Source organism: Chrysemys picta, chromosome 5 (assembly GCF_011386835.1).
Source record: "Chrysemys picta bellii isolate R12L10 chromosome 5, ASM1138683v2, whole genome shotgun sequence".
NCBI lineage: Eukaryota > Metazoa > Chordata > Testudines > Emydidae > Chrysemys > Chrysemys picta.
Window position 1 is genome coordinate 83,029,069 of NC_088795.1, and position 135,484 is coordinate 83,164,552.

Below are 135,484 nucleotides of genomic sequence, written 5' to 3' on the forward strand. Positions count from 1 at the left end.
ACATACCAATAGTCTGGGGCTCTTGTCCCCACCCTTGGGCGGCGCAGTGCCCAATCTAGTCTTTAGTTTACCGCCCCTCAGCTGGGACTGACACCAATTAACTGTCTGGGGCCCCAGCCCTCGGGGCGGGGCCGGCAGCAGGCTATACCGTAGGCCTTCAGGCCTAAGCAGCCAGCAAACACAGAGTCTATAGCTCTGGCCCTCTGGGCAGGCAGATCAGGGAGCAGGCTTTAGCCTAAGCGTTTGGGCTCAGGCAGCCAGCAGGCAGACACACTTAATAAGCTCTAGCCCTTTGGGGCAGGGCAGAGCAGAGCAGGGTTTAGTTTAAGCTTGTGGGCTCAGGCAGCCAGCAAACGTGGACAGACTTAGGGTTCAGATAGGGCTGAGCACCCACACAGTCTAGGGGCTCCAAAGGGGTGGAGCACCCAACAGGCAGTCTAGGGTGCTGACAGGAACATTCAAGAGTCACAGCCTCCTGGCCTAAGGTGGGGAGTCAGCCACCCCAGGGTTGGGGTGGCAGGGGGACGCGGGCCCACCCAACTCCACCACTACGTCCCAGCCGAGGGCCCTAACATTAGCAGAGACTGGTCTGCCACTGGGACGGTGGAGATCCAGCCGCAACACGCTGACCTAGAAGCAATCAGCCCGGTAGCTGGACAGTCATTAGCTGCCCCTGGGCTACTTCCTATCTCTGGCATCCACCAGTCCTCGGGCTCCTCTGGGTAGACAGCCAACAGTAGTCCCAGCAACATCTCGTCTGGGTTCTTCTCCTCCAGGGGCAGTGTGCAGCAGAGTGTAGATTCAGCTCCCGGATGCCGCAGCAGGGCAGAGGCATCCGTCTCCTCAGCTGGCTCCCTCTCAAGTGAGCTGCAGAGCCCTCCCTTTATACTTCCTGCCCCGCCCCGGTACTTCTGGTGAGGGGGATGGGGCAGGTTCGGCTCTGCCCACCAATGGGAGTGTGGTGGTCTCTTGCTGTCCAGTCCGGAGCCCGCCCACTTCCCGGTTTGCCAATACGGCCTCACTACACCTTCCCCTCAAGTCTGTCTCCGGGAAACCAGAGATGGCAATGTCTCCTTCCCCCAACCCAGAGAAGAAGTCGGCCTTGGTATGGTCTCTACCTGCTCGATGATGTACCATGAAAGCATATAGCTGCAGGGCCAAATACCAGCGCATCAGTCGCATGTTCATTTCCTTAACAGTGTTCAACCACTTAAGGGGGACATGTCCAGTCACTAGCATGAAGGGTGCCCCTAGGAGGAAGTATCTCAGGGCATCCACAGCCCACTTGACCACCAGAGCTTCCTTCTCAACAACCAAGTAGTTCCGTTCTTGGGGCAACAACTTGCAGCTGATATATAGATGAGGTGCTCATCTCCGTTTACCTCCTGGGAGAGGACGGCTCCCAGGCCCATCTCCGATGCGTCCATCTGTAACAGAAATGCCCAGTTAAAGTCCAGGCTGAAGAACATGGGCTCTCGGCACAGTTGGTCTTCGAGGATTTGGAAGGCCCATCTGCAATCGTCGGTCCAACACTCGCGTCAGGGTCTGTCTTCAGGAGCTCTGTCAGCAGTGCTGCAATCGAGACAAAGTCAGGGACAAAGCAGTGAAAGGTTTCAGAGTAGGAGCCGTGTTAGTCTGTATCCGCAAAAAGAAGAACAGGAGTACTTGTGGCACCTTAGAGACTAACAAATTTATTAGAGCATAAGCTTTCGTGGACTACAGCCCTATATGCATCCGAAGAAGTGGGCTGTAGTCCACGAAAGCTTATGCTCTAATAAATTTGTTAGTCTCTAAGGTGCCACAAGTACTCCTGTTCTTCTTAAAGCAGTGAAAGTAGCCTGCTAGCCCAAGCAATTGCAACACCTGTCTCTTTGTGGTAGGGGCCGATTAAGCCTGCAGCGCCTGGATCTTCACTACCAGGAGTCGTACTTGGCCTCGGGCAAGGGTGTACCCCAAATAGGTGGTTTCCTGCCAACCAATTTTACACTTCTTGGGATTGTCAGTCAGGCTGGCGTCCCGTAAGCCTCTAAGGACAGCGGGTACGTAGTTGAGATGGTCCTCCCTGGGGCTGCTGTAAATCACTACATCATTGAGGTAGGCTGTGGCGTAGGCACAGGGAGGCTGTAGGATCCAGTCCATCAGCTACTGGAAGGTGGCTGGGGCCCTGTGGAGACCAAAAGGCACCCAGGAAAATTGGTACAACACAGTCAGGGAGGCAAAGGAAGTCTTCTCCCAGGAGCTCGGGTCCAGGGGAATTTGCCAGTACCCCTTTGTGAGAATCAGAGTACTGATGTATTGGGAATCACTGAGGCGGTCTAGTAGCTCATCAATCTGCGGCATTGGGTACGCGTTGAATTTCAAGATGGTGTTGACTCTCCAAAAATCGATACAAAACCTAAGGGTCCCATCCGGCTTTGGGACCAGGATGATGGGGCTGTGCCAGTCACTTTGTGACTTCTCGATTAAACCTAGCTCCAGCATGGTCTGGACCTCCTTCTCCACTATTTCACCGGTGTGACCGGGCAACGGCCTTGTGGTCTCTCAGATGACTTCTTCCACGTTCGTCAGTATTCTATGTTAAACTAGTGTGGTGTGCCATGGCTGCACCATGAAGGTTTTGGGGAATGACTTCAATAGGCTCCTGGCCTGCCTCAGTTGCTCCTCAGTCAGGGTATTCCCCCAGCTGCGGCTCCTCCGAGTTGGTGGAAGCAGGGGGTTTGGGTCCTAGGTCCAGTTCCAGGAGGTATGGGGCATAGGTGACGACTTCTGCTCCCGCCAGTGGGTGCTCAACCCCCCTCTGCTCCCGGCTCTGCCCCCACTCCACCCCTTCCACGAGGCCCTGCCCTGCCCCAAGTCTGTCCCCTCCCTGACCCTATTCCAACTCCTTCCTCAAATCCCCGCCTCTTCCCCACCTCCTCCCCTGAGCCCGCCATGTTCCCGCTCCTCCGCCTCCCACCCAGCATGCCGCCAAACAGCTGTATGGTGGCGGCCAGGCAGGAAGTGCTGGGAAGTAGGTAGGTGGAGGAGCAGGAACGTGACGTGCTGGGGGGGGGTGGAGCTTGGTTGCCAGTGGGTGCAGAGCACCCACTAATTTTTCCCTGTGGCTGCTCCAGCCCCAGAGCACCCATGGAGTCGGTGCCTATGATACGGGGTGATTAGCAGCCACTCCTGCTCCCACCATGCCTTTAACAAATTGACATGGTAGACCTGTCATTTTTTTCTTTCTTTTGGGTTGGGACACCTCATAGGTGACCGGCCTGACCTGGCTAATAATTCCATAATGCCCCTGCCAGCATGCGAGGAGCTTTGATTCTTCGGAAAGTAGTAGGAGCAGTACCTTTCGCCGGGCGCAAAGGTCCTCCCCTGGGCTCCTTTGTTATACATTCGCTCTTGTTCCTTCTGTGCATTCTGTAGGTTTTCCTTTGCCAGATCCCCCTAGTTAACTGCTCCTGAAGCTGCAGGACATACTGGAGGAGGCCCTGCAATGGAGACGGTGTTTGCTCCCAGTTTTCATGCATAAGGTCTAGCAGCCCCCTCGGCTGCTGGCCAGGGCCGGCTCCAGGCACCAGCTTAACAAGCAGGTGCTTGGGGCGGCCAAGGGAGAGGGGCAGCACCTGTGGCAATTTGGGGGCGGCAGGTCCCTGACTCCCTCTAGGAGCAAAGGACCTGCCGCCGATTTTTTTTTTTTTGCTTGGGGCGGCAATGCTGCTGGCCATATAACAACTCAAAGGGGGAGAACCTGGTCAAAGACTGGGGGACCTCCCGGATGGCCAGTAACAGGGGTGGGATAAATTGGTCTCACTGGTTAAGATCTTCCGGGGGAACTTCCACAACATTTCCTTCAGTGTTCGGTTAAAACATTCCACCAGCCCGTCCATCTGTGGGTGGTATATAGAGGTCTGTAATTTTTTTATTCCCAGTAGGCTTGTGACAGGGTGCTGAGTGAGAAGCACTTAATCAGCCCCTGCCACTCCAGCCCCAATCAAGGGGAACAGATTGGGACTGGTTTGATAGCCCTATGTCTGCCTGGTAACAGGCAGCACCTGCCAGCCTCATTAGCCTGGGCTATAAAGGCTGGGAGGAAGCCAGAGAGAAGGGGGAATGGAGAATGGCCAAGCACAGAGGGAGGTGGAAGCCAGGAGCCTTCTGGTCTGTTGCTGGCCAGACCTGCACTTGGCAAAGTTGGCTGCGAAACCTTTACATAGGTGGTGGGAAAACAACTGTAAATAAAGAACACTGGTGTTGCATCTGACTGGTTGGACTGCCTGACTGAAGAGGGCAACAGGGGCTGAAACCAGAGGGGGCCAGCGTGCACCTCACTACAAGACTTGGCGAAGGAGCTTTGATGTGAAGTTGGTACCCTAGTCTGTCAGAACTTCTCGGGGGAGGCCTACCCAGGCAAAGACTTTCAGGAGCTCCATGGCAATCATCCAGGCAGTGATGTTTCGAAGGGGGATCGCCTCTGGAAACCGAGTGGCATAATCTAGAACCACCAAAATGTATCTTGTGACGCTCTTCAGGAGGGGCCCCATGAGATCCCTGGTGATCCTCTCGAATGGTGCCAACCACTGGCAACAGGATGAGGGGCACCCTCAGTACATCCCTCAGGGCTGCTCATTGACACTCAGGACAGGAGTCACAAAAATCTTTCACCTCCCTATGCACTCCAGGCCAGAAGAATCAGGCCAGAACTCATGCTAGGATTTTCTCATGGCCCAGGTGCCCAGCCACTGGGACGTCATGGGCAAGACACAAAACTGCATGTCAGTGGCACTGGGGTACCACCAGCTGGGCTCAAGTTTCATGGGTCTGAGGGTCACAGGCAGTGTTCTAATTTTTCCCACCCACGTGCAAAATGAATTTTGTTATGTGATGTGTGACACATCATCTCCATATTGGTGCACAAAACAAAATTCATGTGGTGAGGGTGGGGCCGAGGGGTTCTTGTGGGTGGGAGGGGGCTTAGGGCTGGGGCAGAGGGTTTGGGGCAGGTGCTGAAGGCTTCAGCTGGGGATGCGGGCTCTGGGGTGGGGCCAGGGATGTGGGGTTTGTGGTGCAGGAGGGTGCTCTGGGGCTCTTGCGAGGAGAGAGGATTCCCCCCAGTGTTCTCTTACCCGCAGCAGTACCTGGGTTGGGGGGGAGAGGAGCTTGTCCCCCCTGCAGAAGCTCTGGGGCTGCAGGATGGGTGCCTCTCCCCCAGCCCCAGCTGGGTCTGGGCCGTGCCCGGGGCCGGGCCACTCCGGCTGCACCGCTGTGGCCATGGCTGGGTCCGGGCCGCAGGGTGAGCTGGGGTTGGGGGTGGGGCACCCCTCCCCCGGCAGCAGCAAGTTCCCAGGTTGGTTCCCTAAGCACCTGCATGGTGCTAAATAGGCTGCTGTGCGGCCACGCAGCTTACAGGGAATTTAGGTCATGGTGATTCAGTACAGGTAGTTACCGGTCAGTTCTAAGTGGGGGTACACTGTTGCCTGGTGGGGTTCTGTCAGGGTCCCATTAATACGAGCCAGCTGTTCATAGGCCTGGCTAAGTAAGGGAACCTCTCGTTGGTCCCAGCTGAAGTCGGCCCCCAAATTTGTGGGTTCTTCCCAAGTGAGTTGTCCAGGCTCAGCCTCTTCCTTCGGGGGGCTGGGGTCAGGGTCGCTAGCCTGCTGGTCCTCCCTGTCAGGGTCCTCAGAGATTCTGTCAGCTTCCTCAAGGGGTTTGGCTACTTCAGGCTGGGGGAGCCCTGTGGTTATCACATGCAGGACCTCCAGGAATGCCCACCAGTCACGGCCCAAGATGATGGGGTATGCCAGCCTTGGTGCCAGCCCAACCATTGTGGTCCGTGTCTCCCCTTTCACAGTCAGGATGACCCGGGTCTTGGGATAGGGCTTCACATCCCCGTGGATGCACTGCAGCTGAATGACACTCAACAGCGGGTCTGGACACAGGGTGAGATCCTGGCGGATGAGAGGCTGCCTGCACCTTGAATCAAGGAGAGTGGAAACCTGGACTCTGTTCATGCTAAGGGGGATTATCAGCTTATCCAAGGGCTGCTTACGGGCCCGGGGCCACCCCAGAACAGACTTGGCCAAAACTGCAGTCCATCATGGGACATTCTCATTTGAGATGTCCAAATTGGCTGCAAGTGAAACAAGGGCCGATCTTGGGGTGACGGGGCCAGACTGTAGAGCTGGGTCGGGGCATTGGCGTGCCTGCAATCTGGGGCTTCCCCATGACGACTATGTCCTCAGGTAATGGCGGTGCTGTAGGGGGTGGGTGTTGGGGCTTGCTGACCTCCCATCTCTCAGGGTGTCTTGGGCCGAGTCGGGGTTTGCTCCTTTGGGCCCTGGTCTTCTCTTCCCCGGAGGCGGAGCGGGGGGAACCATCACCAGGTTCATGGGCTGAGCCCCAGGCCCAACAGTGGCTTCTGCCACCAACAAGTCATCCATCAGGGCCTCGAGTTGGAAGGATATGTATGAATTGTTTGAGCACAACATGTTCAGTGACTTTGCCCCCCGTTCTGGCTGTAGCCAGCGCCAGCAGGCATCCTTCAGCTGCTGGGCTGCCGCCCTTGGTCAGGCCCCGGGAGGGTAGCTCTTCTCCTGGAGTCACCGCCAGAATGTCTCTGGTGTGATCTCAAGTGCATCAAAGATGGTGGCCTTCAACTACCCATACTCTTGGGCTTCCCTACCGGGACCCCCCAGTAGATGGCCTAGGCTGAGCCCGTTGAGTACAGAGCCAATAAGATGGCCCATTGCTCCTGTGTAGGCAACCCTGCCAAACATGATAAGGAAGGCTTCGGGATCATCCTTGGGGCCCATTTTTGCCAAGCGCACTGGCACCGTGCGGTCAGCTGGGGCCGTGGCACCCCTGGGGTTGGGGCCCGTGGGGGTCGGCAGAAGTGCTGCAAGCTGCTGCAAGCATTGTTGTTGTTGCTCACAGTTCTGGGCCCCCAGTTCTCGAATCAGTTGCTGTTGCTGATTCCTGAGCTGTTGCCGCAGTTGCTGCTGCTGCTGCTGCTGGCCATTTAATCAACTTCTCGACCTCCATCCTTCCTAAACTGAGGAAGGGTGAAGGGGTTCTGTCTACCGCTGTCATTGGCTCCTCTCCTTATCTCAGAGGAGGGGGCGCTGTGTTCTCCACCAAGTGTAGTGGTCTCTTGCCCTCCAGTGGGGAGGGGAGGGAAGCCACTCTGCTTCACTACACCCACACTCCACTTTGTGTCCAAATCTGCTGCTTCTTTTGCCATAGAGTTTCTCTCTAGTTTCATATTTTTCTTCCTATTTGGCTGCCATTTTGACCTCTCTCTTTGGTCCAATCCTAAATGAATCCTCTGGATGGTATTTGTATTAATAATTCTTATTGTAATTAAGATTATTATGATTGTTTATTTGTATAGTAATAAATATTAATAGTAATAACCTGTTTGTAATATTTCCCCCAATATCTAAACTTAATTCAGAGATGCATATTTTCAAAATGTTTCTTTTGTTGAAAATTGATTGGAGAACATTAAGATAGAAATCAATTGCAGTTTGATTTCTGGTAATTAATCATAATATACATAGACTACTTAGCCTCACCAAGGAGACTCCCTGATGAGTAAACTGTAACAATCTAAATGATCTCACTAAATACTTTTATGTTTTTTCTTTAAGAAAAGGTAGATCTTTATGCACAAGCAGCAGTATTAAACCAGTGTGTGAGTGCGCACACTCAAAATGGAAGAACATTTTCATAATTTTAGTTTGTGATACCCCTTGAGAGGCACCAATCAATAGTGAATCACCTGACCAGACTCTCTGGTCCGACCAGGCTGTGGCTGACAAAGTGAGGGGTGATGGGCAAAGGTGGCTTCCAGATATCTTTGTGGCCCCACATCTTGGGGCAAAGTGTGCAGATCTGAAGGCTGCTCTAACTTATGTTGCCTGCAGGTCTTAAGGGGAACATTCCAACAGCCTAGAATCTCCAAGCCATAGTGACTTGCAATCTGCACTAGCTGTAGCTTCAAATAGTCTTCGGGTGTTCTACCCAATAAAGCACACTGCAATAAGCCAAACTGAAACTATGGCATGGATAACTGTGGTTGTGAGGTCTGCATCTTATAGGAAAAGTTGCAATGTCTCTCAACCAAGCACAAATGTAAAACTGAACTCTTCATTATTGCTATCCAAAGATCCATAAACAGCTGAGAAGCCATTTAGACTTCTAGGCCTCACTCTTGCAATTTTTAGCTCACAGATGGATTTCTGTGCCTGTGCAGAGCCTCATTATGCAGTTATTCACCCAAGTGTTAGGAGCAGCAGTATCAGGACCCTGGTTTGCAAACCTTGTTAATGGAAAGTGATATTCTACCTTAATCAAAGGGGGGAAATTACTCCTGATGTTTCCCCCAGTCCCTTTCACCTAACCCAACAACATCGCCGGATTTAGCAGGATTGAGCCTAGGCAGCCAGTTTTCATCCATTCTTCTCAGGAATGATTTGTCACTTGGCCAGAACAGTTAACATCTTTTACCACAAACCCTTGTTTGACAGACTCACCTAAGAGCTGATTTGGCTGGGATTTTAGCTTTAAGAACTATGTTCCTCATTCCAAACAGAGTACATTATTTAAAACCAAAAGCCTTTTCAGAAACATGCTTTGTTTGCCATGCAGAAATAGTCCCATTTTCTTTTGCACGTTCCCCTTCCCCGCCTCCCACAGAGCTCTTGCTTTGGCCAGCCAGGAATTGTTCCCAGGGGCTTTGTTCAGCTCCAGCAGACTGTTTTTGTCCAGCCTAGATGATGTATAATTTGGACAGGTCTGTTTCTTCAGCAACACGTCCCCTGTTAAGGGCTATGCCGGGTGGAGCTGTACGTGATGCATACTGTCAATTCCCACGCACGGCCCAGGCCCCGGAGCTGAAGTCAAGCACCCAATTACCGCAGCTCCTCGGTTTTTGTTTAGCTTAGCAACCCCCGCCCCCTTCCTTCGCTCCTGCTTCTCTCTCGGGCACCTGCGGCAACCTGCCAGCCCGTAGCCCCTAGCAGCGAGCGCGGCCAGCACCGCTCGCCAGTGACGGGGGGACACCCCGCCTTGGCCCCGGGCTCGGCTAGCTGGAGGTGGGGGGAGGAGGCTCAGCCCCCCTGCCCCGCCTGGCGGGCGCTGCCCGCTCCGCGCCCCGGCTCTGCTCTCGCTGTGCGCGGGGCTGCGAGCGGCTGCGGCCGGGCGCGCAGCCATGAAGGTGGCGGTGTTGGACCTGGGCACCATCTTCGCCAGGCTCTTCAAGCCCTCCGCGGCTCCAGCCCCGGGCCCCGCCGCCTCGTGCTCCCCCGTGCCCGGGGCGGCTCCCGGCTGCCCTGCCGCGTCCAGGGCGCTGCCTCCTCCGTCTCCCCTCCACCCCCTGCCCGCCCCGTCCTTCCCTCGCGCTCCCGTGCCCGGCTCCCTGCCCGTCAGCCCCCGGCCGCTCCCCCCACTAGCGGGGGGCTTCCCGGGGCGGGCGGCTCCCGGTGGCGGGGCTGGGGTGGCGCAGGCCCCGGGCGGAGGTGGCAGCTCCCCGCGCCAGGCAGCGGCTCCCGCGGACAGAGAGCCCGGCGCCTGGGCAGCCCCCAGTGCCAAGCCGCTGCTCTTCGTCACCCTGCCCGACATCGGCGAGGAGGGGGTGGCCGAGAGCGACCCCGAGGGCCGAGCCTGTGCCTCTAGCACCGCCGACCTAGCGTGAGTGGGGAATGGCTGTGGTGGGGGCTGTGTCTGGGTCCCAAATGGCGCAGGGTTTTCCCCTGCCCAGGCAGCCAGGGGGTGGGGGCGTTGGGAGAGCCTGGCTCTCTGGTCGAGGAAAGGCTCAGCTTTGTGTTGGGAGGGCTAGGGTAAGGGGTGTATTGGAGCTTGCGTCCTGCCCACCTAATGGGTAACCTAACCGCCCCAATCATGCAGCGAGCCCCTGGGGTGCCCAAAGCGCTAATGAACTTTCCCCTCTGGGAAGGACCCATGTTTGGGGGAAAAAGTTTAAAATGCTCCTGTGCAAATCAGCTGTGCTCCTGGGGACAGAGGACTGGATTCTGCACTGGGTTACACAGGTATAATGAATCCAGAGCAACTCTATCACCATCAACAAGGTGACTGGATTTATGCCAGGGTAGCTGAGATCAGATTCCATCCTCCCAGGATGTGTAATACTCTCCTAAATGAAGTTTCACGTATTTCTTTTTATCCTGGTAGGGTAAAATCATTCTGTTAAAAATGGGGCTCAGCAGAGAAACCAGCTAAGGCAAAGGAGAGAGTAAAAGGGCCTGGCAGTTCAAATGAGGATGTGTTGCCATAGGATTATTTTTACACTTGTGCTCACTGTAAAAGGCTGCTTCAACATACCTGCTGTATGTTGAAGTACACATCTGAATTATATTCATAAATATAATGTAAAGAGATACTTTAAAACAGATTGGAAACTTTCTTTGTATCTGAACTTTTCCAGCGTTGAGTTTGAAAATGCTTAACTTCGACTATTAAGTTAAAGACAATTACACATATCCAACCACTTAAATGTGGAATTTGTGTGATTCCACTGTGGGATGTTCTGCTTACAGAAAGTTGTACCACATTAGAAAACAGGGCAGTTTCTCAGCTGATGTAAAGCAGCATAGCTCCAATAGCATCAAGTGTAGTTAAGCCAATTTAGCAGCTAATTATCTTGTCTAAAGTTATAAAAGAAAAATACATGCTAAAATTATAAAGTTATGGATATTATATTATGCCCATATCATGCTTCAGTAGTGGCTAAAGTTAGCACAGTTATGATCAGAGAAAAACAAATATTTGGTAATGCTGCTAGCGAGAGCATATTTTAATTGGGGTATTTGAAAACAGCGTTGTGTTGCAAAATATGTGTCTGGATTTCTTTTAGTCCTTAATATATAATATAAAATTGATATGTGAAATCAACTATTATTTTGATGTGAAAATCATGTTGGACAAAGCTGTAACATAGATTGCTGAGGTCACTTATGATTTCAATTTTCCTGACTTTCTCAGCATAAAAATTGAATATATATCAATGATATACTACAGACTTATAGAGAGACCTTCTAAAAAGTGTTAGTATGTATTACCGGCACACAAAGCCTTAAATTAGAGTGTATAAATGAAGATTCGGCACACCACTGCTGAAAGGTTGCCGACCCCTGTACTACAGTAATAGTCATAACTTTTTGTAATGAAATATAAGATGGGAGCATGTAGAGGAGGAGAATGTGCAGTGTTCTAAAAGTAAAGTAACTTGAACTTTGTGAGGAAAACAGGAATTCTGGAAGTGCAGAAAATCACATTGGTAGAAAAGGCAGAGGAGTGTCAGAGGGTAATAGGGTTATAAGTAATCGCCAACATGGATTTGTCAAGAATAAATCATGCCAAAGCTATCTATTTTCCTTCTTTGACAGGGTTACTGGCCTACTGGATAGGGGAAAGATGTAAACGTGATATATCTTGATTTTAGTAAGCTTTTTGGGATAGTGCCACATGACATTCTCATAAGGAAAACAAAGGAAATGTGGTCTAGGTGAAATTATAAGGTTGGTGCACAACTGGTTGAAATACCGTACTCGAAGAGTAGTTATCAAGGTTTGCTGTCAAACCAGAGGGGTGCATCTAGGAGGTCCTGCAAGGATCTGTCCTGGGTCTGGTAATATTCAATATTCCATTAATGAAAACTTGCATAATGAAGTGGAGAGGAGTTGTTGTCGTCTTTGATTCCTGTCTGGAAGCTCAAAAGCAACGATGGGCCTGATTGAAGTCTGTCCACCACTGTCTTGATCAAAGCTGTGAAGCTGGTACATCTTCGAAATCTTTTTGCTCTATGTCATTCTTCATCATAGCTATCTAACACATCCTTGGTCTTCCTCTTATTTCCAGTTCTTTGCACTTTGGTATGTATTGTCATGTATGGTATACTTTTCAGCTGCATTTTTGACATATTTTCAAACCACCACAGTTGTCTTTTCTGAATCTTCTGTAATAGCATTATTTCTTGCTCAATCCATTTTCTTTTCTCCATCTTTTTATTTTCTGCAGTTTCGAAACTGTCAGCATTACCCCCGAGCCAGTTAATTTCTGCAGTCAAAATCTTTCATCGTCAGATATACTCATACTTCAGCATTCTAACCCCATAGAGCATTACTGTCATGACAGTTGTCTGGTATATGCTGATTTTTGTTTTTATTGAAATGTTTTTAGCCTTACAGATCTTGCAAAGTTTTGCAAATGCAGTAGTGGCTAGTCTGATTTTTCTTTTTATGTCATCTTCACAATTCCCATTCTTTGATAGAGGCATGCAAGGTATGCACATTTTCCCACTTGTTCTAGTTTTTTGTCTCTGAATTTGATCTTTACCTCTTTCTCTTGTCTTCCAAGTGCCATAATTTTTGTGTTCTCCATGCTGATGTTCAATATGAATTTTCTGCTTTTACTGTCAACCTTGTCAGTTATTCTCTGTAAATCCTTCTTGCTCAGTACCACGAGGTCAATATCCTCTGCAAATCTAAGGTTCTGCACTGTCGTTCTACATATTAACATGACTCTTCCCATTTCATGTATCAGTGCTACAGCTATTACTGCTTCCAGTACCAAGTTGAACAAATCTTGTGATACCATTCATCCTTTTGTCACTCCTCCAGTGATCCTGAACCATTTCATCAGCTTCTTGTCTACCTCACTGCACTCATCAACTTGCTGTAGATGTTTTCTATCAGCTTGATCAATTTTTCAGGGATGCCATATATTCTCATAACTTGCCATGAGAATGGAGTGGAGGGTATGATTGTAAAATTTGAGGATGACACCAAGTTGGGGGAGTTTGCTAGCACTTTAGGACAGGGGTAGAATTCAAAACTACTTTGACAAAGTGGAAAATTGATCTGAAGTCAACAATATGAAAGGCAATAAAGACAAGTTCAAAGTTCTACGCTTAGGAAGGAAAAACAAAAACAAATACACAACTACAAAATGGGGATAGCTGGTGAGAAGGAAGTACTGCTGAAAAGGATCTGGGGGTTATAGTGGATGACAAATTGAATATGAGTAAACAATGTGATGCAGTTGCAAAAAAGGCAAATATCATTCTGGGGTGTATTAACAGGATTGTCGTATAGTAAGACACAGGAGGTAGTTGTCTGCTCTAATTTGCACTGGTAAGTCCTCAGCTTGAGTACTTTGTCCAGTTTTGGGTGCTACACACTAAGAAAGATGTGGACAATTTGTAGAATCCAGTGGAGAAGAACAAAAATGATAAAAGGTTCAGAAAGCATGACCTATGAGGAAAACTTAAAAAACTCGGCATGTTTAATCTTGAAAAAAGAAGACTGAGCAGGGCCTGGTAAATCTTGCAATGTCTTAAAGGGCTGTTATGAAGAGGTTCAATTATTCTACATGTTCACTAAAGGTAGGACAAGAAATAATGGGCTTAATCTGTAGCAAGGAGATTTAGGTTAGGTATTAGCAAAACATTTCTAACTGTAAGGATAGTTAAGATCTGGAATAGGCTTCCAAGGGAGGTTGTGGAATCCCTGTCATTGGAGGTTTTTAAGAACAGGTTAGACAAAGGTCAGAATATACTTGGCCCTGTCTTAGTGCAGGAGAATAGACCAGCTGACTTCTTGAGGTCCCTTCCAGCTCTACATTTCTATGATTCTATGATTTTTGGGAACAGTTTTGGATAAGAGAGCTGAAGGCTACAGTAGTCAAGAAGAGAGAAAAACTAGGGTATGTGCTAGTATGTTGGCAGTAATCATAAAAGTGGTAAAGTTTGGTGTTGTAGAGGAAGAAACAAAAGGACTTGGTAAGGGCCTAGATAGAAGGGGAGGAGAGGCTGTTGAAGATGACTTCATGGTAGTTGATGATGACTCATGGTTATGACTCTTGGTAATAACATATAGTGGTAAAATCAACAGAAACGGAGAAAGAAATAGAGGAAAAGATTTAGGAGTGAAGATAAATCAGTTTGATTCATTGAGCTGAGGTTCTGGGGAGAGATCTGGGGGAAGTGTTAGAACGGCAGGAGTCAGGGCCGGTGCAAGGATATTTTGCATCCTAGGTGAAACTTCCACCTTGCGCCCCCCCCCCCAATAAATCACATACATTATACACAATACATGGTCACAGAGTAACATGCTATAATTTAGAATTAAAGCAAAGCAATTTCGGGGGCCTCTTCCATAAAAAAAAAGAAAAAAAAGTTGCAATACTATAGTAACATGTATTTGGAAATGTAAAAAATAACTAGTGAAATACATTCAAAAATTAATTTGTAATCATTTGAAAATATACTAAATACATTATTTAAAAACATTAAAAGCTGTAATGGTATGTATACAGTTGCAGTTATATAATGGGCTGTTGCTGGGTGATGGTGATGGTTGGTACCAATGGGCTGTCGCTGCCCTGGGGTGGTGCTGCTGTTGCCCAGGGCTGGGTGGGGAGCTGGGCTCTGGGTTGGGGGGTGCCCAGCTCACAGGGGCTGGGCTCAGGGCTGTGGGGAGATGGGGTCAGCGGGGTGTCTAGCTCAGAGGGGCTGGGCTCGGAGCTGGGGGTCAGGGCTGTGGGGGGGATGGGGTCGGAGGGTGCCCAGCTCAGAGGGCTGCTGGCGGCGCGCTGACATGGTGTGCGGCTCAGACTCCCTCTCCCTCCCAGCGCAGCGGCTGCTTGAACGCTGTAAAAAAATGGGGGCACCGCTTTTTGGTGCCCCAAATCTTGGTGCCCTAGGCAACCGCCTAGTTGGTCTAAATGGTAGCACACAAGACTTGCAACTAATTATCCTTTCATTGGATTGTACTAATTAACTTGAACATAGTTTTCTCTTTGAGAAGTTGAAAAAGTAACACATATATTGAATTATTACACAGATTATAACCAAATATAATTATGAAGACATTTAGTATCTCAGAACTTTTGGTAGGGACATTTTTTTCCATTTTATGTATGTATGTACAGTGCCTACTATGGTGGGGTCTTGATCCTTCACTGAGGCCTCTAATTATTATTTGCATTATGGTAGAATCTAAAGACTTGCTGTTTGCCTTTTAGATGCTCAAGGGTTACACTAGAAGAGGAAAACAGGGAAGGATTTGTGGCCCTTAAATGAGCAGTTTATTAGGTGAGGATACTAACCACAGAGGACTTGATTCAGTTAGTGTCTGATTTAGTAGTCATTGAAGCTGTTGAAAGACTCTCATTGATTTCAGTTACTTTGCCTCATGATCTTAGGCCCTGATTCAGTGGGACTATTTGCATACTTAAAAACGAGCACTTACTGAAGTACCTTGCTGAATTGGGGCCTTTGATAGTAATAGCCCCTGTAAACAAAAGATTTCCTGAATTACCCCTTGGGGCTAGAAATAAATTATAGAAAAACACTTGAACTTATATGAACAAACCCTAAAAATAAAAGACTTTGCTAATTTATCGACTAAATGCATAGTTTAAAATCTCACCTGGCATAGTTTAAGCCAAGGGTTTGGGAAATGCCAGCAGAAACACACAGGCTAAGCTAATTATTCATCCCTACCAAGACTAATATCTATACAAAATAAAACTAAGCTCTATTGAGGCAAAGCAAAAATAAATGTAAGCTTTCAAAATGATAGATATTACTGAGGCGCCTATTAAAAAGTTAAAATACATCCACAAACACAGATAAATGTAGAGTCGTCGTATAAAAATGCATATTATCAAAATGCCAATATCGTATGCTCAGTAGCTTCATAATCCAGTTAAAAAGCATTCATATTGAAGAAGAGCACTAGGAGAATGTCAACAAATTTTGAACAATTGAGACATCTCTAAGATCACATTTTCCCACTCTTTCATCCAAAATGCAAGTTTGTGCCTCAGTGTGTATTGGGTGCTCTCCACATACACAGGGCACTTCTAAGTGTATTTGTTCCCCTTGTTACAGGGTGGACATTTTTTGGTTTGGAGGAAAAACAGTTGGACTTGGACCTAAATTTAGCTGAGAAAATGAGCTGTACATTTTGATCTGAACACAGTTTAGTGTGTACTTGGTATGTTCTTCAGCAAACTTTGGATCTGATGGACCTAAATGAAATTTGGATAATAGGTTTGCCTGTATTTTAATAGAAAATAGATATAAAACATATGTTTCTCTTCTGAAATAAAAAAACCCTATCAAAATTAATATCTGCAGTTGAATACTAAAGCCAACTGTATTTAATACTTCAAACTAAAATAATTCAGCTTAGATATTTAAATGGTTTATAATACTACAAGTTAGAATAATTAAGTTAAGGTGTTTAATTGTTTCTTTTTATTAAATGTTTCCCATAAAACAAACACTTGTAGTATTGGTAATACAGTTTAAAAAATGCAGAGGACTGGGGACATTTTTGTCTTTCAGTGTTTCTCATCACGGTGTAAAATGTTAATTTGAAAAACAGATACAATAAATGTCCATAAACACTTATTGAGCAAACAATTTGTTTCATTAGCAGATATGTTCCAAAAAACAAACAGTTTTGGACTCTGAACTGAAGTGTTTGGTTTAAAAATATGAAAGAGAATCAAAGCACAAATATCTAGGATCTTTTTAGATCTTTTAGATATAATGCAGTGGAAATAGTGCACTAGCCATTTATTTTTGTGAATAAAGTTCAAATCCATTTTTAGATCACTGCCCTATGATCTTTCTAATTCTGTCTCAAGACCCAGTTCTGCTGTGATGCCTGCAAGAAATCTGACAAACAATGCTGATTATACAGTAATTGGAGATAGCTAGGTAGTTACGTAGTTATTTATTAGAACCAAAACAACACAGATGATTTGAAACATACAAGTTGCGTAATAGTTAATGATGGGGTGGTGGTTGGGGCTCCTTTGAATCCCCACCAGATTCCAATTCGGGTTGTTAATGATGTCCTTCCCCTGTTTGTACTGTCAGGAAGGAGTTAAAATTTAGCCATCAGAAAAAACAGAAGCTGCTAAGAAGCAAGGATATAGTTTCTGTCAATACATGATAATTTAGCTAACAGCTAAGACAAAAACCACGGAACAAGCAAGAATATTTCAGTAGCTCAAAAGGCACTGACGACTGTAAACAATTAATAAGCTTATATGGTCAATGCCCTCCCAGTAACTCAGTTCTTTGAACAGAATAAACCCTCCCTTCACAGCCCACCGGATATCTGTAAGCACTCATCCTTACCCCCCTCCCATCCCGTCTCGTTCCCCCGCAAGGTAGTCATAGACTTTAAGGCAATTAGGATGACCTCTATATGTATGTACTGTTCTTATTTTTATCTTTGTTCAAGGTTCTCTCTTGACTTGTATCATAGGTTTCACCCCCACTCTGGACTTTAGAGTACAGATATGGGGACCTGCATGTGAACCTCTAAACTGAATTACCAACTTAGATCTGGTTTTGCTGCCACCACTCCCAATTCTAACTCCTTTCCCTGGGTAGCCTTGAGAGACTTCTTCACCAATTTTCTGGTGAACACCGATCCAAACCCTTGGATCTTAACACAAGGAGAATTTAACCATCCCCTCTCCTTTCCCCCACCAATTCCTGGTGAGCCCAGATCCAACCCCCTTGGATCTTAAAACAAGGAAAAATCAACTTGTAACAATGTCTGTCTCTGTATGTAAAGATAAATGCCAATGCATTAATAAGAGAATGTATACAACTGGCCACTATGGCACCATATTTTTGAAGCTGCTTGTCAGTCTTCCCGGTACCGAGAATAAACCCTCATCAGTATTGTCTGTGCTTGCCTGAATTTTGGGTGAAACGAACCTCTTTGCTTAACAATTTCACAAGGGAGTTCTCCAAACAAAATAAACACAAACAAAAGAAAGGTCTTATTCTCTCTCTCTCTCTCTCTCTCCCTTAAGAGAGCGGGGAATCAGAGTAAAAGAAAAGAAAGGCAAAGGTGGTTTGTCTCTTAGATAGCCTTTTTTGGGGGGTCACCTCTCTAGGGGTTGGTTTATCAGCAGGTATAGTATCTATCATTAGGGTCTGCCTCCTACCCCTCCTCCTGGGGGCACCTTGCTTTATAGCTGGTCCATGTAAGTTCAGGGTGGTGAGGCCTGCAACTGTCTTTCTGTTGGCTTATCTGTCTCTGAGGTACAGCAGTCTTCCTCTTGTTCACCACCCCTTCCTGTGGCAGGTTTTCCCTTTTTAAGCTCCCCTTCCAAGCATAGCAAGCCTTACAGGTGTGCCTGAAGAAGCACAGAAGAGCTTGTTAGTCTCCACTATACTAGAGTGAGGGTGTGCCCCTTCACACTAACCTACATAACTGTATGGTTCTATCTTTATAAGTCTGATCCTCCCTGCCCACTTCCCTTCCTTTTTTGTTACATTGTGTCTTGTTTCAAAATAATTGCTTGCACTCTGCTCAAAGTAGTACAGGATTGGCATAGCAGAGTTGTGTAGGTCAGAATTGAGGTTCATCGGCAGAGTTGTCTGAGGAAGGCTGTGCAGTGCCTGCATACATCATGCCTGAATCAGGTCAATCCTGTGTGTCTAATTTCATGAATACTAAACTTATCCTTTTGTTTTTTTTTCTTTTTTGAGTAAGAAAAATAAAGCAGAATATAATGCAATCTGAATTTGTTTTCCTAGTGAAAAGTAGATGATGTAATTTATTAGACAAATTAAAAGATGGATCAGATTATTGTTAGTTAACTGTTGAAAAGAAATTGATGCCTATCTTACAAGGGCTGATCAGTAAACACTTTGAAATTTACTTTCTGTCATTTAAAATTGGTTGGATATTCTTGCTAAGATCCAAGATAGACATGCACTACAAAATGCTTACTTCCTTTTATTAAACTATGTCCTTCAGAGTTCAGACCCCTCTATTTGATATAATTTATATTCTTTTGTGTATTTTAATAAGCAAATAAAATATTTTTTTCATACCCAAAAGACATGTAACAAACATGTATTGTCTGTCTTAAAAAGAAAAAAACATACCAAGAAGATACACAGAAGGAGGAATAAGATATGGCACTTGGAGAAGGAAAGTCTATACCTCTACATTAGCATTTTTTTAATTAGATGATTCCACTTAAGCTTTTAGAAGCACCCAAATTAAATATTGATAACTATAGTCCTCCTTACCTTGAGTTCAGATTTAAGTTGGTCTAAATTACAAAGTATATTTTTTTCGCTTAGTATTTAAGCAGATGGTGTAGTTTTCTGCTCATCCAAACATAAAATTCTTTTCCATGAGGTTTTTTTAATGTTAAAATATGATTGGTCTTTTAAAAAAACGTTTATTGAAACGTAATCATTCAGATAAATAAGTATTCATGTTCTACTTCATCATCATTTTCCTCACTACTTTAGCATGATTGCATCCTGAATAAATTGAAATACCCAAAAGAGAGACAATCTGGAATTCAGTTCGCCCTATTGTATTTACGTAGGCTGAATATTGAATATGCCAATCACTCAAATTCTTTCAATTCCATAATAATCAGAGAACAGTCTGAAGCACTGGAAGAGGTGTAAAGTGCTGTGTGGTCAAAAAGGATTCCACCCTTCCATCCCCACTGCCTGATTGGCTAGGTATATAATGAATTCCTCTCCAGCAGGGCCCAAGAATGCTAATATGCAATTGTTTGTTTCCCCTCCCCCCAAAAAAACCCTCCTAACCCCAAAACAAAGCACTATCCCCTGCAGAGTTCTATCTATCTATCTAAAATCTATCCTGCTCTGCACTATTCAGTATGAAATCATTTGGAAATGAGATGCCATAGACTTCACCATCAGCAATACACTGGTGACACCCAGCTGTATACGTCTTCTTCCAGAGTTGCAACCAGTGCCATCTTAAGGATGAAAAATGCCTAGAGGAGGTCAGCATATGGATGAAGAGCAGCTGGCTCAAACTTAAAGTGGACAAGACTGGAGTGATATTGGTTGGAAGACGGAAATACTTTGAAGAACTTATTGAGTCACAGCCAACCTCCCCCTTTTCTATCAAAAGCATCTGCCCCTATTTGTCAAAGTGGTACTAAACCCTGGAGGTTCTGTTTAACTGTGCACTTAACTTTTCATATGTCAGAATTTAGAAGATCAGGTTCTATCAATGATGTCATCTTCCACCTCCAGTTTGTTCCCCTGAGTCTTGGCTTCAGCGTTCAAAATCAGTGGTCACTTTGAAAAAGGGGGCATAAGTGACTTGTGGAAGGTGGCAGAGTGAGATGGAAATAGAATCCTAATCCCTTGAGTCCCAGTCTCCTTTTCCAAGTGCTAGACAATTAACATATATCTTTTTCACTCTAATATGTAGTATCCTATACATAACATTATAGTGTCACTTAAAAATACTGTAACTAGAAGAAAGCTTTAAAATAATTTGTGGTGCATTGGCAGGATATTTTTGGATTTGGCATTGAGTGAAAATATATCAGTAACAAAATATTTAGTGCTAAATCCTTTAGTGCTAAATCCTAATTAACACAACACCTCTGAAATCAATGGGAACTCTCCTTTTAACTTGCGTGGGACTAGGATTTGCTCCTATATAGCTGTTCTTTGGATAGGGCTCTTCATGAAAAGAAGGTTTGGTCCCCGGGGCTTGCTGCCCAGGGCCACCCAAGCAATTGTCAGTGTGGCTGGCCCCAGGGCCACTCCAGCCACTGCTGGTCCAGCTGGCTTTGGGACTGCTGGTATAGCTGGCTGTGGGGCTGCTCCAGCAGCGGCCGGCATGGCTGTCCCCAGGGCCAACCTGATCAGTTGGCCCTGGAGCCAGCTGCTTGGACAGCCCTGGGGTCAGCAACACTGCCTGCTGCAGAAGTCACAGAGGCCAGAATCTGGGCAGTGGAAAACAAGCTTAATGCCACATTTTCTCCTTTTCCCCCTGAACTGTGCCTTCTGAGCCTCTTAAGGTATGTCTGCATTGCACACCACTGGCGGCTGTGTGTAGGATGTATGTAGCAACACACTGCAGTGAAAAGCAAGCTATGCCCCCATTGTGGCATTAATTACACTGCTCTACAGCCAAAATGCTTCTGAAATAAATGTAGTCAAACTTTACTAATTCTGGGTCATTGAGAACGAAAATGATGCTTAAAAATGTTGATTGGCTCTAGTTTTCAAGATATGCTATTGGGTCAGTATATACGACCCTTGACTTGGGAATGGCGGAGGATAAGTGAGTTATAAAGGGAAGGGATCTCAATTTAAACCAGAAATGACTAAAATACATCTTTGACTGGATCTATGAATAAATCTATGACTGGGTTTGGACAGTACTTGCTTTTTAGGCAAAACAATGAATGATGCAATCTGAAGCTGGTATTGTGTCATACATGATATGAATTGCATCATGTTATTCCTAGAAGTCATGGATGATGCAATCATAACGAAGCTTACATCACTCTGCTGAACAAATTGCCCTATATCAGCTCTAGAAATCATACAGTGTCGTGCTCTCTTATTTGTCAGTGTTGGATTTTGCAAAGGGACACATTTCTGTTTAGCCAAAGTGAGCAGAGATGCCTCGTATTTGTGTGAACAGTGCAGATAACTTCTGCTATGTTTGTGGTGAAGTGACTTTTGCCTCACAAAAAGGCTTTCTTAACCATAGTGGTTATACTGAGCATCACCTTTATTTTGGCTGCCAAATTGGAGATCAGGACAAGAGGTGGGCCCCACACATATGCTGCAACACTTGTGCAACAAATCTTCGCCAGTGGTTGAACAGGAAAAGGAAATCTATGCCTTTTGCAGTGCCAATGATTTGAAGAGAGCCAACAGATCATACCAGCAATTGTTACTTCTGCATGGTGCCTCCAGTTGGGAAAGGTGTGTCAAAGAAGAAAAAGTGGACTGTGCATTATCCAAACATTCCATCAGCTATACGCCCAGTACCCCACGGAGAAGGACTGCCGGTTCCTGATGCAGCAGAATCATTCTCACTTGAGTCAGACGAGGAAGAGGATGAAACTTCTGGTCCTGAACCATCAATGTCACAGGACCCACATTTTCTCCCCTCCTCCTCCTCTGAACCACACCTCATAACGCAAGGTGAACTGAATGACCTTGTCAGGGATTTGGAACTACCCAAGAGTAAGGCAGAGCTGTTGGGCTCCAGACTACAGCAGTGGAATCTCCTGGCAGGTGATGTTAGTGTTTCCATGTTCCATGACCGTCAAAAGGATCTTGTCCCATTCTTCTTCATGGAAGGTGATCTTGTAGCCTGCAACAACATCGATGGTGTGATGGCAGCCCTCAACATCGTTCACGATCCAGATGAGTGGAGACTGTTCATTGATTCATCGAAGACGAGTCTTAAAGCTGTTTTACTGCATAATGGCAATGTTTTGCCATCAATTCCAGTTGGTCATGCAGTCCATATGAAGGAAACCTATGACAACATGAAACAACTTTTGAGGTGCATAAACTATGACCAACATCAGTGGCAGCTTTGTGGCGATTTGAAGGTTGTTGCTCTCTTGCTTGGTCTGCAGACTGGATACACAAAGTACTGCTGTTTTCTCTGCGAATGGGATAGTCGTGCAAGAGATTCCCACTACATCAAGAAAGACTGGCCACTCCGACAGTCATTGGAGCCTGGGAGGAAAAGTGTTCAGCATCCACCACTTGTTGAATCAAGGAAGATTTTGTTACCATCCTTACACATCAAGCTGGGTCTGATGAAGAACTTTGTCAAGGCCATTGACAAAACACAAGCAGCTTTCAAGTACCTCCATGGAAAGTTTCCAAGGTTAAGTGAAGCTAAGATAAAGGAAGGTGTCTTTGTTGGTCCTCAGATTCGTGAACTTCTTCGAGATAATGCATTTGACCATGCCACTGTGTGGCAAGGAAAAGACGGCATGGAAAGCCTTCCAGTTAGTGGCAATCAATTGTCTCGGAAACAACAAGGCAGACAACTACAGGTTGTTGGTGGAAAACTTCCTCAAGGCATACAAAAGCCTTGGTTGCAACATGTCACTAAAGATACGTTTTTTGCACTCTCATTTAGATTTTTTTCCACCGAACTGCGGAGCAGTGAGCGACGAGCACGGCGAGCGATTTCACCAGGACATTGCAACAATGGAGAAACGCTATCAGGGCAAATGGAGCCCATCAATGCTTGCAGACTATTGCTGGACAGTGACAAGAGATGCTCCATTTAATGAATACAAGAGACAAGCCAAGAAGCGCCGAGTAGACACTGAATAGGACTAAACTATGTACATAATAGTTTTTTGCCTTTTATTTCATAATAAATTTTATTTATATAATCCTTTTGCTGATTTTTAAAGTGTTCCATAAACAGGACAGGTGAAATATTATCATGTAAAGCAACCATAAACACATGAAAAGACCTAGGTTTACAATTTATGATTAAAACTCTACTATCTACACAATATACATAGACATAAAATGTAAAAACTTAAATATCTTGGAAACAGTAGCCAATCAGTTGTTTTAATTGTCATATTTGAATTCAGCACATCAAAATACATAATAAATAGCATATTTTATCTCTGAAGCAGACGACTTCTCAAAAATTGTAGACCAGTGTTACATGTGTCAATAAAAGGCTCTGGTGCTGAGGAAGCAGCGGGGAAAAGTTCTGGCGTCTCCTGTGGTGGGGAAAGGCTCTGGCAGTGGGACACAACATTGCTAAAAATAGCAATGTAGACAGGGGAGGCACTGCTTGAGTATGTAGAAAGCCATGTAGGGTACATACCCACAGGGGTGTCTTTATTCGCATAAGCAGTGTCTCACCATCTACACTAATATTTATACCAGTGCTGGGAAGTGTGCAGTGTGTGTACTCTAAACGCCATCATAAAGAGGGTGTAGTGTAGAAGTACCCTCAGGAAACCTGTCCCTTGTTGGACTGAGAGGACTGTGTTCCATTTATCTTCATGTAATTTCTCTGGTATTTCAAAGTGTGGGCATGAGTGTATAATTTACTCCTTCTCTGTACAAAAAAAAGACAGGATTAGATGAATTTCCAGAAGATGGTGTTTTGTGTGTGTGTATTGGTATGCATAGGTTGTAGGGAGTGAGGGAAAGTACTTCACAACATTTTGAATATTGTGGCTAAGAACTATAGCAGACTTTAAATCCTTCTAATAAACAGCCCTTTTTCATTCATTCTTGGCTACTAATTTTGTTTCAGATCATATAGTTATATATTTTTAGCAATAATACTTACACACCCTTAAGAATGGTATTTCAGTTCTCCTCTGCCTCTTATCTTCTTTTGTGCCAGCAAGGTGATTACAAAACAATAATATATAACTGCATAGGTGATGTCACTTGAAATACTGATATCAAAAAGTTTGGAAATGCTTGAGAGGAGTGGTCAATAACTTATGGTTTCAAAACTCCTACCCAGTTTGTGATGTAGAATTCTTATTTTATTTTAACCTCCTCTCTTTTACTTTTCAAGGTGACTTTTGTTTACAGTAGAGCTGGCCAAAAAAAGTTTGTTTTTGTTTTCTGCGGGGTGGGGGGGAGGTTGCAAAAAAAAAAAAGTAAAAATTATTCACAACTCTAGTTCACAGTAAAAGAATGGTTTTCCTCATTGCCAGTTCAGCATCTTCTCCTTGGGAAAGGGTTTGGGGACATGAAAGGGAACAGAAAGTGAGTTTCGATTTGTGCAGTATAAGACTGATCATCCCCTGGACAAATGTGGTTTCTCCTACTCTACTGAATGATTATGAACTTTGGCCCAAAACATCCATTTTAGAGAATTTGCGCCAAACCTTTAGACAACCAAGGGGGCTTTAACTACCGGTAGTACATGTGTGGTTTCTAGCCACTCCATGTGTAACTCAGACACCTTGTGGGTATGGTGTTCTGTTCCATCTAGTGGCACCCAGACCACTTAGAGAGAGAGAGAGAGAAAATGAGTCTGCTCTACAGCCTTAGCTAACAGCCAGTTAGCTTTTAGCTCATGCGGTAGAGGCTCATGCACTAAGCTCTAGAGGTCCCCGGTTCGAGGGGTCTGCTGGCGTTACACAGAAAGTGACCACATGATTTGGGATCCTTCCTAAGATCTGTAAATCAAGCTATATTCACACCTCAGTAATAAATTTGTGTAATTTAGCAGTTAGTTAACAATTATGTTGATGATGCATGAGCCATAAGAGAATCCAGCTCAATTCCCATAGCTAGATGAACTCCATAATGTTAACAGGAGTAAAAAAATGTCTTTTTGTCACTAAAGTACAACAAACAGATTTTCAATTGTTTCATCTAATAGCCTATTCTGAAAAGCAGTAATACACTTGTATTTATGACCTTGATATGGCAGAGTACAGTACAGAGTATATAGTCCTTCTAGTTTCCGAGGTAGTTTGTTGCTAATGGCAGGGTTACAAAATTCAGTTCAATGATTACAAGAAGGGCATTATGAAGATATACTTCATTAATTTGGCTGAAAATATACTGCAGTGAGGTGAACTATATAAATATCATGCAAATAGCTGATATAATTACAGTGGAATGTATTTATTTACTACTGGTAATGCTACTCTTGAGATTCTCCATTCACCAGAAACAAGTATTGTACAATTTGTCAGCTTTCACATGTAAAGACTGAACACTTGGTGATTTAAAAAAAAATAAAACAATACTGTCTCTTGATTGCTGCAGGTTAAGACTTTGATTAATAATGTGAGCTTTGCTCAGGAAATATTGAACCAGAGTATTATAGGTATCCCCACCAGCACCATCCGTAATTAAGGTAGCCTGATACTTCTGTTATACGCAACTGAAAACATGACCTTATTACTCTGCCACACTTTGTTTAGGCTGAAAATTTCCATGCCTTGTGCCAGCCTCAGGCTGTATTTGTCTGGAAATTTTCAGCAAAAATGGTTCAGCCATTTCTGAGAACAATATTAGAAAAAATATTATTTCTCCCATGTTAAAAATAATGTTTACAATTGTTTTTATTGAGAATCTCTAGTGCTTCCATGCTTTGGAGAAAGGGCTTGAAATTTGGCTGGGGGGTTGAGTTTGTGTCAGAGTTGTGCCTTTTGGAAACAGCATCCAAATGATAAGCCTTTGAAAAATCTCAATTTGCAAATTCTAAGTGGAGACTTGTTAGAGTTTGCAGCCAAATTCTCAAAAGATTAATCTGTACAGAATTTCACTGCAACCAAAGACTGTAGTTGCTGACCAAGATTTCCTTGCAATTGCAATTCCTGGCTGCTGTGGTTTTGGGTACTGGACCAGTAGGAAATATATTTGATATGACTTGAATATTATCCAAGAGTAACAATTTTAATGTGGAACAGAAGAGTTGTTTTTAAAAATCAGTAATAGAGGTAAATTTGTAGAATATACAATTGTGTGTGAACATGTTTTGCTTTGCTGTTCTGTGCAGATGCATGTTGGCAAAATCTACATAATTTACAATAGCAGAAGTAAACTGGAGCATTCAGGCTTTTTAGTTTAGCAAATTGATAAAACCGTGAACTTCAGCAAAATTATGAGTTACTAGAAATAAAATAAATGTAGTAAGCATTCATCACCTAAAATTATCTAAATTTCCTTAATATTGCTAGAGTCAGATGTGTTAAGTAATCTTGTAAAATGTTTCCGACAGTGTGAAATTGAATGAAAAGGAATGCATACTTAAGAATATCTTTGAACATATTGCTGGTACTGTACAAATATTCCCATATTCCAGCAAACTTTAAAAAATAAATAGAGCCAAATTGTACACTCGTTCCTTGCACACAATTCTCATTAATATTGGGAATTGTAAAGAAACTGATTTATTTCACAAAAAATCAATTTCTTAAACATTATTTTTTAAAAAGTTCCTCCTGGAAAACAGTAGAACTATCAGAGTTGTAAAGGAAGGATATAACTGCTATAGGGATATCATTGCTTCCCTCATTTTCTGGACAACCCACTGATTTAAAGGAATTTGCCCTTATTTGTGTTTCAGTATTTGGACATGGCAAAAGTGAAATTTCTCAATGTTCTAACTGTGGCCAAGTTTACATTACAGAGTTAGGTTGACATAAGGCAGCTTACTTCGACCTAACACTGTAAGCATCTACACTAAAATGTGGCTCCCACCAACGTAACTCATCCACTACACCAACTTAATAACTCCACCTCTGAAAGAGGCATAGCGCTTTAATTGATGTAGTTAGTGTAGACACTGCATTGCTTACGTGGACTGTTGCTGCCTTTCAGAAACCATCCCACAATACCGATACTGGCAGTTAAATCAGTACAAGTGCTTCTGGTGAGGACACGTGCCGCTGACACAAGGAGCGTAGTGTGGACATGTAAAACCGATTCACTTACTGCGATGGCTATATGTCGACATAACTTAGGTCAATTTAATTTAATAGTGTAGACTTGCCTTGTGTGTGATTAAATCAAACCCTTACCTTTTTAATATGCTTTCTGTAATTGCCTTACACTTCATTGTAAATCATATCTGTTGAATGATGCACATTTGTTCAAAAGTGTTACATAGAGCTGGTTGAAAAACAGGACACTTTTTGTGTGTGTGTGTGTGGGGGGGGGGGGAGTCCCTGTTTTTGTGGGAAAAGTTTGAAATTTCAAAACTGAACATTTTTTTGACCAGCTCTACTATTAGATTACCTTATAATAAACTGTGAAACAGTTCTTAACAAAGCAACAGCTCCTTTGATTTTATTAACTGTATTATAAAAATGATTAATCCCTTTCTTTCTATTAACATTCTTTTAAAGTAACTAGAATGTTTTGCTAAACCTGAAACTTTGCATAGCAGGTGCTGTCTACCTGGAGTATATCTGGAATGTTGGAGAACAATCAAGCAGTTAATCTATTTGTAGATGGTATTATGAAAGATACCTTGATCATGATTTCCTCTAAGATATGTGAGTTAGTGCGTAAGAAGAATGTTTCACTTTATAAAGCCTATAATGTATTTTCAGTTGCTGATCAATGTGTAGTGTTTGTGGCTTTAGCTTGCTATTCATAAAAATAAAACATACTGAGTAACCAGCTAAGGTTTTGATAAACTGTGATAAGATGTTCCCATAGTACCAGGCATGTAAACAAAATAGAACCAACTATATACTACCATTACCACCACAACAAAAAACACTTAGGGAATTATTTTTTAAAGGTGACTTTCATTTGTGTATGAGCCATATCGTAGGTGCACACATCTGCATGTGCATTATTTTATAACTTTCACTAGAATACTCTGGTGATAGTGTAGAAACAATGTATGTGCATGCTTGTGCACAAAGTTGCATGTGCACAGAGAAAAGCTAGGTTGGAAATGATGTTGCTAATCAGGCCCTTTTATTTACAATGTTTTAAAAGCTTTGTGAAGTCAAACTGATTTCTTTTCTGAAAGAGAAATTTGCAATAAAATTCAAATATGGAATGCATATATATTAATGACTGCTTCACGTGTTTGTAAAAATGAAACAAATTTTATTAAAAAAACATGGAACTGTTAGAATCAACACTAAATTTTTGCATGAGCTAGATCAAGCTATATTAATAATTGAATAACTAAATATCATGCACATTATTCTGATAGAGCTTAAAGTGTTTCTTGTAAAAGCTTATATTCTGTAAGCTTTAAGAGTGGAATCTTAAATACAATACTTTGAACAGCACAACAAAATATCTTGCAATGAACCGGTTTAACTATTTCAGAGAATATTGTTGTGGTGTTTCCATCCAGACTGAAACCTTCATCGTGAGACAAAAGTTAGATATAACCTTCACTTATATGGTAAATAAGACAAAGAAGCCCATCTAAAAGTGTTTTAAAATTTTAATTGTTTAAAAGTATCTGGTTACATATGTCAAGGCTGAACAAGTTCTAGTTTATTTTATCAGCAGAGCTACAATAACTTGCACTAGTCATTCTCTGGAACATGTTCAACTACCTATGTGATGCAGAAAGAAAACGTTAAATAATGCATAAATACTGAGGTGCAGTAAAAACAGGTCATGTGTAGGGTTTGAGAGAATACATGTTTGCAGTTCAGCAGACAATTAAAAAGTACACCTAGTTCGTGACTGGGAAATGAGTTTTATTAGAGTATGGTTGGAGACACTAGTTGTTCAAAGCCATGGGTTTGTTTAGGCTGCTTAGATCTTTTTGGTGGTGGCACAACCATGCACCAACTCCCAATAGAACATAACTAGGATTTCATCCCTCTCTCCCTCAAAATAAATACCTGCAGCTCTAGCAAGCTCTCCCTCCTGGCATCCACTTAGGACTGCCGTGAGAACAATCTGGGTCTCTGTGCTGTGGATCTCTTGGGGTGCGTTAAGCTTCTAGAGCCTCAACAGATTGCAGCACTGGCCTTTCCCTTGGTCTCTCTGGCACATTTCCTGGGCACTGGCTCTCAGTCTGTTATTACTTCTTAAAAATGAGTCTCCTTACTCTATGTGCCCTAGGCCCAGGGCGGGTGCAAGGATGTTTCGCGCCCTAGGCAAAACTTCCACCTTGCGCCCCCCCCCAAAGCCCTGTGGCAGCTCTCTGCCCCCCCTCCGCCCTAAGGCGCCCCCCCAAGGCAGCTCCGCCCTCCACCCTGAGGCACCCCCCCCCACGGCAGCTCCCCCCGACCCGGGGAGCCGGGCGGCAGCTCCCCACCCCAGCTCACCTCTGCTCCGCCTCCTCCCCGAGCACGCCGTCGCTGCTCCACTTCTCCCACCTCCCAGGCTTGCGGCGCCAATCAGCCATTTGGCGCCGCAAGCCTGGGAGGGAGAGAAGCAGAGTGGGGCAGCATGCTCAAGGGAGGAGGTCGGGAGTTCCCCTGTGTGCCACCCCCCCCTTACTTGCTGCAGGCAGCCCTCCCCGCGCTCCCCGCCCCAGCTCTCTCCGCCTAAATACCGATGACAACTGGGGCAGTCGAAGATCCGGCCGCCGCAATCACCGCCAGAGGACCCAAAATGCCGCTCCCCAAATGCTAGTGCCCTGGACGATCGCCCAATGGGTTTCACCGGCGCTGCCTAGGCCCCGGGACCAATGCTGACCCTGAAATATCTCACTCACTTAAATGGACCAACACTCCACCCCAAAGGTGTCAAGCTTCTGGTTTACACTTTAACTCTCTTGGGGCACCCAGTAGTTGTGAAGCATATATACACACACACTTTGTATGGTGTAAAACCTTTATTCTTGTTTATTCTTAATCATGTAAATCACAGGAGAATACAGATCAAAAATAGTGAACATCTCAAACGGCAAATGTCCCTCACTTTCTAGCTTATCTGTCCCTTGTGAGTCCTTGGGGAACCATTAATGTCCCAGAAGGCAGATAAGTAGAATGTCCCCTCCTCCTTCAGTCTGCTGCATGTTAGCTTGCCTCTCTCCCTCATGAAACCCTTTATCCAGCATCCGTGACCTTGCTTTCTCCTGCCGCATGCTGCTTGTTCTGTTTCTGTGTGTGTTCATATATTTTAAACCCTGTCTGGCCTCCTGGCCTCTTTTGTTCTCCTCAGGGTAACTTCCACTGCTCACCTGCCCCCTTCTCTTCAGAGGAATCAGCTAAACAGGTTTCTTGAAGGATGCAGATGCTCTTTTTTTTCCCCTCCCCCGCATAACCTTGTGTGGTCTAAGTACTGTTGTTAACCTTAAGTGTTTCTCTTTGTATCTGTCTGGGATGTACATGCTAAAGGCACTGTCAGCAAAAGATGGATTCACATACATATAGGCATTCACAATAGAGCATTTTTTTTCATAATACAACTTCACAATATCCATTAAAATTCATAAGTGGTGTAGATATAGCCCCAATTAATCACATATGGGTAAAAATATAAGAAACTGGAGGGGAAGAAAAGATATTTACTACTATCTCTTGCTCTCTATTAAAAATCTATTTACCACAATGGCTATAATATAATACCCAGTTTTCTTTTATTTTTCCCCTTTAACCATCCTTTCCCCTATAGCCTTTCCCAACCATCTGTACTTTGGCCACTAAGTCCTTTAACCCTTACTGTTTCCCTTCTAGGCCTTCTGTTCTGGGCTTGTTTAAACTTTTCACCTTAAGAAACTGAACAGAGAACCCTAAAACAGCTACCTCTACTTTGATTGGCTGCTAGCCTCAGAACATCTCATCTCAATAAATGTGGTCCCCATAGCTTCTGATATTCTCCAACCTGTAACCATCTTTCATTGCCCTCTTTAGGCTAAGATAACTTCAGGATGATATGTCTACACTGCACCTAGACACCCACAGCTGGCCTGTGCCAGCCGGCTGGGTCTGTGGGGCTTAGGCTTCGGGGCTGTTTCATTGCTGTGTAGACTTCCGGACTTGGGCTGGAGCCTGAACTCTGCAACCCTCCCACATAGCTGGGTCCTAGAGCCCAGGCTCCAGCCCGAGCCCAGAAGTCTACACTGCAATGAAACAGCCCCACAGTCCAAGTCCTGTGAGCCCAAGTCAGCTGGCATGGACCAGCCATGGATGTCTATTTGCTGTGTAAACATCCCCTTTCTTCTACTCAGTAAGAGAAATTCCTTTGTTAATCAACTTGCATTTAATAGCTGGGAATATAGCTTCATTATTTCTGTTGCAACTTTTACAGTATTTAAATGTCAGAGGAGTAGCTGTGTTAGTCTGTATCCACAAAAACAATGAGGAGTCTGGTGGCACCTTAAAGACTAACAGATTTATTTGGGCATTAGCTTTCGTGGGTAAAAAACCCACTTCTTCAGATGCATGGAGTGAAAATTTAAGATACAGGCATAAATATACTGGCACATGAAGAGAAGGGAGTTACCTTACAAGTGGAGAACCAGTACTGACAAGGCCAATTCAGTCAGAGTGGATGTTGTCCACTCCCAATAATTGATGAGGAGGTATCAATACCAAGAGAGGGAAAATTGCTTTTGTAGTGAGCCAGCCATTTCCCATCCCTATTCAAGCCCAATTAATAGTGTTAAGTTTGCAAATGAATTGTAGCGCTGCAGTTTCTCTTTGAAGTCTGTTTTTGAAGTTTTTTTTATTGAAGAATGGCTACTTTTAAATCTGTTATTGAATGTCCAGGAAGATTAAGTGTTCTCCTACTGGCTTTTGTATATATGACCATTCCTGATGTCTGATTTGTGTCCATTTATTCTTTTACGTAGAGACTGTCTGGTTTGGCCAATGTATATGGCAGAGGGGCTTTGCTGGCACATGATGGCATATATTACATTAGTAGATGTGCAGGTGAATGAGCCCTTGAGGGTCTGGCTGATGTGGTTGGGTCCTCTGATGGTGTGGCTAGAGTAGATATGGGGACAGAGTAGGCAACGAGATTTGTTACAGGGATTGGTTCCTGGGTTAGTGTTTCTGTGGTGTGGTGTGTAGCTGCCAGTGAGTATTTGCTTCAGGTTGGGGGGCTGTCAGTAAGTGAAGACTGTCCTGCCTCCCAAGGTCTGTCAAAGTGACGAAAGGTTGTAGATAGTTGATGATGTGCTGGAGAGGTTTAAGCTGGGGGCTGTACGTGATGGCCAGTCGCGTTCTGTTATTTTCCTTGTTGGGCATGTCCTGTAGCAGGTGACGTCTGGGTACCCATGTCGCTCTGTCAATCTAAGAATACTTGATAAAGATCTTGTAGGTGTTTGTCTCTGTCTGAGGGACTGGCGCAAATGCAGTTGTATCTTAGGGCTTGGCTGTAGACAATGGATCATGTGATGTGTCCTGGATGGAAGCTGGAGGTGTGTAGGTAAGTATGGCAGTCAGTAGGTTGCTGGTATAGGGTGGTGTTTATGTGACCATCACTTATTTGCACTGTAGTGTCCAGGAAAGTGGATCTCTTTTGTGGACTGGTCCAGGCTGAGGTTGATGGTGGGGTGGAAATTGTTAAAATCAAGGTGGAATTCTTCAAGGGCCTCGTTCCTGTGGGTCCACATGATGAAGATGTCATCCATGTAGCGCAAGTAGGGGAGGGGCACTAGGGGACGAGAGCTGAGGAAGTGGTGTTCTAAATCAGCCATGAAAATGTTGGCATACTGTGGGGTAATGCGGATACCCATAGCAGTGCCGCTGACTTGAAGGTCTAAGTTGTCCCCAAATCTGAAATGGTTGTGGGTGAGGACAAAGTCACAAAGCTCAGCCACCAGGTGTGCCGTGACCTCATCAGGGATACTTTCCTGACAGCTTGTAGTCCATCCTCATTTGGAATATTGGTATAAAGAGCTTTTACATCCATGGTGGCCAAGATGGTGTTTTCAGGAAGAACACCAATGCGTTGTAGTTTCCTCAGGAAGTCGGTGGTGACTTAAAGATAGCTGGGAGTACTGGTAGCATAGGGTCTGAGGAGAGAGTCCAAATAGCCAGATAATCCTGCTGTAAGAGTGCCAATGCCTGAGATGATGGGGCGTTCAGGATTTCCAGGTTTATGGATTTGGGTAGCAGAATACCCCTGGTCGGGGCTCTAGGGGTGTGTCTGTGTAGCTTTGTTCCTGTGCTATAGCAGGGAGTTTCTTGAGCAGATGGTGTAGTTTCTTTTGGTACTCCTCAGTGGGATCAGAGGATAGTGACCTGTAGAATGTGGTATTGACATCTCCTCATCAATTATTGGGAGTGGACCACATCCACCCTGACTGAATTGGCCTTGTCAACACTGGTTCTCCACTTGTAAGGTAACTCCCTTCTCTTCATGTGCCAGTATATTTATGCCTGTATCTGTAATTTTCACTCCATGCATCTGAAGAAGTGGGTTTTTTTTACCCACAAAAGTTTATGCCCAAATAAATCTATTAGGCTTGGTCTACACTACCCCCCCTAATTCGAACTAAGGTACGCAACTTCAGCTACGTGAATAACGTAGCTGAAGTTCGAAGTACCTTATTTCGAATTAGTTGAAACTTACCTTGGTCCACACTCGGCAGGCAGGCTCCCCCGTCGACTCCGCGGTACTCCTCTCGGCGAGCTGGAGTACCGCAGTCGACGGCGAGCACTTCCGGGTTCGACTTATCGCGTCCAGACTAGACGCGATAAGTCGAACCCAGAAGTTCGATTTCCAGCCGTCGAACTTGCCGGTAAGTGTAGCCAAGGCCTTAGTCTTTAGGGTGCCACTGGACTCCTTGTTGTTTTTGTAGTATTTAAGTGCTGACAATAGGTGGGAATGGGGTCAGATATTGATGTGGCTTTGTTTTTGGCTTCTGGATACAGAGTGGTGAAGGATGCATCCAGTGAGAGAGAGGGATTTGCATAATCACAAGTGATTATTTCTTAATAACCATGCAAAGATTATGCAGATTAGACTCACATCAACCATTGTGCAGGGAATTAAATAACTGCAAAATGATTGTACATGTACAGTCAGTAAGTGTACATCTTCCCTTCACTCTGGCTGAGACAATTCTATTTCACCATAATGAAATTAAATATCAAACAGATCTGATTTAAAAAAAAAGTATGTGTTTTTGATGCAGTGCTTGTGAAGGAGAGCTGTTTCCTTACACAAAGGGAGAGCAGAATATTGGAGTAAAGATTTGTCAAGTAAATCCGAGAAGAGAACTTGCTCTATGATTAGAATTGAGTTAAGAGGCTCTGGAAGAAGAGTACCTCTTAACATCAATTTCAAAATATATTCAGGCCTGTATTATGTCCATGGCAATTGCAGGATTTAAATTGGATTCTTAGTTTTAGTAGTAATTGTTCCAGAGATGGGAGGATTAGGGAGATGTGCTTGTGCTCCTTCATAAAATGTAATATTGTGGAAGAGGAATTTTACATTCATTGAAGCTTGCTATTAAAAGTACTTGTCAACTCAGCAGACAGAATATTATTTTATAGGGTGGTGAAGCACTGGAATGGGTTACCTGGGGAGGTGGTGGAATCTCCTTCCTTAGAGGTTTTTAAGGTCAGGCTTGACAAAGCCCTGGCTGGGATGATTTAGTTGGGAATTGGTCCTGCTTCGAGCAGGGGGTTGGACTAGATGACCTCCTGAGGTCCCTTCCAACCCTGATATTCTATGATTCTATATAGTAGCCTACAGTAAATGAAAGCAAGGATATGCTTCTTAAAAGATGACAACTGTACCAAGGCCCAATCTCTATCAGTGTTTTTTATTTCCATTTGTTAGATGCCTCAATATTCTACTAGACATAAAGTTATTAAATAAATTTACCTCTTGAAAGAAAATTATTACTTTGTAAGCCGACAGACCATAATACTGAATGGTGTTTTTGAAAATGAGTACATGAGTGCTGTGATATCCAGGAGTTTCAGTACATAATTTTTAAGAAAAGAGAGAGACAAGTCAGGATGTAGTTTGTAACCTTTAGCAATTTTTCAATTGAAAATTATTTGTCTTAACTGTCGTTTTGTTGTTTTTTATGTGTTTTCTAAGAATGAGGGCTCTACCAAACTGCCAAGAAGAAAACAGAATTGAAGCCTTTATCACCAAATTATAGTTTTCCCACTACCTCATATTGCTGGGTAGCAACAAGTTGAAGAAGTTTACTGAATGAAATTTTTTGCCTCTCTGTGATAGGTCATCTGTGTTCTATTTGGAATTGGCTGGTGACAAGTGTGCACTTGGATATTTGACTCAGAAAGGATTGGAATGTTAATGTTCTGGCACCACTCACTGTAGAAAAGGTTAAAAAAGAAATAACTAAATAACTAGTACTTCCCTCACAGACATCTTTGCCACGTTCCTTGTGGGATGGGGGAGCTATTCTGAAATTCAGCTCCCCTAGAGCAGAGAGGACTTTCCTCGGCAGCCGACTCTGCAACTTGCATAGAGAATAGTGTTCTTAACATTTTGCTTCTGTGGCCCTGTCCTGGGAACCCCATATACTTTCTGGTGGGTCTATATATGAGTTATTTCCGTCAGGCCTACCAGCAGGACTCCCTGAGACCTGGTTGATGATTGTGGAGTGTACCATGGGATCTCCTTCATGGGCTTTTTTTTTTTTTAATGGATGATTAAGGAGACATAACAACAGGCATTTCCTGGACTTCTCAGGGTATGCTGCTGCTATCTTGTGTCTTGGGCCTTTGTAAAGAATGGTGGTAAGTTGAGAGACTCATACATGGCTTTCTCTGTAAATATCTTTCACCATGGCCTCTGCTCCACCATTCACTAACAGGACCTAGCTCTAGAGTGGTAGAGAAGAGACTTTGAAATCCAAGCACTTTTCAGGATGATAGCCATTGAGATTCTTCCTGGTCCCTCTACTCACTATAATTAGAGACCGCTGTACTGGAACAATAACTGAAGCCCGTGGCCCTCCTGCCACTAAATCCATGCTAGACAGCAGAATCCAAACACCCAACTTTCCCATAAAAATTAATAAATAAACATTCAAACATGGCAGGCATGCCATCCTGATAGCAGAAGATTATTAATCTTGGTATGGGGCATGGGTAGAATATTATGTTTGGGTGAGTTATTTTCAAGTGTTTATGTACAGGGCTGGCTCCAGGCACCAGCTCAGCAAGCAGATGCTTGGGGTGGCCAATGGAGAGGAGTGGCATGTCCAGCTCTTCGGTAGCGGGTCCCTCACTCCCTCTCGGAGTGAAGGACCTGCCGCCGAATTGCCGCTGAAGAATGAAGTGGCGGCGGTAGAGCTGCCTCCGAAATGCCGCAGATCGCGATCGCAGCTTTTTATTTTTTTTTTATTTTTTTTGCTGCTTGGGGCAGCAAAAACCCTGGAGCCAGCCCTGTTTATGTATGAAAGCAAAGTGGGTATCTGCTAACAGTGACTGTATTCTTGTGTTTATGCAATTTAATGCAATGTTTGTGACCAGTAAAATTGTATCCATCCATAACTAGATCACAGCAGTGACCCCAGACTTTATATGTAAAATTGAGAGCTGAACAAGTGAAGTCATTAGCAATTTGTTATATTGGCTTTCTTCAAAGGAAAATAAGAACCGCCACACTGGATCAGATCAATGATGCAGCTAAACTAGTGCCCTGTCTCCAGCACTGGCCACTACTAGATTCATAGATTGTAAAGGACCATTCTGATAATCTAGTTTGATCTTCTGCGTAACACAGGCATACAACTTCTCCAAAATAATTCCAGTTTGAAACAGGATTTCTTTTAGAAAAACATACAATCTTGATTTTAAAATTGCTAGTGATGGAGCATCCACTATGACGCTAGGGAAATTGTCCCCGTGACTAATTATGCTCACTTGTAGAACTGTACACCTTATTTCCAGTCAGAATTTGTTAGTTTCATCTTCTAGCCATTGGCTCTTCTTTATACCTATGTTGTTAGATTAAAAGTTCATTATCAAATATTTGCTCTTCATGTAGGTAGTTCTAGTCTGTGATCAAATTGCTCCTTAGCCTTCTTTGTGTTAAGCTAAATAGATACAAAATCATTGAGTCTATCATTGAGACATGTTTTCCAATCCTTTAATCATTCTCAAAGCTTTTCTCTGAACCCTCTCCAGTTTATCAACATCCTTCTTTATCTGCAGATGTCTGGACTAGAAATGATATTCCAGTAATGATTGCACCAGTGACAAATACAAAGGTAATAATACCTCCTTGCTCCTACTTGAGATTCCTTTGTTTTATGCATCTAAGGGTACGTCTATACTTACCTCCGGGTCTGGCGGTAAGCAATCGATCTTCTGGGATCAATCCTGGAAGTGCTCGCCGTCGACGCTGGTACTCCTGCTCCGTGAGAGGAGTACGCGGAGTCGACGGGGGAGCCTGCCTGCCGCGTGTGGACCCGCAGTAAATTCGAACTAAGATACTTCGACTTCAGCTATGTTATTCACGTAGCTGAAGTTGCGTATCTTAGTTCGAAGTGGGGGGTTAGTATGGACCAGCCCTTAGGATCACAATAGCCCTTTTGGCCACAGTGTCACACTGAGAGCTCATGTTCAGCTGATTATCCACCATGACCCCCAAGTCATTTTCAGAGCCACTGCTTCCCAGGATAGAGTCTCCCATCATGTAAGTGTGGCCTATTTTCTTTGTTCCTAGATGTGTACATTGATCTTTAGCCATATCGAAACACGTTTGTTTGCTTTGTATCAGTTTGCTCTGTATCAGTGACCTGTCCCCTTCGTTATTTACCACTCCCCAAATCTTCTTGTTCTCTTAAAACTTTATTGGTGATTATTTTGTTTCCTTCCAAGTAATTGATAAACATTTTAAATAGCATAGGGTCAAAAATCAATCCCTATGGGACTCCACTAGAAACATACATGCTCCATGGTGATTCCCCATTTACAATTACATTTTGAGGCCTTGTATTTAGCTAGTTTTTAATGCATTTAATGTGAAGCATGTTGATTTTTGTTTGTTTAATTTTTTAATCAAAATATAATACGGTACCAAGTCAAATGCCTTACAGAAGTCTAAATATATTACATCAACACTATTGCCTTTATCAACCAAACTTTGTAATCTCATCAAGAAAGTTTGACAGGATCTATTTAAACCCTTGTTGATTGGCATTAATTGTATTACCCTCCTTTAATTCTTTATTAATTGAGTCCCGTATCACCTACTCCATTATTTTGCCTAGGATTGATGTCAGACTGACGGGCTTGTAGTTACCCAAGTTATCCTGATTACCCTCTTTAAATATTGGCAAAACATTAGCCTTCTTCCAATCTTCTGGAACTTCCTCAGTGTTCCAAGAATTAGTGGAAAGCAACATTAATTGTCCAATGGGTTCTGGGGCCAGTTGTTTTTAAACTCTTGGATGCAGGTTATCTGGACCTGCTGATTTAAAAATCTCTAAATGTGGTAGCTGCTGAGATGGGGGGCTGGAACAATCTATACAGGGGGGTTGCTGAGAGCTGTTGAACCGAACTGTAACCCCTGTATATGATGGAAACCCCTTCAAGCCAGGGGCTGCGTTTGCACACTGACCACCTAAGCTGAGATAATAGTGGAATGGGAAGAGTTTTATCATCATAAAATGACTACATCACTGTTTCCCCCCCCCCGTATATAGAACAACAATATTTATTGAACACATCTGATTTTTCTGCATTATTACTGATAATTCTACCATTTCCATCTAGTAATAGACCAATACAATTTTCAGGATTCTTTTTGTTCCTAATATATTTAAAAATTCTTCCTTATTATCCTCAACTCTGCTGGCCATAGATCTTTTTTCCCGTGTATCCTTTGTTTCCCTTACCAACTTTCTGCAATTCCTAGCTTCTGATTTATATTCATTACTATCTTTGGTTTCCTTCATTTGTTACATATATTTTGTTTTTTATAGCTGCCTTCTAAGCCAGGTTGTTTTTTTTAACCAGTGCAGACTTCTTTCTTTCTTGTTGCTTTTTGAGCATCTAATAAACCATTCACAGATATTTGCATTTTTCTCTTTAAATTTTCCCACCTCCCCAGCTGATTTGGCTCATAATTGTTTTCAGCTTTGTGAAATTGGCCCTTTCTAAAGCGCCCAGATTCTTTGAAAGAAAGTGTCAATCCCCAAAATAGACAAATATACAGTAGTATGCCTGTGGGGATAGTTTTCAGTCCGGTATTTGGTACTATATGAGTTGCGAGAAGGTCAGGGACATCAAATGTCTGAGGCATCACACATTAAATATTGATTTGTTGGAGTATACTCACCTTGTGTGCATGTCTTGGGATAGCTGTCGCTCTGGGGCTCAGGCTGTCCTGTTGCACCTCTGAACACCCATCCAGATTAAACCAAGTTTTTGTCTGGTCTACTGTTGCACACATGTTGGACCAAATTACCCCAGGTGCTGTTGGTGAACCTGGTACAGTGACCAAGGTATGGGCCTTCCTGTGCCTTGGCTGCCAGGGGCTAGTCTGGCTCCTTGCACAAGTTAGAGCAGACTCTTTCTCTGGCCTGCTCCAAACATAGCTTGAGCATTCCTGCTGTGCTCAGACCTCCTGTGAGCGGTGAAGGTTTATTTGAAACAATGCAAACTCTAAAGTACACCCTTATCTTAGCTGCTCAATAGTGCCTGATATACAGTAGATCAAATAGGTCTGATGATGGCTGTTTGATCAAGGCTTTTTGGGTTAAGAAAGAGAAAAGAAAGATTTACTGACAACTTTGATATAATCATTATGTTGATAAAAGAAATCCTTTGTATGCGAAAAGAATAGTAATTGTGTTTTCCCTCTATTTTATCATTATATTCTTATTACTGATGTTCTTTGAAAGCCTTATGGACCATTTCCAAGAATTTTATTCAACCTTTTTTTTTTCCCCTTCCCCCTTCTGTTCCAAGGACACTTGATCCTGCTGCAGTAAATGCTTCCTATCAGATCCAAAAGAAATAAAACACCTCTACCAAAACACTAATTAGCTTTCTTTATTATTGTAGTTAATCAAGATGATTGCATTTTCTTGACATTAATTAATAATTTATGTAAAAATATGTAAAATGTCAGATTTGCTTCCAAAGATAAATGAACTCCTAAGTATGTATGTCTTATCTCAGTAGCTTTCAGAAGCTCAGTCTAAGAAATAACATATATAATACATCATCTGACAGATGGCCCTGATGCTTTGGGAAACACAAATTTTTTGCACCAAATCAGGATAAAAAATGCGCGAGTTAATACTCAGCAAATGCTCAGGTTATTGCATGATAAAGTTTAATATTTGCTTTCAGGCAGTTTTGTTACCAAGTTTTTTGTTTCCCAATTTCTATTTTCGGGGTAATGTACGATTCAAACCATGTACAGTACTTCAGGATGATGTCCAAAATTTGGCAGTCATTCAACTGCAAGAAAGTTTTCAGACACCATTTGCATAGAATATGAATGAGGGCATGCAGAATTAGGCCATAATTGTGAAAGGCTAGCGCACTACTGACACAGAAAAACAAAAGACAATAAAAATAGTTCAAAAGTATAAGCTAAAATCAGATGTGTTAGTTGTTGCTATGCACTAGAAAGGAAGGAACTTAAGTTTACATTACAGGCCCCAAGACCTAGTGCTTCTGCTTTAGGAAGTGATCTGTAAGCACTTACTATCAGGTATGCCACTCATTACCATGAGTAGTCTTATTAACTTCCTTGAGACTACTCATAGTGAGCATTACACTTAGCAAAGTGATTCTGTGAAATAACAAACGTACTTTTAATCAGGTAAACAAAAACAAACAAACAAAAGCTAGGTATCAATATTTATTCTCCCAAAATAGTGTCAAAGGATTTTTTTTTCAATATTTAGTTTCCTCAGATAGATTGTATATATTGCTTTTATGTTAAAGACATCTTGTGGTTCATTTGTTCAGCAAGATGACAAAGGTTATAGTGACAGGTTTCAGAGTGGTAGCTGTGTTAGTCTGTATCAGCAAAAAGAACGAGGAGTACTTGTGGCACCTTAGAGACTAACAAATTTATTTGAGCATAAGCTTTCGTGGGCTAAAACCCACTTCATCAGATGCATGCAGTGGAAAATACAGTAGGAGGATATATATACACAGAGAACATGAAAAAATGCCATACCATACCAACTGTAACGAGAGTAATCAATTAAGGTGGAGGAGCAAGGAGAAAAAAAACGTTTGTAGTGATAATCAGGATGACCCATTTCCAACAGTTGACAAGAAGGTGTGAGTAACAGTAGGGGAAAAAATTAGCATGGGGAAATAGTTTTTACTTCGTGTAATGACCCATCCACTCCTAGTCTTTATTCAAGCCTAATTTAATGGTGTCCAGTTTGCAAATTAATTCCAATTCTGCAGTTTCTTGTTGGAGACTGTTTTTGAAGTTTTTTTGTTGGAGTATTGTGACATTGAGGTCTGTAATTGAGTGACTAGAGAGGCTGAAGTGTTCTCTGACTGGTTTTTGACTGTTATAATTCTTGATGTCTGATTTGCGTAGAGACTGTCTGGTTTGGCCAATGTACATGGCAGAGGGGCATTGCTGGCACATGATGGCATATATCACATTGGTAGATGTGCAGGTGAACGAGCCTCTGATAGTGTGGCTTTCATTCATGGATCTCAAAGCTCTCTATTAAAAAAAAGTTAGTGAGGCAAGTAATATTAATATACTCATTTAGTATGTGGATAAAATGAAGCACAGAAAGGGTCAGTGACTTTCCCAAACTTACATAGCAGGACAGTAAAAGAGCTCAGAATAACACTCCATGGTACTGACCTCTAGTCCCCCCGCTATAATGTAGAGGCACATGATAGACCTGAAAGCTGCAAAATTCAGATCTGGATTTTGAATCCCCTTTTCACCCCCCCCCCCCCCCAAAAAAAAAATTGTGGGAAGGGGGGTCAGATCCTGGGTTTGGATGCAGGTCCATCTCTAGTGGAGAATTAATATTTAAAGCATTTTAGTTTCATCACACAGTGTTCTGTGACAAGGTAAATACCATCATTGTATTAAAGTTTCCTTTTAGCCACGTAGCTGTTACTGTGGAAGACACCCATGAATTTCTCCAGTGAAATGTCAGTGCATACTGTTTCACTTTTATGGAACAAGAGTGACATCTAGTGACCATCTAGTTTTGTAACTATAACAGTGCTAGATTTCGGAGTGGTAGCCATGTTAGTCTGTATCAGCAAGAAGAATGAGGAGTACTTGTCTCACTTTAGAGCCTAACAAATTTATTATACAGTGCTGTATTCAACACATAAACAGAGCTAGTTTTCAGCTAGTGCAAATTGGTGTAGTTGCATTAACTTCAGTAGAACTGTGCTGACTTAAACCAGCTGAGAATCTGACCCAGTATCTTCATATTGAGTCTGCATACAGTTTGAAAACTGGCATCGGGCATCAGCCATGTGCTTTCCTGTTATTTAAAGTAATAAACCTCTTTTTACAAATGCTATTACACTTCCCCTGAGTTTTCCCTTCTTTTAGAACCCTGATATGATATCCAGACTCAGAGAGAAAACTCATGAAATGTTCAACGGCAAGATAACTTTCCTTTTTCTTTCTCAGTCTGTCTTTCTAATCTGCTTATCACTGTGGGATGTAAGTGCCAAATACTCACTTAAAAAACAGTAAATTTCATATGTAAGGGACTCTGCTCTCCATCTCTCCTTTATTCAGATGCTATTTTGTAGAGTTTAATTTTATATATGTATCAGGAATTATGCTAAATTCTTAAATCCTCACTATTGAGAGAAGGCTTGTGAGGGGGAATAAAAATCCAGTTAAGTTTAAAACAAACAAAATTGTTGGTGGCTGAGTGGTTAAGGTGCTTGACTAGAAGCCTGAAGGTCATGTGTTCAAGTCTCTTTTGATATTACACTGAATGGCCAGCTCCAGTTCACCCAGTTGCAAAATGAATACCTGATCCATTGGGTTAGGGCAGTCAAAGGCAAGTGTAAGGACTTAGATGTGTGGGACTAGAATCTAGGTTTGCAGAGTCTGGGATAGCAGATGTTTCCACATCACCAGAGGGAGACCATGCAGAGCCTCATCCAAGGAACACTATGAAGCTTATGTGCCACAGGAAATACCACACAAAAGGTCCACAGTGAAAGCACCCTGTGGCCCTCTGATTGGCCCATGATCACTATTTAACCCTGGAGAGTGTTCCAAGAAGTTGTCTGGGCAACCATACAGATTTCTGACATTGGCTATCCAGAAGGAATTGCTCCCGAGCTTCCCAAGAAAAATGCAGACATGCTACATCTGCACTGGGACTATGACTACCCCTTAGACCTGCACCCTGTGATGAAGGTCCTTTATGGATGGATCTATGCAATGTCTGAGCCAGAACTGGCAGCCTTTTGTTCATACATCTAGGAAAATCTGGCCTAGGGCTTCACCTGGTACTCCATCTCCCTGCCAGGGGCTCTGGTCCTTTTTGTTAAGAAAAAGGATGGAATGCTATGCCTCTGCGTAGACTGTCAAGCCCTAAGACAGGTGATGGTCTGACACCAGTATCCCTTGCCCCTAATCTCAGAATTATTAGATCATGTATGGTCTGCCTGAATTTTCACCAAACTGGATCTCTAGAGGGCTTACAACCTAGTGTACCTTAGAGCAGGAGACGAATGGAAGACGGCCTTTTGAACCGGCTATAGGCACTATGAATATTTAGTAATGCAATTTAGTCTGACCAATGCTCCCATAACCTTTCAACACTTCATTCTGGGCCAGTATGTAGTCAACTATCTTGGTGTCATCCTGTGTTTTCAAAGAACCCTGATCAACATTGTTACCATGTTCGTTCCATCCTGAAAAGACTACGGAAGCACAGAGTATAAGTGAAACTGGAAAAATGTACCTTTGACCAATCCTCCTCAGAATTTTTGGGTTATATCCTTTCCCCAGAGGGCATTAAGATGGACCCACAAAAGGTGGAGGCTATCTGCAGCTGGGCAGTTCCCAGGTCTCCCTGGGAGTTACAGAGCTTTCTGGACTTTGCAAATTTTTAACTGATGGTTCATTCCAGGCTTCTCAGGGCAAATACCCACCATGACAAACCTCCTCTGCAAAGCCATCAAATTTGTTTAGAAGCCTGAAGCTCGCCATGCCTTTGAATAGCCCAAGCCACTTTTATGACTGCTCCTGATCTAGCACATATGGACTTGTCCCAGGCATTCATAGTGGAGGCTGTTGTCATTGAGGCCATACTCATTCAGTGAGTGCTACAGCAAGTGCTGTACCGCTGCTCAAAATCCTCCCAAAGACTCACCTCTGCTGAATGGAATTATGAAATATTATACAAGAACTGCTTGTGATTAAATCAGCCTTTGAAGAGTGGTGCCATCACCTCAAGGGAATCTGACACCTGATGCAAGTCTTTTCTGACCATAATAACCTTGATTAGCCGCATAAGGCTTGAACCTTGAACCAAAGACAGCTCAGATAGGCATTGTTGGTTTGATTTCATCATTACCTATCATCCAGAAGCCAGGAATGGGAAAGACAATGGCTTATCCCAAAAGGGTAAACACTACCAAGAGGACGAGGAGACTAACCAAAAACACCCTATTTCCTAAAAACTCGCAATTTCCTTAGTGTTGCAATACACCAAGACCTGATTGGTCTAATCTGATCTGCTTTGTGGAGTAATCTATAAACCCAGGAGGTGACGGAACAGCCTGAACAAATGAGAGCCAGAACCAAAATGCAGTGATCCACGTGGAATGCAATCACATAACTCAAGAAGTGGGCTGTAGTCCACGAAAGTTTATGCTCTAATAAATTTGTTAGTCTCTAAGGTGCCACAAGTCCTCCTGTTCTTCTTTTTACATAACTCAGTGTTCTTCTTTTTGCGGATACAGACTAACACGGCTGCTACTCTGAAACCTTTCATAACTCAGTGTGCGTATTTACATTCCACCAGGGCATCCCAGGCTAGAAGTGTGTCATATGTGCCATGTCATTCCATTGTTGGGCTATTTTCGCTGCCTTAAGACTTCCCGCGTGGCTTTCCATTTCTTCTGGTGACCCCATATACAAGTTGAAGTCTGGGATTATGTTGATTCTTGTGACTTGGGTGCACACACCAAGATACCCCACGCTAAGCCCATTGGCATTCTCATCTATAACCTGGGCCTCGATCACCCTGGATTTCCAGGGACCCCCTGACTCTGATGGCCACACGGTAGTCTTGACCATTGTGGACTAAGTGAGCAAAATGATGCATTTAATCTCCTTTGGCGCCCTGTCCTTTGCTGAAGCAATGGCTCAACTGCTGGTGGTGCATATTAATCCATCTTCATGGGCTTCTGAACTGTATTATCTTGGACCAAGGTCAGCAGTTTGTCTCACGCTTTTGGCGTGAAATGCTCCGGTTACTGAACATTTGCGCTTTTACTTCCTCTACGTACCACCTTCAGACAGATGGGCAGACAGAGAAGGTGGATCAAGTACTAGAGCAATACCTAACGTCCTTTGTCAACTACCATTCTGATAACTGTTCTCCCTCTTGCCTTATGCTGAGTTCTCATACAACAATGCTGACCATGCCTCCATGGGGCAGAGTCCCTTTTTTGCAAATTATGGGTTTCACCCTCACTTCCACCCAGCTTTGCCGGCAGCCTGCCCAAACCCAGCAGCCACTGACTGGATCCAATGAATTAATCATATCCAGGAGGAGCTTAAAGACCATCATGAAGACACGAAAAAGGACTACAAGTGGTATGTGGACTGTTGATGCCAGGAAGACCCAGCTCTCGCAGTGGGCCAAATAGTCTGGCTTGCAGCAAAACCTCTCTGTATGAAAAGGCTGATCTGCAAGCTAGACCACCAGTTACTTGGACCATTCTGGATTTATCAGCAAATCAACCCTGTAACCTTTAAATTGCAGCTCCCTCAATCACTTAAGACATATCATGTTTTCAATGTATCCCTGCTGAAGCCTTACATGGAGGACCCTTTTCCTGACCAGTCCAAACAGCCACCCCCACCATTCCAGGTCCAAGAGCATGAGGATAGTCCATACTATCCCATACTCTAAACTGCAGAATGGGAGACTGAACTATCTCAGTGACTGGGAGGGCTATGATCCTGAAGAGCATTGCTGCTGCCCATGTCATGACCTGACCTGGTAAAAAGGTTTCCTCAGGACCAGCTGGATAAAACAGGCCTGAGGCCAACCCAGAGGAAGTGGTGTGTGTGTGTGTGTGTGTGTGTGTGTGTGTGTGTGTGTAATGTATTGATCCATGTGACTAGAACCCAGGTCTGCAGAGCCTGGGACAGGTGGTGTTGCCACCAGGAGACCATGCACTGCCACATAGAAGGGGCACTATGGAGATTAGGTGCTGCAGGAAGTACTGTCCAGAGTGACACCAACCTACGGCCCTCTGATTGGCCCATACTTGCTATTTAACCCTAGAGGGTACAACAGGAATTTGTCTGGGCAACTACACTGCTTTCTGGCCTGCTGTGACTCCAGACCTCACCTAACTTTCTGATCTCCAGTCTCCAACCCCTGCCTGACTCTCACTCTTCTTGTGTCCTGATTCCAGCCTAACTACCTCTGATCTCTGGCCTCTGACCCTGCCTTGACTCTGACCCTGACTCTTGCTTATTGATCTTGGCTCTAGTGATTATTCTGATCCCTGCTTGCTGACTTCTGCCTTGTAGCCATCCTTGACAGGTGGGTTGGCCCAGCTGTGACGGCTAGGCAAGACTGCCTATGCCCTGATCCCTTACAGTCAGACATAATGCTGGCCATGTCACTCCCCTGTGTACTGTTGACTATGAAACTGACCTGCCTTCACTGTGTCAGCCCAATGAACCATTGGGTTGGGGGAACTTTGAGTTAGACAGTGCCAGTGACCATACTCTTAATATTGCCGAAGTGTGGTACCATATGTCACCCTCCCCACATTGTCCAAATCAAATAAGATGGTTGCTATTGTGATGCTGTCCACCTCAAGCCATTCTTATCTATTCCAATCTTTTTCCTTGAATTTAAAGTACTTCCTCCTTTCTGGTCTCCCTGATTATTCTTCCTCTTTAGTTTGTCCAAAATTAGATGTGAAAATGATCTGACACCTATCTCTCTTATTATGTTCAGTCCCTGGCTTTCTCTTGCTTTTCGTAACAAATTCAAACTCCTTTAAGGCCATGCACAACTCAAGCTAAGTCTACACTAGCAGCACTTTACTGGTCTAGGAATACCGGTATACTACACTGATGAAGCACTCCTAGTATGGCTACAGCTATATTAGCAAAGATGTGATTTGTACCAGTATAGTAAAACCACCCGCTACAAGTGAAGCAAGTTACACCAGTAAAAGCACAGATTTACCAGTATAACTGCGTCTATGCTACAGATGTCTGTCAGCATAGCTGTGTCAGTCAGTGATCACACCTCTTCACACCCTAATCAACATACACCTCTACCTCAATATAACACAACCCGATATAACACGAATTCAGATATAATGCGGTAAAGCAGTGCTCCGGGGGGGGCTGCCCACTCCGGTGGATCAAAGCAAGTTCAATATAACGTGGTTTCACCTATAACGCGGTAAGATTTTTTGGCTCCTGAGGGCAGCGTTATATCGAGGGAGAGGTGTATATCTATACTGGCAGAAGTCTGTAGCAGAGACAGTCTTACTTTTTGCATCTCTCTCCGTTCGCATTTATTTTGATGCTCCTCCCCATCCTCTTCACTCTTCCCCTCACCTCTTCATTCTGCTTAAGCCACAATTCTAACAACCTCCTTCATTTCTTCCTCACATGTTCTTCTCCTCACTTTCTTTTATGTGACTCCTAAGTCTGGAATTCCTTTCTTGACCCTCTCTGCATCTCTCCACTCTGTCAAGTCCTTCACATATTGTGTCAGTCAGTGATCTATAAACCTTAGTTTCCCTTGCTAAGTAGTGACATTGAAGGGGAATCCTGAAACTCTCAATGCTATATGCGTTAATCCCTAAAATATTAATAATGTGATCTTACTGTAATCACCCTCCTTCTCTCTTCTTGTTCTCTCTCCTTCCCCTCACTGCCTAGGAAGGAATTCAGAGGAAAGCAGTCTGAGTATTATAGTGAATCACAAGCTAAATCTGAGTCAACAGTGTAACACTGTTGCAAAAAAAAGCAAACATCATTCTGGGATTTATTAGCAGGAGTGTTGTAAGCAAGTCATGAGAAGTAGTTCTTCCACTCTTCTCCATGCCGATATTGCCTCAACTGGAGTATTGTGTCCAGTTCTGGGTGCCACATTTCAGGAAAGATGTGGACAAATTGGAGAAAGTCCAGAGGAGAACAACAAAAATTATTAAAAGTCTAGAAAACGTGACCTATGAGGCAAGATTGAAAAAACTGGGTTTTTTAGTCTGGAAAAGAAGACTGAGAGGGAACATTATAACAGTTTTCAAGTGCATAAAAAGTTGTTACAAACAGGAGGGTGAAAAATTGTTCTCTTTAACCTCTAAGGATAAGACAAGAAGCAATTGGCTTAAATTGCAGCAAGGGAGGGTTAGGTTGGACATTAGGAAAAACGTCCTAACTGTCAGGGTTGTTAAGCACTGGAACAAATTGCCTAGAGAGGTTGTGGAATCTTCATACTTGCATGTTTTTAAGAACAGATTAGACAAACACCTATCAAGAATGGTCAAGTTATTATGTAGTTCTGCCTTGAGTGTAAGGGACTGGATTAGATGACCTACTGAGGTCCCTTCCAGTTTTACATTTCTATGATTTTATGTATCCATACCTGTGCTGGTCAATTTCTTCTTAACTTAGATAGCAAGCTTTTCAGGGGAGGGACTCTTTTGTCCCCTGTATTGCACTGCAAACATTTATTGTGGAAATTATAATGTACTGAGCCTAACTTAAGTTTAAAATACAGTTGTGAAGGTTTTGTATCTCTGTTGGGACTGTAAATTCAAGTGGCATTCCCATTTGCATTATTTTTTTGGAGTGATGATAGTGATTTTGTGCAATATGCCCCCCCCCTTTTTTTTTTTAAAGGAAGCTTTGTTGAACTGTTTGTTACCACGTGCAATCTAGGTCATACTGTTCTTTGTTAATAAATGTGGTAAAATGGCCATTCAACAAACTGCATGGCTTTTGAGAAATAAAAGAAATTAGCATCCGCAGTTTTTTTTTTTTTAAGTTTTCACATGGTAGCTTTACAGACAGCCTTTTTTCGCTTCCCTTTTCCAGCTGTAATTCTCCATATCTTGCACTTCCTCTTTGGGTTTTATGGCCTTTGGCAAACTAGAGCATGTATGTTACAGCCTGCAATAAATCGCATTAGAATCACTAAATATTTTTCTTCTAATATTTTGTTTTCTTTGGCACCCACTTGTTCAGATGATATGATAGTCTATCATTTCCATAATCTTATTCTTTTTATTTATTTCTTGATGTAACAGAGTTGTAATTTTACCATCTTCATTCTAGAAATATATTTTCTTTAGATCTTTGCAAACCACTATAAAATGCATATTTTAAGGCACCAAGATATTTAGAAGCCTTCCTGTGCACTTCAGCCACATTTTCAGAGTTCCCTCATGTAATTGAACATCCCCTGTGAATACCCCTTCTGCACCCCTCCTGTTTAATATTTCATTTAAGTGCTCCAGCTTTGTAGATGCTCCTCAGTGTTTCCCTGAATCTGTCCATTTCCTAAGGTTCCTATTATGCTCACAAACCTCCTTTTAGAGCAGGGGTCGGCAACCTGCGGCACGCGGGCTGATTTTTAGTGGCATGCTGCTGCCAACCAGGGTCCCAGCCGCTGGGCCCACTCAGCCCGCTGTCCGTCTAGATGGACGGAACCTGGCCGGGACCCGGGCTGAGTGGGGCCAGCGGTGGGGACCCCGTCCACTGCCGGTCTGGGGTTTTGTCTGCTGCCCGTGCTGCCGGTCTGGCACATGAAACCTTTTACTGGCATGCGAAACCTTAAATTAATGAAGACTTGGCACACCACTTCTCAAAAGTTGCCAACCTGTTTTAGAGACTTTTGAGATATTCCCACACTCCCCTAAAGCAGTGGTCCCCAAGCTTTCCTGTGGGGTGGGCGCTGGACAACTAGCCGCTAAGGACTGCGGCCACTGGACAAGCAGCTGCCGAAATGCCGCTGTGAAGCGGCAATGTCAAGAGGTGTCGCTGCCGAAATGCTGCCGTGATGCAGCGTCATCAAGAGGCGTTGCCACCGAAATTTCGGCAGTAGCGCTTCTTGACGTTGCCGCTTCTTGGTGGCATTTTGGCGGCTGCTTGTCCGGCGGCCAGTAGGCGGGTGCACATGGATGCCCCGGTGGGCACCATGGCGCCCGCGGGCACTGCATTGGGGACCCCTGCCCTAAAGTGTTCCCTTATCTGTTCCCAGACCTATTTCATAGATATTATTGTATTGCATTTGTAGCACCTAGAGATCTCAGTCATAGACCTGGACCCCATTGTACAAACACAAAAGAGACAGTCCTTGCCTTCAGGACTTTATAATCTAAAATATCCTCATTCACTCCTGAACTCTATGTTAGACACAGCAGTTCTGTCCTCTTTTTTATACAAACCTCTGGTGCTCTCTTGCACCCTTCCTAGAGAGAGCCCAGTATTCTTTCCTTCTCTCCTGCCTGTAGATTCTTCCATGAGTACTTCAGCACCCTCTATGCAACTTCTTTGGCATTATGCACTACCATATGATTCTGCTCTCTCATTTGAGGCCCTATATTCTCCTCTACATCAAGGTGTTGAAACAAAACAGAGTAAAAAAGAACATGGAGAGGTTCTAAGTCCATGGAAAGCTATAGTGGAGCCTACACAGCATGCACACTTCATTTTCTCCGAGCCAGCAAAAGGCACTCTGCACCAACTCCACACAGCTGGGCTTCAGCTGGCATTCAGGATACATACTGAGGATGGAGTGCAGGGGAAGCAATCACTCTATGCAGAACACTCTACTCCAACAGTGAAGGATATTGAGAGAGGAGTTAATGATGCTTCAATCTGCATTGACTTCCACACCAAACTCCTTCCACTTGGAGGGATTGGTAGAAACTCTAATGACAGTACAGGTCGTGAAAGAGATTCTGCCTGGTGAGTGGCTAGGAAGCAATGAGAAGGGCCCAGCACACTCTGTAGAGGCCTCAAGATCCATGTGTTCTCTCTCTCTCTCTCTCGCCTTGTTTAGAGCAGGGTGTAGCCCTCAATGACCACTGAATGATATTTAACATCTCATCCCTCCTTGGGAAATTCACTGCACTTCACTGTGCAGGTGCTCCATGCCCTGCCTTCCTCTTTGGGTGAGGGGATTTTTGTCCTCCAAGCCACTGTATAAGTCTCCTGTGCAAAACCCTTTTACTTGAACTCCATGTAGGGGATGAAAATTTGGCCCCTTTGTAGCCACAATCCTGTCCTTTTCCTAGTCCATTCCATAAGCGTTTTAAGATACCATGGTAACCATGTCCTAATTATCAGAGGGGTAGCCGTGTTAGTCTGAATCTGTAAAAAGCAACAGAGGATCCTGTGGCACCTTTAAGACTAACAGAAGTATTGGGATGCATCTGAAGAAGTGAGTTCTTACCCACGAAAGCTTATGCTCCCAATACTTCTGTTAGTCTTAAAGGTGCCACAGGACCCTCTGTTGCTTTTTACATGTCCTAATTGCAGCTTTCACAATTGCTACCACTAGTGGAGCTCCACAGGGGAATTATGGCTTTAGTGGTTCCTCCCTTTGTGATCCATCTGATTCAGCTTCCCTGGTTCCCCTCAGTATTTGTGATATCCAAGTAGAGGAAAAATAATGAGTTTTACCTGGTGAAAATCCCCGTCCCCAATATCCCAGGCAACCAAATGGAATTTTTGTCAAATTTTCCTCATAAAATTCATCACTGGACTGTGACCAAATATGAAAAATGTCAGCCTCAGGTTTTTTTTTTTTAAGACTGTCATAAGCATCTGTAAATTAGGGTCTTATAACTGAAGTGACTTGTCCATAAGGGCTGCTGTATTGTGTTGTTAGTGTAACACTCTGATAAAATAGCCAGCTAGTGGCAGTATAAAACTACATTATAGTTTAGAACAAAGCAAATATTTCTCATTTATACTCAGATATACAGTGTACAATTCATAAGTTGCATTTTGTTAGTGTCTTTATTCATAGTGGCTTACAATTAAAATTATGTTGCAGTGCTCTTTTGTGTTTATTGTCTGGATTGTGTAATGTGTTTATTATTATTTAGTGTTGTAGTGGTTCAGAAGAATGTGTAAAGTAAATGTTTTTCAATCTTGTATGTGAGGATAGCTGTATTTGTAAACATTAGAAATATTTCTGCATACTTTCCTTTTCATTCCTCTCTTAAAACAAACCAAAATAAAAAACCCTATAATCTAAATATTACATTTTCAAGATTTAAATATTATTTTAATATAGCTTAGCCAATTGTTATATATTCCTGCTATTTTAGCAGTTTATTTTTAGCTCCCCTGAGACCGCTCCCTTTCCTGGTAATATTTGTTTATGGAGAGATGTACAGTATTTATCTGGGATGTACATGTTTAGTTGGAACCTGTACACTGGTAGCAGTGGGAAGTGCTCTGGAGTAAATATGCAGTCACACACGTTCTCCCATTGCCTGTAGCATGAAGATTAGCTATACTTAAAACTGGGATAGTGGAGGGGAAAATTAATCCATACCAGTTTATCTGAGATGGCCGTCCGCCTGCCCCCACAGCAGGATTTTGAGGGAGAGGCTGCTAGCCAACTCTTTGCTCTGGATTGATTTGTTTTCCCAAATTCATTAACCCCTGCAAAGGAAAGCCAAGGCCTGATGTAGGTGTTATCTGGTGCTTTGCCTTTCTCTTGCATCAAACCAAGCATACAGGAACTGTTTCAGAAACAGCTGGGGAAATGAGGGTAGGAGTGGGAGTGTGTGGAATTATTTAATAAGGCATATCATTAGGTACAGAGAAATTTTTAAATGGTACATTTTGGAAATACTCAGTAGGCTACATCTGCCAGTACCATGGGCAAGCACAGGAATTTTGAAGTGAATAAACTGCGTTAGAAACTCATTTCTGAAATAAACCTTCATTTAAAGTCAATTGGTGGAAATCTCCCTGGGAATTTCTTTATTAAATGTTGCTTTGGAAATAAAAATTCTAACACCTGGACAAAGGAGGAATCACCATCATTCCCCAGAGTGACATTAATGATCTTCTTTTCTCCATATGTTTATGGTTTACTGTGCATTGAGGGTGTGCATGCATTCTTGTTGCCTGGACTGATGCTGTAGCTCACTCCAACCCTATGCCTGGTACAAGTTCCAGAACAGGAGTATTTTTAACCACTGTTTCTGGCAGCAATTGTCCCTACCTCTGTTGCTTTTTGTTTTATTTTTGCATTTCCCTCCTCCAAATAAGGTGGGCCAGATTCAACCACTAGTATTCAGTGAGTAGTACTTTTTTTTGTGAGTCATCCTGTCATTTCAGTGGGGTTAGGAGGGCAGTAAAGTGCTACTCATTGCTGGCAGAATCTGGACCCCGGTGAGCAGTCCAGCAGCAGCCTTGCTCTGAAAATCCTGTCCCTGAGATGGGAAGGGGCGGGGGAACCTATTCAGATGTCCTGTTGGGTGGAAGGACTTGGCAGGTGTGTGTTAGGATGGTTGGGTATGGCTTTTCTTATTGGCTAACACGAAGGTGGGGGGGGCATAGGTGTTGGAACTGGGGGAGCTTCAGCACCCCCTGGTTTGAAGTGATTTCCATTATATACAGGATTAACTGTTTGGTTCAATGGCTCTCAGCACCCCCACTATACAAATTGCTCCAGCACCTGGAGGATGGCTAGGGCTTTGTTGGGTTTAGGGGGCATTGGCATTAGGGCACTAAGGCTCTTGTTCCTGGAAGGAGGGGAATAATTGGTAGGAGGACTATAACAGAGTTTAAAAGAGAACTGGATAAATTCATGGTGGTGAAGTCCATTAATGGCTATTAGCCAGGACGGGTAAGGAATGGTGTCCCTAGCCTCTGTCTGTCGGAGGGTGGAGATGGATGGCAGGAGAGAGATCACTTGATCATTGCCTGTTAGGTTCACTCATCTGGGACACCTGGCATTGGCCACTGTCGGTAGACAGGATACTTGGCTAGATGGACCTTTGGTCTGAGACGGTATGGCCTTTCTTATGTTCTTATGAGGGAAGGGGTGCGTGTGTGTGTGGGGGGGGAGTGATGGGGTAGTGGTCAGGGCTCTCCCTAGGGTGAGAAAGTAGGGCAGGGTCCGGCAGCTGGATGGGTCGGTCACTTGTGGGGTGTGGCGAGGGTTGTTCGGGCAATGAAGGCGGCTGGCTAGAGTGGGGTTTCCTGGAGCGTGGGCTCGCGCCGCACAGTATCTGCCCAGGGGAGAGCCGCGCCCTGGACAGAAGGAGCCGCCCGGCCCGCTCACTGCAGCTGTTGTGGAATTCCGCTCCCCGCCACCTGCGGCCGTCGGGAAGGGGCGCTAAGAGCCCGCAGCGAGCGGAGGGTGAAGCTGCAGCGGCCCCGGAGCAGCCCGACCCCGCAGACCCCTTTCCCACCCGCCCCCGGCCTCTCTCCCGACGGGAGATGGAGGGTCACAATGAGAAATGACAGGGGGGCGCTGCTTGCAGCCGCGTCCGCGCTGGGGCCGCCAGGAGGGACAGGGACCCTGCTGGGCTGCTGCGAGCCCGGGCGCCGCTCTTCTCTGCGCCTTTCATGCGCGTGGCTAGCGGGGTGCGGCGCCCCTGCCCCCCGCCCGTGACTTCCGACCCGCCCCGGCGTGCCCGAGATCCAGAGCTGGTGGTCATAGGGTAAGGCTGGAAAACACGGGGGGCTGCGCGCGCTCCTCGGGCCTCGGGGCTCCCTCCCTGCAGAGACACCAGCCTCAGCCTCCGCGCGTGTGCAGGCGGAGGTCAGAATTCTCGGGGGCAGTGCGTGTGCTGGGCTGTGTTACACGTGTCCAGTGTGTGTGAATATGGAGTGTGTGGACACATGTATGCAAATATGGATAGTGTGTACAGCTTATTATGAATAGGGTATGTGAATGGTGTATAAAATACATGATGGGGTGGGGTGGTAGCAAGATGTATTGGTGTAAATTTGGCATGACTGTATTACTAACAATAGGTCATTCCAAAGGATCACCGGTAAAACCTTTATACCATACCATCAAGTGTTTTTCCTGGCCAAAAAGCCTGTTTTAGAGCACTTGCATTTTTTTTTATTCTTGTTACTTTTTCATACCTCAGCCTGTAGCTCCAGGCTCTCCCAGTGCCAGGAGAACAACTCGGGGGAGCAAGAAAATCTCTTACATTAAAAATTCTGTACAAAGAGATTTTGTTTATTAATACAAATGTCATGATTTCCAGTTCAGTATCTCAGCACCTTTTGGGAATCTCTCCTTTTGAAAAGTATGAGGTTCTTTTTCTAGCATTCAGGAGGCACAAGATATCTGACCATGAATACCATCGCCATTGTAGACTGACCGTTGTCCAACTGGGGCCTCAGGTCATTTTAATCAGGCTTGTGAGGTGTGAGTTTCACATCTGGGAAGAGAAAAAAAAGGAAACATTTCTGTGGCCAGTGGATTTAATTAAAATAATGGTGTCTGTTTTGAAGCTGTTCAGAAGTTTGGAATTTTAGAATTCGCTGGGGAGAGGGATTAGAGGGCAGAGGGCAGCTGAGGCAGTCAAAGGTGCATGATAGATGCAGGATTAAATAGGAGTGTACATGTATGTAATAATAATTTTGATGTCTGAGTAGTGACTTAATGCTGTATTTGACCTTTGTTCTTTAGAAATAAACAAATATGTACAATTGAAATCAGTGGAAGGCCCACATTTGGAACAAGGGTAGAATATAGCTCAAAGTGACTGTTTTGGCTTTAATTTAAGGCTTTAATTGCTCATGTCATTCTTCACAGAACTCTTCTCATAACCATAAACAGTGTCTTTATGCATTGCGTTCAATCCCAGTCAATACTAAGACAAATTGGAAAATAGTATGGCTGATCATACAGTCTTTACATGGGTATTACTTAAGTAAGGAATTATTCATCTCAGAAAAGGTTGCAGGATTGAGCCTATATATTGTGTTTACAAACGCATGTATTTCTTCTAAAGAGATTTCAGTTTTTTTCTGAGCAAGATGATTTCTCTAAAGAAAGCTACTTTGTAGTATTCCATGCAGTGCTAGAGTTAGGAGCTTAGGGAATAATTTATGTTGGGGAGATCATGAAAACATCATAGCAGATCCTAATAAATATCAGAGTTTAGTTATTTGTATATATTTATTTAGCTCATTTATTTTTATTATCTAAGAAAAATGCCTAAGAAGTATCTGCATCAAAATAGAACACAGGTGTCCCATCAAGCTACCATTCAAATAGTGTTTTGAACCCTCTCCTGTGTCTGTGCAAAGTATTGTATGTGTTCTGAAGATATATTTATACTTCATAAACTGCTATATAATGATTTAACAATACTATATTCAATAGAAATTGTTTTTCCTGTGGTTTCTGAACTGCAAAATACAGGGTAAAGAAATATTTGAAGAATAACATGTAGATTTCTGTACAGATTAATACCAATCCTAAAATAAGCCTTTAATTCCATTCAAATTTAACTAAAACTAAGTTTCAAAAATTAAGATGTTATCTGAGATTATGTTGTTATGGCAATATTGGAAAAAAATTAGTATTGTGTTTGATAGGGTTTTTGGAGAGAGATGAGGTTATATTACTGCGTGTGATCTAAGGGTGAGAGGCTTTTCTGGAGTATTTCTGGTTTTATTGTCTGCTGGCTGAGGTAAATTGTTTCATGAATTTGACTATTTAGGGCTGCTAGCTGGCAGTGTAATGTTATTTGTATATTAGCATTAAGGTCGCTCGGTGATTGTCATAAGTCTAGTGATTGTTAGGGTACTCTTAGAGCTATTATATGGGAGTTCTCAGTGTTGTATGTTCTAAATGGATCAGTTTAATTTATTAATTGCACAACTGAGTTAGATTATAGCCATTTAGAATTGTAAACTAACAACTACTCCAGTTAAAAAATACTAACTTTTCTCTCCACAGTAAGATATTGTAGTAGAAATATAAATAGCAATAAAGCAACAGTAGAGTTTTCCCCATCTGTGTATTTTAAAGTATGTAGTTTAAGGTTTATAGACTTTTTAAGTTATTGAGGGTGGCGACATAGAACTACATTTTATAAGTAACAATCAAAATGAGTCAGAAGATCAGTACTAACATTTGTTACATTGGAAAGGGCAGAGTAATGAAAATTTTTATGGCCTATCCCTAATGCAAATTATCCAAATTTCTTCAGAACTGAAGTAATGGTGCTTTAGCAACTCATGAAAATTTTGATATGTGTACATATCTTGATATTTAACTAGCATCTCAGATTTCCTAATGAAAATGTTAAGTTGACTGTTTAAAGACTCTTTGAAAAGGCCCTGTTCTACCTAGTAGCATATTTGTAACTTCTTTTCCTGCAGACTTTACAGGCAGTGAAACCAGCTGCAGGTTAATGATTGAACAACAACATTTATTTAACTAAGTACTGTCTGAACAATTACTGTTTTGTACTTTTGAAGTACCTCTGGTGCCGGGAGGGAATGCTGCATGAGTGTTTTTCCTGTGGTTTCTGAACTGCAAAATACAGGGTAAAGAAATATTTGAAGAATAACATGTAGATTTCTGTACAGATTAATACCAATCCTAAAATAAGCCTTTAATTCCATTAAAAGTACACTCAGATTTTTTTTTCTCAGGAAAGCTCTTGTAAATTGACTTACTATATCTTAAAATTGTTTGAGCAAACATTTTTGTTAATTAACACTTTTAAGGAGTTGGCCGAGGCGGAAATTCAAGTAATTGTTCTGAATTCATAGACCAGATACTTTTCAGCCAGTGTTCCTGTCTAGTGGTGAGAGATGCTTTATTCTGCAATCATACAGTCATCAGTCCAGATCCTGCAAATAAGTTGTTTGAGTCCATAAAGAAAAACAGGTTGCAGGAAGATGGAAAATAATACTTTTTTTTTCTATAAATGGACTAAATGCAAAGCTAATTTATTTTCTTTTTTTCATTGCTACCTTGGCACCCAGTTCTCCCATCCTTTAAACGAATAATCCCATTGACTCTGATGATTGTGTGCAAAAGGTTTGTAGGATCTTCCCTCCGATCCCTGATTATAGTACTAGTTCCTAGGCAGAAGCCTTCTTATTTGCCAGTTTGGGAGTAAATTCATTCTGTCTTACAGTGCTGTACTACCATTCTCACCATAAGTGCACATTCTTGAGTGTTGTACAGGAATCCAGAGTTCTCTTCTTTCACTTGTGACTGGAATTTACAGTATCAATTCCAGTGTGAAAATCATTTGCTCTGACCCTCTTTTAAATCAGATCCGCTCTTTTCATTTGGCTATACAGTAGTCTGCTGTACAGTAGTTAGTTTCTACCCTTTGTTTTTGATTGGAGACATGAGTTATGATTATGTACAGACTATATAATTAATATTGTTTTCTTGTGGTGTTTTCAGAAAGGGGCTGTCCAAAGGATCTACAGATCATTGTTTCCCAGGGAAGAGTGGAGATCTTCCAGCAATTTTTATGAGAAATGTGCAGGACGCCATTGACAATTTTACCTGGTATGCATTAACTTCTGAAATAGTACTTATTCATAATAGAACAATGGGCTAAGTATGGTAATATAATCCATTATAACTAAATATTACAATGTGTCTACAGCAAATCTGGATAATTAACAGGTTGCTTTATTATTTTGGAAAAAAGCGGCTACATTTAATACTATGCTTTTACACAAATGTAGTGCGGTTTCTTTTCACTAAAGTACATTCTCTAACATAGTTAAAATGAATGTCATCAATCATTTTTCGGTAAGCTTTTCCTGCAGGAGTAATGGATCAAGAAACATCATCGCTTAATTCAAGTGATTATTTTCAGATTACTTCTTGGATTACATTGGTCATTTCCAGGTCATTTTCATGGATGACAGGTGGTAAGTGTGGACTTCAACTTTCCAAATAAACATTATGCCATGCAAGGGAAGCAGCAGTATAACTAGCTGAGATAGCAAGTAAATTCACCTTTTTATGTAGTAGTCTGCTTAACTCAAAATTTGTCTTCTCTGCATTTCAGGCTGATAACATTTTCCTATGGTCTTCATTTTCTCCAATGTACTTAATATTTTGTACAATCATGATTCTTTGCTTCTCAGAGTTTATTTTTCCTTTCCCCACCTCTGCCCCCACTTGCTGAGTAACATAATCCCACATTCTTCTTCTTCTTCTTTTTTTTTTTTTTTATAAAACTATTATTATTGAATCTCAAAGCATTTAATCTAGGAACAGAAACACACAGGCTCTGTACTGCATAAAATACAAATAACCCTAATTTACCCAAGTTCTTCTTAATCAGATCTCCTGTAAATATCTCTGGGTTTGAACTACGCTCCTGGGCTCCACAACCTCAGAGCAAAATGAAGAGGCACCAGCCAGCATAGAGAGTCCAGGTTCAAACTTCAGAGTTTACTCACGAAAGCTTATGCCCAAATAAATCTGTTAGTCTTTAAGGTGCCACCAGACTCCTTGTTGTTTTTGTAGATACAGACTAACACGGCTACCCCCTGATACTTAACTGTTTTTGTAGATCAGCTAACTTTAAAGAGGCCTCACTCCAACTACCACTGCCTAGAAGTTGACTGGTCTGCGAAGATGACTGCCTGGATCTTCACTGCATTCCAGTGTTGGAGGATCCAGAGTATAGTCATTTAAAAGCCTTCTGACAAACTAAAAACCCATAACTGAAAGTTTGCAATGGGCTCTGTGATGTTTCACTCCATATTCTTTATGAAAATATGCTTATGATATGAATGTGACATAACTGAGATATACTTTATGCAAGATGGGTCTTGTAAGGTGTCATTGGAAATGTTATGATTTACTGAATGTGATTATCCAATTTGTATGCCTGTATCATTTCTGTATCTGAAGTTAGGAATATTGACTATGTATCTGTATTTCAACTATGCTATTTTGGGTGACACCCACTGCTAACAGTTCAGGTACAACAATAGAAAAGCCAGACAGGGCTGATGACCCATCAGCCAGGACAATGGACTGTGAAAAGGCTTGGCATTCCTGCGAACAATCCATACTGCCACTGACTCATGGACACTGTAATACTACAGAGTCAGGTGGTCTTGTCACCTGATACTAAACATTACCTGGGACTTCTTGTAACTTTCCATTGGAAGGGAAGGGGAGTCAATTTGGGAAACAAAGGATTTCTGCCTTATGTAAATCCTATTTAAGGGTGGGGAGGAAGGCAAATGAGACTCCTCCTCTTCATGGCCTATCTACCCAAGAAGAAAGCCTGTGTGCTTGACTGAAAGAGGCTTGTGAGCTTAGCCTGTCAAGGAGGGTAAAGGGGACCCAGGTTGGCAGAATAAGCTGACTCGGTGGCACCTCAGCACAGCAGGTGGCACCCCAAAGGGCCCAAACCCATCACAGTGGTGTAGTCGGCAGGATAGCGTGCACCGATTATTGCCCTGAAACACTGGTGGTGATTTTAAGTGAGTTTTAAGTGTGGTGATTAGAGAACAGACAAAGTGGTTACTGGTTTGTTGTTTTCTGTTTGCTTATTTTGGGCAAGAGAATTAGGGACAGGAAAAAACAGCAAAATGAGTGAAAGTGAAGCTACGAAAAAGTTGGAGCTCTGCAGATTTCAGGCAGCAGAAAACAAGAAAGAGCATAAAAGACATTTGGAATTACAAGAAGCAGAAAATGCTGGGGAGAAAGCAGCCCATGAGGGCCATGGAAGCCCAGAAGCAAGCCCTGGAATTGAAAGTCAAAGAAATTGAGGCCCAGAAAGCAACCATGAGAAGGCATGGAATTGAGGCAGCTCGAGGCTGACAGGGAAAGGGAAGATCGGAAGCACGAACTGGCTGTAATGGAGTGGATGAGACAGAGCCCCACACCAGGGGGCGCCACCTCTCCAAAAATCCACAAGTGGGGGTGATTGTGTCTACTATATAGTGAATCTGGTGATGTTGCTGAATATTTCATCACCTTTGAGAGGCTGTGTATGCTACATGCAATTCCTGATGATCAAAAGATGACCACTTTGGTTGCAAAATTGACTGGGAGAGCTCTGGACATATTCAATAAGATGCCCATGGGTGATGCTTCCAATTATAGTAAATGTAAGGATTTGGTTTTGAACAGTTTCAGATTACACCTGAAATTTATAGAGTAAAATTTAGAAGCTTTAAGAGAGTGGCTGGATTAAGTAATGTGTCTTATATGAACCAAATAAGAGATTTACTGGATAAGTGGGTGAGGGGAAAAGATATTACAAGCTTTGAAGGAATGTGTGATTTGGTTGGTCAGGAACAGTTCCTGAATATGTCTAGTGATGATGTAAAACAATGTTTATGGGATAAAAAGATGGAAACAGTCAATGAACTTGCAGTTTATGCTGATAAATTTGAGCAATCCCAAGCACCTAGTAGGAATAAATCACAGGCCGCGGGGTTTAAGTTTGGTGGGAAGTAAAGTCCTCATTTTACCCCTGGGAAGAAGGAGGGTGGATGGGAGGCTGGACACTCACCTCCCCAAGTTCACTCCTCCAGTCCTCGTCCCAAATCTCCTGTGAAAGCAAAAGAGCCCAGAAGGTGTTATCATTGTAATTCCACTTAGCACCTGAAGAATATATGCCCTGTGCTGAGTGGGAACAGGCAGCAGGCAACTCATGGAAATGCTGCTACCCAGAGCATAGAGGCACCTCAGGCAGTTGCCACTCATCACACAGGATTTGTAAAGGTTGCCACTGCACATCCAGGCAGTAAGTACATGAAGGCTGTCAAAGTAAATGGCAGATAACTCCCTGCATGGAGAGATACTGGTGCAGAAATCTCTGTGGTCAGGAGAGACCAGGTTCAGGAGAAAGACATACTGCCAGGACAGATGGCAGACCTGTTGTTAGTAGGGGGTCACAAAATCTTTGTGCTTTGGCTAAAGTGAACATGGATTTGCAAACTGGGATTTGCAAGCTGAGTTAACTCAAAATCCTACACAAATTCTTCTGGGAAATTACTTTTTCAATGTGGCTAGGGCTATCCAGGGGTGTGTCAACAGCAAGGAGAAATCTTATGCTGAAGCTCCAGTGGGAAGGAGCAAGACTACAGAAACTGCTGAGGAAATGAGAGAGAGTCTCTTTAATTCCTCTACTGCCCTGCAAAGCAATTTTCTACCAAAGGTGGGAGTGGGTAAAGTGAGCTCCTGTCCTGTGGCTATCTCCTCGGGGGATGGGTCAAGACAAAGAATTTGATACAGGTGGTAAATACTTTAAAAATATGTAACATGCATGATTTTTGGAAGAATCTTTGGTACGGCCTGGGAGTGGTAACAAAAAAGTCCTATAACAATACTGCTTCTCAGCTAGTACCTGTAAACAGGCTTAGAGCTGGGCACAGCAGAAAAGGCATAACTAATCTAGACTGCTGTGTGAAAGGGGAAACTGAGGCACACCGCCTCATGGCATTGGTGGTTAAATGCCAAGACACCAACACTTAAGAAGATATTGATATCTGCATTATTTTTGCAATGCTACATACCAAAATGTTTTCAGGCAACCTGGGAACAGAAACCCAGGACTTTGCAAAACCACCTATAGATAACATTACAGTGTTTGATAACACTTGGACGTTGTATCACCAAAGCCAAAACGGGATTTTAGGCATACTGCCTCCATATTGGTCAGCGACCAATCCTCTTGCAATAATCTCTTGGGGGAAGGTATGATGTTTCACTCCATATTCTTTAAGAAAATATACTTATGATATGAATATGACATAACTGAGATGTACTTTATGCAAGATGCGTCTTGTACAGTGTCATTGGAAAGGTTATGATTTACTGAATGTGATTATTCAATTTGTATGCCCGTATCATTTCTGTATCTGAAGTTAGGAATATTAACTATGTATCTTTATTTCAACCATGCTATTTTGGGTGACACCCATTGCTAACACTTCAGGTACAACAGTGAAAAAGCTAGACAGGGTGGATGATCCATCAGCGAGGACAGTGGACTGTGAAAAGGCTTGGCCTTCTTGCGGACAATCCATACTGCCACTGACGCATGGACACTGTAATACTACAGAGTCAGGTGGTCTTGTCACTTGATACTAAACATTACCTGGGACCTCTTATAACTTTCCATTGGAAGGGAAGGGGAGTCAGTTTGGGAAACAAAGGATTCCCGCCTTATATAAATCCTATTTAAGGGTGGGGAGGAAGGCAAATGAGACGCCTCCTCTCCATGGCCTATCTGCCCAAGAAGAAAGACTGCTAAAGCCACCTGAAGGGAAGGCAAAGGGGAGTCCAGACTAAGATGGGGTCCAGTCTGAAAAGGAAATATAACTGGAACTCTGAACCACAGAAACTTTGCAACCTGCCTAAAATAACATTTAGTGTGAGAATTTACATTTTGTAATGTTTCTTAAGTATATTGAGCTTCTCTTGTGTACTTTGTTTTATTTGATCAGTAATCTGCTTTGTTCTGTCTTATCTCTTATATTCACTTAAAATTCACCTTTTGTAGTTAATAAACATATTTCTTGCTTATAATATAACCCAGTTTATGTAATTCCTAACTGGGGGTTGGGCAAGAAGTTGTATATATCTCCCTCCACATTGAGGGAGGGGGCGAATTTCATAAAACCTTTGGGTTTGTACCCCTTAAAGGGAGTGGGCAACAGAACGGATTTCTGTCTCTCTATGCAGCTGGGTGTCGCCCTGCCTGTGTGTTTGCCTGGAAGAGGCTTGTGAGCCTAGCCCGGCAAGGCCAGGTAAAGGGGACCCAGGCTGGCAGAATAGGCTGACTCTGGCACCGCAGCACATCAGGTGACACCCCAAAGGGCCCAAACCATCACAAGCCCACTCTCTGTATGTGTAAAATATAATCCATAGCAGTAAATATAATAAAGCAATACTAATTGAAACTTTTATAGTTTTAAACACTTTACTATAAGAAATAATGCAGTTTCTAATAGATTTCGGGGGCGATTGTCTATAACTTGTACAGTTTTGGCTGCACTGACTTTACTGTGCAAAAGGACACACATTCTTTCAGCACCTTTCTCATATTGAGGATGTATGCATGTACATGGGTGCATGTGTAAAGTAAATGCCTATACACATGTTCTGGGTGTCCTGGTAATAGTTAAAATGATAATCACCCAGCAGTGTAATATGGTAGAAAAGTTAACCTATCAATAGAGCCCTACCAAATTAACAGCCATGAAAAACACGTCATGGACCGTGAAATCTGGTCTCCCCATGTGAAATCTGGTCTTTTGTGTGCTTTTACCCTATCCTGTGCAGATTTCAGGGGGGAGACCACAGTTTCTCAAATTGGGGGTCCTGATCCAAAAGGGAGTTGCAGGGGTGTCACAGCGTTATTTTAGGGCGGTCGCGGTATTGCCACCCTTACTTACTTCTGTGCTGCCTTCAGAGCTGTGTGGCTGGAGAGCAGCAGCTGCTGACTGAGGGGCCAGCTCTACAGCAGCAGCGCAGAAGGAAAGGTGGCAATACTATGCCATGCCATCCTTACTTCTGCACTGCTGCGGGAGGCGGTTCTGCCTCCAGAACTGGGCTTGTGGCCAGCAGATATCGCTCTCCAGCTGCCCAGCTCTGAAGGGCAGCAATGCAAAAGTAAGGGGAGCAGTACCGCAAACCCTCCCCCCAACTCCTTTTTGTGTCAGGACCCCTAAAATTACAACACCATGAAATTTTAGATTTAAATAGCTGAAATAATGAAATTAGTGATTTTTAAATTCCTATGACCATGAATTTGATCAAAATGGTCTGTGAATTTGGTAGGGCCCTACCTATCAGCCTTTGGATGATAGATATGATTGCAGCATACATCCATCCCACTGTGTCTAAAAGCCAATACCCATCTCATCACCTTATCTAACAGATGGATTTCACAGCATGTTCAGAAAGTCACGTGTGTCACACACAGGCATACATCACTACCATATATATGGTATGAATATGTGCAATGTTACTTTTAGTATGTTTGTGTAAAATATATTTGATTATTATTATTTTGTTTCTTTCCACAGTGAAACTGTTTCGTCACTGTCTTCTAGCAGTCCTATAACACCAACAGACTTGAATAATTCTTGGTCTGGAATACAAAGCTATACTACTGGCTTGTCCACTGAAAGAAGCTCAATTTATTCTTGGAGGGATGATGTATGTCACAGAAATTTTTATTAATAGTACTTTTTATCTAATTTATTGATGAAAGATCAAACTGTTTTACAGAAAACTAAGTTTTTGAATTGTCGTATAGCACATGACTTGTGATCGAAAAGTTACTTTTTTCCAGTGCAGGACAGCTGCTATAGCAGTAAAGAAAACCAAATTAGTAACTAGGTCATTTGTTAACTCAACTGTATCTCCAGTGACTAATAATAATAATAATAAAAAATGTAAAAAGGTTGTATATTTGATATGGTTCTCATTTTAAATGTATTTCCTAAATATAGTCTTATAATTTGTAGGAATTTGACAAAGCTAATACACAAAGAGTGCATCAGTCATTCTGGGATGTGGATGAAATGTTGTTTGAAGGAAAAGTGAGTTCTCAAACCCAGAGTCTGCAGGCAGAATGTAAAGACTGGACCAAACGGTCTCTTCATCTGAGGTAAGGGAATTGCTTAATAGAATTAGTTCTAAGCTATCAGAATTTTGTTTGATTAATTTATTTATTTTCTAGGTATCTCAATCTGAGCTGTTCTTATTGGCTTATATTTGTAGTATTATTTTCAGAATTGTGTTCAAATTCATCTGCAGTTCAGTGGTCAAACTGCGTGTTAGTCCTTGGCCACGCATGGGCTCTCAGTGCTCTACCTGCTCATGATATTCATCCTAAGTAATGTAATCATTGCAAAGGGTTTTATATTAATGCAGTATCATGAGAATAGTAATGTGTGTGAAAATTAATATGAGAAAAGAAGAAACATATTTCAGTAGTGACTTTTAATATTTACAGAATACAACTAATAGTGCAATTAATACTATGTTTATAAAAACTAACCTCAGTGAAGACATACAGCAAAATCCTAACTGCCTTGAAGTCAATACAAAGACACTCATGCTGTCAATTCTGCCCTTTGAATGCTGTCTTTTTTAGGAGTAGTGAGAAAAGAATGTCCATAGGCTGCAGGAACAGTGTTTGGCCATGGTGATGTCACCATCCTGGGTCATGTAAACCAATATAAACCAAAGTGAAATGTTAGCAAAGCAATAAGTAGTTCTATAAATGGAGAGATATGTACTTAGGGAGAAAGTGTCCTTGGCTCTTTCATGGTGGTGCAAGGTGCCCGCGGAACACAGGTACTGCTCTTTCCTTCAATCCCTAGCACAGCAAACCACCCAACAAGGGCAGGGAAGAGAATTAGCCATGGGACGATGCCCTGTTATGTGCTCAGAGGGTCACACAACACCATTAAAGTGGTACTGCTTTGTGTGCGCACATATGCACACTCTTAATGTCTTAGGGTGGCTCCACACCGTTCTAATGTGAGCCTATGTGTATCTGGACAATCTAACTCTTAATCTTTAAAAGGATTTTAGTTTTAAGATTCCAGAGAATCATAATTACCAAATGTCAATGAAAAACGATTTAGAATGTGTTGTTAAGGCTGACAATAATAATAACTAATAAATACTACTACCCTTTATGTGAATCAGGAAATGTTAAATACATAAACTTGAAGCAACATTTCCATATTGTTATACAAAATCTTTCCTTTCTTTAAATGCTATAACAATTCACAGGATATGCAGAAATCCTGCTGTTGTGTAGAAGTGTAGCTAATTCAATATATTCATTCTCAGCTGATTACATTTTTACAGTATTTTCACTGGACTAGATTTCATATGAAAGTTGGGTACTTATGATTTCCTGGCTTAGCTCTGATAATGATGGTAAAAAGTAAATGGAACTTATTAATGAGCTCCAGGAAATAGGTAGATTGAACCTGTCTACGGTACATGATTCAGGAGGGAAATATATTAACTTAATTTAAAGGTTATAGACTAGATAGTAGAGAGACAAGATGGATGAGGTAATATCTTTTATTGGATCAACTTTTGTTGGTGAGAGGGACAAGTTGGTTCAATAAAAGATATTACCTCACCCACTCTGTTTCTCTAATATCCTGGGACTGACATAGCTACAACAACACTGGGTAGACTAGATATGGAATGTGAGTGTCATTAACTATTTTGTTAAGTTTTTTGAAAAAAGATGAGTATAGTAGAAAAGAAAGCTTGATACAGTGCTCCTCATGTTCTTCTCTAGTCTGGGTTGTTTCTGTATGCTCCATTTCTTTTCCAGTAATCTGCCAGAGCCTCTTGTTAAGGATTGCAAGTGTTTGTCAGGACTGGGGATGGAGGTTGGAAGCAGTTGTTCTGAGTGACTGGCTCCATTGGGAACTTGGTAGATTTCTGCTTGGAAATGTGTACAAGTTAATGAGTGAACCAACATTAACTTTGCCTCTGCAACCTTCTACCCTGTTAAATGAGGAATAGTGCACAGTTCTAGCACTATAGCCACATGATTTCTGAAGGAGCCATCCTACTAGGGGAGGTGTTAGCAAGAGAGCCACACAGCACTGTCGTTTTAGATTCTTGAGAGACCATTGCATTGGTCATTCAGTTCTCTGTGGATCTTTGGGCTTCCAAGTCCATATCCCCTTGTCCTTGTCTCTTGAGTGGAACATTCTTGCAAATCCTGTCATGTAGATTTTTCAGAGCTATATCTCCCCTCCACACACACAGATCATTTTTTAAAATCAAGTTTGGATGTTTTTCTCAAATATCTGCTCTAGGAATTATTTTGTGGAAGTTCTATGGCCTGTGTAATACAGGAGATCAGACTAGATGATCACAGTGGTCTCTTCTGGCCTTGGAATCTATGAATTACTGGAAAGGTATGGAAAAATTCTAGTGATATAGAAAAAGCCTGTCTGACATGAATGTCAGCTCTAGAAGAAATATTTCCAGGTACGAGAAGTTATGTGAACATTCCAGTGCTGAATTACAGGTGCTAAGCGAGTTTATTTTAGGTAATTTTGTACCACCTAATATTGAAAAATGCATGATGTGCCATGTACAAAAATAATTAACTCTGAGGTTAAAAAAAACCCCTTAGTTCTTAGTCAGGGCTAGATTGTGAACACCTTTACTCACATTGTTGAGCAATTACCAGAGTTTCTCCATTGACTCTAGTGGTACTGCTGCTGTGAGTAATTGTTCCCCAATGTGAGTAAGAGGTTCACAATCAGTCCTTCCATTTTCTGTAAAATAGGTAAGTCATACTGGTCTCCATTTGAACAGGTAAAAACATATTTAGTTGCTCAGACTACGTCTGAACATTGCCATTGATTTCAATAGGCACGGGATCAAACCTATTAAAAGAAAAGGCCTTTTCTTACTGAGTCAGTTTATAAAGTAGAGAATTTTTAATGATTAATGAGTTAGTGACTAACGAACATGACTCAGATCTTTCTTATTTACGGTGCCATTCAGTGAAAAAGTAGGTTTCTTAAGGAAAAGTTTCCAAGTATTTGAAAGAAGCTGAGAATCTCAGATTGAAATATACAAGTTCCTGCTTATTACCTGTAGATTCCCCTCAAGAGCCCTTGCAAATGTTTAGTGGAAAGCAATGCAATAAGTAATGAGCATTACTCGGATAAATAATGATCTGAAATTTTCTGTTTCACAAAGTGATTGTGTATACATTAAAAGAAAAATAAACGTTTCCCCCCAATTACAACCTACACTTATCTGGTCTCAATTTCAATAACGTACATTAGCAGCCACCTTTATAAACATTTTGGGTCAGATCCTTTGTCGCCATGGAGGTCACTTTTGTGTTACTCCAGAGAGTTGTGCAGAGTGATGTTAAAGTAACCCTATTGGGATCGTGGTCTCCATCTATTTTAAAATTTTCTCTTTCTATATTATCTGATGGACTATTGATATGAGAGAGAGTTTTATGTTCTGTGTGCAAATCAACTTTTATAACATAGTTCATTTAGCTAGTGTGGGTGTTATCTGTTGTCCTTTCATTAAATGTCTGGCTATTTTTAAAGCTTATAGGCCAGATCCTCAACTGGTTTAAATTAGCATAGCTCTACTGGCATCAGTGCAGCTACACCACTTTATATTATCTGAGGATCTGGCCCCTTATATCCATTAATTACTCAGAATAAATGTATGGGAGCTATTATTAAATTATTTCTACCTGTTTGTTTGTTTGTATTGCAGGTGTCTGTGTTTTTCACATTGTTGCACTTCCTGTTATTCAGATTTGATTACATGTAACTACTTCACATTTTATATTTTGCAGGATTTTAGGAAAACAGCTCCTTTTTCCTAGAGATGAAGGCTTTCAGCATTTTCAGAGCAGAACGACTTGCTCGGTGTACACCAAATCTTTATTTGGCCTCTGTGAAAGCACTAGCAACACAAAAGAGTATGTTAACATTTTCATATATGTTAGTTTTTAAACATTTCTATTGACATTACATTTTTTTCATATATTCCTAATATTTACAGCAACTAAACTGTAACCACATTAACATAAAAAAACCTCAGTCACAAATACATAAACATTATCTCTTATAGATGATCAAATAAGTGAAAAGTTTGTATGCTTTATCAAAGAGTTTCCTTGATTGTGCAGCAATTGTACTGTGGGCTTTTAAGACCTTATTAGGATATCATTTCAGTATGTTGTCTTTGTGTAGTGGAAATAAAATTTACTTAGTCAAAAGCACTTCACTTTGATCTATCATATCTTTTCATAAGTTTATACGCATATAATTTTAATAACCTTAAAACACCTCAATATAATGCAGCAGCTGCCTATTTACACTTCTTTCCATGTATATTTAATTCTAATTCTTTTGTTTCAGGCTGTGCATTTCGGGATCTAAACTAGTTCCAATAGCATCCCCAGTACACAAATCATTAGACTGTGGTTCCCCAAGGATTTCTGTTTCTGACTCATCTGAGTATTCATTCCTGGAAGAAGAAATCTATGAGGTGGATGGAAAAATTGAAGAGTATCTTGCTTTTGACAACAAGGAGCTGTAAATAAATTATATATTTTTTGGAGAATATAATGAGAAACTATCATGAAATTGCTTAAAACCTGTGCTTTGCTTTTCTCTAAACCTACTTCCAATTAATTTAGAAAATTCCTTAGTCCTCACTCTCAGCTGTGGTTCAGAAGTACACCGTATAGCTCAAAAAGGGGGGATACAAAAGTGATTTTAAGCCCCCTCTCTGTTCCCCCCAACCCTGGGCTACCTATGTGTCCCCCAGCATAAGTTAAAGCAGCCTGAAGAGGGTTGTGAGAGTGCAGGGAAACCACATCTCCAGCGCTGGCTGTAGGGTTGGGAAGTTATGGTAAAGGAACCATTGTGCCCTCTCCACAAGAGAGGATCCCCTGTTCCTGAACTAGTTTGATCCTTCTGGGGCCAGCTACACCATCATTAGCATCACTTTCCACCGGCACATCTAGAATGCAGCCAAGGATGGGGCCTTTCTGAATTGAGATTATAGAGGTTGTTTTTAATATTTTTTTTTTTCATTTTGTTAAATTGTAATATGATATAGTTAATGTTAGAACAAGCATAGAATAAAATTTAGTTCCAGAAAGCTCTTTTCATACTAAGTGTATCCTGAGGCAGTGAGTAAGGGTTCTGTGATACACCTGTTCCCCAGTCCAGAGAGGAAGAGAGAGAAATAAAGAGGGGTGAAAATGTTCATATAATAATGGAAGGCTGGGTGTGGCACATGAGGTTTCATGGTTCCCTGCTCCGGCAAAGCTGCAGAAATCCCTCCAAGTCACTCCACATGGTCATGGCAAATGTGTCTGGATGAGCAGGATGTGGAGCTAAGAATCTATTCTACCTAATATTCCCCCCTTCAAAGCTGGTGGAATGGTATTTTCCTTAGGTGGTGGTGAGGTAAGGGGGTGTGGGATTCTAGCCCCAAATGCCCAAGTCCATCAGTTTTGTCTCATTCCTGCAATACTATCTATGTCTATGGCTGCTATATCAAGAGCCTCAAAAACTTCTTGCTATAATGCCCCAGTTTAATTTTTCATGTTGCTACCACCCCCATTCAATCAGCAAGAGGCAAAAAAAACAAAGTAAAACCAATTCATAATTTCAGTTTGGAGCAGTTCTGTTTTCTTCCAACAGAACTTGGATCATGTATAATATGAAACTTGATCTTTTAAATATAAACCTATTTTATGCTTTTCTGGATCCATAAGAAAGTATGTTAGATTCACTGTTTTTGTTAACAAAAACATGTAGAACTTGGTAATAAAGCTGAATTTGCTTCAATCATTAGTGATGATGAGAGTTTGGAACAAAAGAAAGCCCAGCTTGCTCGAAAGAGGAATAAACGTGGCATTCCTCCTGTTTCTCCCAATGCCTGTATCAAAGATGCAGTGGCAGCTGAAGTGTTTGATGGTGTCTGGAGCAATATAGTTGAAATATTGGAGGAGCTGATTAGAAAAAACTGGGAAACTGCTATCACAGGTACTCAGAGTTTTTGTAGATGGCACTTATAGAATTGTACTTGGAACAGTAATTTAATGTTAATTAAATATGGCTTAGCAAACATCTTTATTCATCTTCTTAAATGTCACTGTGTGTTTACATGGCACTTTATAAAATGCATGCACGTCCAATGAAAAGATTCTTATTGACTTCAGTGGGCTTTGGATCAGGCCCATAAAGAGAGGAGGTCTCTCACAAGAAGTGCTTCAGTGCAAGTAAGCGCAAAGAGATCCTTGGTGCATTATGTAACATGATGCCCCTTGGAAGCTCGTCAGCAGTAGAGATTGAATCTGGGGCCTGGGTATCTAAAAGCATTAGCATCTAGTGTTTACGCTAAAAGACCCGAGTTTGTTAGCAAAATCACAGTATAGACTCATCAAACTCTGTGTGGTCCAGCCACTAGAGGGGGAGAGAGAGCCACGCTGACTGTGGGTTATGCAGAGATTAACACAGGATGAAAGAACATAGTTCACTGTGATTAAATTTAATTCTTCCTGGTGTTTTTAACAGACTATTGCACAGAAAAGCAGAAGGTAAAGAACTAACTCTTGGTGAAATTTTGTGCTTTGGCATGTGCATGGGGTTGCCTTTAGAAGCTAATGGACTCTGCATTGTTTCTTAAAATGTATATTAATTGAAGAAACAATGCCAGAAAAACATACATAAAATCAATCTTAAATAAAAAGGAAAAATATATCAATGGAAACTAGTAAAATAATTAACTTCAAATTCATTTTAAAACTATGGCTGGTCTACACTTAAATATTCACAGCCCTGAGTGGTGTAGCTATGCAACCTAACCACTGGCATAGACACAGCTAGGTTGACAGAAGAATGCTTCTGTTGACCTAGTTACTATTTCAGGAGGAACATCTCCTCCCTAAGCAATGTAGAAACCCATTCCATTGCTCTAAGCTGTGTCTACACTATGGAGTTATGCTGGCATAGCTACAGTGCTGTAACTATGCCACTATAGCCCCTGTAGTATAGACACGGTCTAAGTAGAAGAAGTTAAATATTTGCAGTATTCTATGCTGGTAGAACTGAGTATTGCATGTGTTATTGCCAGACTACACAAGAATTGTTCAGGCCTCAAGTGAATTGTTTAGCTCAATATTATGAATTAAAGAGGGGGAGATTTAGGTTTGCTACCTTTTCCTCTAAGAAGGACATCCACTTGTGGAGAATAGGCTGTTAAGCAAAGTATGTGGGCTAGGACCATTGAGAAATTTAAGGGTATGATAGAAATAATGGCTTATACTTACTGAAAAAGTAGCAATGCAGCTTTTTGCAGGCAGGAATGGACTAAGAGGACATTTGGTTGCTTCTGTTCATACGTTTTTCTGTTTCTAACACACCTTACATGAGAATGTTTCAATAATGTTCAGCTGTTTTACCAGTGTTTTCTAAAAAATAAAAACAACTTACATTTCTTCCACATACATGGCCCAACTGATTTATCACGGACAGAGAAAATACAGTCATTTTGAAAATGTTTTTAGAAATAAATGCTTTTAATCTGACAACTAGTTTATTTTTAAATGTCATAAAGATTTAAATTAAAACTAATCTAAGACAAAATGTCATAACATTTATAATAAATGTTGAATACTGTTTATCTAGCAGATAATATGTCAAATCTGAGTCACTGATATTTTCCTACCATCATCAGTTTGTATAACTGCAGAAAAATTTGTTTCTTAATCACTTGTATATTCTACACTGGTGCAGAGAATGATGAACAGGTGGAGAAATTGAAAGCTATTACAAGTAAATTGCCACATCTACTAGTCTCCCGTATTACAGCAGATACAGCAAGTGTCCCCCCATCAAGAGGCTCTGAGGCACGAAGCACATCTTTTGGTTCACATTTTGTTCCATCTCAGGTAAAATATTGTTCCACAAAACAGAATTCTGTTTTCAGTTGGCCTAGGCCTTTTCTAACTTAGATCAGAAAAGTTTCCATTTTATTGATTATGCATATTTAAGGTATTTAGTCTGACTTTCCACCTTTGAGTTTGTTTTTTAAAAAAACACAAGTCTACATCATTGTTATAACCACCTTTTATTTGGACCCCACTTAGAGCCCAAAGACCCCAATTAGAATTGAGACCTTATTGTGTTAGGTGCTATAAAAACAGATGGCAATATTTCCTATTCACTTCCAGAAAATCATACCCTTTATATTGAGAGACAACCCTTCCCTTTCAATAGAACCATGAAAGAACTCTTCCCTGCAAGGTGCATGTGAAGTTCCAGCCTAACTCCCCTCATTCAAAACCCCTAACATCAGATTGTCTTAGTTGGTCCTTTTCTCTCTCTGCTCCCCACTGCATTATGGGTTGGTGGACAAAGAGACTTGTTCAGAGTCTGCCTCAGTGTTGGAACTTGGGAATCTTGGGTTCTATTTGAGTTTCTGGAGGTGAGTATGCTCTAGCAGTTACATACTCTTCTGCCTCTTTCCTCTAGCCTGTCCCTTTCTGACTCTGTCCCCTATGCTTCTGTTTCCCATAGCCTATCCCTATTCCATACAGCATGTCCCTGCCCCTGCCCCTGCATTCAAGCAGCTTTCTTCTTCTCCTCCTCCATGCTTCCTAGGCGGCCACAGGGGGAGCTTTGAGAAAATAGGAGAGACAGCCTCTCTGCTCTTAGGGCTTGTCTACACTTAACGGGGGATCAATGAGTGGTGATCTATGCACTGGTGGTGCACTAGTGAAGACCCACTAAATCGACCGCAGATCACTCTCCTGTTGACTCCTGTACTCCACCGGATTGAGAAGAGTAGGGGGAGTTGACAGGCGAGCATCTCCCATCGACATCGCATAGTGTCGACCCCGCAATAAGTAGATCTAAACTACATCGATTTGAGTTACACTATTCACGTAACTCAAATTGCGTAGCTTAGATCGAATTTTCCCTGCAGTGTAGTTCCAGTGCTTGGCACTGTAGTGGCCCAGGAGCCAGGAGTAAATTGCAGCCAAAAAAAAAGTCCTGTTCTGCCCCTGCAGCCTTGAGCTTGAGTAATATTTTGAGAATTTAGCTGCCATCCTCTAACAAACCTTTACTGAAGCAAGTGCAGACAGCAATGGTCAGAGGTTTATAATGTGGCCAAATTTGGATGGATTTTCATGGGGGCATTTCAAGTCACCTCTCTGTCCCCACAGCGACTCCTCTGCTAAATTTTTGAGTCCCTACTCCAAAGCATGGTAGAGCTTCTCTGTAAAGTGGTTGTAAGAACTTTTTAATATTAACAGAACATATATTTCACTAACCTCATTCTCAGAAATGGCCGAACCATTTTATCTGAAACATTTCAAAAAGTAACCAAATAAATTATATATAATAGCCTGAAGTGGACACATAATAAAAAAAATTATTAGCCTGAAGAAAAAACTTTAGGCAAAGTTATAGGGCCCTGTTTTCAGTTACTTACAATAGAATGGAAAAGCAACCTTAATTATAGTCATTGCTGCCAACTCTGCCTATAATAGAAATAAATAGTGGGGTACATATTACTTATGTTTGCAGTGATAATATTAAATAATTATTTCTTGTAATATGTATTGTTAGTCTTAGTTTTCAAGCTTTGTTTTGTGGAGTATTGACCCTTATTTATTTGCATTTTATCTTATATAGGGGAGAAATGTTCCATTATGATCTGAAGTGGGATTTCTCTTGCATAGTTTTTAAGCATCTTTTGACCTAACTATGTGAGTTTTGGGGTTTTTGAAGCCTTGCTTTGAAGAAGGTAATGAGACTGAAAGGTTAAATACATTTATTTTTTTGCTCTCTTTAGGTTCACCGTTTCTCCAGCAATTTTTATAGTGATTTGAATGGCGTCATGACAATTCAAGCTAAACCACTCCAACAGAGGCATGCAGGCTTGGCAGACAAGATACAGTAAATATTGATATGGAAATAGTATACTTTTTTATGCTGTACTTTGTTATTTTGGCCATATAAAATATGCTTTGGGATTTCAAAAATGTAATTAAAAATGCAGACATCTTTCTGTCAATAATAGATATTGACTGAGTTTTAATTTGTATAAGTAACAATTATATTCTTCTAAAAAGTGTGTGTTTGTTTTGTTTTCTCTCTAGGAATGAACAAGAAGACAAACAACATAACATAGGCTCCAGTGTTCTCAACTCAGTGCGGAATCGGCGGGGGCGAATTACTGATAACAGTATTCTCTCATCATCTCGGGTACTGCTGGCATCTTCTAGGAAAATGCCAACCCATCGTAGGCTACCATCTCTCACTTCAGACCCACTATGTTCAAAGACTCCTAATGTGTACAGTGATGAAGTCCTTAGGGGAACTAAACTGTGAGTTTTTAGTTTCACTTTCTTCTTCCTTGAGGTCAAGACCTTGCTGAACTTGAACAAGAGCATTAATTGTTACAGGGCTTAGTGAAGTATTGTAAAAGATTTGGGAACTAGCGCTGAGATTTCTGAAAGATTCCACACTTCATACAGAAAAATGAAGCATACATAAAGCATTGTTCTGAGAGCTGCCACTGCATTAAGTGTTCTGCTATTTACAGTAACTTAAACGTATTAAGAAATGTTGTCCCTGGTGTATTAGATGGAATATGAAATCTGTTTAATCTGAATCCTACAGGTATACTGGCTTAGATCGCTTGTCCTCTCCACTTGTACATACAGCCCGGAACAAGTTACCACCAATAAACACAGAGGCTGTTGAACAGTATCTTTCAGTACCTGGATCACGGCAAGGCTTTGTAAGATGTGTACTTGTTAATATTGTTAAAGACCATCAGTAACTTGAACAAAAAAATAAAAACAAAAAAAATTCCCCAAACCCACTTTGCATCACTAGTTGAAATTAGTACTTTGGGGAGAATTGCATTCAATCATATTTTATTGTGATACAAGGCCTTAACATATGTGAGAGTTTATAGTTACATTTGAAGGGATATTGGGAGGTATTTTAGGCCCCAAATGTAGGTCATTTTAAAGACATTTTTTTTAAATTAAATAATTTGTTCTTGAATTTCTAAAGAGCAGATATAAATGAATTTTATATTTGTGTTTTAGATTTATATATTGCCTTGCAGTGTTTTGTTACATTGTGCTAGTGTGTGAGAAGTAGAAAATGAAATTGACTAAAAGTGAATATAAATAAAAGTGAAACTGTTCCATTTTCATTGTCCAAGAAGCATGAAGTACAAGAAAAGAGAAAAATGATGAAAAGTAAACTAGAATTTTGAAATTATTTCAGTTTGAATAATGTACTTCCCAATATTTTTAAAATTATAAATATGGACATACATGAAGAAACCCATAACCTTTATGGTTTTGTATGTTTTTATGCTCCTTTATGAGAGGAAGGATGGTGTAGCAGTTGAGGCACTATCCTAGGACTTAGAAGACCCTGGTTCAACTCCCTACTCTGGCAAAGACTTCCTGTGTGACTGTGAGCATGTCACTTAGCTTCACTGTGCCTCACTTCCCCATCTCTAAAATGGAAATAATAGCACTGCTCTATCTCACAGGGGTTTTTGTGAGGATAGATATGTTAAAGATTATGAGGTAGCAGCACCTAGCACTTGGCATCCTCTCGCCTAGTGGAAATTGCAACCCTAAATTAGGTGCCCAGATTCCCTATACAATGCATGGAGAGAGTTAGATGCCTAAAAAAGGATTCACAGAAGCCAGCAAACTGAGCAGGAGCTGCATAACCTAGCCAGTAGAAATGTTGAGGAGAGGGGTGAGGTCTAAGCGCTGCCCCTCAAAGGATGCTAGGTGCCTAACTCTGTGCTGGGAGGGAGGTGCTTCCCTCTGCTCAGGATTCCTAGCTGTAACCTCTTTCCTGGAATTAGTCATTGTAGCCAAGGCAGTCCTTTCTCATGAAAAGTGGTGGTCCTGCACCCCCACTCCTTCTACTAAAAACCCAGTGGTTAGAGGACTCACCTGGGAGGTGGGAGACCCTCCTAGACATCTTTTATCATAGGTACAGTAGGTCTAGCATAACCCTCTCAAATTATGTAGAACATGAGACATAGACACATGCTATTAACACAGCTATCATTCTTAGTCTTAAATAGAACCTCTTGCAATTACACTTACCCCCTCCTACTCTCTATAAAACATGTTATCTTAATTTTTAGACACTTGAAATCCAATTGAAAAGCCCAACCTAGTAATTTTAAAAACTCTTAACTTGAGCCTTTTACTTAGTGGAGAATTAGCTCTTTGCTTTTTTTTTTCTTTTAATTTAAGCGAAGGTCAAAAGGATTCTTATTTTCGCCATGCCAATATTTGCATTTATTTCAATGCTCAATTTTCTTTTTCTCTTTCAGCATAGAGGGCGGTATCCTCATAGTAGAGTGTCAAGTGCAGTACCTGACAGTACAGAGCGACGACCACTTAGAGAACGAACTGTCATTATTGATCAGTTTTCAAGACCCAACACAACTCACACATTCAGGGTGGGTTTTTATGTGATTAGAGATGTTGGGCCAGACATCTGTGGAAGGCGGGGGCAGAGAGAGATGCAGGACACCTGCCTCCCCGCCACTGCCACCACCACTTTTATATGACTGCAAAACAGCCTCCCACAGTAGCAGACCTTGTGATCTCAGGAGCCCAGGGACTGCTTACTCCTACTCCCTCCAGAGAGCAGGATGTCTAAAAGAGGGTGGGACCACGTTCCTGCACCCTATCTACACTGGTCTGAAGAGTGGGGTTAGTGTGCTGGGAAGAGAGATCTGCTGCATCCTAATGAATGAAGCAGATTGCACAACCTCCATATGCAAGAAAGATGCCTGTGGAGGCACAATTTCTCTTATACTCCTTCTAGGGCAGTGCAACTCCGCCACTGACCTCTGTGCTAGGCTATGGTGCGAAAGTCACAATCAGATCCTTAATCTGTGAGAGGACCATAATGAACAAAAATATTTCCCCCCTTTTTACAGTCAGACACCCCTCATAAAAGGTCATTGACGCCCATGGATTTTGCTAACAATACATGGACAGGTCAAGGCTTTTTAACAGGTAAGCAAAACCAAAAGATTAATATAAAAAAAAGCTGTACTGCACAGAACTCCTGGTGAAGGGGAAATTGGGGGAACCTGGTGTGGAGCACACAGAGCCTCTGACATGGGAGGAAGAGGAGAAAGGAGAGCATGGAAGAAGTGGGAATGATGGGGATAATGGAGACCCTGGTATGGGTGGAGAGGGAAATGGGGAGGCACACAGAGCCCCTGGCAGGGAGAAGATTGGTGGAGTTCCTGAAATAGAGGGGAATGGGAGGGCAGCATGCAGGGAGCTTTTGCGGGGTGGGAAGGAGGGCGTGGAGGAATGCAAGGAGCCCCTGGTGTGTATAATAAGCTCGGCCTACAAAAGCTATGAAGTGCAATCCCCTCATTGTAGGTTCCATATAAATGGCAACAGTGGCAGTGTTTGTTTATAATTTTTTTCAGACACTCATAGATGTGTATTGCACATGACATTCCACACTAGATTATAAAATGTCTAAATATACTCCATATAATTATGATTTTTTATTGGCTGAGGTTGCAAAAGCTTTACACCCAACTTGATGGCATTTCTCTGTTTGTCTGTCTATCTATGTAATGCGAAAACTTTTGAACACTGCATCTAATCAATTCCAAAATATCCGAGTCCCTTCTAAGCATCAGTGGCCAGAACCCTATTATTTTTTGGGGCAAGAGAGGGAATGGGTGGCAATTATTATGAGTGGCATGGGGGAAAAGGTGAAAGATTTGCAAGCAGAGTCCCTGCCAAGGGGGATGGGGAGAGTGGGGGGGGATATTTGGAAGCCCCTTGCATGGGGGGAAGGAGGGAGACAGACCCTTTGGCATAGGGAGATGAGGGGAGGAGTGCATGGGATGAAGTGGGAATAAGGAGACACAGAGCCACTGGCATTAGCGGGTAGAAAGGATTGGCCCTTACATGGGAGGAAAGAGAAATTGGGGGCACACAGAACCTCTGGCAGCGAGGAGACTGGGGGGGAGTTGCAGGGAGTCCCTGAAAAAGAGGGGGATGGTATGGTGACACATAAGAAGCTGGAGGTGGGGGGAAATGGAGGGATGCAAGGAGCCCCTGATGTGTGCGATAAGCTTGGCTTACATGAGCTACGAAGTGTACAAGTCCCTCATTCATTATTAGTGTATTCAACATAAACAAGTAATTTTAATGTGAAAAAGAAAATAGAAATGTTTTGTTTATAATGTTCTTTAAATCAAATCTTAAATTAAATTAAATCATTGTTGGATTTCAGCTAAGGTCTTTCCTTTGCTGTACCAGCAAAACAAGCAGGTACTGGATGTGGAATTCGGTATTTATATGGGGCTCTCTAACTTCTGGGATAAAGCAGTAATTTTTATGTTAGGTTCCATTCAGACAATGAAAGTCTGCCATTCCACACATTGTGTGTCCATTCTCATTTCTGAGAATTGTAGGTTTTCCTGAGTTTTGGATAATTCTTTAGTTAAAGCATTGTCCAGAGAAACTAATACAAACCAAAAGAACTACGTGGATAAAAAAAGGTGACGTGTGTGAATACAATCAAGCTAATAAATGTTCTTCTAAAGGAGGCCTACAGAAGCAACCCAAATACAGGGTTGGTGTGACTTTTGGTTATGGTACACTTAACAAATAATGTTTTGTATTTTCAGGCTCACAACATTACTCCAAATCCTTTCAAAGAAATCCATCCACTTCCAGGAAGAGATTTCAAGTAGCCTCTTAATACAACTTTGAAAGAGATAGAAAATCCATGGCAGTAAATGGAGGACTATACTTCTCGGCCTATTAGCTACTGTCACAAAGAATAAAGAAAGAGTACTGCAGCATACTGTATGCTGCTTCGTCTTCCAGTCCTGGGCATATGTGTATGGCCTTGTTCAAAAGTAGCATCAGCAGAGACTGGAACAAAATGAAAGAAAAAGAAAATAAAACCAATGGTTTAAATCTGGACTGTAGGAATTTGGTGTCTTTCCAGGGTAAAGATGAGGCCACTGTCTCTTTCACACACATACACTGACTTAGTCCTTCATTTGGGAAGCAACTTCATAGTTCTGCTTCTCTGTTGGCAGAAGCAAGTAACAACCTGCTCAAATCCCTGTAGCTGTATTCCCCTTCCCCTCTCCAGTGTTACAGGCATTTTGGATTGTCCCTGCACTGATTATGTACAAAGTTAATGTCTTTTTAAATAAGAGTTTGTACTACCCAGTGTTTATCCCTATTATGTCCTTTCTCTTTTCTAGTGTCAGACTTTTTCTGTTGCTCTTTGTAAAAATTGCCTGCCCCTAGCCTTTCTTCCTTGTTTAATTTATCTTCATCTGAACAGTGATTAGAGAGCTGTATTTCATTCATTATTAGTAATTAAGCTGTTCAATATGTTAAGTGTTCTGTAGCTCAAATGGAGTTGGTCTCAGGAAACAACAGTTGTCTTGTTAGGCTGAATTATTCCATACATTCTCAAGATTTGAACCTGCTCGCTGACCTGTGAATAAGACAGTTCTCACTTACCAACCCAGTTATTATTGAAGTTTTTTAATGTTACGTACTAATGTAAAACCTAATAAAAATTCCTGTATCTAATCCTTCAGCAGATTTATTTTAACATTAAAATATTTACTTAATGAATAGAGGCAGCATTTCATAGTCCTTGCATCTTTTTAGACCATACAAAAAAAACAAAAAGTAACTTAATTTTTTTTGTTATTCATTATATGTAGTGCAGTAGTGCCTAGAGGGCACTGTCAGGATCAGGACTCCAGTGTGTTAGTCCTGTACATATACACAATAGGTAACAATCCCTGCCCCAGAGAGTCTACAGTCTAAATAGTTTAATTAATTAAATTAATTAATAGTTAATTAATTAGACAAGACAGACTAAATTTCTCTGTCCCCATTTCCCCTACAACTTTTAGTGACTTTCCCAAATCACCCAGCAGGTCAGTAGCAGAGGTGAGAATAGAATCCAGGTCTCCTGAGTCCCAGTCCTGTCCCCTGTTCATGGAACAACACTACTTCTTATCAGCCATCCCTGCTCAGGAAATTGTCATGCAGCACTGTGAGCTCTTTGCTTGGCACAGTTCCCAGCAGCCAATCTGATTGCTTGTAGAAGAGGTAGGGGATACTGATGGGGAGTGCTCTGAGGTGTAGTTAGCACCCGTGGTTTGGCAATAAGTGGTCTTCAGCTGCTTAACTTGCTCCTGGTATTGATCACATGCTGGTGGTTCCCCAATGCTCCCAGATTTTCCAAGATACTTTTGTACCCATGATCATTTCTTGTGCTCTGGTGAAGTCAAATGTCTTGCTCTCCTTCCACTGCAGTTTTACCAGAATCTGGTTGTGTTCCTCTGGTCAGCTAGCAATGTGCTTGATGTAGGGTTTCTTCTTAGTGACGGACATAGCTAACACACAGTAGATTAACAGTGTTTACAGTTGAGCAGTCTGCATGGAAAGGAAGGGTTAAACACAGAGAGTTGTATTTGAACCAGGAGAGTGCTTCCGGTTCCTGGGAATCAAGTGGTAAGTTTGGGGTAGAAGGGTTGGGGGACACAGGCCTAGGGGATTGTGAGATAGTGCTGGCAGACTCTCTGGATTTGAGCTTGGTGACCCAGGCATCAGCTGTGTCCACATTGTAAAATGACTGGCTTTTACCCATGCCACAGTGGGACTCTGGCTTGGACCCATATGCCTGGGTGAGGCTACAGGCCTGAGAGGTTTCTGGCACAGGTCATAAGGCTTTGTGTGTGGACAGTAGGGGAGTTTTGGCTTAAACCTGAGTCTGAGCCTGAGATCACTACGCCGTGTAGGGATCACTAAAGTGTCTGGGATGAGAAATAATGGAATGGGCCAGGCAACTGGTGAAAAGCCAGTATGGAAGGAATTAGGTGGCTGATGGAAAAAATAGTGGAGAGGAAGCTGAGTTGGTATATATTTTTTGACAGCAAAAGCAAAATTTGTTCAACAAAATGGCCATCTTACTGACACAGCATGAACACCACTGGTTGGCTGAAGCAACACTAGTCACAGCTGTAGAGGGTGAACAGCGTGGGGGAACAAAACTTCTCCTGAGACAGAGACTATACGTGATTTAGGGAAACAATACTATGCTAAAAGAACTAGTGCTATTTTATTAAACCATTTTTGAAATTGGGTGGAAAGTAGAATGGGTAGGAGTCTTTCAAAAATTTGACTCCCCCAAAAATAAAAAATTGAGCTAGTCTAGCCAAGGGTAGAGTCTATAGTATAATCTGTTACAATTAAAAGAGTGTCTACAGTGATAGTGCCTTTTAAAGTAGCAAGTTTTACAGGAAAATAATTATACTTATCTCAAAGAACTGGAAGGGACCCCAAAAGGTCATAGAGTCCAGCTCCCTGTCTTCACTAGCAGGACCAAGTACTGATTTTGCCCCAGATCCTTAAGTGGCCCCCTCAAGGATTGAACTCACAACCCTGGGTTTAGCAGGCCAATGCTCAAACCACTGAGCTATCCCTAACCTTTTTAATAAGCATTTCTAAGTATTAAAATATTCTAAGGGAAATATGTGATGATATTTAACTCATAAGAGGAGTGTTGTGTTTATCTTGGATATGATGTTTGAGTGTCAAACTCAATATTATGCCTGTGTTAAATTAAGACACTTCTTGAGTAGTCTACTTCAAGTTAAATATGTTTTCTGTTGGATTCAAGATTGTATAAACATTTCCAAACAGACCAGCAAGCAATTAGCTATAAGCTCCTTAATACTTTTTGTTCTTTCCTAGTGTCTGAAGCCTCGGAGACAGGTCAAACGGAGAAATTTGTCTAGGTCTTGCTCTAAAGGTCACAAGGCATCACCTTCAAGTGAGATGGAAATACAAGAACCCAAATTATTGATAGAAGAGGCCATGTCTCACAAAAATATAGATTAGTTAGTATTAAGATTTTGTCCCAGTTATTTTTAGCAAAAGTCAGGGACCGGTCACGAGCAATTAAAAAAAAATTAATGGAAGAAAAATAACTGACAAAATGGGACTGATGGGAGCAGGCCTGAGACCTGAGTCCCACTTTAGAAGGAGGGGTGTGTCCAGCACCCGCTGCCTGGGGTGGCTGGGAGCTCTGGGGTCCACCCACAGTGGGTCAGAACTGCAGTGACTGGGAGCACCGATGTCCCTCTGCCACCCTTAGTGGCTCAGAGCGCTGGGTCCCCCCGCCACCTACTGCATCTGAGAGCTGTGGGGCTCCCACCTCCCTTGGTGGCTCAGAGCTCCAGGGCCCTCACCAGCTGACAGCTCTGGCCTGCCACCCTGGGGAAGGAAAATGTCATGGAGGTCTCTGACAGTCACAGAATCCGTGACCTCTGTGACATAATCTTAGTATTATAGAGTATTGCTTCCCTGTATGAGACATAGAATAGTGGAACATAGAGGTGAAAAAGACCCCCAACTTTATTGTATAAGAGGTGTGTGTGATGATTCTCAGGGCACCCGGCCTGTGAGTCACCTTGTTCTCCCTGCCTCCAGCCTGAGAGAGTCCTGCCTGCCCCTAGCTGGGTGTCAGCAGCCTAACACCACCAGCTACTCAAGCACTCTCTGTGCTGTGCCAGCCCTGACTTTGACTTGCAGGCTAACAATATATGCAAACCAGTCCCTTGAATCTTTCTCCTGTGATATCCACTCCGTGACAGTGGCTATTCACAGAAATCCCAGATCCTGTGCACCTAACAGTGTTGTGTATCCCTTTACCAGTTTTACCTTAAACACCCTCATCCCCTCCCACCCCCCAACTCTGGTGTAACATACAGCGCTTGTGAGCACTTAAATAAACCTACTTTGTTTTATTGTAAGAAAAAATGGAGAGTTAATTAGAAAAAAGAGAGTGATGTACATAAATGGTGGTAATACAAAACAGTAAAATGCAAACCTGGGTCTATACTTATTAACAGTTACCTTTCCTATCTAATAAAGTACAAGTGGGTCATTTCTCCCCCCTCCTCCCCCCAAGTTCAGTCTCTTGCAGGCTTGGCTGGCTTCACAGGAACCGGGATCCAATTTTTCTTGAGAACATCCCTGATCCCCAAGATGTCTCTTCAGTGAAAGGATGCAGAGGGTCTTTCTTCACCACCCATTATTCTGAATCAGTCTTTTTTGTCTTTATTCACAGCCATGGCAAACCCCTGTCTGTTGCAATGTTCCTTTTTTACATCCAAGTGGTTTGGACTGTTTGTGGTTGTCTCTGATGTTTTCCATTGATAGTCTAGGGATGGAGCAACGCTAGAAAATTGAGCCTGGTATTGCATCACTGGCTAACCAGGGCAAGGTGGCAACTCCCTCATTCTTGCATGGGTCATCACAGAGACATATTATCCTTTGATGACTAACTTTTACTCCAAGTCTATAAAGCATGCTTTCTGTATAAATACATTATGCCTTAAATATTACCTTGCAATCTTGCAATGATTATGAATCTTGAGAAGTTATGAGCTTTCTGTAGATACCTTACATTTTACTGTTTATGGATAAATATCCTCTAAGAAGTGTTTGGTGTAGTGTTTGTCAGGTCTGGGGTGAGAGTTGTTTGCAAAGACCGAGGGACCCATTGGCAAGGAGTCTTTGTGTCACAGAGTGATATTGGAGAGTCCCAGTATAGCTATTGTGGAACTTAGTTAAGAATCCTGACAAGTATTCTGAGGAAAAGGAGAAATAATATCCTAGGTAGCTTCTTTAAGGAGGCCTTGGTAATTGTTTCCACTTCGTGTAGAGAATAGACACAGACCAAAGCAAATGAGACTTTGAGGAGTGATGAACTCTGGGACTTCAGAAATAGGAAGCCACACATGAAGATTGTGTTTGTGAGGGGCAGTGAGACTCTAACTTTAAGATGGTAGAAATCCTAGTGAAGAATAAGAAAGAAATAAGGATTCCTAAACAGTCTAATATAAGTAGGAACCTTTACTGGATTCTATCCTTTATTATGCATAAAGGGGTAAGAGAAGGAAAATTATTCAGTCTGTTAGAGGCTTCCTTCTGGGTTCAATACTGAATAAGAGCTGGATGGTAAAATACATGAAAATCACAAATAGCATCTCTATTAATAATAATAATAAAATAGCTGTTTAATAAAATGGGGACATATTTGCATATATCTACAAACTATTCACTACGATTGTGGTGTATAGAGTTCACACCTACTTTCCTAATCCCCTATGTTTCTTGTACATATGTTACTCGTGGGGGGATTCTGCGCCAATGTGGGGGTGCAGAATTCATATGGCTTGCATGTTTCTGTGACCCCCATGTAGAAAAATGCAATAAAACTCTGCCGGGAGACACGCGACTCTTCCTCGGAAGCGCGTCTGTTCCAGTGTGCGTGGAGCAGCCTCTGAGACAGGGGAGAGGGGCTGGGGCTGAGTGTACATGCATGCCAACAAGTGAGAGAGAGAGAGAGACTCCTTCCCCTTTGCTACTGCAGTTTACTGTAAGGGTAGGGCTTTTTATTATGCATGAAGCAGGATAGAGGCACAATTATGTGTCCAATAGTTTTATGACTGACTTAATCCTGTATTCCTGTTTGGTTGTTCCATTTTCCCTCATGTTATGTAAGAATCATAAAAGATTAGGGTTGGAAGAGACCTCAGGAAGTCATCTAGTCAAAGCCCCTGCTCAAAGCCAGACCAACCCCAAATAAATCATCCCAGCCAGAGTTTTGTCAAGCTGGGCCTTAAAAACCTCTAAGGATGGAGATTCCACCACCTCCCTAGGTAACCCATTCCAGTGCTTCACCACCCTCCTTGTAAAAGTTTTTCCTAATATCCAGACCTCCCCCACTGTTATTCAGGACAGCAATTAAGTAGGGAGGAAGATAATTACTGTGACTGCCCTTGAAACAGAGTTATAGGGATTGAGGAAGTTAGGCCGTAGCCTCAGTTTAATACTCAGACATAATCAGAGTTAACTGTGGCATCAACATACCTTTCACCAAGCTGAATCTCATTTTAGTTCAGGCCTTAGGCCTCATACCAGGCCTCTGATACAAGGGTTTATGTTTCAGGGCCTCATCTAACTACATTTTACATTACTACAACAGCCAGCGCAGTAATTTCTGCAGTGATTCACATCCAGCTACCCTCCTTGGGCCAATGGTGCGCGTCTTCACCAGGAGTGCTTCCACTGACCTAAGAGGGGAGCCAGTGGACTTGGGCTCACAGGTTGAGCGGCAGGGCTGTTTCATTGCTGTGTAGACTTCCTGGCTTGGGCTGGAGGACTGAGCTCTGGGACCCTCCACCTCACAGGGTATCAACTCATGATTATACTTGGTTGTTGTAGTTTGTCCCTCTCCCTGCTCCCCTCTGTAATATTGCCTGTGTCCTGAATGTATTCTCAGTGTTGCCCACAAGGCTGGGAGTTGTGCCCTGCGCCCTGCAGTAGTGGAGTGAAAAATGGTTTCACCCCTCTAACTATGAGCAGCAGTAATTAGGGTCACTGACAACTACAGGGAGACCTCACCTGACCCTCCAAGTTCAGATCCCAGCTGCACAGGCTCAGGGGTCTCACATTCAGAGTGGGGCTCCTGGTCCATGGCTGCTGAAAGCTGAAGTATTTACTTCTGGGGCCACACTTTACCCTTTGCTGCAGGCATGTGGCCTAACTGAAGCTGAGGGAGTTGCATGGATTCTGTGCCTTCGCTGAGTCTGTCCTCTCTGATGCTTCCCACCTTCGTGGTCTTTCCACTGCCCTGTGGTCGTGTCACCACCTGCTGCCGATCCCTGGTTACACAGTGAGAACAAGAGCAGCCATAGATCACAGCAGCGTTTCCTTCCTCTGCTGCTACAGTTGCTGCTCTTCTCCCTCTTGCAAACTTCTCTGGGGAGCCCTCCTTCCCTGCCACTCCTTTGTTCCCCAGCCTCTTTCCCTCCTGCCCAGCCTCGGGGCTCGGGCTCCGCCTCCTGGAGTCCCCTGGCGCAGTACCCCGGCCCGGCGGCGGGGAGAGCGGAACTGTTCCCGGGACTGCGGCTCAGTGCACGCCCAGCGGCCGGGCTCGGGGCAGCGATGGGGGCTCTGCAGCTGGCTCAGGACGGGGACCGGCTGCTCTACTGGGGGGCCGGAGTCGTCACTCTGCTCTTCACGCTGCTGGCAGCCTTCACGTTCCGCCTGCTGCTGGATTACCTGGGGAAGTGGAAGGCGCTGAAGCCGATTCCAGGGGTCAGCCCCTGTTACCCTCTGCTGGGAAATGCTCTGTTCTTCGAGCGAAAAGGGGAAGGTAACGGCCGCTCAGAGACATAGCGGTAACTGCCTGCAGTGCAAACCCCTCTCCCTCCTGGAGCTGCTGCCTGAAGCATCCTCTCTCCAGGGAGACCGCAATGCCCTGGGGATCAGCCCCGGCAACAGGGCCTACAGCGGTGTAAACATTTGTTAGGTCTCGGGAAGTGGCTGGGGATTTCCGGGGGCTGTATAAGTAGGAGCTTATTTGCAGCAGTGGAGCTGGACTGGCCCCATCACTAATTGTTGTTATAGAATAATAGAGCAGGAGTGAGCTGTTCTTATGTTAAAGATTTTTCCCCCAAGCTGAAAACAAAAACAAAACAGTTCAATACTCGGCATCCTGCTGCATTTCTAGATCCAGCCAAAACAGCCAGGCAGTATTACCGAGACTCTGCTTCAACAACCAAAACCTCCCCCAGAAACCTCTGGCAAGTCTTTATGGTTCCTGAGGTATTCCTCCTCCCCCCCCCCCCCGCTATTTCCAAAGAGTTTATAATCTGATGATAATTTGTTTCTTGAAAACAAGCTCTTAATTGTGATGTCCTGTCCCTTTAACTGTTTGAGCACCCCCCCCCTTCACCCCATTGCAAAGCCTCCCTTCTGTTACTTTCTCTTTTGCAGCCGTAATAATAGTTACTACGGCAGACAGCTGTGTTGCTTTCAGTTCCCTCTATGTCTTGGAACAAACGTAACATTACACTTGGACGAATTGTTTGTTTTGATTTTTACCAAATATTTCCTAACTGATGTCAAATATTTTTTAACATTCAAGAGTTCAAAAGGATATTTTGAAGTTTGCCTTTTTCAGAAGCTACCATTCTACCCCTGTATGCTTTGAAATCCATTTCTTGCCTTTCAGTGAAACTTTAGATACCCTTGGTCAGCCTCTTTATGGTTAATGCATTTAAAAACAACTGCCATGGTACATGTTTCTCCACTAGATTATAAGGTAAAGGAGTCATGCTAAAGCGCTGGATAATTACATAATTAGATGAGCCTCTTATGTTTATAAAAATTATTGTTTCAGAACAAACTTTCAAAGTGTAGCAGTATTTACTCAAAACTGGAACAGTTCCACATTAGGTGTTATGCATCCATTCATTATGCTCCTCTGATTTTCAAGACAAATCAGACATTACTAGTTCTTTTTCTACTGTGAGATTTTTCTATATTCCTATGAGTCTTAGTAAGGTGCTGAAGTTATTGTGCCTTTCTCCACAGTGAGATAGTAAAAATATCAATGTGCATGGATTTCTGTTCTTATTGTACCTGTGCAAATATGGGCTTTTGTGCTATATTATTGAGCCTTGATTTTTTTAACAAAAGGGATCTTTCAGTTAAATTATACCTGAAATGGAATGAAGAAAAAGGGTTATTTAGTTGCTTTAACTTTGCTGCAGGGTGGGTGTGGTGGTTGTGCTGGAGAAGACAATACTATAAATGTATAGGGCCAATTTCTGTCACAAACTTAGAAACAGGCAACTATTTTTGGCAGAACTGGCATGATTGTGACAGAGGGCTGTTTGTAGATACCCTTGCATTGTCCGGAAGTTGCACACCCACATTAAGATAAGTCACAAGACCTCATCCCTTGGCTTCAGATTGTATGCTCTGAGGGGCAGGGACTGCCTTTTAGCTCTGTTTGTGTACAGCGCCTAGCACAGTGGGGTCTAGGTCCATGACTAGGGCACCTGGGTGCTATGGTAATACAAATAATAATTATTATTATTAATATTCCCAGCCATCCCTTTATCCTGTGTAATCCTAGAAAAGCAAATCAAGGTTGTATTTTAGTCTTGTCAAATTGTTGTTTACATTATGACATTATTAATATATTGTTCTGTTAACATCAGCTTATTAATAACTGTCCAAAGTATTCTAGGTGTGTTGCAAAATTTTGTGAGTTTAATGCTCCTGCTGGTGAAGTTTTTTCTTGTTAATGTCATTTGGGAAAACAATAGGCCAGATCTGCAGCTGGTGTAAATCCAGTGTATTCAATGGAGCGCTGCTGATTTACACCAACTGAACATCTAACCCGGTGAATTTTATCTGGTGTCGGGATATCCCAAAGGTAGCTGATCTGCTTTATTGTTAGCTTTTTGCTAAATATACAGGCTCAGTCCTGCCTTCTCACACTTGTAGAATTTTCATTAAAGTATAGATTAAGATCTAGTCTTGCATCTGCAAAATGCTTCTGTGGCAAAACAGAACTATAGTAGATGTACTATAGGTAAGAGAGAATTTTCCATTTGGCTCTGTTGCCAACAGTTGCATATACGGGACCATGAGCTGCAAGCCGATCTCCTAGACAGACTCTAAATGGCTCTCTGCTTTCTTTAGATGATATAGAAATAAGACGGATAGAATAACTTAGTTTCCAAAACTAATATGGTTTTAAAGAGGTATTAATAAATAATGTTATAAACTGTGAGCTGTATTTCACGTTGTGTTCTTCTATCTGCAAAATATGAAGTCCACTTTTTATAGAACTAAATAACTCCTGGACTTAGTATCTTATGTAATTATTTTATGTGTAATTAACATACATCTACCACAACTCTCTTACTAGAGAAACAACACAAAGTCCATTTATAGCACATTGTAAATAACTGTTATGTAACCTTTTGGACCCTTCCCTACCTGCTGGAGCTAAGGCAAATGCAGCCGGCACATTGGCTCCTCTCAGCACCTCCCACTCCATGGCCCCAACAGCTGCCACCACAGGCCTTCTAGATGTGGAGCTTTAAAGTTCCAAGCTGCCCCAGAGCTCTTTGCCGCAGCACAGCTACCATGAGAAACTACAATGGCCTGGACCTTTACACTTGGGCAGGGAATCCATCTAGAGACTCTGGGTCCCAGTTGGTACACAACAACTCACAAAGAGCAGCTTCTATTAGCCACTAGGCCAGCACAGGTTGTTTGGGGGTGGAGCTTTGAAGCACCAGCCCCTCAAGAGGCCTCAGAGACCCAGGGGCCCTTTATCCTTTAATCAAACTCCTGTGAGGGCCAATTAAAACCATGAGCAGACATTCCAGCACACAGCCCTATGTTGGGCCCCTTTAGATGAACCTCTGCTTGGGGTAGGTTGTGGTTGGTGGACTTGGCATCCTCCTCCCTGAATCCTCTGTTGCTGTGGCAAGAGACACTCTTCTCCACAGAGCTGTCTCTAAGGGGCGATTGGGTGTTGTTGATGTCCCCACCTACACACAAAGAGCCTTCTACTTGGGTGGTTGAATGCTCCCATGGACTTTTGCTTCAGGAGGTAAGACAGCACTCAAGCCTCTGTTCCAGTAGGTGGGAAGTGCAGCCCTCCTACATACTCATACACACAGAACCCTGCTCCTAATGGTAGCAGCTGTTCCCCCTTCCAAAAGCCTAACTGGCACAGTCTCTCTGTTGATTTAGAAAGACCAGGCAATGCTGCATCAAATCATACTTGGGTCATGTTTGGAAGGTTATCTCCACAACCACAAGGAGCAAAAAGCATAGATTCTATGGAAACCAATAGCTCTCACTTAGGGAAGATTCCAGGTCTTCCTGTTTGAATTCCTGGCCCAGGGCGGGCCTGGAAACCAGTTATAGAGCAGACAGGTCTCAGTTTTGGAAATGTTATAGTATTTTATTTGGAAAGCCAATGAGTGTCTTTAAAAGCAGAATTTTGTTTTGATCAGGGTAAGCATAAATAATGCTTCTGTAGGAATGTCTTGCCAGTGCCAGGGAAATTTTCAAGGCTCTGGGTTGTTTAAATATGTTTATTTTGCATCATACATTCTGATGAAGATCTATTTGGCTGAACTGCTCTTTTTACATGTCATTTCTGACTTTGTTCTATGACATAAGTGGTTAAAAAACCATACACGAGGGCCACAATCCTGCCATTTGCTCTGTAGAGGTGCAGGGGGCTGCCTGTGTGGAATTCCTTGCAAGTTCAGGGCCTAAGACAGCATTTGCTACATTTATATCTATCGCACACACACTTTTCTTTTAAAAGAACATTATGAAGGTTTTCAAGTCAAGCACTCAAAAGTTAGAAAATGCCAGCATTAAGGCTGGCTATACAAACTTAAAAGAGCTCCTTTGTGTGTATGGCTTATGATATAGACTTTAGTTACGTGATCACATACTATATTTTCCATAGGATCCCAGCCTCATTCTGCTGTAGGATGGACAGTGCTCAATTAATGAGCAGCTATTCAATGTTTTATTTTAACCACACAGTTCAGTATGTTGCCATAGGCCGTATTTACTGCATGCTACTCGAACTGTGATATGAAGGGGCTCTTCTATGATACTGATCACAGTAGTATTCATCTGCTTCCCAAACATTAATTAATTAATTTTTGAATCACCACTGTGAGGTGAGGGGGTATTATTATGGGGAAGTGAGGCACAGAGAGATTAAGGTAAAAAAAATCCACTAATTTTAGGTGTCCAATCTGAGATGCTGAAGATGTGATTTTTTTATAGTACTTAACAATGTATCACCCTTTATATATTCAAGCACAGCTCCCGCTGACTTCAGCTACAATTATGAGCCCTCAGCACTTCTCCTGAGGAGGCCTCACTTGGGCACCAAGAAAATGAGGAACACACAATTAGTGACTACCTTTGGAAAATTTGGGTTAAGGGACCTGCAAAGCATCACACTCTGTGGCAGAGGCAGGGATAGAAGCCAGTTCTCCAGCGCAGAATTCCACTATCTTAACCACTAGATCCTCCTTTCTCTTCCTGCAACTCCCTGCCCTCATTCACTATGCATAGGGCCCTACCAAATTCACGGCCATGAAAAACGCGTCACAGACTGTGAAATCTGGTCTCCCCCCACAAACTCTGGTCTGTTGTGTGCTTTTAGCCTATACTGTACAGATTTCACAGGGGGAACCAGTTTTTCTCAAATTGGGGGTCCTGATCCAAAAGGGACTTGCAGGAGGGTTGCAAGGTTATTTTAGGGAGGTGGGGGGTTGCAGTATTGCCACCATTACTTCTGCGCTGCCTTCAGAGCTGGGCGGCCAGAGAGCAGCAGTTGTTGGCCAGATGCCCAGCTTTGAGGGCAGTGCCCCACCAGCAGCGGGGCAGCAGTAAGGGTATCAGTATTGCAAACCTCCCTACAATAAACTGGTGACCCCTCCCCGCCAACTCCTTTTTGGGGTCAGGACCCCTACAATTACAACACTGAAATTTCAGATTTAAATAACTGAAATAATGAAATTAATTATTTTAAAAATACTTTCAGCGTGAAATTGACCAAAGTGGACTGTGAATTTGGTATGGCCCTAACTATGCGCCTTCCAACTTCTATAACAAATGGAGTACGGATCCTATAGACAGCAGATTCCTTCACTTACGTGGCCCTGATTAATCCTCAGAGCAGGTCCATCCCATGCATTGAATCAGGCACGGGGCCCATGGAAAAAATATGTGATCAGGTAGTTAAAGACTGTGTCATAATATATATTCTTAAGGATGCACAGGGAACCTTAACTCTGGCATTTCCTAACTTTTGAGTGATTGATTTTGTAACCTGAACTATGTTTTTAAACAGAGTTTGTGTGTGTGTAATTTTCTGAATTTTTAAAAAAGCAAGCTGAAAACACCAGAAATTCCATCATATGGCATTGAATTGACACCCACATAGTTCATCAGCAAGGTTGAGACCATTAAATCCACCACACAGACCTCTGCCACTTAAACTAATGGATTATCTGATAGCAATAGTACAATATCATCTCTTTGTGGGCCAGCACTAGAGAGGGATGAAACACAGACTTTTCTAGTCAGTTTCACAGATATTTGTTGGCAGCAAAGGAATGATGAGATTAAGGAATCTTGGTTTTTATTCCAGACTCTGGAGGGTCATGTTCTCCACAAACTCTTCTGCCTGTTTTCCCCAAGTTTTGATCCCTTTCTTCCCTGTCCCCTCCAACCTGTTCCTATCTCTGTTCTAGTCCTATATCTTCCTCACTCCTGGGTTCCTGTTCCAGCCCTGGCCTCCTTGCCTACTCAGTCACCTCATATCAGGCTTTTTGTCTCCGTCCCAGTCTTACCCAGCCAGTCTTTGTCTTCCCACCGGTCTCGCTGCCTGAATTCAAATATCCCCATGTTTCCAAGTCTCTCCCCATCCCCACATCCACTTGTCATCTCTTTGCCCAGCAACACTCAGTTTTCCCATCTGGCTCCTCATCTGATTTGCCTTTCCCCTCCCTCTTGTACTGTCTATTGGTCCCAGTCTCCCTCTCAGGATTCTTCATCCAGTCTCAGTGTCCCTCCCTAGCTCCGTGTCTCAGTCTCTTTTCTCAGCCAGTCTCATTTCTTTCCACCCACCCCAGTTCCTTGTCAGATCTGTCTCTTCTCTCACCTGCTCCCATTTCCCCCTGGTTCCTTGTATCAGTCTTGTGGCCAGACAGTCCCAGTTTCCCTCCCTCCACCCAATCCTCCAGCTAACTGTATCCTAGTCCCCTATCTTCCCATTTCTCTCAATGATTCCTTTTCTCCTTGCCCAATTAGTCCCTGTCTCCCCACCTAACCAGTCTCAGCCTCCCCACCCAACAAATCCCAACATGGCCTTCCTTCCCTAGCTCCCAGTCTCCTTGCCCAGTCAGCCCAGTCTTCCCTGTCCAATCCTAGTCAGAGTTTCTCTCCTCCCACAGTCCCAGTTTCATGAGATCTCTTGTCCCAATCTACTCCTTTCCTTCCCCCTCCTGTCTCCCCCCCCACCCCCGGTCTGAGTTTTGTCCCATCTGCAGCTTCCTCCTCCATGCTGCCTGAGTACCAGCAGTAGGGTCATGGAGAGTACAGAAGAGAGAGTCTCCCTGCTCTGAGTTATGGTGCCCAGTTGCACCCTAGGCTGAAGCAGCCATTATGGGTAAAGTTCTTCTTAGCCTCCTAACCCGTGGCTGGAGAGGGCATGTGCAGTCCAGTCCTATGCAGGAGCTGTTGAGGGGATGGAGGCAGCTCAGTCACTGTGAGGATGGCACATGCATAGTGTGGTCACATGTGAGGGCAGGGAGGGGATGCAGCATAGCCAGTTGCTCTGTGGGGAGGGCATGTGTGCAGTCCTGTCACATGTAGGAGCTGTGAGGGTGGGGGTATGAGGCTCGGTTGCTCTGTAGGGATGGCACATACGCTTTGGTTGGTCCGGTCACACGCACGAGCTGTGAGAGACTCAAGCTTGTTCAGTGAAGAAGGAATCTTCAGAGATTTTTAGCTGTTAAGATCCCGCAAGTCTTTACTGAACAAATACAAAATGTGATTTTTCAAAGGCTAAAAATGATCAAATTTGGGTGGATTTTTAGTGAGATGGCACAAGGTACATTCCTGACACACAGTCCACTCCCCTGCATGGAGGTGTTAAGGCATTTAAAAGTAAAGATCTCAAGAATTTTTTTAACATGAGCAAAACAACAACATATTTTTACTTAGACTTGTTCTTGAAATCAACTGAATGGTTTTGGCTTAAATTTGGCTTGTGGTGAGCACCTGGCATGGAAAATTGCAACCCAAACTGTTAAAGTTTGGCAAAATTATAAGCAACTAAAAATGAGGCCTTATAGTGGAAAGTGTCAGGCAATGATAATAATAGGTGGTGACCCTCCGGTCTTTTGTGTAGAAATTTCTCTCGAATGTGGACTCTAGCATTATTGTGGAATGATTTATTAATCTGCACAATCTCATTTCCCCTTTTATCTCAGATGCTCTTGGTGCCATTTTAGAGGAACTCAGTTAAGGTCTTTGAAATCAATCAGTAGAGGTTCTCTTGTACTTAATAGATGATCCTTAACCCCAAGGATTTATATCCCATCTATCATGTTGTTCAGAAAAATTAATCAGTTGAGGATGGGCTTGTGCTAATGCACTGGGCTGGAAATCTGGAGAAATGTATTTAATTTCTAGCTTTGCCATAGACTTCCTATGTGACCTTGGGCAAGTTACATAATCTCTTTGTGTGTCAGATCCCCATCTGTAAAAAGGGGATAAAATATTTATACTCTCTTTCATTTGTCCTTTCTATTTTGGTTGCAAGATTCCTGTGTCTGTACAGTGTTTATCACAATCTCGACTGGGACCCCTAAGTGCTACTATAATCAAAATAATAAATAAGTGCAAAACATACATGGTTTGTCACAGTAGCAAAACTAACACTACAGTGAACTCATGATCAATTACATGATTACAGACATTCTGGTTTTGGCCCATTCAAATTGATTTTTCCCCCCACAGATTTCTTTAAACAAATAGTAAACAACTTAGAAGAATACAGGAATCTACCCCTGCTAAAACTTTGGATAGGACCATTACCTTTTGTGATTTTATATCATCCAGATGCTGTGGAGGTGAGTGTTCCTATCTCATGTTTAATAGATTTGTTTGTACAAGTCATACAATTTATGACAGTTATTCCCTAATTTGAAATTTTGTGTTGTTTCATCTCCAGAGTTTACAGTAAACATTGAAAATGGCTGGTCATGAAGGACAGATGCCAGTCACCAAACTTCTTGTTACGTCTAGAGCAGTGGTTCTCAAAGCCGGTCCGCCGCTTGTTCAGGGAAAGCCCTTGGCCAGTTTGTTTACCTGCCGTGTCCGCAGGTCCGGCCGATCGCGGCTCCCACTGGCCGCGGTTTGCCGTTCCAGGCCAATGGGGGCTGCGGGAAGCGGCGCGGGCCGAGGGATGTGCTGGTTGCCACTTCCTGCAGCCCCCATTGGCCTGGAGCAGCGAACTGCAGCCAGTGGGAGCCACAATTGGCCGAACCTGCAGACGCGGCAGATAAACAAACTGGCCCAGCCTGCCAGGGGCTTTCCCTGAACAAGCGGCTGACCGGCTTTGAGAACCACTGGTCTAGAGCTTAGGCTTCATGTTGGTCTCTTCCTCCTCCCTGCCTGCTTTCCCTCCCTCCCTCCCTACTTTTGTGCAGGTGCTTTTAACTCTAGGCACTCAGGGGAGCACAGGGACTGCATGCCAGATGCTCATCCCAGTGGTATGTTGCATGAGCTAAAGGGATGGCACAGTCTAGCCCTGAATAGTTTGTAGTTCGCTTGGAGATAAATGCAAAATTTCTTCTTCTGTCTTTACATTGATTAAAAATACTTCTGTGATTCTCGACTAAGTGAGAGGAAATGTTTATCCAGGTTTTGGACTGTGGAAAACCTTGAACTTCACTTCGCCTTATCAACATAACAGGTTCTGAATACAGTTACTGTGTTAATGATCCACTAGTTTAAAACATCAGTGTTGTGCTATTATCTTCGAGGTACAGTTGTTTTTTTATTAGCAAGTGATATACGGGTGAGATACATTTTATTGTATTTATTAAATAAAGTGCATACAAAGAAATCTCTCAACAGGACTTGAGGGCTGATGGAAATGATATAACTTGCATCAATCAGATTAAAACTGAAAAAAGTGTTTTAATTAAAACCATAGGCATTATTGTATAAAGGAGGATGCATTATTTAGAGTAGCCTTAAGGCAACTCTGTTGTTCAGGTATCTCTTCTGCCACTGATTATCAGGACACTTGTTTATGTATTTCAGTGTATAAAATGTGCCCACTACCATCAGCCTCTAGGTGTGTATGTAATTTAGTCTTTAAATATATGCCCAAGAAATTCAGGTTGACCTAGTGTCACCCCTAGGAGCCCCTTCTACCCTATGCCATGGACTGGAGTAAATCTGCCTCTTCACTATGCTCCCCCATTCCTCCTGACCCCATGGAAATGCCTCTGGGGATATATCAGTTCTGTGGACTTAAGAGGGGTAGTTGAATGAGCTGCTGGGCTTCCGTGGACTCTCCTTCTCCTATACTGGTTTGGGAAATACCCTGAGTTCGTATTAACTTGTGCTTTATTTTCTCCCTGTTGAGATCAGCCCTTTATGTAGGATTCAAAATGTATCCAGGTTTGGGGGGAGCCCCTGGAAACACAGCACCTTTAGAGAGCCTCCCAGCTGGGTAGAAAGACACGTGTTAGCTCTGCTTGAGCTAGTTTGCTAAAAATAGCAGTGTGGACCCTGCTAGCCACCCAAGCTCAGGCCCAGGGGGTCGGGCAGGCTTGTACTCTGGCTGCAAGCTTATGCTGCCACATGGGCCTTAACATCCCCACTGCTATTTTTAGCATGTATAGGGTTGTCGATTTTGGTTGGACATATTCCTGGAGGTTTCACATGACATAATCTTTAATTAAAGATTAATCTTTAATTCCTGCAGGCTCCAGGACAATCGTGGAGGGTTGGCAACCTGGAGTAGAGCTAGTGTGTGCCCTACTCAGGCTGGGAGGCATGCTCCCAGCTGCAGTGTAGACACACTCACAGTGACCAGGTTTTTCAGATGCCAGTAAGAACTGGAGAGGCTTCCAAACAGGCGTCACTTGTCTCTTGTAGGCTGCCAACAACTGAGTAGATTTGAATGATACTTAGGTTAAGAAAGCAGTACCCTAATGCCTTTTGCGAGATGGTGAGGTCTCACAGGAAACTCCATGAGTTGAAATCCATGGAGTTTCAAATACCTTACATGAGTTGTGTCCCACATACAGGAGGATGGAGCCCTGAGACCCTCCCCATTCAGACCCTCAGTAAAAAGCCTGGTAAACAGATAGCCTTTATAACCTGCTCAAAAAGAAAGGCTGCTGAGGAAATGGACCCAAAAGGAGTGATTAGGGCCTGATTCTGCTCTTACTTGCACCAGCTTAAAGCTGCAGAATTCCTATAAAAATCTACTAGCCCAACTAAAAATCCAGGAGGCTGGCAAAATGATCCCCGCCCTTTCCCAAGAAAACAACCCATTTTTTGCCTCTGAAAGGACTCTTCTTCACAAACTTGTGGTTATCGCTCTCAGCTCCGCTTCAGAGACTGACCTCCCTTGTCTGGGAAGATGTTGCTGCCTTGGTGTAAACCATCCAACCAGAAATCAAGTTATCTTCACAACCCGAAGGGCTAGAAACTTAACTTTAAAAATGAAAGCTTAGATTCTTCACAAGATGGTGTCATTCCCAAGAAAGACTCCTACTCTAGTTGGGCAAAGATTGTAGATGTATTACATAAATAATTATATTCTGTGTCTCATGTTTAATATTACTGTTAAGTAGATGTACTTTTACAAGTTACATGAGAGAGACAGAACCTCTGTTGCAGTTCAGGTTGTCAGTCCAAATATCCAGCTTACCTTTGGCCTGGGAGATATTGCAATATATTAAAAAGGAATGTCACATTCATACTATTGACTATTACAATCCATTGGAACATTTTCCTGCTCTTACAGTGTAGTATCAAAGTGATGTATTTTTATTTTGATAAATATTTCCTTGTTAATGATCTCTCCTGTACCTCCAGGGTTTGTAAAGTTGACTGCACAATGCAAAGCTATCGTTGATTGTAAATGGGTGTTCAAGTTTATAGGAGAGCAGTCATAGCTTTGAATATATTTTGCAAATACCCTCCTCCTAAAAAATGAAATGAGTATACAGTGTTACCAACTTCTTTTAAAGAGATATTTCCCCTCTGTCTTTTCTCCTGCTGGTAGGTTGTTCTAAACAGTTCAAAGCACATAGAAAAATCTTTTCCGTACAAATTCCTACATCCATGGCTTGGCACAGGACTTCTAACAAGGTATCGTAATATATAAATAGAGTCATGTACCTTTAAAGTTATGCAAAGTTTAATTCTAAGATATATATATTTACTGCCTAGATTAGAATGTGTTATATTTTATTTGCTAATAAGCAGAATAAAAGCATAATTATGGTCTGAATATTAGAATCTAAAGTACAGATCCCCAAAAAGCAGCTTTAGGCCCGTATTGCCAGCAGGGCCATAAAATGTGGTCCTCCTGCCACCATCCGGAGTCTAGAAAGGATCAGTTCTTGAAAGGATCGTGCGCTGTGAGGACTGTAAATGGGACTTTAGAGCAAATGATGTAGCAAGACCTCACTCGGATGCACCGAGCTCGAGTTTTCATAATTGATAGAAATAACTTTTAATTCCTCAGCAAAAGAATATCAGTCAATTATAATCCAGCAATATCAAATATTCTCCCCACACAAATGACACATTTAGTCTCATTGATGTAGCCCTCAGCTGTCCTCAGACTCAGCTTCATGAACTTCAAGGCGAGCCATGTGCAAGGGCACCCACTCGAGGCTCCCAACTCCTCTCCCATCACCTTTTCGTGTCTCTCTCCTTCCTGATGGGGTTTTTCTAGGCTGCACATTTCCCTGCCTATACTGTGATATTCCCAGCAAGCCAGACTGTCTGAACAGGCCAGTGTCTGTGTTTTGCTTTTTCTCCAAAGGCTATAGACAGTTTAATTGCACACAGTTATAAGTTCCCACACAGCTCTTTCTAAGCAGGCACATTTATTTTTAAGGTGAAAGGATTACAGGGAATACATATTAAAAAGAATAAAAGAACCTACACACATGCTGATAAGCTTACCAAAGATGACAGCCACCACGCCCTACTCCAGCAGGGGCTTTGGTATGAGTCAGTCCTTCCAATCCACCAAAGGGTTTTTCTGTAGTTACAAGTTCATTACAGCTTTTGCTCAGAACAAGCACGCCCATGCATAGGTTCATCTTTCCTTTACACAGCTTGGTCCTTTGATCTTGGGATTCCGGGATTAGGGAATCAGCTGATGGTTGTCCTGTCCTTAGGGTGCAGTTTCATAACCATAAGTGGGGTGGGGGTGTGTGTAAAATTTGCATTCACCTCCCCCTAGATATTTCCCAGGAAATCCATTTCACTGGTATTATCTCAAAAATCCATTTTTGTGTGCCACTTTGTTCAATATAGTCATTTGATCATCCAAGCCCACAACCATTCATTTAATGCAATGGACCCTAAAGTTATGTAAACTTAATTCAATAAGGTCTCCCAAGTATATTGCGGGAAATTGCCATATCTATCACACTTGGGTTAAACTAAAGTATTTCAATCCTGAGGAGACTGTTGTGTGCCAGAGGCAGAGAACAAGAAAGACTGACCAATACCCAAGGCCCTTGCAATGGCAGGGAATTGATTAGGTAAGCTACGCACAAATGATCTTGGTTGGTGATCCGCACACTGTGCTCTTGAGGATGGCAAAAATGCCCAAGTACCCTTCCCATCTGACTTGGTGATTCTTTCCTGACCCCAAATCTGGTGATCAATTTGACCCTGAGCCTGTGTGCAAGACACACCAGCCATTGTCTGAAAGAGAGGATTTTCTGTACCACTCAGAGAAGTGGTCCACCCTGTCTGGTGTGCTGTCTCCAGCAGTGGCCAATCCTTGATGTTTCAGAGAAAGGTGAACCCCCGACCATACCCCACAAGAAACCTGGTCAATTGTGAATTGGGGAAAAAATTCCTCCCTGATGATTACAGGTGACTGGGGAAACCCTGAAAATGAGATTGGATTATAATCATTGTCTTAATACAGAGCTGTAAATGAGCATGCTGAGGGCAATGCAGACACACCTGTTCTCCCCATCGTCCATGAAAAAAAGGGACGAAGGGTGGGATTCATAAATTCACAGATTCTGAGCCAAAAGAGCCTACAATGACTATCCAGCCTGAAGGTAGATTAAAATGTATTTTTTAGAGAGCTATATAATCTCATTTTAAAGACTCCAGGCAACGGTGAGTTTACCACCTATGTTGGTAAATTGTTCCAAAGTCTAATTACCCTCACGGCTAGGAAATGGCATCTTATTTCAAGGTTGAATTTGTCTAACTTCCAGCTATTGGATTGTGTTCTGCCTTTGTCAGGAAGGCTGAAAAGGCTCCCCTCTATCAGATATCTTTTCCATGTGTAAGTACCTGTGCACAGTGATCAAGTCACCTCTCATCCTTTTCTTTGATAAGCTGAACAAATTGAGCTCATAAAGCTTCACTTTGTAAATCTTGTTTTCCAGCCTCTGGTTTATTTTTGTGGCCCTCCTTCAAACTGTCCTTTTCCTCCTCTTCCTCCACTTGTATTATCATAGTGCCCAGGAGCCCCAGTCATGGACCAGAAACCCATTGTGCTAAGGGCTGTGCAAACATAAAATAAAAAGGCAGCCCCTGCTCCAAATGTTCACCAGAACTGGTCACGGTATTGTAGTACCGATCTTACCCATGCTGTGTACAGAGGCAAGATCACTTCCTTACTTCTACTGGCTATTCCCCCTTCTTGACATCCAAGGATCAGACTAGTCCTTGTTACCACAGCATGCACCAAGAGCTCATCTGGAGGTGATTTTCTATGATGACTGAAAAGTCCTTCTCAGAGTCACTGCTCTCCAGGTGACCCTCCTGTAGGTATAGTCTGCATTCCTTGTTCCCAGAAGTATTATCTTTCATTTGCCTCTCTTAAAACACATTTAGTTGGACTCTGACCATTTAAACAGGTGATTCAGATTACTCTGTAACAGTAACCTGTCTGCCTGATTATTGATGACCCCACCAATGTTTGTGTCATCTGCAAACTTTACCAGCAAAGATTTAATATTATCATCTACATCACTGATAAAAGTATTGAATAGCTGTTGACCCAGAACCAATCTCAGGGGTCTCAGCTAGAAATGGTCTCACTCACTAATATATCCCATTAGCAACTACATTTTGAGATGTCAGTGAGTCAGTTTTTAATCCATTTAAAGTATGCCCTGTTAATACCATATAATGTGATCTTTTTAATCAGAATGTCACGTGGCATTAAGTCAGATGCCTTGGAGAAATTCAAGTATACTATATTAACATAGTTGCCTTTGTCAACCAGAACTGTGCTCAAAAAAAAAAAAAAAAAAAAAAGACAGCAGGTTAATTTGATGAGACCTACCCTCTATGAAACCATGTTAACTGCCATTAATTATATTTGTAGCCTCTAATTCTTTTTTTAATAAGAGTCCCAAATTAACCATTCCATCATTTTATCTGGGATCAGCATCAGGCTGTCCAGTGTATAGATCCTTGAGTCATCCCTTTTTCCCTTTCTGAATACTAGAACTACGTTGGCAATGCTCTAATCCTTTGGCATTTCCCCTGTTTTCTAAGGCTACATCTACACTACGGGGGGGGGAGGGGTGTCGATTTAAGATACGCAAATTCAGCTACGTGAATAGCGTAGCTGAATTCGACGTGTCGCAGCCGACTTACCCCGCTGTAGGGACGGCGGCAAAATCGACCTCTGCGGCTTCCTGTCGATGGGGCTTACTCCCACCTCCGCTGGTGGAGTAAGAGCGTCGATTCGGGGATCGATTGTCGCGTCCCGACGGGACGCGATAAATCGATCCCCGAGAGGTCGATTTCTACCCGCCGATTCAGGCGGGTAGTGTAGACCTAGCCTAAGATTTGTTACACCCCTTTCTCCAGATCATTTATGAATAAGTTGAATAGGATTGGTGCTAGGACTTACCTTGTGCAGAATTTAGGTCTTCCCCAAGGGTATCTGAGTTCAGCACCTAACTCCCCCTTGGGAAGCACACCCTGAGCACCTTGCCAGTTATCTGATTCCGAATTATTAAATTCTGCCTTCATTTATGCTTTTAGAACTTTATTGTTCTTAGAACTTAAGTGTGGCTGCTGGGGTGTAATGAAAAGCAAGCTTACAGACAGAATCTGACTCACAGTCAGCTTGGATTTATGTGCTATATCAAATACATAAACACACCACCTTTATCAATTATATGCACTTATCACCTCTGCTGAAGGGATAGTCTCCTATTATTATGAATCATGATTATTAGGGGAATGTCAAGGGACCAACCAATCTCAGGGCCCCTTTTTGCTAGGCACCATACACATTCACAGCAGTAGATACTCCCTTCCCTGAAGAGCTTACAGTATAAGTAGACAAGACAGACACAGGGTGAGGGAAAGGGATATGACCCACAAGTGAAGTGAATAATGTGGAAGCACAAATGTCATAGTAGAGCTATGATTTTTTTCTGAAGGGGGGTAGGAGGAGTTTCACACAACAGAAAAGGCAGGAAAGGAGAGTGATGAGAGGGATAGAGCAGATGAGAAGAGGGAAGGGAGGAAGGTATATGGGGCAGGTCAGATGTGGAGGGAAGCTGAGGTATAGAGACTTTGGCTGTTTGCTCCAGTCCCTTCTCCCAGTCAGCACAAGGCAAAGAAAGTCCAGTCAAAGCTGTGGAAAATATTATCAGTGTTCATGGGTGCCTGCTTCAGTTGCTTCTACTGCTGCTCTGCTGGCTTTGGCCTCTGGCTGGCTCCTCTCTGCTGTTTTTTGCCCCAGAGGACATGTGCCTGGGGAGGGAAGGCACCTAATGTCCACTGTGGATGTCTCCCCTGTACAGTTCTGAGGATGTCATTCATGTGGGAGGGGTGGCCCTGGCTATGCCCCACTTTACTCCTCCCCCATGCAATAGTACCTACTTATGCTATTCTGGAAGCACAAGTCTAAAATAGGTATTTGCCATTTCTGATCTTTTGTAAATATTTTGGTGATTATTTCCCCCATAATTTTTTGCTGTTTAGAAACTCAGAATAAACTAACACTGTGGCTGGATCTCACCAATGCTGCATTCCTGACTTTCACTCTATAGACAAAGGAGGATGAGTTTGGGGACATTTAAAAAATAGGAGATTTTGGGCGCGGGGAGTGGGGGTGTGGTTGTGAGCTCCCCTGCTCAAAACAGGAAGATGCTGTGTTCCCTGCTGACACCATCTGAGACACAGGCTAGGACTCCTCTTAAGATTGCAGCAGGAATTCAGCATAAGGAGCAGAAAGGCTAGAGCAGGGGTCGGCAACCTTTCAGAAGTGCTGTGTCGAGTCTTCATTTATTCACTCTAATTGAAGGTTTTGCGTGCCAGTCATACATTTTAACGTTTTTAGAAGGTCTCTTTCTATAAGTCTATAATATATATAACTAAACTATTGTTGTATGTAAAGTAAATAAGGTTTTAAAAATGTTTAAGAAACTTCATTTAAAATTAAATTAAAATACAGAGCCCCCCGGACCAGTGGCCAGGACCCGGGCAGTGTGAGTGCCACTGAAAATCAGCTCGTGTGCCACCTTTGGCCCGTGTGCCATAGGTTGCCTACCCCTGGGCTAGAGTAGCTAAGGAGAGAAGGCCCACTGGCTCCTTTGGCCAGGCTGTGTTGTGATGGTGCAAGATCAAGCACATCCATACCTCAAAGACTAGCAGTAGTTGGGAGAGGGGACTGGAGAAGCATCAGTGACACCCCACTAGATACCCCAGAAGAGGGGGAAGGTGGAATAGACTTGGCCCACCCCAGAATGAGCCAGATGGCTTGGGAGGCTGGGATCAAGCATCCTGAAAGAGCTTTATGGGAGGAGGGAGAGTACTTGGTCTCACTGCAATAGAAACAGCTACTTGCAGGGGACAGGGACCACAGGAACATATACTTGGACAGTCGTAAGAACATAAGAACGACCATACTGGGTCAGACCAAAGGTCCATCCATCCATCTACCGACAGTGGCCAATGCCAGGTGCCCCAGAGGGAGTGAACCTAACAGGTAATGATCAAGTGATCTCTCGCCTGCCATCCACCTCTGACAAACAGAGACTAGGGACACCATTACTTACCCATCCTGGCTAATTCATGGATTTAACCTATATGAATTTATCTAGTTCTCTTTTAAATCTGTTATAGTCCTAGCCTTCACAACCGCCTCAGGCAAGGAGTTCCACAGGTTGACTGTGCGCTGTGTGAAGATCTTCCTTTTATTTGTTTTAAGTCTACTGCCCATTAATTTCATTTGGTGGCCCCTAGTTCTTATATTATGGGAACAAGTAATAACTTTTCCTTATTCACTTTCTCCACACCACTCATGATTTTATATACCTCTATCATATCCCCCCTTAGTCTCCTCTTTTCCAGCTGAAAAGCCTCTTTAATCTCTCCTCATATGGGACCAGTTCCAAACCCCTAATCATTTTAGTTGCCCTTTTCTGAACCTTTTCTAATGCCAGTATATCTTTTTTGAGATGAGGAGACCACATCTGTACGCAGTATTCAAGATGTGGGCGTACCATTGATTTATATAAGGGCAATAAGATACGGTATTCTCTGTCTTATTCTCTATCCCTTTTTGAATGATTCCTAACATCCTGTTTGCTTTTTTGACTGCCGCTGCAGTGTGACTGTGTGGACATCTTCAGAGAACTATCCACGATGACTCCAAGATCTCTTTCCTGATTAGTTGTAGCTAAATTAGCCCCCATCAGATTGTATGTATAGTTGGGATTATTTTTTCCAATGTGCATTACTTTACATTTATCCACATTAAATTTCATTCGCCATTTTGTTGCCCAATCACTTAGTTTTGTGAGACCTTTTTGAAGTTCTTCACAGTCTGCTTTGGTCTTAACTATCTTGAGCAGTTTAGTATTATCTGCAAACTTTGCCACCTCACTGTTTACCCCTTTCCCCAGATCATTTATGAATAAGTTGAATAGAATTGGTGCTAGGACTTACCCTTGGGGAACACCACTAGTTACCCCTCTCCATTCTGAACAGTTACCATTTATTCCTACCCTTTGTTCCCTGTCTTTTAACCAGTTCTCAACCCATGAAAGGATCTTCCCTCTTATCCCATGAAAACTTAATTTACAGAAGAGCCTTTGGTGAGGGACCTTGTTAAAGGCTTTCTGGAAATCTAAGTACACTGTGTCCACTGGATCCCCCTTGTCCACATGTTTGTTGATCCCTTCAAAGAACTCTAATAGATTAGTAAAACATGATTTCCCTTTACAGAATCCATGTTGATTTTTGCCCAATTTTATTCTTTACTATTGTTTCAACTAATTTGCCTGGTACTGACATTAGACTTACCGGTCTGTAATTGCCGGGATCACCTCTAGAGCCCTTTTTAAATATTGGCGTTACATTAGTTATCTTCCAGTCTTTGGGTACAGAAGCCGATTTAAAGGACCGGTTACAAACCATAGTTAATAGTTCCTCAATTTCACATTTGAGTTCTTTCAGAACTCTTGAATGAATGCCATCTGGTCCTGGTGACTTGTTACTGTTAAGTTTATCAGTTAATTCCAAAACCTCCTCTAGTGACACTTCAATCTGTGACAATTCCTCAGATTTGTCTCCTACAAAGGACGGCTCAGGTTTGGGAATCTCTCTAACATCCTCAGACGTGAAGACTGAAGCAAAGAATTCATTTAATTTATCCGCAATTCTTTAGTCTCTGTCCCATTACCTCAAAAGCTCTGTGGGAGATGAATCTTCTTCTTTGAGAAACGTTTGGTAGATGATACTGATGTAATAAACTGGACATTAGGCAGTAACTATCCCCAAACCTCACTTTTCTATATAGTGGAAAAAGGAGGTGTAGCACGGGTGCGGCTCTCTGCCCCCATCCCAGTAGGGACAAGTTACCCTTACATGTCCGCACTGCCCACAGGTGTAACACGCCTGGCAATCTACCCCGGGCCTCCTGGACCCAGCGCTGGGTTTCTCCCACCAGTCTCGGCGGTCTTTTGGGAACTCCCTCCGCAGGAGTTTCCCCAGGGCCTGCTGCCCCTCTGCTAGCCACCCCAACTCTGTTTCCAAGGTCCACTGTACCTCCCACTGTCTCTGCTGAGTCTCCCTGAGTTCTTGTACAAGTCTCTCCAGCCTCTCAGGCTGTCAGACTGCCCCTTTCCTCAGGGGACCAGACCCGGGAGCCCAGCCTGGAATGGCACAGGAACCCTCTGCGAAGAATACCTCCGCTTATCGGGGATCCATCACCCCTTTATTCTCTCTGCTCGGCAATCGTCCCAGTCCTTGCCTTGCCTTGCCCCTTATATCAGGGGCGGACCGCACTTGCCTGCATTCTCCACCACCGTGTAGCAGGCGACAACTCACCATTCAGGGAATTAACTTTTCCAGCCTTGGAATGCCCTCTGCCGGCCAGTATCCCACATGCTTCAGACCCCCGTGTCCCTCCCAGACTCCGTTGCCTCTTTATCATAGGTGCTGACCCTCGGCAGTACCCCCACTCTCTGGGTCTCCCCACGCAGGGGAACCCCCAACCCTCTATCCCAACCTTGCCTGAGTGGCTACTGCCAGTCACCATCTAGCCCCCACACACTGGGGCAGACTGCAGTCTGTAAATCACTCACCATCAGCAAGGCGGGGTTTGGACCTGCTGCCTTTGCATACCCGGGGCTGCACCTCTGCAACCCCACTACCCTTCCCAGCCCTTAACAAGGACTGCAGCCTGGGGGTTTTCCAGCCTGGAGCTCCCCAGCTCCTCTGGCCTTTCCCCAGCCCTGCTCCACCCTAGGTACCCTGCTGAGCTCCCAGGCAGCCAGGCCCATCTCTCCACAGCTACAGAGAGACTCTCTGAGCTCCTGGCCCACAACATTTTATAGGGCCAGCTGTGGCCTGATTGGGGCGTGGCCTCAGCTGTGGCTGCCTCCCCCATCAGCCTAGTATTTGGCTCACAGCCCTAGCTCTCTCCCAGGGCTGGTTGTAACCCTTTCAGGGCCGGAGCGGGTGACCACCCCGTAACAGGAGGGCAGCCACCATTTACGATTATCAGTAAAGATGGGCTTAGCTGGAGCTGGGTTGCTAAATATTTAACAAGGGACTTCTTATTTACTCTTCTCCTTACCCACTTACACCCCAAGTGCCTTCTCAATGTGAGCCCTTGCCTTAGGGTAACTTTTTGTTCACCATATTTGTCTTGCAGCAGCTACAGTTAGCATCAAGCTGTTAGGAGCACTGTATGATTAGAAGAGTTTTGTAGCAAAATGTACTTCCATTTTGCCCCTTGTAGTGAGTGGTGCTGGCTGCAACTAGCAACATTAATTTATATCTGAAAAATGTTACAAGTCATTAGAGCCACTCTTTACTGTCATCAACAAAGATGGACTGACAAAAACTACATGGTCTACTGGCAACGTTTGAAAAGATTAGCTCTAAGAATCTATCTACCAGTTGTAGCTACTCTAGTGCCAGAAATTGTATATCCACTGAGCACTTCCACAAGCCATTAATTGTTTCCTTTTTGGTGAGGGTTTTTTATACTTAATTTCCAACTCTTTATTTTGTAGCACTGGAGATAAGTGGCGTTCCAGAAGGAAAATGATAACTCCCACGTTCCACTTCACAATCTTAGCTGATTTTCTAGAAGTTATGAACGAACAAGCCAGTATTTTGGTTGATAAACTTGAAAAGCATGTTGACAAAGGGCCATTTGATTGCTTTCTAGACATCACTCTCTGTGCCCTGGATATAATCTGTGGTAAGTCCTGGTGATGATTCAACAGTTGCTATAAAAGTGCTGTAAATGATGAGGAGACTACAGCTGTCCACAATGCTACAGTTTCATTTGTTGAGATAATTGACAAAAAAACCCTGCTGGTCTTGTACCACTACTTTTGTATTATCAATAATGAACACATCTTTTCTGTTTTAATTATGTTTGTGTCTATCTGAACAATCAAACATTGTGTTATGGGGCGGAACAGGAATATGGAATCTAACCTGAGGGAGAGTTAAAGCAACAGGAATATTAGGACTAGTCTCAGGCTAGGTCTACACTACCCGCCTGAATCGGCGGGTAGAAATCAACCTCTCGGGGATCGATTTATCGCGTCCCATCAGGACGCGACAATCGATCCCCGAATCGACGCTCTTACTCCACCAGCGGAGGTGGGAGTAAGCGCCGTCGACAGAAAGCCGCAGAAGTCGATTTTGCCGTCGTCCTCACAGCGGGGTACGTCGGCTGCGATACGTCGAATTCAGCTACGCTATTCACGTAGCTGAATTTGCGTATCTTAAATCGACTCCCCCCTGTAGTGTAGATGTACCCTCACAAAGAGACTACACATTCTAAAAAAAGAGAAACGCCATGAGATGAGGATGTAAATGGCTGCAATGCTTTCATGCAACACCTGGCTGTATGTTCTCAATGTACTTCTGGCTTTCCACCCAGCTAACGTATTCTTAATAAGTTTCTCTTTTCTCTTTCTAGAAACTGCGATGGGCAAGAATGTCAGTGCGCAGAACAATAGGGATTCTGAATATGTCCGTGCTATTTATAAGTAAGTGTAGATCTTTCAAGTCTGTCTTATAGTTTTGTTGGTGTAGGATTGAGAATGCCAACGTCAGCTATAGCAACTCAAATTTTTTTAAAGCAAAATCCGGTAGGACAACCAGGCCTGCACAAGAGCAACAGTTCACCTACGCACAAGGCCCGCTGTGCAAGTTAGGTCTTTCATTACCCATGTGTGGGGATTGGGGAGTGTATATAGAGGTAGAGTGGCAGGACGATGGTAGAACCTATGCAAGCTGTACATGCACAGAAGAGACCTCTGTAATGGCGCCACAAGGCCAGCTGCTATAACGTGTCAACAGGTTGCAGTTGAAAATCAGCCCTTCCATAGCTAACATTGGCTGGACTACTCAGCACAGCTCCTTTGAGCCTTCTTTGGGGTGGAGGCGGAGGAGGGAGGAAACTGAATCTATATAGCACATTGAGCCCAACTCACTGTTGATTTGCATCTTGTATAAAGATTTACACAGTGCAAAGTGAGTGTGAAATGGTGTCAGGTTAGAATGGTAATGTTTTTCACTCGTCGTGCATTAGTGTAAAAGACTACAGGAGGTGCAACACAACAGTGAAGTGAAAATAATTTAGAGTCCCACCGTAGCAGTGTAAAGTGACCTTACAGTGGGTGTAAATGTAATTTATTCTAATTCCAAGGCCCCTTTTTATTGCCACAGCAGTATAAAGGTCCCTTAGTGACCATAAGAATCAGACCATACAGGTATACAACAGATTATATTAGAACAAGCATTGCATTGGTAATACAATGATTTGTTTTGTGACTGATCCTATTGCAAACGCAGATTAATATTGTGGACTTCAGTAGAGTTATTCCAGATTTACATTAATGTGACCAAGAGAAAAAGCTGGCCCTAGGGTTTTTTTTCATGGTGGCAAACTTCTTGGATTAATACTGATTTGTATGGGAAAATAGATTTCACTGGACAGAAACATTTCTATAAATAAAAATGTGAAAAGTATTATAGCCGATACTGAGCATTATAATTAATTAAAAGTGGATTGAGGGCATCCCTAAAGATTAGACAAAATGGTTTGTGTCTGCAACATCAAGTGCATCATCCTGTCCAGGACCAGGAATTTTGACCCTGTTAAGGGTCTTGTGGACATGTTGTGAATATGTTTTTAGAAATAAATATTATAATGCTATTTTTGTTACCCTAGGATGAGTGACCTCATTCATCATAGACAGAAGTCTCCTTGGCTTTGGTCTAACTTGATGTACCCTATGTTCCAAGAAGGAAGGGAACATACTAGAAGCCTCAAGATCCTTCACAGTTTTACTGACAATGTAACCTGTTATTCCTTTTTCTACTGTGTTCCCATCAATGAAGAAAATAATGTAGTAAATATAGAGATTCCAGATTGTGAATGTGGTGACAGAGAATCAGCCATTGGGAACATCACCTTATCTGTGGTACATATATAATAAGAGAACTGAATGTTTATGATATTCAGTCTCTAAAGAAATCCTCTGAAGAGGAGAGATAATGTGACTTAGAACTTGTTGCTTGAGTGTTGGTTTTAGCCAGTGGGTCACCCTCACATGGTAATAGTAGAACTTAGTTGTAACTGGTGGTAAAAAACAAAAAAATCACATAGAATCATCCTAATTGCTTTAACATGCAACGTTCTGAACATTTTAAAATAATCAGAGCACTTCACCCTAAGGCTTGTAACAGCTAAAATATTTTAAAATGGCATTCTGCTTTGTTCTGGTGCTTTGTCCAGTACTTAAATATTTCAGTTCAAATCTGAATTTTGAGAAAATGATAGAAATTTGGACTGCATGGAAAACTTAAATATAAAAACCTCAATGAATGCACTTCAGCAAGGAAAAAATACCTGGAGATGACCTATTTTTTTTATAAAAGTCCACTATTTTCTCTTAATTTTAAATCCATAGATGTAACATCTGATTTTAATTCATTTTTTTCAGCTACAATGGTGTGCTTAACATGGGTTACCATTCAAATCCTGTCTTTCTACTACAGACACGGTATTGAAAATTCAGAAATGAAGGACAATCAAAGCAAAGAGCCAGCATGGACTTACAAATTCAGATTCTACACAATTCACAACCCTGACCTGTGCAAACTCAGTGTACAATAAGAAAACAAATACTAAGGGAAATACTAAGGGGGTGGGTATAGATGTCGCTTAATATCACCAACCAGTGCATAGTATGGAGTCAGCGGTAGAGTCAGTCTTTAAATATCTGGGATAAAAGTTATTTTAAAGTACGTGTATTTTAAAATACGTGTATTTAAAGCAGTGGCCACACACTTAGATTGTGGAATCTAAACTGTGGAAAAAATAATATATTGATTTATTTATATCTAAGGTTATTGCAGAAAAAGCCCTTGAAATAGAGAACGACACACAACAGAAAGATGACTTTGATGACAACTGCGAACAAAGTGCGCCCAAAAGGAGAAGGGCTTTTCTTGATATGCTTCTCAGTACAACTGATGATGAAGGGAACAAACTGAGCTACATGGATATTCGAGAGGAAGTGGATACTTTCATGTTTGAGGTACTCCAACTAAACGGAATGGTCCCAATCTCTTCCCACAATGAATCTCTTTATACTTCTGATTGCTTTTGTCAGCTGTCTTTGGACCCTTTCCATTACACTTATATCGGTTGGGATACAGGATGACTGGAAATGCTCACACTGGGTGTGGTTCCCTGCCGTACTGCTCCAGTTTTTTGCTGCTGTAACTCTGTACTCCCAGAGGCAATGGAATTAATTGTACTGTGGTTGCTATTACTCTATGGCATAATTAGAGTACATTTGATTAAAATTAAACTACTTGTACTAAAATCTGTTGCTAGTGAACATTCTCTTGTTTTCTTTAGCATATAGTACCTGAATGGCTGAGTTTTATGTTTGTAATATATAATCTTAGCAAAATTAAATTTCTTTGCTCTCTTCTGGTAATTGATGGTAATACTGTATATTTTATTGTGGGATAGTAAAGATAGTGAGTAACTAAAAAGTCAGGTATATTTACATTTCATTGTAAAGCGGTGAAGAAAGTCAAATGCGCTTCCAATAGTTGACTGAGGAAAAAATAGTGACTTTAAGATTGCTATATAGTGTTTAAATTATTGTGACTGTCGAGAGAGATTTAGTGGGTCAACAAGTTTATATCTACAAGGAAGCAATAGCAAACCTCTTCCTTACAGAAACTGAATGCAGAGGAAGACCCTTCACCCAGCCAACATAGAAAAGCTAAGTAATAGAAGAGGGCTGGCAAAGGGACTTCTGTTTTTTTTCTTATCTTAGTCTCCATCCATCCTATTACATAACTGGTTATGTCTTGTTCAGTCTTAGGTACCAAATTGTTACATGATTCATATAGTCTTAACTTTTCTTCTGTATCTGTACAGTTAGGCTACACCACTATAATATCCCCTATAATATCCCTAATTCTTTGTATATATTTATCTTCATATGCATGAAGACAATGCAGATCTGAACATCTGAGTAAATCTGTAACTCTAGGGGCATGATACAACAGCTGCTGCTATGAACTGGGCCATCTACTTACTTGGATGCCATCCTGAAGCCCAGAAGAAAGTTCACAGAGAATTGGATGAAGTGTTTGGTAAGTGTCTACTCTTTTCTTGGATGTGGGTGTAAGATTGCATGGTACAGTATATGGTTTACATATTCATTTCTGTGTAGAGGTTTAAAAAGGCAAATAAACCACAGTACTGCCACTGTATGTGCTGTAACTCTTATGTGGCGATATCAATGTCACTAGGACTTGGTTGGATGCTAAGGGAGTTGTAACAGATTTCAGTACTTAGATTGTAAACTTTTTTGGGCAAGAACCATCTCTTATATATTTGTACAGTGCCTAGCACAATGGGGTCCTAGTCCATAACTGGGGCTTTTCAATGCTATCTCAATACTAATAATAGTTTAAGGACATCACAAGAATGAAAATTGAGATAAATGATTCAAACCCATAAGCACAGTGGTGCAGTTGTAGTTTGGTCATCATTTAAGATAGCTGTGAGCCTCTTAAGATAGCTTGTGTGTTTAGTCTGATTAGGACAGTTGTTTCTCACACCCCTGTTGTGATTCTGATCAGGGAATTCTGACCGGCCTGTTACAATGGATGACTTGAAGAAGCTCCGATATCTTGAGTGTGTTGTTAAAGAAGCCCTTCGTCTCTTCCCTTCTGTTCCATTCTTTGCCCGCACCACAAGTGAAGATTGCCATATTAGTAAGTAGTTCTCAGCCTTTTGTCTGAATTCATCATGTTAGGTATGATAAATTTCTGCTCCATCAAGGTGGTGTCTGCGTCAGTAATTGGTTTTGAGCTTTGTATCCATTTAGAGAAAGCGACTTCACTGGCATGTTGATACTGTTTTTGCAGGAGGATTTAAGATACCAAAAGCAACAGAGGTAGTCGTGGTTCCTTATGTGCTGCACAGAGAACCGGAGATTTTCCCAGACCCAGAAGAATTTAGGCCTGAGAGATTCTTCCCTGAGAATTCTAAGGGAAGGCACCCATATGCATATGTGCCCTTCTCTGCTGGACCCAGAAACTGTATTGGTAGGTGGTAAAGTGTAATACGTCCCATACGTGTTTATTTTCTTACCACTTAGGTGAAGATGCCTTTGCTGTAGTACCCGCAACAGAGCCTATGAATTTGAATGGAGATTTCAGGTCTCTGTGGCTGATAACTGCAGCAGAGCAATTTTTACCAGTATCTCACATTTTCATTGTCACAACATTTTCTTTCTTCCCGTGGGGTTCTTCAAATGATCTAATTTCTCATACCCAGGCTAATTAATTATTGTTTCTAGAGCACCCAAAATCATCTGGACGCTTTGCAGACATAAAGATTCCTGCCTAGATAGATGGCAGTCTGAATAGATAATGTACAGAGAAGGGGTTGAAGGAAGGGTGAGATACAGCCTAAGACATCTTTTTTAAATCCACACCTCTTTAGAGTTAAATCTTTGGCTAAGGGCTTGTCTGCACTTGAAACACTATACCAGCATAGCTGCAGCATTCTGTGTATACACTGCGTATATATTCTCCCCTCAGCGTAGGTAATCCATGTCCCCGAGAGGGGGTAGCGAGGGCGACGGAAGAATTCTTCCATCGACCCAGCACTGTCTACCCCGGGGGTTAGGTTGGTATAGCTGCGTCTCTCAGGGAAGTGGATTTTTCACGCCCCTGAGAGACATAGCTATACTGATGTAAATTTCTAGTGTAGACTCAGGCAAATTGTCTGGTCCGTGACCCTTGTCAATTTGCTTAGTTCTTTTTTTTATTTCTATTTTTTCGCCCCTCCTCTTTTCTCGTAAACCATTGATCATCTGCCTAATTCCTCCCCCCCTCTATCACAGCAGCACACTCTACTTTTAGGATAAATAAATAGACATAATTCTGTTCTTCCTCCTGTGCGTGCATCCATTCAACCCTGAATTTGGCTCATATTGGTTTATAATCTGTGACACCAGATGCACAGTTATCCCCATGCTGGATTTTGTGGGAAACCTTTGCCGTGTAATTACGAGTACTAAACTACTACTGTTTCTGTTCCAATTTAACCTGAAGGCCAGCGCTTTGCACAGATGGAAGAGAAAGCTGTTCTAGCCATCATCCTACGGCGCTTTTGGGTGGAAACTAGTCAAGAGCGAGAAGGGCTTGGCCTTGTGGGAGAACTAATACTTCGCCCAAATAAGGGCATCTGGATCCAACTGAAGAGGAGAAGTGTGTGTGTGTCATAAGAAGAAAGCTCACAAGGATTTTAGATCTTAAAATGTGCTATAATAATCTCAGCTAGCAGTTGATTCTCATTGAGATTTATGTAAATCTCTGCATTTTAAATGATTGTAACCATTTATAAAGGAACTCAGTATCAAATTACTAGAAGGGGTTTTTCTTGTTCAATTTCTGTTTCTGGCACTTTGTTCACACAGCAATCCTCACCACATGAGCTTCTTTCCTTAGGATACAATAAAAATGGAGGTAATGTCGTGTGTAACCTCCCTCCCTTAATAGAGCAGGTACTGGAGAACAAGGTAGGGATTCTGTATCTGCCTGGTCTGTGCACAAAATGAGAAATTTGGTTGCCAGCACAAATAACAATTTAGCACGCAGGGTTAAAATCTGTTGAGATACCCAGGTCCTGTGGAAAAACAAGCATGTTGATCATGTAATTAAAGCTTGTATCATACTTAGAGCTGCATGAATAATGGATTTGTAAGTTTGCTGGCAATTTAAAAAAAAATAACAAAAAACATTTTGACAGGTTACAAAGTAGCAGCCGTGTTAGTCTGTATCCACAAAAAGAACAGGAGTACTTGTGGCACCTTAGAGACTAACAAATTTATTTCAGCATAAGCTTTCGTGAGCTACGGCTCACTTCTTCAGCTTATGCTGAAATAAATTTGTTAGTCTCTAAGGTGCCACAAGTATTCCTGTTCTTTTTAAAAAACATTTTGTTTTGGATTGAACCATTCATGAAATTATTCAGCGTATTGAACAGCCAACAAATTTTAAGTTGGGTCAAAACACAATGTTTTGAGCTGAAATTTTTCATTCTAGTTTTGGGCATTATTAAAACAAAGGCTGGATTCACGAGAGGGGGTGGGGGAAAGAGCTTCCTAGAAACCTTTAGACAAGGGGTTTGGATACTTTTGTAGGATGTGGGAGACTCGGATTCATTTCTCTCCCTCCCTGATCATAGAATCATAGAATATCAGGGTTGGAAGGGACCTCAGGAAGTCATCTAGTCCAACCCCCTGCTCAAAGCAGGACCAATCCCAACTAAATCATCCCAGCCAGTGTTTTGTCAAGCCTGACCTTAAAAACCTCTAAGGAAGGAGACTCCACCACCTCCCTAGGTAACCTATTCCAATGCTTCACCACCCTCCTAGTAAAAACGTTTTTCCTAATATCCAACCTAAACCTCCCCCACTGCAACTTGAGACTATTACTCCTTGTTCTGTCATCTGGTACCACTGAGAACAGTCTAGATCCATTATCTTTGGAACCCCCTTTCAGGTAGTTGACAGCAGCTATCAAATCCCCCCTCTTTCTTCTCTTTGGCAGACTAAAAAATCCCAGTTCCCTCAGCCTCTCCTCATAAGTCATGTGCTCCAGCCCCCTAATCATTTTTGTTGCCCTCCGCTGGACTCTTTCCAGTTTTTCCATATCCTTCTTGTAGTGTGGGGCCCAAAACTGGACATAGTACTCCAGATAAGGCCTCACCAATGTCGAATAAAGGGGAATGATCACATCCCTCGATCTGCTGGCAGTACCCCTACTTATATAGCCCCAAATGCCATTATCCTTCTTGGTAAAATGGACACACTGTTGACTCATATCCAGCTTCTTGTCCACTGTAACCCCTAGTGGAGGACTCTGCACTTGTCCTTGTTGAACCTCTCAGATTTCTTTTGGCCCAATCCTCTAATTTGTCTAGGTCCCTCTGTATCCTATCCCGACCCTCCAGCGTATCTACCACTCCTCCCAATTTAGTGTCATCTGCAAACTTGCTGAGGGTGCAGTCCACACCATCGTCTAGATCATTAATGAAGATATTGAACAAAACCGGCCCCAGGACCGACCCTTGGGGCACTCCGCTTGATACCGGCTGCCAACTAGACATGGAGCCACTACCCGTTGAGCCCGACGATCTAGCCAGCTTTCTATCCACCTTATAATCCATTCATCCAGCCCATACCTCTTTAACTTGCTGGCAAGAATACTGTGGGAGACCGTATCAAAAGCTTTGATAAAGTCAAGGAATAACACGTCCACTGCTTTCCCCTCATCCACAGAGCCAGTTATTTGTATTTGAACTTCACAGATACTCTCCACATTCAGGAAAGTGCCTTGCTTCTGAGCTGTGTTGCAGGGTTTGGGCTATGGAGTCATTGTCTGGCTTTTCTCTAGCCCATGATTATCCATTGTCATCATGAATGACTAGAAATTGCAACCTTTGTCTTGATACAGCCGAGCAGCTGGACACCTAAACCCCAGCAGGAGCCTCAGTCTAGGAGGTCTCCCTCCTATCTTATCTGATCTGGTAGGCTTGCTTACTAGCTTTCTACCAGATTGTACCCCACACAAAACACAGCTGAGGGAGGTGCTGCTGCCCCCACCCCATACCCTAAGAGTTAGAGCACTCACTTGGGATGGGCTTAGTAGCTGTCTTCCAGACTGTACCCCACACGAAACACAGCTGTCTTTTTGGTAAATCTGTGTGGGTGGCAAAGGCTTGCCAGCTATTTCCCTCCCAGCTACTCTGTAATGAGAGTCAGCTGCTTCTAAGGCACAGTTTCTTTCCTCCTGGTTGGGGCAACCCGTCCATATAGGCGAACTAGTCGGTCGCCTAGGGTGTCAAATTAAATGGGGCGCCAAATTCGAGGGAAAAATCAAATTTAAAAAAAAAAGAAAAAGATGAACATGCCTACCACATTGACAAAAATTGTGATGCCTGGGTATCAGGAGCAACTGTTAAATCTCTGGAAGATCTGGTTTTCCTAGTAAAAATGGAGCAGTTTTTAGAGGGTGTTCCTGAGGAAATAGAAAGGTACATCCTAGATGGGAAGCCCAAAACTGTAACCGAGGCGGGGGAGGTTGGAGCCAAATGGGTGGAGGTGGCAGAAGATCCCCAGGTCCAGATGCCTCTCTCATACCCTTGGAGTGAAGGGAAACCTTAAGAGTGGGTGGAAAGAAGGTTATCGCTTGGAGGGACACTGGGGCACAAGTGTCGACTATCCACCAATCCCTAGTGGACCCCAAACTCATCAACCCGGAGGCTCCAGTGACAATTCAACCCTTCATGTCACAGTCTGTAACCTCGCCTACAGCCAAGTTGCATGTCCAGTATAAGGGCTGGTCAGGAATGTGGACTTTTGCAGTCTATGACAATTATCCCATCCCCATGCTGCTGGGGGAAGACTTGGCCAACCATGTGAAACTAGCCAAGAGGGTGGGAATAGTTACCCGCAGCCAGGCTAAGCAAGCTTTCACCCCCATCCCTGTTCCAGAGCCGGCCACCAGGGCCCCGTCTGTGTTACCAGAGACCCAGACAAAGGTGGTGGAACCGGATCCCCTGCCAACGACTGCAACAGCTGTAGTGGATCCAATCCCAGAGACCCAGCCAAAGCCAGTCCCAGAACTGGAACTGGCAACACAACCAGCACCAGAACCGGCAACACAACCAGCACCAGAACCATTGCCAGCACTGAGTACAGCATTTGCAAACCCATCTACAACTCCAACGCCAGGGGGCACCAGCGAGCCTGAACTGGCAGAAGCAGCAGATAACCCTACCCAAGAGGCTCAGCCGGAGCCTGAAATACAACATAGTGCACCAGCGGACAGCAGTTCACAGTCAACGGAAACAGCCCCAGCACCTGCATCGCTTCCAAAGGGACCAAGCCCAAGTCCACAGTCCAAGGAGGAACTGATGTCTCCAGCATCAAGAGAACAGTTCCAGGCTGAGCAGGAAGCAGATGACAGCCTTCAGAAAGCTTGGGCGGCGGCATGGAGCACCCCACCGCCTCTCAGCTCTTCTAACCGATCCCGGTTTGTTGTAGAACAAGGACTTTTATACAAGGAGACTCTTTCTGGTGGGCACCAGGAAGACTGGCATCCTCAAAGACAGTTGGTAGTTCCCACTAAGTATCGGGTAAAGCTCTTGAGCTTAGCCCATGATCATCCTAGTGGCCATTCTGGGGTGAACAGAACCAAAGACTGGTTGGGGAAGTCCTTCCACTGGGAGGGAATGGGCAAGGACGTTGCTAATTATGTCCGGTTTTGTAAGGTGTGCCAATGAGTGGGAAAGCCCCAAGACCAGGTTAAAGCCCCTCTCCAGCCACTACCCATAATTGAGGTCCCATTTCAGCAAGTAGCTGTGGATATTCTGGGTCCTTTCCCAAAGAAGACACCCAGAGGAAAGCAGTACATACTAACTTTCATGGATTTTGCTACCCGATGGCCGGAAGCAGTACCCTTAAGCAACACCAGGGCTAAAAGTGTGTGCCAGGCATTAGCAGACATTTTTGCCAGGGTAGGTTGGCCCTCCGACATCCTTACCGATTCGGGAACTAATTTCCTGGCAGGGACCATGAAAAACCTGTGGGAAGCTCATGGGGTGAATCACTTGGTTGCCACCCCTTACCACCATCAAACCAATGGCCTGGTGGAGAGGTTTAATGGAACTTTGGGGACCAGTAAATTCGTAAATGAACACTCCAATGATTGGGACCTAGTGTTGCAGCAGTTGCTTTTTGCCTACAGGGCTGTACCACATCCCAGTTTAGGGTTTTCACCATTTGAACTTGTGTATGGCCGCGAGGTTAAGGGGCCATTACAGTTGGTGAAGCAGCAATGGGAGGGGTTTACGCCTTCTCCAGGAACTAACATTCTAGACTTTGTAAGCAACCTACAAAGCGCCCTCTGACACTCTTTAGCTCTTGCTAAAGAAAACCTAAAGGATGCTCAGGAAAAGCAAAAGGCCTGGTATGATAAACATTCCAGAGAATGGTCCTTCAAAGTAGGAGACCAAGTCATGGTCTTAAAGGCGCTCCAGGCCCATAAAATGGAAGCGTCGTGGGAAGGACCATTCACGGTCCAGGAGCACCTAGGAGCTGTTAACTATCTCATAGCATCCCCCACCTCCAACATAAAGCCTAAGGTATACCATGTTAATTCTCTTAAGCCCTTTTATTCCAGAGAATTAAAGGTTTCCCAGTTTACAGCCCAGGAAACAGATAACGCGGAGTGGCCTGAAGGTGTCTACTACGAAGGAAAAAGTAATGGTGGCGTGGAAGAGGTGAACCTCTCCGCGACCCTTGGACGTCTGCAGTGGCAGCAGATCAAGGAGCTGTGCACTAGCTTTGTGCCAATGTTGTCAGCCACCCCAGGACAGACTGAACGGGCATACCACTCCATTGACACAGGTAATGCTCACCCAATTAGAACCCCGCCCTACCGGGAGTCACCTCATGCCCAAACTGCTATAAACAGGGAGATCCAGGACATGCTACAGATGGGTATAATACGCCCCTCTAAGAGTGCATGGGCATCTCCAGTGGTTCTAGTTCCCAAACCAGATGGGGAAATACGCTTTTGCATGGACTACTGTAAGCTAAATGCTGTAACTCGTCCTGACAACTATCCAATGCCACGCACAGATGAGCTATTGGAGAAATTGGGACATGCCCAATTCATCTCTACCTTAAACTTAACCAAGGGGTACTGGCAAGTACCACTAGATGAATCCGCCAAGGAAAGGTCAGCCTTCGTCACCCAGGCAGGGGTGTATAAATTTAATGTACTCCCTTTCGGGCTGCGAAATGCACCTGCCACCTTCCAAAGACTTGTATATGGTCTCCTAGTGGGATTGGGAGAATCTGCAGTTGCCTACCTCGATGATGTGGCCATTTTTTCTGATTCATGGGCAGAACACCTGGAGCACTTGGAAAAAGTCTTTGAGCGCATCAGGCAGGCAGGACTAACTGTTAAGGCTAAAAAGTGTCAAATAGGCCAAAACAAAGTGACTTACCTGGGGCACCAGGTGGGTCAAGGAACTATAAATCCCCTACAGGCCAAAGTGGATGCTATCGAAAAGTGGCCGGTTCCAAAGTCAAAGAAACAGGTCCAATCCTTCTTAGGCTTGGCCGGATATTATACGCGATTTGTACCACACTACAGCCAAATCGCCGCCCCACTGACAGACCTAACCAGAAAGAAACAGCCAAATGCAGTTCAGTGGCCTGATGAGTGTCAAAAGGCCTTTAACCAGCTTAAGGCGACACTCATGTCTGACCCTGTGCTAAGGGCGTGTGACAGGGTCGGTAGCTCACCGCTGTGGCGCCTCCTCCTGGCCGCTTCGGGGAATTAGTTTTGCGCCAGTAGAGCGCCCTCTGTGGGCAGCGTTCCGCCTGTCGTCTCGCCTTTGTGGGGTGCACGGACTTGCGTTGCTCCCGACGTCGGCGTCCTCTTCCGGAGCACTGCCCTCCGACAGTGTCCCTTTGTCCAGTCACACCCCCTTTCGGGGGGGGGGGGTAAACAACAGCCCCACACCTTCAAGTCCAATCCTCACAGTCTAGGATCTGGTGTGGTTCTGACCGGCCGCTCCCTGCGGCCTGTGGCTGTGCGTGGGGTAGCACAGCAAACAAAGGGGGAAAAAAAGGGGGGGGGGACTCAGGCCCGCCCACTACTCTGAGTCCCGGTCCAGAGGCCCTCGTGTGACAGTCTCACTGTATTCCTTCTCCTTCCTCCTCTGACTATCCCTCTGGACCGCTTCCCCAACAGCCCTTCGCTACGCTAGGCCTCCTCCTCCCAGGCCTGCCGCCTAGCAGGCTATGGAGTAGGGCCTTCTCCCACTCTCTCAGGCTGGCCTGCACTGCGCTGTCCGTGGTGCTGGCCTCCCAGCTCTGGAGATAGACCTTCCCCTCTGAAGGCCTGGGACAGACTGACTGCTCCTGCTCTGGGCAGCCTTTTATATGGCTAAGCTGGGCCCTGATTGGCTGGCTCCACTCTGCCTTCTTATTGGCTCCCAGTAAGCCCTCTCCTGATTGGCTGTGCGTCTACGCAGGCGCCTAGGCCTGCCGCAGCCCAGTCTCTCTAGGTGTGGGGTAATCGCCCCACCACACACCCTCCCGCTTAAGAACCCTCCCGGGGGGAGTATCCTAACCGGCCTAATGGCCTAGAGCTCGGAAAGCGACCTGTGTCCCGCAGTGGCTCGGCTTACCGGCTCAAAGCCTAGAAACTTAGCCCTTGTCACTGGGCCCTATGGCCTACTTGCCCCAAAGTCCCGGAAATTAGTCTTTGCCAACGGGTAACCCGGCTTATCCACCGTCTCAGCGGGGGGGTCCCACCGAAACACGCTGAGGCTTACCGGGTCCGACGTACCAGTCCGTCTCTCCCCTTAAGCTGCCTTCTATCGGTTCCGCTGCCAGAGTGTCCCACGGATCTCCTGATTCTCCACGGGTCTCGTGGTCCACCGCCTCGGCTGGTCCCTCCCACAGTGAGGCTCCCTCTCGACCTGGAGAAATCGCAGTCCTCGGCAGTCCCAGGAGTGTGGGCTGGTCCTCCGCCGGGGCTTCCCGCAAGGGTTCTCCTTCCACGGCCGTCTGTCTAGGCTGGGGTATGCTCCCTCCTCTCACACTCTCTGTGCATTTGGGACACACCCCGTACAAGCGTGGCGAATCCTCTGCCGTCAGGGCTGACTGTTCAGGGCCTCGGCAGTTGGATGGGAGCTTGACTGCCCCCTTGCAGACCACCCCCTGCGCTAAGGATCCCCCTCCTTGACCCGATTCTTCACCCTCCTCCCCTAGCCTGGAGAAGAAATCGGCGTTAGTATGGGCCTTACCCGGTCGGTGGAGCACCTGGAAGTCGTAAGGCTGGAGGGCAAGGTACCACCGCATAATTCTCGCGTTCGTATCTTTCATGCTGTGGATCCATCGCAAAGGGGCGTGATCTGTGATTAATTTAAAACTATTCCCTAGCAGATAGTAACGGAGGGCGTCGATAGCCCACCGTACCGCCAGGGCCTCTTTCTCTATTGTTGAGAAGTGTCTTTCTCGGGGGAACAGCTTCCGACTTAAATACAGTACCGGGTGTTCCTCCCCGTCTACTTCCTGGGAGAGTACTGCGCCTAGGCCGACTTCCGAAGCGTCGGTTTGTAATATAAACTCCTTCGTGAAGTCGGGATGTCGTAGTACTGGTTCTTGAGTGAGCCGTTCTTTGAGTGTGTTAAAGGCTCGCTCGCATTGCGTAGTCCACTGTACCTGTCGAGGTTGGGAGTTCTTCGTTAGGTCTGACAGGGGGGCAGCTATAGATGCGAAGTCCGGTACAAAACGACGATAGTACCCAGCTAATCCCAAAAACTGACGCACTTGCTTCTTCGTCGTAGGGGTGGGTACATCTCTGAGGGCTTGTACCTTGCTAATCAGGGGTGTTAGTTTCCCCCCTCCTACCGTGTATCCCAGGTAGGTCACTTCTTCTTGGCCTAGGTGACATTTCGCCGGATTAGCTGTTAGGCCGGCCGCTCTGAGGGCTTGTAGTACTGCTGCCAGGTGGTGTAAATGGCTCTCCCAGTCAAGGCTATAAACCACGATATCATCTATGTACGCCGCCGCGTATTGGTCGTGGGGCTGGAGGACCTTGTTCATCAGGCGCTGAAATGTGGCTGCTGCTCCGTGTAAGCCGAATGGCATGGTTACGAACTGGAAGAGGCCGAAAGGTGTAGGGAAGGCCGTCTTCGCTCGGGAGTTTGGCGTCAGTGGGATCTGCCAATATCCTTTAGTCAGATCTAAAGTTGACAGGTACTTGGCTCCTCCGAGGCGCTCTAACAGTTCATCCACTCTCGGCATTGGATAGGCATCAAAACGAGAGATAGCGTTCACCTTTCTGAAGTCGATGCAAAACCGGGTCGCCCCATCTGGCTTCGGTACTAAGACGATAGGGCTTCGCCACTCGCTCGTCGATTCTTCTACCACTCCCATCTCCAACATCGTCTCCACCTCCCGCCGGACGGTGTCCCACATTTTCTTGGGTAACGGTCGATGGTTGTCCGTCACTCTCTTCCCGGGGTCTGTGGCAATATGATGACTCATTAGGGTCGTCCGGCCCGGGCGGGCCGATAAGACATCTGAAAACTTCTCCAGCATCTGTTGCAGTTGTCCTCTCTGTCTGGGGTCGAGGCCTGACCCCACCACAGCCGGTCCGGGGTCGGGAAGATCTCCTGCTAGGGGTCCAAGTTCCGACTCTGGGGTGGACGGGCCGATGAACATGGCTTCCCGGGCCTTCCAGGCCTTTAGGAGATTAATATGGTAAATACGGGTCTCTTTGCGTCGACCAGGTAGTCTGACCTCGTAATCGACTGGTCCCACTCGTCGGATCACTTCGTAGGGACCCTGCCATTTGGCCAGGAGTTTCGACTCGGACGAGGGCAGCAGCAGCAACACCCTATCGCCTGGGGCGAACTTCCTCCCTCTGGCCCTTCGATTATAGAGGCGCTCCTGACCTGCCTGGGCCCGTTCCAGGTTTTCACGGGCGAAGGCCCCTAACGTTTGGAGTCGCTCCCGGAGCTGTAGTACGTAGTGTGTGGTCCCAAGGACCCGTGTTTCCTGTGCTTCCCACTCCTCTTTCAGGAGGTCCAGTATTCCTCTGGGCTGCCTGCCGTATAGGAGCTCGAAGGGCGAGAACCCCGTCGAGGCCTGTGGTACCTCTCTTATTGCAAACAGCAGGGCCGGCAACAAGGTATCCCAATGTGAGGGGTCCTCCTCCACAAACTTCCGCAACATGGCTTTTAGTGTACCATTGAACCGCTCTACCAAGCCATCGGTCTGCGGGTGGTACACCGATGTCCGGAGGGTCCGGATGTGGAGGAGGCGACATAGCTCAGCTATTAACCTGGAGGACACATTGGTGCCCTGGTCTGTCAATATTTCACCGGGTATCCCAACCCGGGCGAAAATCTTTACCAGTTCGCCCGCAATGGTTGGTGCCGTCGCTGTCTTTAGAGGAACGGCTTCGGGATAGCGTGTGGCGTAGTCCACGACTACTAGTATAAAGCGGTTCCCTGTCTTGCTTCGCTCAAGGGGGCCGACGAGGTCCATCCTGATCCGTTCAAAGGGTACCCCCACGACTGGCATGGGCACCAGGGGTGCAGGAGCTACCCCTTTCGGTCCGGCTCGCTGGCATTCTGGGCACGAGGCGCAAAAGTCTGCCACTTCCCGGTGGATGCCTGGCCAGAAAAACCGGCGGGCCACCCTCTGTAGGGTCTTCTCGCGTCCCAGGTGTCCAGCCCAAGGGTTCGCGTGGGCTAAGTGGAGGAGGCCGGCTCGCAGTCTCCGGGGGACTAACAGCTGACGGAACGTCTCCCGGGTCTGGGGTTCTTGCGCTATTCGGTACAGGCGATCCTGCCATACCTCAAAGCGGGGGCCCTGCGGAATCCGTTGCGTCCCGTCCCCCTCCATGACAGGGTTGTTAGCTTGTTCCCAGGCTCGGCTTAGGGTTGGGTCTTCCCGTTGCTCCCGTAAGAAGTCCCCGTCCCGCTCTAACTCTGCCTGGGCGTCTTCCACCGAACGGGGTCTGTCTCCTGGACAATTCGCAGGGGTCTCCGCCGCCGAGGAGGTCCCCTCACCGGGGTCATCCCTTAGCCTGCTCCCAAGCAGCCCCGTTCCCGGTGCTATAGTCCTGTCTGGTCGGGGCTTGGGTGGCTGATATCTTAGGAGGACCTCTCCGAAGCCGGGCCAATCTCGTCCCAACACCACCGGGTAGGCCAGCCTAGGGGCCACTCCTACTCGGAGACCCTCCTCTCGGCCGCCTACTCCCATCTTGACCCAGGCTGTGGGATACTGGCGGATGTCTCCATGCACACACTGCAGGTAGATCGGGGGCCCCGAAAGATTGAGGTTCGGGACCAGCCCCTCTCGTATGAGGGTCTGACTACACCCTGAATCTACGAGGGCATTGGTGGGATTCCCTTCAACCTGGACCGGGACAATCAACTTTCTTACCCCGGTCTTCCGTGCCCGTTGTCCGGCCATCCAGGCCTGCCCATAGCTGCAATCCATAAAAGGGCAATCTCGCCGGAAATGTCCCTCTTGACCGCAGCCCCAGCACCTCTCTCGGGTTTCGGCCGGGCTTGGGCCTCCTCCGGGGTGGCCTGTTCGCTCCGGGGGCTGTTGCTCCTTTCGAGTCGCCACCGGCAATAACTTGGGTCGGGGTTCAGGGTTGGGAGGTCTCGGGTGCCGATGGCTGTTGCCTGCCAGTGGTCCAGAGGCTCCCGTCCCACGAGGGTTCCCCTTCTCTGCGCCGCCCTTGCGACCAAGGCTCTCGGCTGCTCGGGGTGGCGCCTCTGCCCCCTCGGCCGACAAGTAGTCCTCCATTAAAGCCACTGCTGCGGAGAGGGTGGCCGGTCGGTGCCGTCGCACCCAGGCCCTCCCTCCCGGGGGTAGGATCTGGGTGAACTGCTCTAAGGCCACGAGCTCCGCCACCTGGGGTCCCGTCAGGCTCTCGGGGTTCAACCACCTCCAGCAGTGGTCCCGGATGCGTTGGGCTACGGCGCGGGGTCGGGCCCCCGGAGGATATTGTTCCTTACGGAGACGTTGTCGGTAGGTCTCTGGGCTAATGCCGGTGTGGTCTAGAATGGCCGCCTTGACTCGGGCGTACTCGAGCGCTTCCCGGGGGTCGAGGCTCCGATATGCGGCCTGAGCCTGCCCCGTCAAATAAGGGGCTAGTAACGTGGCCCAATGTTCTGAGGGCCACCGGGCAGCAGTCGCCACCCACTCAAATGTGACCAGATAGGCCTCTGGGTCATCCTCGGGCCCCATCTTGGTGAGGCGTATCGGTAGGGCCCCTGGGGTATCCCCCGGTCCGGTTCCCATGGGGGCGGCAGGGGTGCCTCCTGCCGGCCGTAACAGTGCGGCCATCTGTTGCACCAAATGTTCCTGCTGCACCGGCTGCTGGGTGGCCAACTCTCGGAGGAGCTGCTGCTGATTCTCTTGGTGCTGAGTCATCAGCAGCTGCTCCTGAGTGGTCATCTGCTGCAGCATTTGCACCTGCTGCTGGTGCTGCTGGGACGACTGCTCTTGCTGCTTCTCTAGCAGCCATTTTAATAGCTTCTCTGCCTCCATGTTGGGGTTCAGCGGGTTACTCCCGGTTCAATCCCCTCACTCTGGACCCCTTTGGTGGGTCCGGGTCCGCACCCACAATCCGGGTCGACCGTCTGTCTGCGCAAGACACTGCTCTGGGCAATAGTCCGCAGTCTTGGCGCTGGCCCCTCGTATCGGGGCGGACCGCTATACCTGCATTCTCCACCACGTGTGACAGGGTCGGTAGCTCACCGCTGTGGCGCCTCCTCCTGGCCGCTTCGGGGAATTAGTTTTGCGCCAGTAGAGCGCCCTCTGTGGGCAGCGTTCCGCCTGTCGTCTCGCCTTTGTGGGGTGCACGGACTTGCGTTGCTCCCGACGTCGGCGTCCTCTTCCGGAGCACTGCCCTCCGACAGTGTCCCTTTGTCCAGTCACACCCCCTTTCGGGGGGGGGGGGGTAAACAACAGCCCCACACCTTCAAGTCCAATCCTCACAGTCTAGGATCTGGTGTGGTTCTGACCGGCCGCTCCCTGCGGCCTGTGGCTGTGCGTGGGGTAGCACAGCAAACAAAGGGGGAAAAAAAGGGGGGGGGGGGGAGACTCAGGCCCGCCCACTACTCTGAGTCCCGGTCCAGAGGCCCTCGTGTGACAGTCTCACTGTATTCCTTCTCCTTCCTCCTCTGACTATCCCTCTGGACCGCTTCCCCAACAGCCCTTCGCTACGCTAGGCCTCCTCCTCCCAGGCCTGCCGCCTAGCAGGCTATGGAGTAGGGCCTTCTCCCACTCTCTCAGGCTGGCCTGCACTGCGCTGTCCGTGGTGCTGGCCTCCCAGCTCTGGAGATAGACCTTCCCCTCTGAAGGCCTGGGACAGACTGACTGCTCCTGCTCTGGGCAGCCTTTTATATGGCTAAGCTGGGCCCTGATTGGCTGGCTCCACTCTGCCTTCTTATTGGCTCCCAGTAAGCCCTCTCCTGATTGGCTGCGCGTCTACGCAGGCGCCTAGGCCTGCCGCAGCCCAGTCTCTCTAGGTGTGGGGTAATCGCCCCACCACAGGGCCCCAGACTTTGACAAACCGTTCCTAGTAACCACAGATGCGTCCGAGCGGGGCATGGAAGCAGTTTTAATGCAGGAAGGACTGGATCAAGAATTCCATCCTGTCGTGTTTCTCAGCAAGAAACTGTCTGAGAGGGAAAGCCACTGGTCAATCAGCGAAAAGGAATGCTACGCCATTGTGTACGCGCTGGAAAAGCTACGCCCATACGTTTGGAGACGGCGTTTCCAACTACAAACAGACCATGCTGCGCTACAGTGGCTTCATACCTCCAAGGGGAATAACAAAAAACTTCTTCAGTGGAGTTTAGCTCTCCAAAATTTCGATTTTGAAATACAACACATTTCAGGAGCTTCTAACAAAGTGGCTAATGCACTGTCCCGGGAAAGTTTCCCAAAATCAACTGGTTAAACATAGTTCTTGGAATGAGAAACATATTGTTAGTTTTTATATAATCAGTAGTATGTCTAAAGGTGCATGTGTCTTATTAACTCTGTTTTCTCCTAGAGCTCCAGGAAAAAATCACAGCCAGTGTGGAACCGGCTGTCCAACACTATCTGTAATTTGCGGGGCGTGTCATAACTATAAAGGGAAGGGTAACAGCCCTCGTGTGTACAATACTATAAAATCCCTCCTGGCCAGAGAATCCAAAATCCTTTTACCTGTAAAGGGTTAAGAAGCTCAGGTAACCTGGCTGACATCTGACCCAAAGGACCAATAAGGGGACAAGATACTTTCAAATCTTGGTTGGGGGAAGGCTTTTGTTTGTGCTCTTTGTTTTGGGAGTTGTTCGCTCTTGGAACTGAGAGGGACCAGACATCAATCCAGGCTCTCCAAATCTTTCTGAACAAGTCTCTCATATTTCAAACTTATAAGTAAACAGCCAGGCAAGGCGTGTTAGTTTTTATCTTTGTTTTCTCAACTTGTAAATGTACCTTTTGCTAGAGTGTTTATCTCTGTTTGCTGTAACTTTGAACCTAAGGCTAGAGAGGATTCCTCTGGGCTCTTTAAATTTGATTACCCTGTAAAGTTATTTTCCATCCTGATTTTACAGAAATAATTTTTACCTTTTTCTTTAATTAAAAGCCTTCTTTTTAAGAACCTGATTGATTTTTCCTTGTTTTTAAGATCCAAGGGGGTTGGATCTTAATCCACCAGAAGTTGGTGGGGAAAAAAAGGGGGATGGTTAATTTCTCCTTGTTTTAAGATCCAAGGGGTTTGGATCTGTATTCACCAGGGAATTGGTGAAAAGTCTCTCAAGGCTACCCAGGGAAGGGAATTAGCATTTGGAAGTGGTGGCAGTGAACCAAATCTAAGCTGGTAGTTAAGCTTAGAAGTTTTCATGCAGGCCCCCACATTTGTACCCTAAAGTTCAAAGTGGGGAAGCAGCCTTGACAACATGTAATAAATAAGGTCCATAAAAGAAAAGTAACAGCGTTAATGCTTAATAGACTACGAAAGTGATGATGTCACACTCCAAACGGGTAACCATGAGGAAGGGGATTACTTTCCAAACAACTGGTGTTGGGGTATAACTTTGAAAAAGGTCATTTTGTTTCTGTGTAAACACTGTAACTAACTGTTTTAAATAGGTAAGTGAGTGTATATTACTAATCATTGAACCTTTAAGCAGTGAAAAGACGTGTTGGGATGCCTGCAATGTGGTTTAAATAGCCAACCATGTGGTGGGTGTGTTAGCCATCCTTAATGCTATAATGCTTGCAGTCAGGAGCATAGTTTTTGGTACATCACTTACTGAAAATGTTTCGAAGGACTGGAAAAGCATATCTTCAATTCTCTCTTCACATGAAAGAAATACAGAACATTGGAATGTTTTCAAAATTGGAAAGAACTTGAATTACGATTGGAAAAAGGAAAATCTATTGATGAAGATAATTTATGTGTGATCAAGGAAAAAGAAGAATATTGGCAACAAATATTAGAGCGTCTGATTGCTTTAGTGAGAGTTCTTGGTGGGCAAAATTTAGCATTCTGTGGCCACGGTAGAAATGAAAAATTATACACTCCAGGTAATGGAAACTTTTAAAAATTTGTTGAATACCTAGCTTTGTTTGATCCAGTCATGAAGGATCATCTACATAAAATAACTGATCAAGAAACACAGGTTCATTACTTAGGAAAAAATATGCAGAATGAACTGATTCAAATCCTAGCAAATCCCATTAAAAAGAAAATTGTAGAAGCTGCCCATTTTGCAAAATACTTTTCAATAATACTGGACTGTACACCAGATGTGAGTCATGTTGAACAAATGATGATGATCATTCGTTTTGTGGATATGGAAAAGTCTGCAGGTGAAGATAATGTTGAAGTGCTCATAAAGGAACATTTTTGTGAAGGAGACCGCCCAAGGAGACGACTGGAGCATTTATGATTGAAACTATTCTACAAGAGCTTGAAACAATGTCATTATCTGTTGAAAACTTACGTGGCCCAGGTTATGATAATGGGAGTAATATAAAGGGTAAAGACAATGGTGTGCAAAGCAGAATGATGGAAATCAATCCTAGGGCCTTTTTTGTTCCTTGCAGTGTGCATTCTCTGAATTTGGTTGTCAGTGATGCTGCTAGATGCTGCTTGGAGGCGAGCAGTTTCTCTGACCTGGTGCAACGTGTTTATGTGTTTTTCTCAGGCTCAACACGCTGTTGGGAGATTCTGACTCACCATGTGAATTCTCCAACTGTGAAACCACTTAGTCAGACAAGATGGGAGAGTCACATTGATGCTTTGAAGCCTCTTCGCTATGAACTTCGAAACATTTATGATGCCCTAATTGAAATTTCTGATGATACTACCTTTACTGGATCGTCTGGCAATACGGCACGTTCAGATGCAGAAGCTCTCGCAAATGGCCTTTCCAAGTTCAAATTTGTGACTTCACTTATTTTGTGCTATAATATCCTTTTCGAGATTAACCTCACTAGTAAGCAGCTTCAGGAAAAGAACTTGAACATACATTCTGCTATTCAAAAACTGCAGCAAACTAAAAACATTCTGGAGGAATTCAGAAGTGATGAAGGGTTCAAAAGAACACTGGTAGATTCTCTCGAGTTTGCTAAAGAAATAGACTTTCTGACAGAATTTGAACCAGAGCCAGTTCACACTCGGCAAAAGAAATAGCAGTTTTCATATGAAGGATGAGACAGAGCTATTCAGAATCCAAAACAAAGGTTCACAGTGAATTTCTATTTTGCGGTCCTTGATACTGCTATTCACTCAGTTGATGAAAGATTTCAACAGATGCAGCAGCTAGATTCAGTATTTGGCTTTCTATATGATATCCACAGCTTGCAAAAGAAAACAGCAAAACAGATAAGAGAATTTTGTATAAAAATGGAGTTGGCATTGACTCATGAAAATTCAAAAGATGATGCTACAGCTTTGTGTAGTGAGCTTCAGGCTTTTTCAAGATGACTTAAGAAACATTCCACTCCTGAAGAAGTACTGAAGTTTGTTTGTGAAAATAAACTCTCAGACAGTTTTCCAAACATTTTTATAACTCTACACATTTTTTTAACTTTGCTAGTTTCTGTAGCTAGTGGGGAATGTAGCTTGTCAAAGTTAAAATGGATAAAAACATATCTGTGTTCAACAATGGTGCAAGAGAGACTTGCCATAATGTCAATAGAGCATGCAATAGCTGGAAAACTGGTTCTAAAAGAACTAGTGACTGAATTTTCAAAACTTAAAGCAAGAAAAGTCATGTTTTAAGAGCACAGAGTGTTTTTTATTCGGAGTATTTTGTAAATACAGGTTAAAGTTCATTGAAGAGTTTTCTTATTTCTTTCTATATTGGATGTGGTGGTAATGGCAGTTAAAGCAGGATAGCGTAATGGATGATTTTGGATTTGTAATAAAAATTATAATTAACATTTTTAATGCATATTTATTTGAAATCAGACTGAAATATCTAGCTGTTGTGTACAAATCTATTCTGAAAATTTCATGTCTCTATTTTATCTGATCTCAGAAACATTGGTTGGACAGATGGACGGACGGACAAACAGAATAATTAAGCCTCTTGTTTAAAAAAAAAACGCTTAAAAAACATTAAAAGGAAAAAGGGGGCAAAATGTTTCTCAGTTTATCAAAAACCTCAGCCTAGATCTGCCCTTGGGGGTGGGGGCTCCGATTGCATTTTTCGCCTAGGGCGCCAGTTGCTGGCAGCTAGTCTAGGGCCGCCCCTGCTCCTGGTTGCCACCCTTTCCTGGAACCAGCTCTCCTTTTTAAGCTTGCTTCCTCCAGCTGGAGCAGGCTCTGCAGGTATGGCTCTTTGGTAGGGACTGAGCCCAGAGGCACTGGTTAGCCTTCTCCTGATTGGGGTGGGTGGTGTGCTCCAGCACAAAGCTGAATATGGTAAGCCCCTTAAACCTCACATGGTAAGGCTCATTTTCCAGCCCCTGAATCACTTTTATTGTCATCTTCTGAGCTCTCACCAGTATTTCCATGTTATTCTTGAAGTGTGGACACCAGAACTTGATGCCATAGTCTAGTAGTGATCTTACCAGTGCTGTGAATGGAGGCAAGAGCACTTCCCTATTTCTGTTTGCTATTCCCATTTTTATACACCCAAGGAATGCATTAGCCCTTTTTATAGACTCATAGACTCATAGACTTTAAGGTCAGAAGGGACCATTATGATCATCTGGTCTGACCCCCTGCATGCTGTAGGCCACAAAACCGTCCCTACCCCTTCCCTTGACTCTGCTGTTGAAGTCCCCAAATCCTGTGTTTTAGTGAATTCAATTGGCAGAGAACCCTCCTGCTAGCGATCCCTGCCCCATGCTGCGGAGGAAGGCGAAAAACCTCCAGGGCCTCAGCCAATCCACCCTGGAGGAAAATTCCTTCCCGACCCCAAATCTGGCGATCAGTAAGACCCCGAGCATGTAGGCAAGAGTCTCCAGCCTGACCCCTGTTAGCCATTATACTATTTACCTGCCATTGCTTGGTATTCCTTGTCTAATATGTTTTAGCATTAAACCATTCCCTCCATAAACTTATCTAACTTAATCTTAAAACCAGACAGGTCCCTCATCCCCACCGTTTCCCTCGGAAGGCCGTTCCAATATTTTACCCCTCTGACGGTCAGAAACCTTCGTCTAATTTCAAGCCTGAACTTCCCCATGGCCAGTTTATATCCATTCGTTCTCGTGTCCACATTAGTACTAAGCTGGAATAATTCCTCTCCCTCCCTTGTATTTATCCCTCTGATATATTTAAAGAGAGCAATCATATCCCCCCTCAGCCTTCGTTTTGTCAGACTAAACAACCCGAGTTCCTCTAGTCTCCTTTCGTACGACAGGTTTTCCATTCCTCTGATCATTCTAGTGGCCCTTCTCTGCACCCGTTCCAGTTTGAGTTCATCTTTTTTAAACATGGGAGACCAGAACTGCACACAGTACTCCAAATGAGGTCTCACCAGCGCCTTATACAATGGAAGCAGCACCTCCTTATCCCTACTAGATATACCCCGCCTAATGCATCCCAAGACCGCATTGGCTTTTTTCACCGCCATGTCACATTGTCGACTCATAGTCATCCTGCGGTCTACAAGGACCCCTAGGTCCTTCTCCTCTTCCGTAACTTCTAACCAATGCGTCCCCAGCTTGTAACTAAAATTGTTGTTAGTCATCCCTAAATGCATCACCTTACACTTTTCACTATTAAATTTCATCCTATTTCTGATACTCCAATTCACAAGCTCATTCAAGTCTCCCTGCAGAATATCCCTATCCTCCTCCGAATTGGCAACGCCTCCCACCTTCGTATCATCCGCAAACTTTATCAGTCCACTCCTGCAATTGGTTCCGAGGTCAGATATAAATAGATTAAATAAAATGGGTCCCAAAACCGAACCTTGAGGAACTCCACTGGTAACCTCCCTCCAACCTGACAGTTCACCCTTCAATACGACCCGCTGCATTCTCCCCTTCGTAAAACCATGTTGTAATTTATCGCAATTGCCATTAACCTCAAGGTCCTCAACTAGTTTCTCTTTCAGAATTTTCTCCAGCACCTTGCACACTACAGATGTTAAACTAACAGGCCTGTAGTTACCCGGATCACTTTTTTTCCTTTTCTTGAAAATAGGAACCACATTAGCTATTCTCCAGTCTAACGGAACCACCCCCGAGTTTACAGATTCATTAAATATTATCGCTAATGGGCCTATTTCCTGCGCCAATTCCTTCAATATTCTCGGATGAAGATTGTCCGGTCCTCCCGACTTAGCCCCATTAAGGTGTTCAAGTTTTGTTTCTACCTCGGATATGGTAATCCCCCATCCTGTATGCCCCTCTGTCATGGTGCTGGTATCCCTAATACCTTCATTGGCCTCATTAAACACCGATGCAAAATATTCGTTGAGATATTGCGCCATGCCTAGATTGTCTTTAATCTCCTCTCCGGCTATAGTCTTCAGCGGTCCCACTTCTTCTTTCTTTGCTTTCTTCCTATTTATATGGCTGTAAAACCTCTTACTATTGCTTTTAATTCCCCTCGCTAGGTCCAACTCTACACGGCTTTTGGCCTTTCTCACTCTATCTCTACATTCTCTGACTTCACTAAGGTAAGTTTCCTTACTGATCCCTCCCCTCTTCCACTCTTTGTACGCTTTCTGTTTTTTCCTAATCGTCCC

General features: G+C 43.7%; 2 protein-coding genes across 8 annotated transcripts; both read left to right on the forward strand.

Moving 5' to 3' along the window:
* Window positions 1-9,061: 9,061 nt before the first annotated feature.
* FAM149A (family with sequence similarity 149 member A) lies at window positions 9,062-81,522 on the forward strand. Of its 3 annotated transcripts, none has more exons than XM_005282046.5 (14): window positions 9,062-9,678; window positions 58,782-58,889; window positions 65,396-65,528; window positions 65,840-65,982; window positions 69,697-69,822; window positions 70,265-70,441; window positions 71,715-71,905; window positions 73,658-73,812; window positions 75,723-75,826; window positions 76,030-76,257; window positions 76,553-76,673; window positions 78,255-78,383; window positions 78,870-78,948; window positions 80,595-81,522. In XM_005282046.5, the coding sequence occupies exons 1-14, from the start codon at window positions 9,200-9,202 to the stop codon at window positions 80,666-80,668; spliced, it is 2,247 nt and encodes a 748-aa protein (XP_005282103.3). In that variant the 5' UTR covers window positions 9,062-9,199; the 3' UTR covers window positions 80,669-81,522. The 3 variants fall into 3 exon arrangements, with proteins under 3 accessions (XP_005282103.3, XP_005282100.2, XP_042697911.2); XM_005282043.5 differs by lacking the exon at window positions 9,062-9,678 and adding an exon at window positions 54,619-55,047; XM_042841977.2 differs by lacking the exon at window positions 9,062-9,678 and adding an exon at window positions 57,837-57,904.
* A 5,013-nt stretch (window positions 81,523-86,535) lies between these two features.
* On the forward strand, window positions 86,536-116,076 carry LOC101941793 (cytochrome P450 4V2-like). Of its 5 annotated transcripts, none has more exons than XM_008168451.4 (11): window positions 86,536-88,174; window positions 96,394-96,506; window positions 99,686-99,771; window positions 109,164-109,354; window positions 110,087-110,156; window positions 111,344-111,596; window positions 112,524-112,715; window positions 113,691-113,793; window positions 114,286-114,420; window positions 114,574-114,753; window positions 115,768-116,076. In XM_008168451.4, the coding sequence occupies exons 1-11, from the start codon at window positions 87,964-87,966 to the stop codon at window positions 115,938-115,940; spliced, it is 1,707 nt and encodes a 568-aa protein (XP_008166673.1). In that variant the 5' UTR covers window positions 86,536-87,963; the 3' UTR covers window positions 115,941-116,076. The 5 variants fall into 5 exon arrangements, with proteins under 5 accessions (XP_008166673.1, XP_008166674.1, XP_065452868.1 ...); XM_008168452.4 differs by having other exon boundaries at window positions 111,344-111,470; XM_065596796.1 differs by having other exon boundaries at window positions 87,881-88,199; window positions 111,344-111,470.
* Window positions 116,077-135,484: the final 19,408 nt, after the last annotated feature.

Coding starts and splice junctions, on each gene's coding strand:
- FAM149A (XM_005282046.5), top strand. CDS start 9,200: ATGAAGGTGGCGGTGTTGGACCTGGGCACCATCTTCGCCAGGCTCTTC. Junction 65,983..69,696: donor AAACGGTCTCTTCATCTGAG/GTAAGGGAATTG, acceptor TATATTTTGCAG/GATTTTAGGAAAACAGCTCC. Junction 70,442..71,714: donor GCTTTTGACAACAAGGAGCT/GTAAATAAATTA, acceptor TTCAATCATTAG/TGATGATGAGAGTTTGGAAC.
- LOC101941793 (XM_008168451.4), top strand. CDS start 87,964: ATGGGGGCTCTGCAGCTGGCTCAGGACGGGGACCGGCTGCTCTACTGG. Junction 111,597..112,523: donor GGAACATCACCTTATCTGTG/GTACATATATAA, acceptor TTTATATCTAAG/GTTATTGCAGAAAAAGCCCT. Junction 114,421..114,573: donor AAGTGAAGATTGCCATATTA/GTAAGTAGTTCT, acceptor CTGTTTTTGCAG/GAGGATTTAAGATACCAAAA.